We start from the raw sequence: 144,179 nt of genomic DNA on the forward strand, positions 1-144,179 counted from the left end.
CAGCCCAGACGTGATAGCCCCTTGTTTCTTTGCCAATCTGTGCTATTTCTCACACGTCCAATGACATAATGAGAAACTCTGGTCACCTTCAGCAGTGATTTCCAGCACTTCATCTCCTGGCATTTGTTACCTGACTTAGGCATATTCATCTGCCAGATCCCCTGTTTCTCATTCCCTTTTGCACTTTATAACCTGAACTCTAAAGCTATCTTGTAGCTACCAAGAGAGACTGGCTTCTAGGTTAAGATATTTGGGATACACAGTTCTTCAAGCCACCTTCAGGAATCTGTAGAAATATTTAAAGTAGGGTGGACAATTCATGGTCAAAGGTTATGTGATACAAAAAACAGGGACCTATATAGTGATGGCTAACTTTAGATCTAAATCTTTAACATTTTTTCTATTGCTTTAATATTTAAACAACATTCAGTTTTCATATATTAAATGAGCATCTTACTGATGGAAGTGCTACATTATCTCCAAAAACACCAGGTAGTAAGGGGGACTGTAAAGTTTAAAATTAAGTGTATTTTTAAAAATCATTTAAAGGGTTCAAGTCTCTTTTTTTTTTTTTTTTATAATCAATATTGTGACTGGCAACCTATAAAAGCTTAAATTATAAAACTATTAGTGACTCTACTTTTTAAACTGTATGTACTATAAAGCTGTATCTTTGTTACTTACAGATGTTACAAAATTTCCAAGCCAGAAAGTGAAGGGGGGGAAACATAGTCTAAAAGTTTTACAGATTTATTATTCACTAACAAAGGTTCATTTCCCCCACAACCGTTTTTATGTCATAAAAATCTGATTAGATTTATTCTACTCCTCTCTTTTCTGGACAGATGATACAGTGTTCAATCATGCTTTGGAAGACCATTTTCAATGGATAACTGTAGTTCTCTAGATCAGCAAGTCCGACTTGCTTTACTTAGAAACAAAAGCACCAGACTATCTCTAACTTGGCCCTTGTCCTGCAAAAAAAATTTTTGTAGCAAGATTCAGGCAGTCTGTTATGAAAGCAGGACCAGCCCTGAAGCAACCAGCTACATTAACTTCTGGAGCAAGCATGTGCAATGCTCTCATTCCGACTTGAGAAAGAGCCGAACAGTATTAAATTTAAGGAAACTGTAGAAATGACATTTGTTCTGTTAAAAACAAAACAGGGAAAACTTAAACAATCCACAGGTGTGCATTAAACATTTAATAGCAAGCCTTTGCTTATGTATATTAATTTAAAGGTTATCCACAGGGATCTGTGATACATTGGCCCTGCCTTGTTACTATAATTAAATTTATTCAAATATTAATTTAAAATAGGAAAACAAAGAAACTACTCCTTGGGGAACATGTTTATTGTGTTTGAGATGATACACTGGGTGCTCTCTGAGCTACAAAGGGAAAAAGGAAATCCTTTCATTACAAACTGACAAAGGTAAAAGTTAAAACAGTTTTCACAACAGCATGTACCACATATTGGAAATAGATCTGGGTTTAATACAAATGACATAATTCCTAGTAATCTACAGCTACCTTTAATAACTTCATACAGATAATGAATTAGGCTAAAATGCACTATAATATTTGGTTGACTTCAGGAACAGTATCCTTAGTACATCACAAAATACATTTTGATATCCCAAAGAAGCAAGACTTGCAAGTAGGCATTTTAAACATAACTAATCTACAGCTACAAATTTCTACTCTTGATAGCATTTACCTTTTTGGGGGGCAGTATCCCAGTCTTCAAAAGGATAAAAGCAGAGTAGAATCAGTATAACATATACACAGAAGTCCGTATTGTAAAGGCTATAAAGATTTGTTGCACACTGCAAAGTTGCCTTCTGCACCTTCACACTGCACAAGTAGTTTGTCATTTATGTTGCATATCTCTTGGTCCACTGTCTGGCTATCCTGTCATGTTCTGCTCTGTTGGTCAGGTACTGAGTGGCTATGCTTCCAACCAGAGGGTCAGCTGCAAAAGGCAGGAGAAGATGCATTAGATGCCATACCAGAATAAAACCAAACCAAACAAAAACACACACATGATTTAAAACACGGGACCTATTTCAAAATAGTCTTTGTTAGGCCAGAAAATGCTGTGAGGTATAGTAGGGCTCTTATACAAGACTTTCCAAGAGAAAGTACACAAGGCACAATGAACAGAAAAAGAGAAATGGAAAAATCTGTCATGGTCATATGCATATTAACAAATCTTGCACCAGCCAGGTGCCCTGCTTGCACCCCTTTGGAAGGGCCGCTGGGCGCAGGGGATGCTCAGTGAGCGCTGTCTGGCACACCCCTGTCACAGTGCTGGACAAGACTCATGTACATTAGAGTATCAGGACTGTAGGACATACACCGAGGGGATTCAGTCTGCCTCAAGAGTCACCAAACTTTTACATCGTAGCGGCTAATCCATTTCTCCCTGATCATTACCAGTATTTCGTAAATGAACGGTTATCTTATTGCTACTGCTCAGTTCCTGCCCTGACCACCCGCAGGCAACTAGCATTCATTTCCTAACGACACTAGTCACCCAGTTGTTGTGGAAAAACTGCTGCTTCCAGTGGAGTTCCTCCCCTTCCAACAGGAACAAGAAACTCAGAAAAATGGAAAAATCTCTCTGAACACTGTCCCACCCACATCTGCAAGATTAAATGTTTCAATTGCTGCCTTAAGAGAAGGGACTTCCTGCGGCCCCTTCTGATCTGCAGGATTTGTGAGTTTATAACTCAAAAGAACTTTGCTGCTTTCCTAGATTGACTGCTCATTAGCTGGAGCTCCTGCAATACAGACCTTCAATAATATCAGCTTATTTTTTCCACCATATCTTGGGGGAAAAATGGGCTTAATGCTATTTGCTTTCTGTTGTGCCACAGGAGTGAAAAGTGCCATTAACTGGGGGACTGCACCCAAGCAGGCGTGTTTCATACCAAATTTAAAAAAACAGTAACTTTTATTTAATCTGCATAGAATCAAATATACAATTACATTCCATGGCAACTAAGTCACACGACTAACAGTGGATGCTCAGAAAACAATCAGCTCCTTACCTGGGTTGCAGTCTGTCAGAAGAGAACAAATAGACAGCAGAACCTTTGAAATAGTCAAAGCAGGGCTCCAGTTGTCTTTCAGGATATCCAGACAGATGACTCCCTGACTGTTGATGTTGCAGTGATAAATTCTGGTACGGAAAGTAACCTGGAATCACAGCATAAGAGACAGAAAGGTCATTCAGTGTTGCCCAGCAATGCTGCCCCTTGACTCTAAGCAGCAGCAGTGTCTGGGGTGCTCCCGGTTCTGCAGAGCTTCTGTGGAGTCAGCTCCTCTGCTCATTTTCTGAAACACAATTATTTCACAGAAAAGTGTGTATTTACTGTAGCCATGGCTACCTGTAAGAAACCTACCATGGAGATCCTTGGTACACAAACTGCTTTCACAGAGGCCCTATCTGTTACCCACAAAAATTAGGACCTACCTTGTAATGCTATGTGCTATTTAATGAACATATCAAGCATGTCAAGAACGATCTAATGACAAATGTAACTTTACTACCATTTCTGATGGTGAAGAAGTAGACAGAATTTGGCTGCATGTGCAATACTAGTTGATCTCCTCCTTTATTTCGAAATCCTAAATACAGACCGTGAAAATCAATATTTGAAATCAGAGTATTGTATTATTCTTGTTAAAATTAACAATGAAATCTTTGCCTTACCCTTCATTAGGCAGGACATAATATACAGCCAAAACAGTGCTATCACACTAACACCATCCTTGTTTTTAAATTATTTCAGAGTAGTATCAGTAGAGCATGTAAGCATTATTCTGCACAAATAAGAGGTTAGAGACATTTCTAAGTGCTTTAATTATATAAAGACAAGGAGATGAGGAAATTTTTCTTTTTCTTACTGAAGCAGGGGAAAAAATCCAAGATGTTTTCTGAAACTACTGAAAATTCAAAAATGATCACGCTCTAAAAAAATTCTACAAGATTTTCAGGAGGAATTGGTCTAAAACTCTGTAGCACTTCATTTTAACAATCTTAACTCAGAGAGTATTAAATTTTGTGGGTTTCAGAGAAGCGTGAAATACATAGAGTTTATTACACTTTATGCTGTAATCCTTCTGGGAATTGAAAAACGTGTCTGATTTATGGTAACAACATTATAGCCACAAGAGCCGTAAGTTGTAGAAACAGAACGTATCGGTCTTTGCAAATGTCAGCAGCGTCCTTTCTGGTGACTTGGTCAACAGTTGTAATTTGGCATTAAGGGAGGGGAGAAAGGAACAACCTTTAACTTCTTTGATATCGGTTAGAAATTGTAATTTCTTACACGTCCATACTATTTCCAAACAAGGAAATTAAATTTTAGTTTAAGGTTAGTTTCATTTAATAATAAGAACTTCTGCTTACAAATATTATCAAAGAAGGTTGTTTATCTTACCAGTAGTAGACAGATTGACAATTTACAATAACAGAAATCATCACAGTATTACCCAATTTGAAGTCACAATATAATACTCCAGTTGTCTATCTAAATTTACTTTAGCTTTCTGTTATTTTGCTAAAAACCATGTGAAAATAAATAATATAGAATCTGTTTCATAACAGAAAAAGTTTATTATAAATATATTTTAGTAGCTGGAATGAGAAGCATAAGTAGGTCTTGCACTGTCTTCTATTGAAATTAAAAATTCTTGAATCTTAACTATTGATCAGAATTATCATCTCATTTATCACTTGGTAAAGCTTGGAAATCAGTATTTACTGTGGTAATCAGGATATAAATTAGACACAGGATTTTTCTCAAACTGCCAGCCAGAGTTTGGATCTTGTTGTTTTCAAGAGACATAAACAGATCTGATATTCAGAAAGGAATAAGCACTCACTCCTTGCAAGTTACATTTTTCTCACATGTGGAAAAATGACAAACACAATAAAAACCTTACCCTTACCTTTGGTGGCTTGAATGGATAGTCAGATGAAAACGTGATATCCAGGAAAAAAACACCTCCTTCATATACAGAACCTGGAGGTCCAAGTATAGTAGATCTCCATTCGTAAATGTTATCCCCTTTAGGACCAGCACTGTGCAAAAAGAGAGAGAGAGAAAGAGTCAGGTGTTACCTTTGAGAGAGGTGTTTTATGGATTTCCTTCTACATTCATTTTGTTTAACACAAACCACTTGCCTATCTTTAACATCTGCCTAATTTCCGACTGGTTTCAGGGCACTGAGTGTTTTAAACTGGCACGAAAGCTGGGCACTCCGCTCTCCCATTGGAGATACAGCAGTGAAACAGCCTGACAACGAACTGCTGAACTGTCACTGTATGAAACATACCCCCAGATCTGCTTTCCCGAGTATGGGGTTGCTCTGAGCTTCTACATCATGCCCTTCCGATGACATCACAACCATACACAAAAACAGTTGAATATTTCGACTGCATTCATCTTCTCCAGGCATTAGATGAATCATACTGTCATAAAAACCACGACCTACACATATATTGATACATATCCATTGCCACTTGCTTCACAGGGTAAAGCGAAATGTTAGACCTTGGGCAGGAAAACTGGGGATGGAAGACACAGAATCAAGTAACCCGGAACTGAGCTTCTTACAGCACTGTCAATCCAAATAACTGTTTCCTTCAGGATATACTTGTGTTACGCCTCCAGAAAATCACCATTGAGACTACTAGCCAAAATAGTTTATTTTAAGAAGTATGATACTGAATGTATTTCTCACTAGGGGAAGGGGTTATTGCATCATTAATTATTAAAGTAAAGCTTTAAAGAAGGGATAATGAACAAGCATTTTCTTGACCTCTGAGCTATCACAATTAATGCTATTATCAAGCAGTAACCATCTAACCTCCTCACAAAAAAATCAAAGCACCATCTTATTTCTGTAAGCAAGTCTCATGAACCTAACCTTCCACAAAAGGTCCTGAATCTGAGCTGCCGAGATCAAAACCAACTGCTATGGAAAACACCTCCACTGAGCTCACGCAGGTATAGTGGATTCATCACATCAAATCACAGACTCAGAGAATCATTTAGGTTGGAAAAGACCTTTGAGATCATCAAGTCCAATTGATAACCCAGGACTGCCAAGTCCATCACTAAACCATGTCCCCAGGCACCACATCCACACATTTTTTAAAACACCTCCACAGATGGTGACTCTACCACCTCCCTGGGCAGCCTGTTCCAGAGGTTCAACACCCTTTCAGTGAAGAAATTTTCCTAACATCCAACCTAAACCTCCCCTGGCGCAACTTGAGGCCGTTTCCTCTTGTTCTGTCACTTGCTATCTGGGAGGAGAGACCTACCCCACCTGCCTACAGCCTCCTTGCAGGTAGTTGTAGAGAGCAGTAAGATCCCCCTCTGAGCTTTCCCTTTTCTCCAGACTAAACCACTCCAGTTCCCTCAGCTGCTCCTCATAAGACTCGTTCTCTAGACCCTTCACCATTGACATTGCCCTTCTCTGGACACGCTCCAGCACCTCTGCATCCTTCTTGAAGTGAAGGGCCAAAACTGAATACAGTATTCAAGGTGAGACAAGCCAATACTGTGGCACTGTAAAAGATCCTTTCAATTCTCCCCACCTCGGCAGCCTCCCAGGCACCACCTACATCTCGCAGATACATGGGGAAGCGCCCTCATCCTTCTGCCTCTGTGGTCCCTAGGAATAGGCGCTGAGGACTGTCATCATATGTGATTGCACACGAAGCAAGCAACAGGGCATGGCACCATCTGTAGCCTGGGAGTTTGTGGTTTCTGGCATTGCTCGACACTCAGAGGAGCCTCCCTACAAGCCCTCCAAGTGTTAAGGCTCTTCCTATGTCATGTCACCTCATGTCTTTGTCATACATTTGTCCACAGTCTATAACATGGCATGTTGGACATTCATCCTTACCATGCAGCCAAACACGTGGAGACACTCACCACAGAGAAGGAACATGAGCAGTCCGCACTATGCATCTGCAATTCCTACACCAAAAATTCAGCTATTTTTACATTAAGATCATATTTGAGAAACAACCAAAAGCTGATTTTGATTATGAATTCCCTTTCAATTCATTACTTTCCAACATGTTTTTTATCTTGAGGACGTTTCGTGTACCAAATGTTTAAACTGTTGCAGGCCTTTCATTAAACAGGACAAAATAATCATGGATTTTGGCTAACACTGTATTTAATTAAAAACAAGAACATATTTGATGGAGCTGTAGCTATCTTCCTGTTGCCAAAATGAAAGTAGGTAAGAACAGTGTGCTGGTCTCCACAGTACAGCTAGGGAAGAAAACCAAGAAGTGCTGTCAAAATAAAGTTTGGGTCTAAAATCACTGATTTTACCTTTCTCTTTGCAATGCATGCACAAAAGTGGAAGAAAAACAGTGGAAAAATTTCAGGGAAATAAGGGGAAATCCAGAGGCAAGGAGGTCCATTTTCAATGACCTGTTCATACCCTCAGTCACTTGAGAAGATAATTCTATTCATGCTCTCTAAAAAGCAATTAGTGTAAGAACTGAAAATATTGGGGCAATAATGACAATATTTAAAACCCACACAGGCCACTGAAAAGTTTTAATTAATTCTTGACATTCATCAAGCTTACAGCTAATTAGTATTGTGCTTGGAAACCAAATTTCTATGGAGCAATTCCATTTCAGCATTAGATGTCCTAATGACTGTTTTACAGTTTAATGCAGAGGTTAGTGCTCTTGCCTCATGTGTCAGGTACCTTTCTTCCATACACCCCTAACAGCTGGATGCAATTCAATCAGATTAATGAAACAGCTCCATTAAATTAGTGACATATTTCAGACCAATGAATCAGTCACAATTAACCGTGGCACTAGTCCGGTGCCAAACTATCTGGTAATCACTCACCAAGTCAGAGCAAGGGCATCTATCAGCTAGTAGCCAGAAGCTAAGTGCAGTAACTCTATGCCTGTCTGCTATTCTCTTCTATGCTACCACTAGCAATATATAAAAGGACTGGGCTATAATATGAGAAGGGAATTCCTAACCTTGTAAGAGAAAGAAAATGCTGTTTGAACTCCTTCCTACTCCGAGAAAAGATCGCTGCAATGTCAAAAGTAACACAAAGCTGTAATGATAATTACACTCAGATAAAGGAAAAAATTGTTAAATTGAAAAATTTCATTACACCTGATGGAGATCTGTGAAACAGCTGAAGTGGTATCTCACTTCCAGTGGTGTAAAAGATACCCCTGCTTCATTAGCAACATGAAATCCCCCACAATTACTACGTTATTGGTGTGAGGAGACAGGAGATGCGTGAGCAGGTACAAGACACTACACTTGGCTTCTACCACCTGCATATTTCCATTGCGGATCATCCTCAGCCAGCTATACCCCACTTTGGCTTTTGTATACATACCAAGGTAATCCTTTTTGGAAGTAAACAGATCCACACTCTCCAAGGCTTAGCAAAATATACCAGACCTACTCAGGTCAGTCTCGGCCTCTGCAATGATTTCCACAAGGACAGGGCAGTGGGGTCACACCCACTCGGGCAGCTGCAGAGGAGAGCAGAACGTGCAGTCCTGCCTCAGGCAACACTTCAGTTGCGTACCCAGCTGGAAGCGACTGCCCGAGCCCCCCTGGAGTCACTGCAGAGCATCCCTCAGTGCTGCAGAAAGCCCCAAGCAGGGAACTGCCACTCCCTAGTGCAAATCTAACTTCTCTGTTCCTGCAGAGGACAGCAGAAAACCCAGGCTGAAAACTGGGAATAAGGAAGCTTTGCTCTGTCCGCAATGTTCTATTTCACTGATACACCCAGAAGAAATACTCTTCTGCTGTTGGGCACTAAAGAGGCTGGCATGGGAGGTGCTTCTAGGGGCTCTACTAGAACTCTTTATTCCTGTAAGTTCTCCCGCTATTCAAGAGACTCACTTGCTTATTGCAAGCATGGGCTTCAAGCATCTTACCTTAAACCCTGAGAGCTGTGTTGAGTAACAGCCTAGGAATCTTTCTCACGGTCTGCCACACTAGACAGAATACCCCAGGCAGAGTGCTACAATGGGGAATTTCCATGGTCTTCTTCCCTTTCCATTTTGCATCACTGAAAGACCCAGCTCCTTCTGACTTCCTACCATGGAATCCATATGGACACAAAATCCTCCATTATTCTGTCCTTTAAAACACAAAATCTTGATGGAGTAATGGATCTGATGACAACTTCAGTGTTTTAGCCACACAGCATACATGTGCAGTTCATTGCTACCAGCCTGCTGCCCTCCTAAATTAGTTTACAGAACACCACAAATTCAGTAAAGGCACCAACAGTATATTCTCAATAAAAGAACTGCTCGATTATTTTTTTAAAATATGGGCTAAAAAAAAATCTTAGACAAAATAACAAAGCAAATTAATTGAATTGACAAAACATTCTTTGCAAAATTAAGGGGGTTTTACTTCATACATAAAAGCATGATTATTTTTTCTTAATAAATTAGATAAATTGACAGAATAGTTACCTGGCTACATCTGCTTCCTAAGTAAATATTCATTATGCTACTTCACGAAGGGATACACACCTGATCCAGGTAAGTCAAAGGACTTATAACCATGCTCTATCTAAGATAGTCTGCTGAACAGATTTAATTCACAAGTGTGACTTCAGATGGTGAATTTGAGAAGAAACTCTAGAGGCCCATAAGCTCACACCAGGTCCTTTAAACCTAAGTCTGCTAAACCTTGGCTGTCAGGTTTCACAAAGATGAAGAACAACTTTTCCAGCACAGCGATATGAGCATTCACATGGATGTAGCAGCATTCATATCAGCAAGAAGTCTGTTAAGACTCCTGATGCAATGGTTACAGAAATCAGAATTCAGCATTCGTTACAATTCACTAAATAAAAATGCATTAAAGCTGCCCATATAGAACTAGCTGCAGGATGAGAAACTAGGACAAGAAATTTCCAGTCTACATGATGCTAGTAGCATGCTGCCTTCTGCACTTGCTAAATGTGCTTCTGTCAACAGCACTCCTCTGAAACACAGGGCTCTAAATTTGGTGACAGAATGCAACTTCATAGTACTGAGACTGTGATAATTAAGAAAAATGTTGAAGGAAAATGTAATTTAGCTAGATTTGATGTTAACTCTGTGTTATGCTTTGTTATGAGAAACAATTGGGGGCTGTAATAGGGTATAGCTGGGGGCGGGGGGATTTAAAAAAATCTGGTTTTTAGGAAGCTTGTTGACAGTGAAGTTTGTCAGACTCTAAAACAGCCTTATGAGAAATGTCATTGGTGCCATAAACCCAAAGGTAAACATTGGCCTATATCCCAAGATGCCCATCGGGGTGCCTACAGAGCGTGACTTAAGTGGTGGAATATTTTCCTGCATTCTCCTCTCAAGGGCCCCACCCTCAAGGTCTGACACCCAGGCAGGCATCACAAAGGCAGCAGCTAACAAGCCAAATGGGGTACCTGGAGTGAGAGTTAGGTAAGGAATGAGCCCCCTCCCAAATGAGATTCAGGAAAAGTAAAACTCCTAAAGCTCTTCTTCGCAGACTGCTCAACCACCGTAACTCTGTCACAATGGTATAATTACAATACTTTTACAGCAATGTAAGTGAAGACAGTGTTTTATGAGAGGAGCAAGGTATCTTTTTTTATTTTTCTTAATTCAAGTGAAGGTACTAAAGAAAGGAAGAATGAATGCCCTCAAGTATGTTCCACAACCTCATGCTTGAAAAGTCCACTTCACAAAGCTACATAGTGAGTTTTGCAAAAGCCACAACACAGCTTCAGAAACTGAGTTTTACAAATCCTGCTGTAAGGCACTCAGCATGTTACCAGCATGAAAGGCGCTGTTTTGGACAGCAATGTCTCAGCTAAAGCTGTTGGATGATGTTCTAGTTCAGTACCGTGCCACTAGAGGGTAATGGGGCTGTAACAGATCCTACTAGCATATACAAGCCAGGCAAATACAGATCCCATCTGTATTGGGTCTGCCTGCCTCACCATCTAAGCTTCCGAGCTTGATGAACTCCTCTGCAGTGGAAGAAGAAAGCCCCAGCCTCACATAACTCCAGGTTATTGCAGAGGTGGAGATCATATCTACCATATAGCGTACCTAGTGCAGATGCCAATATTCCCAGACAATCCGGGTAGAGAGACCAGTGACCCTCTAAAGCACAAGAAGCATCTAAATACTCCCTAATACCAAGGTACTCCATCTCCCTCTGGTGGCACCTACTTTTCACTGACTGCATGGAGAGCTTGGCTCCTAGCTCAAGCCTCTAAGCTCAGTACTTAAGAAAATATTCCTCACCCTACATGCACTAAGAAAGGGTTGTGTAGCTTTGTATCCACATGCTATCTTGTAGCACACTGGCTTTTTATCTAGCTATAGATACCCACTGCCATGCTGCTCGTAATTAAAAAAAAAAAAATCAAAAACCAAAACACAAAAAAAATCCCACAAGGAACCAAAAGATCTCTGTCTGAGGCAAGCTGTCTCCAAGTTAGTTCAGTATTACTCTGTGAAGCCTGGAGAGAGCCCAAATCACTTATCAGTAGTTGTATTTAATGTTAAACACAGGAATGGAAAGATGCTCAGATTATTTTCCTGCTTTGATATTTTCAACATTTTGAAGCAAATTTATCCATTACCTTTTTTTCTTAATCCTCTTTTCCCTATCATGGAGGTGCTCTTTTATTTTTGGTTACAGAGTACAAGGAAAGGAAATTAGCATTAATTAAAAGACATACGTTTGTGGCTTTCAGCCCTGTGACCTTTAAAAACTGCCAAGCATTGACAGCAGCTTCCATTTTCTTTCAATGCCTCGTTTACATGACTTTCTGCAGTACTCATTCTCAGTGTTGATATTGTCAGCACCAGTGCCCTAAGCACCTCCACTGACAGAATTTGGGTAGTACATCCTCTATACACAGAAAGTGTACTGGTTTCACTAGCAAGAGCCTTAAGTATAGCCCTAATTTTTGTATTACAGCATTTTTCTAGGGTTAGACACGTGTGGGTTTACTACAGCAATATATCAAATCCATATTGAAAATGCTTTTTGATAAGGTACTTAGTATTATTAAGGTTTCCAGGTTATGTGCAATTTCCCACAAAGAAAAGTTTCAGTCTATTGTGTTCTTTATATAGCTAAAACTGTTCTAATTTTACTTGCCACTGAACTATCTGCTATGTCTGTTTGCTGAAAAAGGTTATTTACTGCTTCTAGCAGATCCATAGAGGCTCTGTGTAACTGAGGATACGCAGACTCTAGTGCACTGTACAAACCTTTGCTTCTGTCACTTCCTTAAAGTCTATCATGCCCTTAAGACTGAAATCTAGAAATTACTGCTGAAAAAAAAAAATAAAATAGAGCCTATTTTTAACTCGTGGATCCCCTGCTAATTCAGCTGGTTGTAAAGTAGTGCAGGACTTGTGCCTGAAGCCATGGTTTGATGCAACAGTAAATTCAACCTGAGCGCTCTGCCTACCAGATCAAAAGCAGCGTGGCTACTCAAAGCAAAGTGCTGGTCCAACATAAAGTAACCTGGCCAAACCGTACACATTCTGAAAATGTCAACGGATTAGCTTTGTAACACCAGGATTTATGATTAATCAGGTATCAGTTGCCCTCTTGCAGCCAGCATAAAGGGGACATAAACTTCAGATTGCACGGTCCAGCTTAGAAATATAATCATGTGGCTGTATTTGGCTCATGTCAAATTGTACCATTAGGGGAACCTAACCAAGTGCAGATCTGCTATTAATCACCCTAAAGAGAAAGATGCAATATTACAGTGTTTTAGACAAAACCTCCAGTGCTAAATTTGCTATCGGTAGAAGAATACACACTGTTGTTACTAAAGGAAGCTGAGTAACAAATCATTTGATAATTCCATCAAAGCTGTACTATGTAGATAACCCAAGTAATATATTTCGGGAAGCTGACAGTTTTTCCACTGCCAAAAGCCCCATTAAATTAGTTCATTGCTACAATCACTCAACTTTACTTTCCTCTTTGTATTCCTACTAGTTCCTAGGACCTTTCTTGCTGCTGTTACAAGTCTGCTTAGGTTCTCTCTGTCTTCCAGAACAATCATAGCCAATTATGGAGACAGAATTCCCGTCGTTTTTCTTTTGAAAAATAATTATTCCCAGAATGTAGCTTGCTAAACCACAACAGAAATACTGAATTTAAACCAAGTAACAAAACATATCAGATTGTTTCTTTCTACGCTTTTGACAGAGGAGTTGTAAATATATACTACTCAGGCAATACATAAAATGTTTACCAAACATGAGTTGGTTTTAAAAACGGAGAAATCACAGGACTCACAGGCATGAAGAAAGTTTGTGATGAACATTTCGTCTATTTTTAATATCGAAATCTGCATAGAAGTCCCTGTCACATGCCTATACTACAGAAATTATCCATGCTCCCTATTAAAACACAGAGCAGGACAGTCAGTAAAGGGAAACATTTCTTGCTACATCACCATGTGCTTATAATAACAAAGCCATAATTTACCATGAAATAAAAGACTAGCATCCTGTCATCAGTATTGAAACACTAGTAGTACTAGTGGCAAAATGTGTGCTATTTTCTTAGTGTTGGTATGAAGCTCAATTTGTACTAAGGCCAAATCAATTTGCCACAGAAATCTGTCTACCAGGTATACAGTGCATGTTTTCCTTCCACTCAAAATTACTGATGAACCTGTACTTAGCGAACATGGCAAATTTTGCTTTTCTTCCATGAGAGAGGATCTTTCTCGACTCCCTAACAAAACAAAACTCATTTGGCATACACACATATTTTATTCTTCTGTATGTTATAGCCTCCATACTGATGTCAGCAATCCGTACTGAAAGGATCACACGGTACCTGAGAAATCGCGCCGCCTTAGTTTAAGGCCTACAAAGACACAAAATGGAGGCACTCAAACACAAGATCGTTTGCCTAATGTCATCCAGAAAATGTGTGTGGTGGAGTATGACTGCAATGTAAATCTCTCAAATCCCAGGCCTTACCTTACCTGCTGGGCTGAGATTAAACTATTAGTAGCTCATTCAATAATTCTGTGGCATCCACGTGTTTTAGACATCAGTCCCCTCCATGATCCACTTGCAAAATCTTCACATCAAAAAGCTAAGTGATTCTGAGAAATCCAGTTTAGGACTTCATACCAATATTTTCAATTATACTTTTACATGAACAAAGAAAATTTATTAATTCAAACATCCTCTACGCACACACTTTGGATGAAGGAAGAAAAAACAGTTAAAACAATTAAATTCACTGAAGGATATAAATAATCTAAAAAGACCACTGGCTTTAAAACTGTAGCAGACTTATAAAGATTCATGCCTAGGAACAGTATCTGGGCAATCTTCAACAGACTGAGCATGCAAGTCAACGAGAGTTGTTCAAATGAAATCCCCAGCTATGAATCTACACAAAATACCCAAATATCAGGCAATTTCGATACTGACTGATGTATTAAAAGATCTGCCACTGCTCTGTGGATTACGTTTTGTTTTTTAAGGATTGCATCTTCACCAAAAACTGAAGGGAACTCCACCTACGAACAGTGCTTTTCGGGACAGAAAGCACATTAGGAATTAGACAATCACCACAGTCTGACAATACAAGCCTAAAGGCAGGCTCCGTGATTAAACTTGTGAACGGTATCAATGTAGTGGAAAACCTTCTTTCCAATATCGTAAAAAGAGAAAGTGCAATTTAGTGCATACGATTTATTCAGATACTTCATGAAGGACCAAGAAAGACAGACTTATTGGGAAGCCACCTCCACTGAAACGTGGGTGCATCGAAGATGAACACCCAACACTCCTGGTGCTACCACAATAGAACCTCCTCCTCTGGGATGTTCAGGATTTGGCTTTTCCAGCACTTCACAGCAATATAGCTCCAAGCTGCCTTCCCCACTCTGTGCCTGCCCCACCCCCCCACCCCCCAAATCAGCTTTCAACTTCAGCAACAAAGTTACAGCTTGGCCACCCAGAGATGGAGAAAAGGCAAAACCCTGGGTCAGACAGCCTGCCTCCATTAAACCACATTAGCGCTCTGAGTAAGAAGCACCTACTTAGGTATTTAATGGTCTTCAATGCATGCATATTAGTTTCATACTTTTAGTTGTTTCATACTAACTTCCTGAATGTTGCCCTGCAGCAAGCACTCTTAAGTGTTTTCCCTTAGGTGACATAAGTCAGTTCTTGGATCAGTCTTCCTAACCTTCTAGCATAGGCTTTCTTTCAAACGTAATTCTATTATTACTTTTAAATACTTCCTTGCTCTTGCCTCCATCCATTTGCACATCGAACTGTACAGCCTAAAACCCCAGCAAATACCATGCCACAGCTCCCTGTGTCGGATGCATAACTTGAAGCCAAAAAATTTTGGTGGAAATCTGTAACTAGGGAAAGGCTCTATTTCTCAAAAATAAAATTGACCTTTCCTAGTTCATACGCAAAGACCTTCCCCACCTCCCGCACAATAAGGATGACTTCTCAAGTCTGGCTCCTTTCCAAACATTGTTGGGGTCACTACGTGGCTTTTGTCACTAACTACTTCATCTGAATTCAAAGAAGTTAGCTGTTTTGAAGGGGTGTGAATCTGGTTAGCCAAAACCCAAGAATCCTGTTCAGTGTAATGGTGCATATCCGGAAGGCCTGTCTTTAGTACGATTCCCACACTGGTTAACAAAATTTCCTACACTGAGAACTGATTAAATGAGATTTTCACTTTTTTCACAAGATTCATGGTCTGAAATGATCTTCATAACTCTGGCTATGGGCTTTAAACTCTGCTTAAAGCAAAATGATGACAAGCTTCACATTCAGCTCAGGGGAGGAGTTGTTTTGTTGGCAATTTTTATAAATTTTATGTATTATTTGATACTAGATTTTAAAATTTTGCACTTTTAACAAAATAATTCTGCAAATAAGGTTTTGCCAATCTGAATATATAAAGCAAACCTCCAGGGTATAACACATTCCAGCAGACCTGACTGCAAGGTGACAAGTACTGTCCCACAACGGATTAACCCCAGCAAAACCAGCCCTGTGCCTCCCCTTACTCCTTCCCCTCCCTTGACACCTGCAGTGGTACTTGTGAAATCATATACTGAATTGCTCTGTGGTGCTGAGCAGGTTGAGAAGTAATGAAGGATTGCTGTCAGGCCGCCTGGGCTCCTGGAAGCAGCACCAGGCTGCAACTAGCATGGATGCCAGCATCAGCACAAGAATGGGAGCAGGAAGCTGCAGCAGGGAGTAAGGCAGAAGTTGGGGGCTGCAGCAGCTCAACCTGAATTGGCTTAAAACGTGCTGGAATTATACTCTGCGAGTGCAATTCTGGATGCACAGTGTCCTATTTATCAAAGCAGAGGCTCGGGATCCTCTCTCTGGCTCTTTATGATTCCACTCTAGTACATAAGCTGGAGAGTGACCCAACATTATGAGCAGTAACTGTCCTGTACCGAGCACGAGGCAGACTCGATTCAAGCGCTAAAACATTAGCCCAACAATGTATGTTTCACTAGTTGGATATGAATATTTGGGGAGTTTCAAAACAAAAGTAGTTGAGGATAGGAATCTGTTTTGTATAATGTAGAATTGGAGACAGCTGAAGCAACACTTGGCGCACAGTATATATAAATATAAAAAAACCCTTGTGTATTAAAAGCATTACAAAACTGTGAACACCAGCTTTAGCTCCAAAAGCACAGTAATTCAAAGGAATGGAGAAAGTATCATGCATACAAATACACAGAAATCAATGTCTGATATGAGTTCATTTTGTTCCACAAAAGTGTACTACACTAAAGAAAAATGTGAAAATAATAATCATTCCAAGGGAAAAAAAGTCAATAAACATCTAAGTGAAACAAGTCTCACTCAGTAAAATCTGTTTATTGGCAAGCCAGCTCCAGCCCAACTATTGCTCCCTCTAACAATGTTAATTTAATGAGTAACTCTTCCAAACGAACGTTCTCTGTGGAGACAGCTGTAGCATATGGAGCAGAAGCTGTTTGTGCTGGCCTTGGGAGCAGGGCTTTGTACCCTCCTCTAAGAGAGCTGCCACTGCTCAGGATGAGCTAGGAAATTTATGACCCGCACAGAGTTTTGCTGTAGGGTTTGGACCACTGGTACCAGTGGACTAAGGTATGCTGCAACTTCATTCCACCTTTTTACACATCTGTCTGTTCAGAATTATTATTAAAAAGAAATGTAACTTCCCACACAGCCCAGATTCGAGGCAGCTGTTAGGAAAGCGGCAGTTTACTGCCTGCAGTAGGATACAGCAATGCAGACCTCAGGCAAAGCAAAAGCACGTGGGCAGCACCGACCCCTTCCTGGGTGCCAAATCCTTCTTTCCAGTAGATCAGGTTGCAACACCAGTTGCACTGCGTTCAGGAATTAGATACCGCTACAATACGGACACAGGGTGGCTGTAATCTCCAGAAGAAAAGGCTCAGACTGTGTACGTTTTTTATTTGAGACTATAAGCATGATTTATCAGTGGAAAGAATACACTTAATAACTACCGTTGCAAAATTCATCAGGTTATATACAAATTAGGTATAATCTCTTCCAACATGTCCTAATATTATATATTGATACATAACTCTACTGCCCTCGTATTCTCAGTCAGTTATAATTTAGTGAATGCCATTAAGCACACATTTGCTTACATTTGCAATCTAGAGAAAATAATGTTCTTTCTGATAACTAATCTCAATAAAGCTCTTTCTTTACTGCAAATGCCTCATTTTAAAGTTCAGCACTGCTAGAAAAATTAACTTAAGACAAGCTGCCTGCTTACTGTACTTAACAAGATTCTGAGCTGAAAGGATAAACATAATTACTAGCAGTTAGCCTGCTGGGATTGATTACCTATGTTTCGATGACTAATATTTAGAATAATAATAATAATAATTATTATTATTATTAGTAGTAGTAGTAGTTGTAAATATGCAATTTTTATCTTAACTATTTTTACTGCAGATGTCTAAGACAAGATCAATATCCTGTTTTCAAGACAGAATAATGAACACGATGGGCAATGACATGCTAAAAGTGACTGTATAGGTAAGGGGCAGAATGGGGTACAGAAGCAGTCTCCCAAGTCTCTGACCAGCCAAAGCACCAGGTCTCAGCGATTCCCATTCAGTGCTTGAAGGTTCAGATGCCTGAACCTCAGAAACCACACAAGCACACATTATCCTATAACCAGGGCAAAGATAGATGCTCCCAAGAGACACCTTAGAGCACAAATCCAAATGGAAAGTTTTCTTTCTTGTTTAAATCTTCTTTAATGAAATCTTAAAAATTGTGCTGGAAAGTAACAGTAGCAGCAGTAGTAATAGTAATAACAACAACAATAATGGTAATAATAATGAAAGGCTCAAACCCTGTGGCCTGGCTCTGGGTCCCTTGCACCCGAGCACACCGCCGGGAGAAGGTTACTCAGCAGGTGCCCAGCTCTAACAGCAGTCCCAAGCATCGCCGGCATTTTGGGCCGGGCAGGGGGAGGTAACTTCAGCTGGTCGCACTCCAGCAATTCCCAGCTGTCGCGCAGTCCCCAGGGAGCGCAGCAAGCTGGTGTGGGGTAGACTGGCAGATTGGCTCAGGCACGGAAAGTCATTAACAGTTCTTTGATAACTTGTTCCCCCTCCCCCACTGCACCAAGCAAATGCCAGCAGAGGAGACAACCTTGCAAAGGGAGAGATGCTGGGCGTGGGTTTTTTTGTAGGAGGCAGTTTTCCAAAGGGGCACCCTGAGACTCTCCAGTAGCCTACTGATAATTTATGAGCACAAAGATCTAGCTTTTCAGGGTTACGCTTCGTCTCCCTCCTGCTCCCCCCTCCAGTGCAAGCAGCAGCAGCTTACACAGGGCAGGACTCCATAGGAGCTGGAAGCTAATTGCCAGATGTCTTATAAATCTTTCCAGTCTGTGCAACTTCATCCAGTTTGCAATGCTTAACATCAACTCTTTTGGAACCTTTTCATCCTTATTTTTGTGCAACAAATTTTCAACAAGCCAGGAGTTCTTTGTTCTCTCCTAATAAAACAACCTAAAAAGTTAACAGTTCATCATGAAACTAATGAACTAAATGCACTTTTCTGGACATCTGAGCACAAGTACAGGCATTTCCAGATATATGTGGATTATTAATTCTGGAAGAAGTCCTTTGGGCTGTTTCTTTAAAATAATTCTTGAATTACAAAAATGAATAAAAACAATGGTTGTAAATTATTTATGTGTTTTGCCAAACATATGGCCACTCAAATGCTGTGCTTATTGAGGCCAACTTACATGAAAATCTTAAAGCGGGCTGTAAAGAGAAGTGGACCAAGTCAGACATTAGCTCAGATTAAGCTGTTCTGCCCACAAAATTTTACTCTGAATAACTGCTAGTGGCAATGCAGAGATACCCTGCAGAGCGTTGAGCATTCAAGTCTACAATCTACATGAATGGAAGCGATTTTCAATTGCCTCCTCTTGGGGGATACAGTGAAAAAGATGAAGAGTGAAGAGTTATTCGGTTGAGTATTTCTGCTCCTGCAGTACTGCTGACACAGGAGACTGTCAGTTCTCCCTAACCTATTCCAGTGGGATCCATACCAAGTAACCATATGGATTTAGCATGAAGCAGGAACACAGACCCTCACTCACTTGAATCCTCCAGCTGGCAGAGTTGAGAGGGGTTTGAACAACCACAGAAAGCTGGTAACATCTCTGTAGGAGCCGCTGATGGCAAGGTGAATGCCTGACCATGCTCTGATTGTGCTATGGAAGGAAAGATGACTCTGAACTACCTAGCAAATGTGTCCTATGCCCAGGGCCAAGAAGAATGGATGATATATAACTTTTTACTAGCTGTATAGAGGGAATGTCCTATTGTTTTAAAAGGTTTTAAGAGTTGCTTTCTTTAATCCCCTTTGGCCAAAAGAAACAAGGCAAGAACTTTCACCTTGGGCAAAACAACAAGGCTGCTGGATGACACCTACTCTGGAAAGACTCTGTCATGACAAACTGGAAGCAGTACCATCACTTTTATTTTTTACAAACAACCCACCCCTGTGGATGCTGCAGATTACATGGTGTAAAAATAAACTTTTTTCAGCACTCAGTATTAAATGTATTTAGATGTATGCATTTTGGATAACAAGTCTAAAATACACTGCACTTCTTGGTAATTGAAGATCATCTGATAGAAATAGCATCTTTCCCCCCTTCAAAATACAAACTTAAGTACTTAAAATATTGTTCTCTACAGATTATATGCACAAAAGCATTCAGGAAACATCAAGTTTATACAAACTGCCACTATAGAAGGCACAGCTATGCCCCAAACCAAGTGACATTTAAATCTCAATCTTCATTTGAGCTGCTGTTGCAAGTAAACACTAGTATTTGCTACAAAACTTCTGTTCCTAAAAAGAAAAGCGGCAAACAGAATCAGTGGCTGTGTTCATGTGTGGGCAGCTATGCAGGAAGATTATGGTTACATGAGGCTCACATTTGGCAGGTGCAGAATTACATCATCCCTCCATCACCCGCACAGCCACAGCTCCCAAGCAGCAAAATTAAGTGAAAGTGGACTGGACCCTTCTACCACCTCACATCCCTCATGACTTCAGAAGAAAGGAAGCAAGAGGCCTCATTCATTCAAAAGAATTCAGGACAATGGGGTAGAAGAGTTGCCTCCAGTTACAGAAGTGCAGCTGCAGCACCTGAAAGACAACGCCTGAACTACATGACTGTGATGAACTTGAGGCCCATGTGGGTGTGCCGTACGAGAGCCAAAAGTGTAATGCTAAGGCAGCAGCAGTGGGGTTTTTTTCAATCAGGCTAAAAGCATAAACTGTTTACAATATATTCTAGGAAAGGAAGTACCGCAAAATCTGGTAGCATTCTCCTGCTGAGAGTCAATGCTGAAGTGATGACACCAGTAATTTCTATCCGACTTTTTCCATGTGCTTTTCTTGCATTCAGCGGGAACAGTCACTCTTGCCCACTCTACAGAGCCCATCCTAAGCTTTTGTATATTAAAGATAAAAAAAAGATTTACACTGTTTTTCTCCAGGGCACTTGGCTCCCCATGCTATCCTGAATGCCTTAAACACTTACGAGTACTTCTTTTCTTTAAATGTTAACAAATTTCAGTCATTATTACAGCAATTTTACAAGCCTGGCTTTGTGACAAGATAAATTTCCTAACATGCTCTGAAACAGTCAATCTACAACACTTGCATGCACCTCTCAAACACTTCAGAGCAGGCATCTCCCTTTAAAGATCTGCCCTGGAGAGACCTCCGGCACCCGGCACAACCTCATTAACCACTGATTCATCTGAGCCATGGAAGAAGCAGCAGTCCACCTTTAATACAAGACACTAAACCACTTAAAGGTATAAAGACAGCGATTAGCAATATAAAGTGGAGCATATCACGTAGAGATTTTCTTGACAATGCTTCTTAGCCTTCTTTCCATTTTTAAAGTTTTATATATACTCTGCAGATTGGCATTTCTGTGCTGCTCAGATCAACGAAGTGGCTACGCCGAGCCTTCCTACAAGCAAGAATCACATTAGTCACTTAAACATCAACCACCTACACAATCATAAACTAATCCACTCAGCTCAATTATACTGCAGTCACAAATCCTGACCTGAACTGCAGTCCAATGAGGGGAGAACTCTGTGGAGCACAGAAAAGAGAGAACTTGCCAGACTCTGGGAAGCGGGTGCTATTGGGATACACCTTGGAAACCCAAGAATCCTCCCAGGCAGCAGGTATGGAGCAGAGAGGAGCCATCTCTGAAACACCTGGGCTTTGAAAATCTCTAATGCTCTGAAAGTCAAGCTCCACCATGAATCCATCTAAAAGCCAGGAGGCAATTTTGTTGGCACTCCCAACAAAGTGCAGCCTGACAGACAGGCACAGGCTGCATTTTAGCTTCTGAACAGTCTCTAAGCACAGCCCCAAGCCGTGTATCATGGAGTGAAGGTACAAGGTGAAGTGTGGATAGGGGCTGCATACAAAACAACATGGTACACTCAATATGCCAAGCACAAATAAACCAAACATAGCTGTCTATATGGCATCAGAACGCATCCAACAGAAGAATAAATCCCAACCTGCAAACACTGACTTCCCCCTGCCTTTACTTACTTGTCTGATGAATTTTGACAAGTTAGGTCCACAAAACTAACGTACTACTACTGCAGACTGTACATTTGCAGCCTCCTTATAGTTCAAAATTTCAAGCTCTTCTATATCTTCCCACTCCATCCATAGCCTTCTCAACTTCCCTTTGGAACTGCAAGGAAAATATATGTCTTCCGCTAAAATCTCAGCCAGCAGAGACTGACCAGTTCTCCCAGAATGCGCCTACATTTGCTCTGCCTCCCTCCATCTGGCTAGCTTGAATGCCTCCCATCCAGCTGCAAAGAGATCTTCTCCCTCTTCCGTTAAATATGCCCCTAGTACTCCAAACTATTACTCTTACAGTGAACATGATCTTCATCTTATGAAGACAAAATTCCTTTTCCTTGACAATCTAACAGACTCAAGGAAGAAATATTAATTATAAATCACATAGTTATCTGCTTCATATCTATTGAAAATATTCATCAGACAGGCAGCAATACTTAGGTGTCTCTCACCATTGCTGATTCCAACACAGATTGAATTATTCACCTTGGACTCACTCAAACAGGAGAAGTTTTGTTTATAAAACTTTTCTAAGCATGCCAGAGATAACCATTTAACAACCAGAAACTACTGAAAACCAGAGTATTTTTTTTAGTCAAATAAATTTAATGATCCTCTTTGTGCATGGTAAAATACTTCTTAATTGGTTTAAGGTTTATGCATGTTGCATAATAATACAGAAATAATCTATCATGTTTTTACTATAAACTAAGTCTAAAGAGGACGATACACTACCTCTAGCTGCTTACATGTTTATCTCAAACTACTATATTGACATCTCCTGTAGTTACCTGAAATACTTTGATCTGTTAACAGTGCTTCTATTTCTACTGTCAACATTTATTTATCCTTAAAAATCTTTCTTTTCAATCTAGAAATATTTCAATAATGAAGACTAGACATAGAAAAGGAAAATTATAAAGAAATACTAGAGCAGATTGATTAAATATTCATACACTAGGAAATGCTAAATTTAAACTTATACATGGTGACCTTAATTCTAAACTCACCTACAAGTTCATGAAGTTCCCTTTAACTACTGACTACACACTCTAACTTTTCACAATGTTAAAGACACCACCTTTTAGTAAGACAAATATTTTCTATCTATAATCTATAGTGCAAATTATCTATACTCAGCTTCCTGCCAGTCAAAAATATCTAAATACCAGAGAACATCTACGGCTCTTACACTGAGCCAAGTTCATTACTAACACATCCCCCTGAAACAACTACGAGGAAGACAGTTCCGCTGTTAAAATGAATTACACGTTATATGATTATTAATCTTGAGAGGAAAGAAAAAGTCATGTAGAATACTGTTGAGGTTTTTTTTTCTAGAAAAGACATCAAACTAATACCAGTGTTATATGTATGATGCAAATATAGAAGAAAAAAATATTACAGGATGTATTAAGTGCATATGAAAACGTAGGCCAAAATAGCAACATCAATTTGCGAAACAAACAGTAATTTAAAGGGACTACAAGGACAGGACAATTGTACATGCAATTTTAGAGATACTGCAAGAAGCTGCTTAATATAAAAAAAATGCATATGTATAAACATTCAGATTTGATAATCTTTTACACTTGGCCATTTGTAATGTTATCCAAGCAGCAGCAGCAGCTGCATTCCTTCTGAGCTTAGTGCTCTGAATCTTCATTTTTTGTAAGAAAGCCGAAAAATGGTAAGGCATAAAAACCCCTCTGACTTTTTCACAGTAAAATCTCAGCCAAACACTCTGAGAGTTTGTTTGCTTGCTTGCTTTCAGTCCATTCAGACCATTACATTTTATACAGTTGTCAAGCTGTTTTCCTGCCTTCTCCTTTCTTCAGCTACATGACACTGCTGTTACATTTCTGCAATTTACAGCTAAATCAGAGCTTGAGAGAGCACATGTCAATACTCAAATACCCACAAAAATGACACAGGATTGAGTAATTTATTCTGCAGAACCCCAAGAGTGAAAATTACTTTAATCTGTAAAGAAATAATCTCATTTTCCCTCTATTTCAATAAATAAAACTTTTTTCTTTTGTTCATTTCAATTTGGAAGACCTAAACAACAGAAACATTTGCTTGCTTTGGATTTAGTTTTCTCAAATGCTTTATTTTTACTTTAGCTGAGGACCCAGATTAAAAATATATCTGTATTACTGAAGACCACAAAAAATTATGCCAGCAGCGGCATCCAATCCTATCCTCTCCCTGATGGACAAAGTTCTTAGTCAGCCTCAGGTTGAATGTCCCAGTCTGACAGCATAGAAACACCCACAGAAGACATATTGGCAAAAGTACCCAAAACCCAGTTAAAACCTACAAAACCATTCTCAGGGATTTCTACACAGTTACCAAATCATGACCAAATCCTTAAGAACGATCAGGCTCCAGCAGCAGAAACAAGCAACCAGTAAGAGCAAGAGCAGCAGAAAAACTCCACCAGCACGTGGTGCACATAAATAATATGGATGAAGATTAAAGTTGCTTTCCCCCAAAAACGCCTCAGTGCCACCACGCTGCTCTGCTCTGGGAATGTACACCACACCAGAGGCTGAGGGAGGCACGAGCTGGCCTTGTCTGTGGCGACTCCATGAATGAACCCTGGGAACAAGCCAGCTCCCGTCTGAGTTCAGCATCAATTCATTTCCCCGCCTGGCACATGACAGGCAATGCTAAGGAGAAGTGGAAGCTATCTATAGGGTGGCTATTGATTCAGGCCTCTACCAGCTGGACAGTGACTGGGCTGTGCCCTATGCCGTAACTGGGAGGAGTTTTCAGAGTCAAACACCACCTCCAGACTTCAATGGATCCCACAGTTGTTTTAACAACAAAACCAAAAACCCACAACAACAAACCAGAAAGACCCAACGCTCAAAAACTAAACCCTCAAACTCTATGTGGTTGGTTTTTTTAATCGCACTTTTCTCAGAAACACCAAAAATAATCTCTGCCAAGGTAGGGCGTAATTTGCTTACTTGACGAAGTAAACAAGACTACGTCAGCAGACTCACTGCATCCCAAGGGACTTTCCTCAAATGAAGGTGCTTGCACAGGATTTTTAAGACAGAAAAGTCTGGCTGGAAAGGGGTCAGGACAGTTCCCTCAGCCTGGGGGCCTGCCCACATACGTCCTGCACCAAAAGGATGGACAAGGTGCCCTATACTAAGTCAGTCGCTGGTCTTAGATGGGAATACCTGTGGGAGGAGAGGCTACAGCTATCTGTCCCGGCAGAAGTACTGCACACACAGCAGCACGTGACTCCAAGTCTGAAATTTGACTCCAAGACAACATTCAACTTCTTTTCTGATGCTGGCGCAATGTTAACTTTTGAAACCTAATTATGAACATTGAAATGTCAATAAACTCACTCCACTGTCAAACTGAAACGTGTTATCAGGCAGGGATTTGTTCAGAGCCAGCAGGGATACACCTGGCATGTCCCACTCCTCTGTTGGTTTCAGTAGGGCTGTTCCAGAATGAACACGCGTTCAGAAAAACTGCAATACTCTGGAACAGCTGGATGCAATCTTGGCAATCTTGATTCTTACTTAGGAGAGCAGCGTTCAAAACCACGTCCAAAAATGAACCAAAAGCTGAGTGCTCAGGCCCAGACTCAGAGGGGGAATTCACATGACTGCTGAGGAGCTGTCAGCAGCGGGTCCGTGGGAACTGGTGGAGAGGAGCGGAGGGAAGAGGACCATTTTCCCGGTGGTTAGAGCAAGTCAGACAGTGGCTCAGTTCTATTATCTGGGAAATGTTACAAATGTCAGCAGCAAGTGGTCAGTTAAAAGGAGCCTTAAAATGATAAATGAGCTCAGCGTAATACACTGTATTACCTCTGTTCCTAAAGAGATAGAGTTTATGCTGGCTGGAACAATTTTAGAAACATCCCATGCGGAACGTATTACAGGAGGATGTTCTATTCTCCCCTTTCCTGAAGATTTACCAGAGACCTCAACTAGCTCTCAGGAAACCAGGGACGATCTAGTGGAAGAGCTGGTTTCTCACAACTAGCCACTGCCTTTGTCCATCTGAGGAGCAGGTTTAGCTCTTGAGCTATTAATGGCTTTTAGTTGCAAATCTGGGAAATGTGCAACAGGGTGAGAGGAGGGGAAGGCAATGAAGACCAATGAAGACCCAAAACTCAGAACATTTTTCTATTTAAACGCTTTCTGAATAGATGTTCCCCCAAATTTAATGGAGGAGGTAGAAAAGATTTTGGCAAAGCTATTTTAATCTGTAGCTTTTCACAGAACATAGGTAGGGTATATACTGGTTAGTATATTTAGTCGGTATAGGAAATATTTTGCTGGCATTAGCTAGGCAGCGCATTATTAAAATGGACAAGTGTACTCAATCCCTTTGACCAAATTCTGTTCTCAGCCTCATCTGAGGCTTGACCAATGTCACTGAAGTTAATGGAGTTGCTTTATACCAATACACTATATTATATTCTACACTAAGAAACACCAGTAAGATTTACTTCATCCAAAATTCATAAAAAGACAGCAACTTGTGCTTTTACCTACAACTGTGTAGCAAGAGTATAAAGAATACTTTAAAGTATAGCTAATGAATTAACATTATTAATTAACATTTATCAATTAACAATAATTAACATCAATAATGTCTAGCTAATGAATTAGTATAGCTAATTGAATTAATAAACAGCATAAAATAAGGTAATAAAATTGAAAATGAACCAGACCTCCAGTACTTTAGCTAAAAACTGGTTTATAATTTCTTTGGATTTAATATTTGTTTTACAGAAATAAACATATCTTTTCTGTTATCACAAGCTATAAAGCAGTTCAAGAGCCCTGAAATGATCTTTTCATTAGTTTGAGATGCTTAAGCATCTCAGTACTGAAACGTCCCATATAAGCCTTATGAGACGGGAAGAATATAAATACTGCTCTCCCATTCCCTTAATGAGAACGCCTAGTAAAAATGTAAACTAATTCTCTTGGCTGCCACTATCCTGTCTACTGAATGAAATCTTCCTTTTCACCCTCATATATTTCTATAACTTTAAAGCTACAATATCAGTATGGCTGTTTGAGGTTACTCATCAAATGCCACAAGCTGGCACTAGTTTCTTAACTTCCCTCATTTATTATTATTATTTTTCCTTGTCTGAGACCAGACAGCACCACCTGCCCTGTTAGCAAATCCATCCTCTTCAAGTCAATACTGCAATAGCCACACTGAAGTCCATCCTCCGTCAACAAAGCAATCACAAACCCCTCAGCTTGCAGCATTTCCTTGTTGAAGGTATACTTTACTATATTTGAATTATCTGTTTGATTATAAACATTTATGTGCTTTTAAACTCAAATACATATGAAATATGCTTAAACTGTGCTTTCCTTTCTATCTCTGTAAATGCCTCCTTGTCCTCCTAATTCAAACAAATACAGACGGTGCTTCTCCTGCATTTGTCACTGTTGCTAGCTGGTGGATACTTCCGTCTCCTGTTCTACTTACACAGAGTTCCTTGCTCAGTCCTTTCCCTGCAGCCCCAGGGTCTTTCCAGGGAAGTGAGGTTTTCATTCAGGCAACAGCCTGACTGTCCAGCAGCAAGAGAGTGGAGATTTCAGCTTATTTTCATGCCTGACCTAGAAGCCAGACATGAATGCCAGCAGTAAGTACCTCTGGACAATTCAAAAAAACTATAAAAGAAAAAATAATCCTGAAGCCTCAAGCTAAAAGTTATAAGAGAGATTATAAGGGTTATAAGAGAGATCCCAGAAACCCTGGGATGATGCAGAGAAGCAAGCTGTCTGGAGAATGGGTCAGGGAATGCGTTGAAGCATGGGCTATTCTCCGACGCGGCCAGCAACCACCACTAACCCCAGAGCCGAGCCATGCCGCCCGCACCAGTCTGCTTATATCACTGCCCAGCCAAAAGCAGGATCACAAGACGTGTTTCAAAGCAAAGAGATACCATGGGGGAAGCTGCCAGAAAGAACATCTAGCTGACAAGACTGTTGGAGAGGTGGGCTGCCTTCCACCATATAAAGCTGGAAGCAAAGGCATGCTCATTTAGTCCTGATCAGCCATCAAAAAAGCTGTGAAGCCTACTGCTATACGGGGGTGTTTCTCCAACCTTACTCCTGAAAGCGCACATCTTGCCAGGGACCAAAGAGGGAGAAGGCTGCAAATCTGTATTAGACTGCTGCTCTTGTAGTGTGGTTAGCAATGTGAAAAGAAGCACTTGGGACTCAGCTAGGCCAAGGTACGCCCAGGGGGCACAGCTGGACAAAACTAGTCTTTTAGGTGTGGTTCTCCACACTTGCTGGGTGCCCTCTCTCCTTCTGCCCCAGGTTTGCCATATCACAGCTTTGGAATGGACTGGCAGGCACCCAAACTTGTTCCTGGCTCTCCCAGGTAAACGCTCACTGCCAAGGATATACACTTTCCCTGGAAACAGCAATCCTCCCCCTCCCTGTCTGACATCCAACAGGGTGAGAGAGTGTCTCCGCGGTCAGAGAGCAGGCTTCCAGGCGGAGAAGGTGCTCAGGAGAAGAGCACCCCTGAACATCACGAGAAAGCAGGAACTGAACACCAGCACTCCTTTGTGCATCTGCACAACAGGAATTAGACCACGTAGGAGACAGCAGCCTTCAGCTCATTTGTTTATTACAAGGTACCTAATGCATAATGAGGCAGGGGGCCTTGCCCTTCAAAGTCCCTCTTCTTTCAGCCTATGCTTTAACCTTTTGATAAAAAACAGACAGAAGAAAGGAACCAAGTGTGTTTAGTACATGTAATATAAGCAGGTCTAGTGGCATGCTGATACTTCCCAGTCTCCAAGGAAAGGATAACAGCTGTCTTGCTGCTTCAACCTCCTGCTCCTGAGTCGATTCACGCAATGTCTGAAAAAATAAAGCTATGCCACAGTGCCTCTGAGCTGGGGGACAGGCAGAGGACAGCCTCTCATGCAAGCCTCATTATGCAGCCCTACACACAAAACATCCCACATCAACCACTCTGTCCCCGCACAGATCATGAGTATTTCCTCACAGCAAGCTCCAGTCAAATCTTCTGTTTCTTCTAATGCTTTGTTTTTATGAAAAAAAAAATAAATATCTTGTCCTTTTACTTCAGTATTGGCATTTTCCTGGAGCACTAGAATACAAGGCAAGGGCATAGCTTCTCCTGAGAAACACTCTGCCAAGCCTTCCCTCCCCAGCTTGTTCCTCTTGTCTTCTCCACACAAGTGCAGGACGTGGAGGGGGCCTCTCTCATGGGCACCGGCTGTCTTGGCTTGGTTGTGTTGGTCTCTGGTATATTCATACAGCTCCTCGCAGGATCCAGTGACGTTTCCATACCAAGCAGGCAGCCGTTGAGATAAAGTCAGGCCAGCTGGTCTTCCCCTACAGTATTGATCCCTCTGTGAAGCTCTGCCTTTTGGCAGTCTCTGTGGTGTGTGTTGTCAGGCCTGGCAGCTCACCTGCACTTCTTGCTCCTCACCATCTTCCCAGTGGCACGGGAAGGGGAGCTCACTGCTGCCTCAGCCCCGCTCTGTGTTTCCTAATGCTGGCAGCCACGCACCCCAGTTCACACAGAGAGAGCAGCTCCCAGAGGAGACAGAAAATCTCTGGCAGCAGCCCACTGCCTGCAAGCTTGGTCTATAGTTTTTAAATACACACACGACTCCATGTAAGAGCTGACTGACCCCACAGTGCCCCTCACCAGAGGCCTGCCCGCACAAGGGCTGAGGCCTTTCTGAGCTCCCAGCTTTCAGGAGCTAACATGACTCTCTTCCATGTTCACAGAACAGACCCAACAAATGTCATCCAAGCTATTTTGCTCTGAAACAACAGAAGTGGGATGAAATCACCTGCAATCTCATAAAGGTGTGTTTCAGACCCTGAGGGCAAGCTGAAGGTTTTTTTAATTGTAACTGATTCAAAGCAAACAGAGAAATTCATATGCCTGGCACTGAGGTAAGACATCAGATCTGCTTTAGATGATCTCCTGCAATGCTGACATTACACTGGGCTGCTCAGCTTTGTGCAGAGGAAGACAGCTTCTGCAGTGATGGTAGCCACATGTAACACATCCTCAAAACCTGCTGCTCCTCACAACTGCTAAAAGCTATATTTTCTTCCATTTGGCATATTTTCCCACCCTTCTGGAAACACCATGATTAAACAGTTGGGTTATTTTGGGTTTGTTTCCCCCACCCCCCAAAAAAAGGTTGTGACTTAAACCACAAAGTTTTTTCTTAAAATGACTACTTAATCTCAATTTTAGCAATCACAAGTGCTAGAGGAATAGCGGTGCTCAGCACCCAGGCCAGGCATCTCAGCCACAGACAGGCAGACAGACACACAAAGCACTGGCAGCTGGGCAGCCACCTCCAGACACTGCCCATTCCTGCCTGGTGTCTGGAAAGGGACCAATCTTCTGGGGTGAAGCACCCTAAGGCTCATTTCCCATCATCACGGATATGCAGACATTGCCTATTCAAACAGGAGCTGCCAAGGAAGGGAGTTAACTGAGGAGGATCTGCAGCAGCAGTTGCTAGGGTTTGTAAGCCATCCTTGTCACAGAAGACGACAGATCAGAAAGACACTGTGACCCCAGATCTGACTTTTTATTCCACCACCCACCCAGACTGCAGCCCAAAGCCTTTGCAGGGTACTGCTCCCCTCTATTTGGGTCATTGCCCATTTATGTGCACTGCAAATGAATTCAACAGCTGCAGATCAGGAAGGCTTACACTGGCATTTCTGGCATATGTGCAAAGTGCATCCAGATCATGCTTTCTTCACCATCGTCAAGGACCACAGGAATTGCCTGCATCATGTGGAAATGTATTTAATTAACTTCTCCCAAGGACCAGGATCCTCTGTAAGCGCAACCTCCCTATGTGGGGTAGCAGCCTGAGCTCTATTTCCTAATTATGTCTGACCTGGAGGTCATCAAGGCAAGCCATCCAACCCTTTTTCATTCAGGCAGGAGAACCATTAGCTACAGTGGGTCAACTCTTCAGAGCAAAAACTGTCCTTCCAAACATGTTTGTGTTAAGAACAGCGAAACAGGATCCCCTGGCAAGCATCCCCCCCAAAAAAATCCAAACATGGAGGTATTTGCAGTGTTGAAGAGGCCTGTACAAACAGACAGTACAAAAGAATAAGAGCCATGTTACCTTTCAGCCCTCTTACTTACTGGGTAGTGCTAGGGGTTGCCCACCCTTCTCCCACATGTGAGCCCAGAGACACTCCTGCTCTGAGCATTACACCCTTCAGCACTTACTGATGACAAAAGAAGGTGCAGTTTACACTTACTTTTACAGCTCCATTAAAAGGTGACCTGCAAACAAAAAAAAAATCAAGCACATTTAGTATTATGTGCTGAATGCCCCCAAATAAACAGGATTAGATGAGCATTCAGCCCTCATGTAAAAATTAGGTGAAAAACTTGCACTGAATGTGTACTTTGATTTTAAGCTCATGAAACAAGTCCTTCCTAATAGCAATATAGTGAGCAGTTCTTGACGACTACTGGCTTCATATTTCTGCCCCTCACTGCTTGCAGACAGCATACTGGGATGGAGGTGTGGCAGAAATATTACTCCTTTGAATGGCATATTTCTGAAACTGCCACAAGAAAGCTGGCAAAGGCGAGGGGACAGCAGGCAGGCCCCACTTCTCCCGCTATGTCTCTCCTCACCCTGCTTGGGCACCAAAGGCTATGCTTTCCAAATGCATTGACCTGACATGGGGCTAAGCCCCTTTCAGAGCCACTGGTGGATCAGACATCTTTGAAGACGAGGTTTTGAGATCTGTTTAAAAAATCATCAGTGCATTGCACAACTACAGGTAAAGCTTTCTTCTGAGACACTGAATGCAATAGCTATTTCTGACTCATGATCACCACACTACTTTCCCCTCTTTCCTTCTGCATCTGGCCCCACTTAACCAACTCCCTGCCCTTGGACCCAACTCAGGAAAGTGTTTGTGCAAGTGCTTTAAACCCACCGACTTCAACGGCAGATAAGCATATGCTTCAGTACTTTACTGACTGGGCTGTTTAAAAGAATGCAGACCTCTCCCACCAGTGCTCTTCTGTACCAAATTTTGTACCTTTGTTATCAATTACACTGTGATGAAAAATTAGCCCATAGGTGATTTGATTACTTCATCGTTACTTCCATTCATTCTGACTTCCAAACATACAGACGTGTAAAAGAAGGTTAAGGGTTTTTCTGTCACGGTGTCCTTCTACCGCTTCCCTGGCACAGAAGTGGAGGCTGCTGGTTGTGCTGCGATTCTCAAAGAACCTTGCTCTCTCCCCCGCCCCCCCCTCCCAGTTCTTATTTGTCATTTCTCTAAACTGAGGCTTCACAAAAAAAAATACATTAATCTACAGACATACACTGCAGTGGTGTTCAGAAAGCTGGTCAAAGAAGAGTCTAGCACCTAGTTTCAAATCCCTTAAGTAAACAGTAGTTTTGGTGACCTACTGTCATCAAAATGCATTCCAGTACATGCCTACTGTTTGTTGGTTTCTTTCATTTGGCTTTTTTATTTCTCAATCTTTTGTGAAATCTGATATTACTTTATAGGTGTCCAAGCTCTTAATATAAATAAGCAACGTTATCCTAAAAACTCTACTGTAAAAACTTTAAAAATACTGTTTTGTAAGGACAAGAGTTAGAGCAACCAGAGGTGTACACACTCTACACTTAAATGTAGAATTTTGGGCAAATTGATTGACAGTAACAAGAACCATTATTTGAATTAAGAAACCAAACAAATGAGTTATACCAATTCCTGCCAACAAGAAGTCTTTAGCTTTTAGTAGACCGACAAAAAACATGTGCAATGGGTTAAGAAAGAATTTTAAAATAACTATAATTTTAGGCAGAGAGATCTTTTAATTTAAAAGTGCTGATGAACCAAGAAAATGGAGTAGGTTATGCCAAATTCACACTTATATTTTAGAAGGTGCAGATGATGGAGTTGTACTGAAAGCACTGAACAAAACCTGCTTGGGTTCATCATTTCTCCTTACCATCCTCCCTGAATAAAACCACCTACCTGATTGTCTTTCTCCTTTCAGCTAAATAACTGCTGACATGAAAGGCAGGTTTCCTCTTGCTTTGCCTGGGAAAAAGCATGCCAGAGAACAGGGTGCAGGCACGGTCATGCCCCACGTGCAGGCACAGTGGTGTCATGCCAGTGTTACAGCCAGGAGCATGACTGACCACTAACAAAACAGAGGAAACCAGCCAGAATAAAAATGCATGGTGTCTAAACCACAAAATAAACAAACAGAGTAAAACACCCAAACAACACTTTTGTTGATTTCACTTTGCCTGTAATAACAGTGGACATCATACTTTACAACTATATGCCATCCCAGGAGCTTTCCATAAAGTAATACTGGCATGGCTTTTGGTTGTCCTGTGTCTGATCCAGCATCCTCTGAGCAGCCCTTCCACTAACATTTCAGCATACAATTAAAAGAGGCTAATTGTGTATAGCGAGAACCATGGATGAAACAGCAGTATGGGGTCTGGCTGAGCTTCAGTCCCTCAGCAAGTGACTTCAAGAAGTTTTCAAGCAAGCCAAGGAAGAGAGCGGAACCACAGGAGAAACTACAGCAGATAGCTTGTCTAAGAGCTATATGTGCAGAAATAATACTTAAATGAGATTCCCTCTCTGCAACAATTAGAAGCATGATTCAAAAGGGGCAAAAAAGACATCTATAGTGAAAGATTTAAATATTTTTTAATTAGTCTATCGATTTACATTAATTTCAGCTATTTTCAAACTAACAACTGTTAGACTACTAGGCAACGCCATCTAGTGATGCTAGTTGAAAAAAATCATGTTCCACCCTTTATTAAAAAAGGTTCACTTTGTCAAAATTCTTGTTAGTGGAACTACAGTTTCAAGACGTGCAAAATTTTCAGTACCTATGAGCATTTTCAAACCTATAGCATTAATTTAGCAAAAAGGTCTGAACCATTTTACTTATCCAGAAGTAATTTACAGAACTGACAACACAGAAAGCAAGCCGGGTTAATCACATCAGAATTTAAACATGCACAACGTGTAGTCTTGAAATGGTACAGAGATACAGTGCAAAGCCCAGTAAATTACCTTCCAGGTTTGGGAATGGCTACAGATAGTATTTGTATGATAAAATAATATACCTAATTTTCTGAAGATTTCGTGTGTAAAATACCTGCTTGAAAAATTTTACCTCAGCCTTACAATCTCAAGGGAAAACAAATGCTGTGCAGGCTTAAATTCTCTTCTTTAAGAGGTGGAACCACTCAGTCATCTGCTGGTGATAGCTGCTAGCTGTAATTAGCTTCTGGTGGAAATTGCCAGCAGACACAACCAGAAGTTTAAATCAATTGGCTCTGCTTCCTCCTTACAAGAAAATTGGCGTTTCAGGGCTGCATTCCAGCATGATGGATCTAAGAAACCAAAGCCAATTTGACAAGAAAGGAAAGTGTCCCTTTTCATGGCCTGCTTTAACCCTGAACACGCTGCATGTTCCTGGAAAGGATGTCTCATTCTTTCTTTTTTTTGAATCCCCAAAGAAAGTAACTACAAATATACGACAACTGTTCCACCGAAACAAGCCAGTGTACAGCCCCAATTATTTTCACTTCAGAGCTGTGAAGATGGGAGAGGGAGGGATAAGATGCAAAAAGACAGAAACTGAGAAGAAATGCAGTACACATGAAACAGGACTTGCAAGAGGAAGCAGAGCCCAGTGCCTGGAAAGCCAAGCAAAACCCTCAAGCACCAGTACTGCAGCTGGCTCATGCTCACTCCAAAGGCCACGGGCTCACAGCGGTGCTGCATTATCGCTGCACCATATTGCACCTTTCAATAGTACCACAGCAACAGTGGCATAGGTACCTGCTCTCACCCTGCTCTGCCACGCACCCCGTTTCCCCCCAGTTTTTCTGCTTTTGACCCAATATTTGATTATTTCAATGTTCAGGGCTTCATCAGCCTGCAGCAGCGTACAGGCTGCACACTGGCGACCTGTCCTGATCTTATCCTCCTTCATATAAACTTTGTCAAGCAGATACTGAATGTTCAGTCAGGATGAGTAAGTGGCATCATTGGTTTGCCAGTGCTGGCCTTTGTATAAAGCTTACTGGGATTTAACTTTCTTGTATCTAACTCCCAGGGCTACCTGAAGACCTCAAATTGTAAAGAAACCCTTCACTTCAAGGCCACCATTAATTTGCAATTAACATGTCTAACACATAAACAATTGTTTTCAACGAGATGGTCTCTATAGCTGGGTTTTGTAACTACTCTTCAGAAATACCAACTTAACAAATCACGTAAACATCTATATCAGGGTCTGCCTGAAGTCTCCATGTCAACAGCACACATGCACACCTGCCTTATCAAACTAAGCAGCACCTACTCAGTAAGGACTTCTGTCAAGCTTTTGAAAAGAAATACTTTTGAAGTATTTCTATACTTCAAAATTTGGTCAATGTCGTCTTCAGAGTCACCAGAAAGTAACGTGATTTGAGATCTAGAAGAAATTCAAATACAAAATGTACTAAATACAGCACTTACAAGAAAGCTTAATGGAACAGGGAAGAGTTTAATCAAGCAGAAACTCAAGTATGGCAACGCGGCCTTTTTTGACACAAGATAGACTGGTCACATTGTAAACTACTGGAACTGAGTAGATCCTGCTACAACAAAGTGATGCTAGCAACTATTTTGATGCTTTTCCTGAAAAGACATGCAGTGACAGCACAGCAGAACTGCCACAACCACTCACCCTCCAGCTGCTCCATATATGTGTGACTGTCTCCTAAATATCTTTTAGTACTTCCTTTGTAACCCTACTTAGACAGTTCAGTTTCTGAAAAAGATGTATGGGGGTTATCCTCTAGCAGATTGACCAGAAAAACCACACATGCACACCCTTGAGTATATTACTCAAACATAATACTACACTTTTCAGAAAGCAAGTTTAAGAGCATGCTAAGAATTTTATTTAATTTCAAAAAAAGCCCATTTTAATATCAAACCTCTTCCAGCACACTAGGTGGCTTTAGCTAGACAGGATCTTTTCCCCTCCAATTAAGAAGAAAAAATCCTGTAGATCAAATCCTGCCTACAGGCTATCTTTTTCTTTCCTTTTTTTAAAAGCCAACACTTACTACTTAATTACAAATCTAGTGTTTTCCAGAAAAAATGTGATCTTTCTTAAGCTCTCTTCTGCTCTGCGTTCCTCTGACCTAAAATTGCAAAGCTGTTTCCCAAGACTTTTATCGTGTCTTTCTTGTTAAACAGTTATTAAACAAGCAATAGAACAAATCCTGATTTCTTCTTTAAGCAGTGGAAAAGCAAAGTTTCTGCCAAAAAATCTACATAGCCAAGAATGTTAGCTAACATACATTCAATGCTTTCAACCTTAGTTTGTACCAGATAGGAATCTCACCCAGGAGCTGAAACTGTCTAAGACACGCTCTTCAGAGAAAGTGAGCAAGAGATTAACAGCTGCACAAAGAGAAGCAGGGAAAACTGGATTCCGGTGGAGAGCTTAGGCCTCCAACATCCCGGTTCCACCCTTTGTGGCTCCATCCCCCAGGCCGTGTGGGGCTGTAGGGCACAAATCAGTAGCTCGGCTCTGCCATGACTAACATGAGCCTTAAGTCTTTTCTGAAGGAAAGCAGGCGGCTGCCAAACCAAAGGTGCTGCGTACAGCACCTGTATGACTCTGCCTCTCTATGACAGCATTTTCTCAAAACACAACGTCATCTTCACCCAAAGTATCTGAGCAGAAATATGGCCCATAGGCTTTGCTACTCCCGTTGAGATCTCAGCTGGGTTTCTGTATGCTTGCTCTTCTCTAAAGGGCAGAACAGAGAATATTTGACTTTAAAAATGCCTTGGAAAACTACACATGAAAAATTACATGAAAAGTATACAGCTTTAATTACATCTCTCAAGGGGACAAAACAGCTTTTTTTGCATCCCCATCTTGTCTTTTCTCTGCCCTGGAAATTCATGATATGATCGGAGGTACAAACGTTCGTATTTGTAGGGGAAAAAATGACCTACATTACATCCTCAGCAGATCATGTAAATAACAGGATGTAAAGTCTCACAGAATTAGTTTACATTTGAAACATTTTCAAAATATTGTTTTAGCTGGGTATAATAGACCACCATAAGATGTGACACACAGCAAACACAGGGCTGCAATTAAACAGCTGGCAAACAGCCAGGAAGAGATAAAGGCCCAGGCTGTCACTTGCTAGACAATATATATGGCTATTTTGGCAGCCAAAATCAAATGTGATAATTGAGCCATGACACATTAAAAAGGCACACAATTTCCAAGGAAAGAGTTCCTGAGCACTAAACAGGAAGCATCTATAGTGTGCTTACAGCGAACCAAGATTTAGGAGTAATAATGAGATCAGACTGATTACAATTCAGTGGTGCAAAGCCAACCTTGTTTAATGCACTGCACCACTCTACACAGTTAAATACAACCAGACGTGTGAAGCCCACAAAGGCTGTCAGTATTAGAAACAATGGGAATCTGCAGAGTGTGAGGCACTGTCTGAAATTTTTTCTCTGCGTATTTTTTATATTAATAAGGATTATATACAGTAGCCTTCTTATCTCCACAAATTACAGTCCACTTGATTTGACTTGCAACACCAGGAGAAGCCCCAGCCTATATAATTCAATTTTAAAATAAGAATGTGTAGTAATACATGAAGGGTAAATAACTCTTCAGAATCACACTTTTTCTGTAAAGAAAAATGACAGTTTTAAGACACGAAGAACCACAACACTGACAGCAATAGCTGTTTGGAAGACAAAGTCCAGGAGCTTTTCTAGTGTTTCACTGCATGTTTTATTAAATAACCTAAGGACACAACAAACGAACAAATGTACCAAATGAAGACACGGTTTTAAGTTAACACCCAACAGCTATATAAAGCCTCCCATAAATGCACTCCATCAAATTAACATGCTGACATCAATTGCATTTCCTCCTCAAGTAAAGGCCTTGAAAGCCTATACATTGTCAGCCCTCAGTCCAGTCATTCACTAACCTCCCACAAAGTGTAGGTACTTCATGATCTAAAATTATGCTTATATAAAAGAGAAGCTAAATTTAGGCTCTGTAATAGGAAAAATCCCTATGAAGAGTTTACTTCCTAATCTTATTCTAAACTTAACCATATTAAAGACGTATTCAAATAAAGAAATTGCATGCGTACCTTCCCTAACCAAAAGTTGCAGTGTATCAAGAAGAATCCACTTTTAGGCCCACTAGCACCACTGATACCAAGAAGAGTTACACAACTCTTCATAATGTCAATACCAATGAACCAGAACTGAGTCCAGCAGTATCAGCAAAACTGTTGGAAATTATACCTGCATTGAGCATCAGAGAAAAAGGGGAAAATACATTAAGAATGGGTCCCTTCCATTTAGCCTAATTTCTTATCTCAAATAAAAATACCAAGGTGCTCTAAAACATGCAGATTTCTCCAAAAGAAACTCCTTACCCGCCTCAAACTCAAATGCCCAACACATACTTCATATCTAACAACCAGAGCAAACTGGGCCAAAACAAAGAATCAGCATCAATACTAGACTTAATACTAAAACCAGTACAACTGTAATAATTACATAATCTACTTTTATAAAATTATCTGTAATAGCTGTGATAGTAACTTCATTAAGTGTCAGTAAAGGAAATGAAAAAGCTTAAAAGATGAGGTCAGAACATGCACTTTTGGCTGCTTCCTCAGAAGACGCATCACATTTGTTACTTCTGTCTGAGGAACTCCTGAGGGTAGCTGTTATGCAGCCCCAAAGAGAAAAATGAAATCGTGATATGAATTTTTCTGACCCCCAAATTAAAAGGAGCATAAGGGGGCAATAGCAAGAATAAATTAGTTGATCTTCATCTGAAAATTTTATACTACTGCATGTATAAATGGCATACTGTAGTAGTGAAATATATTAAAAGAAGCATAATCGTCTTTTTTTTTTTTTTGGTCCTCAATACTGCAGGAGACACACAGGCATATTATTCCATAGGCTCTGCCAAGTGATGTTTAGTGGCAGCTGAAACTGGACCAATTCACACTCCTTTCAGAAAAACATTTAAAACCACAAACACATGTTTTCCTGAAAAAGGTGAGAAAGGTATAGTGTGCTTTTTCTGACTCAGGGCCACAAAGCAGAAAGGCAGTAATTAAAAAGGTAGAAACATAAGAGGAATGAAGAGAAGTAAGACCCAGAAAATTATCATAGCTCATACACTTGCCCCTTGCCCCAATATCCTATGAAATCTCAGTAAAAAGAGAATTTTTGCATGGATTTTGTATTCTGGCCTGATTGAACAGCCAGTTATGAAAAGAGCTCTCATGGAATTAGATGTCACCCAAGGAGTAAAATTTCATAGAGATTAAGGGAAAGTATGATGGAAAACTGTTTTAGGACAAGGAACAAACATAAATGAGTAGCTTTGCAGTATGAGAACATTCAAGGACTGTGAGAAAAACTGTGCCACACAGAAAATACTGAATAACACAGATGAGGAGGAATACTACAAGTAGATCGTTTATTTACACCTACCAGGGAATCAGGGAGTGTTTCCTGCTATGACTACGTTAACTCCATTCAACCTTTGGCCACTAGTAATCAGCTGTAATTGCAAAAGAAACTTTGTCTGAAAATACAAGGAATTATAAGTAAAAGTTTTTGATCTTCACCTGAATAGAGTGGTAGCTGTAAAAAGGTTTGTCCCAGTATGATGCAGAGCCCTAATCCTCCCCACCAAGTAGAATAGCCTGGAGTAGATAATCACATTCTCTGCAAAGTAAATCCTCTCTTTATTTATACTCTGGCACAGTTTCCCAATGTTTACATTTATTCAACAAGCCAAAAAATTACTCAGACTTATTTTTTCTTTATATTTCACATTTAGAAGAACAGCAAAGCTCTGAGCACCTGGGCCATAATTAAATCCATAATTCATCCAGCAGCACGAAGACTAATACACAAATAAATTAACTCCACCTGCCAGAAGAATTAATAATACCGGGAACAACTTATTGCAGATACCAAAAATGAGAACAGAAAGGTTTAACAGTAAAGCTTCTGTCTTTCAAACCTCACTTAGGAAGAACTTTTTCCCCAAATTCCTATTCCAGTGGCGATCCAGACTCCAAAACTAAAACTTCAGAGGCCAGAAAAAAATAATTAGAGAAACTACTGACAGACTGAGAGGCACAGTACCCATTAGCACAGCCACAAGCAGATCGTGGCTGCACCATTAGCATGCTGAGCCAACACTCTCCCTCATCAGAAGGAAGAGGTGCCCTTGGCTGGCGCCGAACTGCTGGCTTGGGAGCAGAGCTGGGGAACCCCAGAAACACATTCGCTCCTAACAGAGGCTTCAGCCTCTTGGGACCACAAGCAGCTGGTGCAATTTCAAACAGCATCCAAGATACTGCAGTTCATGCACCCATCCGACCAAGGTGCATTTCTCTGTCCTGTTCTGCACAGAGGTCAGATAAAAGCCAGGGCCTGGCTTGCACCTAGCTTAGAGACTGTACTTATACACTCCAGCAGTGCCAGGATGACTCACGGTGCTTTGCGCTCCGCCAGCTGACTTTGTACCAAACAGAGATGTTGCATATGGAAAGCACAAGCAGTTGCAGCACAGCATCTCACAGACACTTCTCGTCATTAGCAATGAATGCTCGACATCTGCTGCAAAACTAACCAGAACTGACCCCTCCATTCTGCGATCAGCAACACACTTCAGAAAAAGATCAACAGAATTACTTTCAGAAATAACATTCAGTGTACTGCATGGACTGCTCACTACACAATTTAGTATTGCTTTTTTTTTTCCTCCTTCAGGCTTCAAAAGTTGAAGACGCTTCAGAAGTTAACAAACCTGAAATGCTTCTGGGTATAAATAGATTTGGACTAAGACCTGGGGCAATATGGTGTCTTGTAACTACCTGTTCTTCACGTACTTTCAAGCAGCAGAAAAGCAGAGCGATATTTCTATTGGTGCAGCAGTGTTTTTCAAACACCACTCTGAGCTTCCCAAAACTGGCTGCTGTCACATTGGTGGATGTCATCTTGATGGTAAAGCTGCCCAGCCTGGATGGAGGATTTTAGAGGGGAGGTATCCTGCTTATCTCAGGTGTAGCAAGAGGTATGCTCATTGTCACTCCTGTCTCCTTACTCCAATGTTTAAAAACAAAAAGAGAGTGCAAGCACAGCTGAATCTGACAATCCAGATAAGAGGATTTATTTACATTTACTCTTCAAAGGTCAGAATTTTAATACAGGAGTAAAGAAAAATTATGCACACCAAATTTGCATTTGTCAGAAAAAAAAGCAGAGAGTTACCAAAACCTCTTACAGTCCTGCCTGAATGAAAAGTAAGCAGTAGCCATTTATAGCACAAATATCAAGCATGGCCTGCTCCTCAGCTAACAACACAAAGCAGCACACAGGGCAATTCAGAGGTGATGCAAATGGCCTGACTAGCATCCAGCAGGAAGAGGAGTCATATTCACTCACTGAATTGCCAAATCCTGTACTTCAGCAGCCTGCTGAAGGCTCAGGTACCTATTAGAGGGGAACGACCTACTAGCACACAGCCCTACCACCCTGCTAGAACTCAGGCAATTTCAGTCAGCAGTACCATACCAGGGAGCTCAACAATGTGATATGCCCACATCCATGCAAAAAGAAATCTAGAAAGCTGGGTCCCAAGTTCAAAGATTTATTTTTCCAGTGTTACATACACCCTAGGTGTTTGTGAGGACAGATTAATTTTGGCTTATGATTTCTAGGCTTGCAACGCTTTGTCTGCCTCAGACTACAGACTACTACTCCCTGTGCTTAAATGGGATAAGGACCCCAGGAATTTGAAATTTTCTAATAAAATTTCAGTGTAAGAGTTACAATGTCAGCATGTAACTATTTCAGTAGTGACTACCTAACAGAAGCAGTCAGCAAACATGTGTGACCCACTCCACAACCCGCTGCCTAACTCAATCTTTCACACAGTCCAACTTTTTTCATCAAGCGCCAATCTAGATACGAGCATACAGGATACAAAATTAATGTTGTTTCCTGCAAAGCAGCAGGTGCCACCGCGCAGATTTAACAAAAAATTTAAAATTCTGCATCGGCTTCTCCAGCATTTGAGTTAGGCTGGAGCGCAGCGACAGACCTGACCTCAGAGACTGGGACACGGCTGGTGCAGGGCACAGCACCCATGTGCTCCGCAGGGTTTCTCCGCACCTACCACCTGCTTGCACCAAAGCACAGAGCGAGAAAACCTCTGCAACCCAAACAAGAGATAGTTTGTGGCAACTACTAATTCCCCTTAGGAAAGGGATAGAAGAGATAAAAAGAAACTTCAAATAGAATCTGAAAACACCCTATAACTGTATTAACAAGCCAAAGTAATGTGATTTCTCAGTGCCTGAAGGGATAGAAGGCTAAAGGTGCGAAAGGTTAGCTAAAGCAGAAGAAACCTTTTCCATCTCTCCATTCAATAACTGCCTAATGGAAAATGCTTAAACTAGCAACCCTTTTAACTGTTAAAAAAGAAAAACAACCTTCGGGGTTTTCCCCCCCTCAACATTTAAATACCTTTTTAAAGAATCTACTACTGAAAACATCTTTACCTATTTGGTAACTAAAGCTTCAGTGCTATAAACTCATGGTTCCACAGAAAAAGATCAAATCATCTCCCAGGTGCTTCTATACTTTGGCATCAACTTGCAGAACCAGCTCCTCCTTTTCACCTCCATTAAAACACTAGAGAACAATAAGGATCACCATCACACAATGCCAGGCCAAATTAAGTTTATCAGAACTTCAGCAAATAATTGTTTCTAGCTTTATTTAGACTTTGTATGTAAAGCACAGAAAAATCACACAAAAGACAAACAAGTGCAATGCACAGGAAGTAACAATTCCCAGTTCCTTCTGCCCAGATCAGAATTGTCGAAGTCTAACTGAAGGCATATTCTTACAGAGCTTGCTTTCTTTACAGAATGAAAATAAAGTGATAACAAAGCATTTATCTGATTAGTACAGCTCGCATCTCTCTCTATATCCTCCCTCTCTGACCCACCTCCACTAATTTCTAGTAAGGCGCTTGTCATGGTATGGGAACTTTGCCCAGAATGCCCTTTATATCTAGGAGAACCACACAGCACTCAGCCTACAGTAGTTGTTTTAGTATGGACAACTGCTACTGTTAGTTTGCTTTGTAACTGATAAGAAATTATTTTGTTTCTTCTATTCCTAACACAAAAAAACCCAAACAGGCTTAAGGAAAAACAAAGACTTAAAATAATGCTACTCTGTGGTAACACCATGAAAAATAAATAGACAACCAAAACACTTGAAAGAATACTTTCACTGTATTTGTTCTCAGGGAATCTAGAAAGTAATTGATTTCTCCATGTATTGATCTGTGTAAGATTTGGTACTCTATTTTATCAAACCAATCACTGCTCTCTTACTGCTCTGTTTTGGTGATGTCCCTTTTACTATAGCAAATTGTTTCTTCTTTAAAAAAATACGTTATGGTGTGTTTGCTCTGGTATAAGTATACCAGCTGTAATTCTGGCTTCCAGTTAAAAAAAAAAAAAAAAAAAAAAAAAAAAAGAGGTAAACCAAACAAAAAAACAGGTAGCCAGGTTACTACTGCAACTCTTCACACTACCCCAGCAATCCCAGCGCTCTGAAGGAAAAGGAACATGAAGGTAGGCACTACCTGGTGGTATAGAATTTGTATGGGTATCATACAAAATACCTGCTCCAGACAAGCAAACACTTTTGAAGCACAGCCTTATGGCTACAAATAGTTTATCATGTAAAGATCACCCTTTCAGATTTGATTACTGTTTAATTATGCTTGCAGAATTTTAGGTTGTATAGTATTTCCACCTTTTGCATAAGAAGTTTCTTTAATCACTCAGACTATGCTTAATATGCAGTAGGTTGTGCTGTGTAACATAGATCAGTTGAATTTGCTTCCATGGGAGTACAGTGTTTGTTACAGCGTTCATTGCAAGTGATTTTAGTCTCTTAAGACCTCTCTTTGCTTTTGCTTTATAGGCTAGAAATTAAACCAAATCTCTCCCCCCACCCCCCAGATGCTGAAGTCCAAAACAGAACACAAAACTAGGCTTTGGTATAATGGGTTTGGTTCACTGGGCCCTTAAGGTGTCTCTAGAGGGAGGTGTCATTAAATTTGTAATGTCCCATTAAAGCTGTAATGTCCATCTGCAGCTTCTACCATTGATATTAATGAAGTAGATATAGATATGCCCTAGGTATCCATGAACAAGTTAGGATGAGCACCAATGTATGATGATAACACAGAGCTCAATGTCAACTAACCATCCCTGCACCACATCCTCCGGCCTGGCTGAGGTCTCTGATGTTGAGATACCAGGGGGAAGGACAAAAGCGAGTTAAAAGTATGAGCATACTCCAGGCAGTGACTGCACAATAGACAAGTGCTTTGTTTGTTAGAAAAGGTGCCTGTGTGCGGGAGGAATCTGGCTGTCCATTGTCTGCTACAATAGCTGCAGCTTCACAGCAAGAATTGCCATCAGCTGAACATATCTCCTATTGCATAGCTATTAATCTATTGTAATGCTTCCCCGACCCAAACTCACTCTGCTCAACGCATTTAGACTCTGAACGCTTTACTTAAATTGCAAACAAAAATAACTTTCTGCTGCTAACCTTTCCTTACCAAAATGAAAACACCAATGTTTCACTTTGCCATGTGTTTTCCGTTCGTCCCACGGAATCTGACCTGCTGATGCTCTGTAATGATTTAATCTGTCTTCAATATTTCGGTGACTTCCACATCTGGGCTTCAGAATGAAGTGATAACCTAAGTTCAAACCTAAACTGCTTCACTGCAGCTTCAAGTTCAAGAAACTGCCCTGGCATGATGAGAACTCCCAGCTTTCTGCAGCACCTGTACTGTTAACACGCTCACGGGGTGGCTTGCGTGCTGGGCATAGCTACCTTCGCTCAGGCTATGCTAATCAAGCCCCACAAGTCAGGCTGGCTTCACACTGAACGAGTACCTTAATTTGCTTACAGATTTCCAGCCCTGCCACTGAAGCTACAAGACGACTTTCTGGCAAGGGAGGAACCCACCTCAAAGACAATGGTGTTGTGAACCCCTGCAGTTGGCCTTTAGCTTTGCCGTCTGTTCTTTGCCTTCGTTGGCCACCTCCCCAGTGCCTGCACCCTTCTGCATGCCTCAGAGAGGAACTACTGAAGTTTATAGCAGCATTAACTCATCAGCTGGAAACCTGCCAGGCTGCTTATATTTTCACTACAATCTTCTGAGCCCTGACTCCAGAGGGTGCTTAGAGATAGGATCCATGGTCAGAAGCAGCATGCTATACAACTCTTTTCTGATGTGCTTGGACCCATTTGGGGTGTTGCGTACACAGATGCATTAGGGCCTGCGTATCTACTGCAAACTGCCTCTATGAAGCAGGGAAAAATTGTCCCTTGCTTTTGTTTATCTCAGTGTTGCCGGTACTTACACTTATTTTGTAACAAAAGCAGAGCACAGAGCACATGAAGATCTACTGCACAATCAGTGCTATTAGTTTCTCACAAAGGTGATATACGTCTGGAGAATTGATGACATGTGCCTAGCTTATTTCTAGTTAGCAGAAAGTGACAACTTTGTGCAAGGAAGGTAGGATTGGACCTTATATGAAAACAAAGCCAAAAAGTGGGGGTGGGGGTTAATAAGAAAAACCACTAGACATTCGCTTTTTTTAATTGACAACAGGACAAAACCTGTGTGTTTCCAGTGGCTCTTTTAATAATTGCTGTTACTGTTGTTGCTTGAAATCATAGAACCTATGTATTTTCCAGGATGATTACACTACAAGATCCTGATAAAACACAGCTTTTAAATGAGGGGGAAATCACTTCCTGATGAGCTTTAACACTGTCATTTAAATCCGGTATCACATACAGCTTGGTCAAACTGGTCCTCAAGGGGTCACTTAATCCATTTCCTGCTTAAAGATAGAATCAACTGTTATCTAAACTATTCCTGTCAGTCATTTGTCTAAACTTTGTTCTTAAAAACTGATGATGCAAATCCACCACCTCCTTAGCATACTGTCTTTATAGCCAGGTACTCCTCAGGTCTAAATTAGGTCTTCATTATAGTAATTTAAGTTGCTTTCCATAACCACCAGACAGGACTAGCAACAATTGCCTTATTTCCTTTGCAGCAACTTTCTTCTATATCCAGGGATGATTCTTTCCTTCTTTCTTTCTTTCTTTCCTTCCTCTAATCTGTATTCTTTCTAGCTAGCCTGTGTCACTTGCAGTGTTGTGCCTAAAACTGGCTAAGGTAGTCCAGTTGGCCTTCACTAGTGCTGAACTGAATGGGATGACTTTATATACCGCATCTCCAATGCTTTTTTTTTTCTTTCTTTTTTTTAAATGCATCCTCCTGTTGTGACTGTTGTTCTATTTATTTCTCTTGCTGTGGCCCTGTACCATTGATTCCTGGAAAGCACATGATCCTTAGAGCGGTTACACCTTTTCTGAAGAACTGCTCCTCATCCAGTCTGTTTTTCCCCATGGATTTGTGCAGCTGATTATCCCTACTGAAGTGCTGTGCCTTGCAGTTCTCATTATTAAATTACGTGCTATTTTTAAGGTCACTTCCTATATTTGCCCACATCACTTTGCATTCCAGTCCTGTCCTCCAATGTGCCTACAACCCCTTCCTGCCTGCTGTTACCTGCAAATGCAGTACTTATATGCTCTAGTCCAGTATCCACATCAACAATAAAAACATCAATTACTAATGACAGCAGGATGGTCCTCTGCAGACCCTCTCTACAAACTCTTCTAACTGGAAAATGACCCATGGGTAACTACAGGCCACTGTGCTGTTTCATCAAGTCAGTCTCTCCCCTCATTTGTTTCTGAACAGTAGTTTCAACTTTGTCAACCGAATCTGTATCTGAGTTCCTAAAAGATCTGGCCAGTCTGTTTTACAGTAAGTGCTATAAAATTAACAACTGTTTCAGCCACAGTTCTGAACTAGGTAACAGTATAGAACACTTTCTGCACAGGGAAAATTAATCCAAATCAATGCAAGCAGGCTAGGACTCATTTATTACTAGCAGTTACTGGCTCAAAGTAAGGCATCAATTTAAAGTTACAGCATAGTTCCTGGCTAGCTTAATAGTATGCATGCTCCCATCCCTGGTGGCAGCTGGATGTCCTTGCTCCTGTCTCCTTAGCCCTGAATTCAGAAAACATGCTCAAGGTACTTTTCATGATGTCTGTATTATCTGTTCCAAAATGTTCCACATCTATGCAAATCCTAGTTACACCAGCTCCAGGAAATCTCCACACATCAGTTTTATATGAAGCAGTCAACTCATTTTAAATGAAGGGTTTAATGTAGTTTACTTGATTCTCTTATATTTGCACTTTGTTAGTTTGAATTAAAATTAAGTGTCCCAAGTCTGTAAAAGTAAAGATCAAATCAGACTAACTAATACACACAGACAAATCAGTCTGATGAGGAAGCATCCAGTGTGCTAGGACCTTGCCATACAAACTGTTTATCACAAACTAAATATGACAGGATGGCAGTGGTGAGCAATGCACAGTTTAAGTGCAGAAAGAAATACATATATATATATATACATACATGGCATACTTTAATCAGTTTTATCACAGAGCCTGAAGGGCCTTTGTGCAGTTATACAAACGGATATTTCAAAAGCAGATTTGTCCTTAAGTCTAAGGACACATTACTTTGCGGTTTTGACAAATTTCTGCACAACAATGCTTAATGAATTGTTTTAAAAACTGGTCCAGCTTGGGCTCTTCCATTTTTTCCAGCTAAAACTAAGACATAATGAGGGTCTGTTCTCTTATACCAGTAACAGTGAAAAGTGTTTGAACTATTTCTACAACTCTAGGGTAGATGGACAGCCATGAATTTTTTTTTTTTTTTTCATTTGGACTGTAACGCTAATGAAAACTGGTGAAAGATTTAAATGACCTTTTGAATAACACACAGACATTTAAGAGCATATACAACAGCATCATGGACACTGCTTACACAAGTGCCTAATCTGCAAATCTGTAGGTATGACAACTTACTCCTGTGAGTAGATTCATTGATTTGTGTTGCATAACCTTGTCTTAATTATGCCACTGAGATTACTTGCATGAGAAATTCACTGTGTGGGGGCTGGTAAAAAACTTTGGTTTACAGCTTGCAAGAGGTCGATACTAACACAGGGTAAAAAACCCCAAAACTTGAGGCATTTTGAGTCAGTGGATCTGTCATCTAGTCTCAACTGAAAGTAATTTAAGTATTCTCACAATTCAAAACATTCAGGAATTACACAATCTTCCACTGTTGCATTTTTTAAATAAAAGCATGTTAAATAACATTGCACTCTAGCTCTACTTAACACTTAAATGTTTTACTGAAATGCCTTTCTAAATTTGCTTCATCCCTACTCCTTAAGCGGTTCCACTGACTACTGGCAAGTAAGGTAAAAGCGATACATACATAGAGATGGCAGAATCAGGCTGTTACTACAAATGGACAGAAATACAAAATCACCCGACTTCCGATTGCTGTGCTAAATTGTACAACTCCTTCCTACTCTGACCTAGACTATACTCTTCTTGTAAAAAAGAGGGAGAGAAGAAAAAGAATGGAAGAAAACACTTAGCAGAAATAATTCTAGATAAATCAAGGTTATCACTAGATAAACATATCTTTAAATCACTGCGAGCCACTGATTTATGTTCAGTAACTAACAATCAAGAAATTGCTTTTGAAAGAACCACAGGACTGTGTCCAGAGTTGGACAATACCAAAACACAGTATTTCAATATTCACTTGAGAGCTACATCAAACATGTTGTTACAGGAGCTGTGAACCCTTTTCATTGTATTTTTGTAACTGAACTTCTGTATAGGGAAGGAAGCATTAGAAATAATCGTGTGAGTTTGTTCTCAGAACAATTCTGCAAACTTCAGCTTTCTTTTCATTTATTGCACTATCAGAAGATACAGCAATAAGAGGTATAATCCCACTATCAGAAGATACAATATCAATTAGAGTTTGGGTGATGTTTTTTAAATTTTGCTCATTCAGCTTCAGCACAGGCATTTTTGCACATACTCCTAATACACGGTCTCTTACATACCTTAATCAACTTCTCCTTCTATAGGGAACCATTTAGTGTTCACAGTTGGGGTTTTCACTGCATAGGTGAAAAAAAGTAAAACATATCTTTTTTTTCCTCAGTGAGACTCAATATTTAGCAATAGCAAGATGTTTGCCCAATAAGAAATTAACAGAATAAACACATAACTGGGGGACTGCCACTGATCTGAAAAGTCAGCAGCTTGACTGGAAAAAAGAAAAAGTACAGGTGAATACTTAGGCACGCGTTTGTGCTCCTGTATAGGGGCCTAGTATTTGACTGCATTCAGAATATTCCTCCTCCTACTGATTTCAAAAAAGCAACAGAACTAACGCCTGGCTTTGACAAAGGAGAGATGGAAACTTATTACATTTGAGAGACAAAGGAATGGATTGACTTATTCATATCCTGGTGTGTCTGACAAAATGCTTTGTGTGAACAATGCCTACTCTGAAGGGAGGGAGGAAAAATCCAGCAGAGTTCGTTTGAATCACCTATTTAAAACGTTTAAGCAAACTTGGATGTTTTTTTTTTTAATTCTTCCCCCCCCCCCCCCCCCCCCCCCTCCTTCCTGGGGAGCCCTATGGAGTAATCCCGTGAATCTGCTTCACTTACTGACTGGAGTAGTCACCTCCATGGCAGAACTGGAGCAAACCACAGCTGTGCAGTAACATCTTCAACAGGCACAACTGTTTGCAGAGTAAACATTTGCCTATAACCTTACTGTAGTCAGAGTATGTTAACAAAAGGAAGGCTTCTACCAGCTTAGCTGCAGGACCTTGCTCACTAACACAAGGCTGTGTAGCTCAAATCAAGTGCTATCCCTGCACGTGGAAGAGCCTGCACCACCAGCACAATTGTTCATTGCTCCTCATTGTTTCAGACAGCTCAACTGAAAGAGCTTAAATCGCTGGTTTGAAGAATACCTTCACGATATTCCTTTAAATACATAGTGCATTTCTTCCCCACTGATGGGGTAATAACCACAGTGAGACAGTTACAAACATCTGGATTCATGGGTCCATAGCTAAACCAGTAACAGCATTCGTCTGCCAGGGTTTTGCAGGCATTTTTTTTGTGTCAAACTCCAGGCCGTAGGGTTGGGTTGGCAATACTCTGCAGCGCAGAATTAGCCCAAGATGTGGCAGTAATGAAAGGGACAAATGTAGTCCTTAGGAAGCAGAAGAATCCTGTATTAAAACAAAACCCCTACATGTCTTGCTCCCATTGTGCTCAGTACACATACTACACATACTTCGGAGTGTCGTTTTAAAATAAGTAATTATCAACCTACTTGCAAGCCTAGGAGAGGCTGCAAACAGCAAAATCATCAGCTGCTACCTTTTGTAGTATTGCTCAGTAAATCACACTAGTATTTATTAGCATACAAGGCCTGAAAATAAATAGTAATCGAGTTAGTAATCCCTATTAAGAAAAAGCTTTCAACAGACCCTATCAGGTCAGGCACTCACCAGCTAGAGGATGAGACAGAGCAGGGAGCCTTTGGTAAGAATTCCCATTTCTCAGCAGCTACAACTGAGGAAAGCTGTCTCTCTGACCAGTGCGCTAAGGCACGTGTTTTGTCTGGCCTTTATTCCTTTTTTTTTTTTTTTTTTTTTTTTTTACCCACTTGCTTTCAGATGTCTGATCTTTAATCTAACAAACAGAAGAGATTAAAGCCAACTGACAGAACAGACTATAAAATGCTTGAATTCTTCCACTTGCATCGGAAAGATGCACGATCTTACCTCTTTTTAAACAACATGAATGAAGCTCTGAGTGGCTACACTGATTTTGGTGTTTGCTTTCATTTCCTACAAAGTGTATACCAAACTGGATTTGCTGTAAAATGGGTTGTAAACTATAAACGAAGCTGGCATGGGTGTTACTAAATTTATTTAGTACTGGGTTGAACGTCAAAAACTTTCTCATGAACAATGATTACTTTTGGAATGGAAATGAGGAGGAGTGGGGAAAGAAGACTGGGAATACACATTTTTTGCTATTGTGGAGCAGCAGGGCAGCAGGAACAGCTAAAGGAAGCTGCTCTAAATCACAGTTCCCCTGGGAATGGCCTCATTTGTGCCAGCCCTGAAATCCAGGAAGAACAATGAGCATCGGAGCCGGCTGTGCCCTGCTGCACCTGAGCTGCAGCCTCCAAGTTGGGCAGCTCAGAACAGCAGCCTCAGATAAAACCTTAACTACAGAGCAATGACCTCTAGTCTGAAGTTTTATGCCATGAACTGAAAACAGTTATTCCAGATACGTCAAACCTATTTAAGAGCATCAATGTGGCCCAGATTTATCAAGCATTACATGCAAGATCTTTGCTGCATTTTCCTGAGAATGTGTAGCGGTGGGGTTTGGCATCCTTCCATACCTTCAAGTATGTATAAGTGCTTGGCCATGGTTTGAAATTGAGCTGCCTAGGAGCAATAGGGCCAAGACCTTTTTAGCTTTGCTTTATGCTATTAAAAGCACAAAAGAAATTAAATACAGCATACTGCACCAAGTAGCACAGCTTTGAGTTAAGGCAGCAAAAGCAAGAAAAACCAGGATCAGATACCTGTGTCCTCAGTTTACCTATTTGTCCTAGAGCTAGAGTTCATGTTGGACAGTAACTGACTCATTTTCTCCTGTCCAGCAGAAGAGGTGTCAGTTACTGTCCAACATGAGGAGAAAGCAGTACTTAGTTTCCCACCAACACCTTCAGTGGCTTAAGACCAAATCTAATTTTATTGTTTTCGATGTTCTATCTTTCTTAGAAATCACACTGAAATCACAGGAATTTAGATTATTACTGTATGTTAAAGCATAAAGTTATCAACACAAAGATACTAAGTTTTATACTTGGTACGGCACAGTTTGTATTCACTGCCCACAAACATAACGTGATGCATGACAACATGATTTTTCTAACAGTCCATTGTCCAATTAAAGAAATCAATCTCTACTGTTGAGACAAGCAAGCAAAAACCTGCTATTCAGACATTTTTACGGTGCCTGTCATTCAGCTATCCCAGTGCCTAAAATAGAAGTTAATGTTCAGCCCAGGCCTGCTCAGCACACCCAGGAATGGGACTTTCTTGGGGCTCTGGCACTTTTTATAAAACAGATGTTACAGCAATAGATGTGACTGTGGGAAATTTAACTGCTGAGGAAACCTACACTTCTTTTGCATGAGAATCACAGTGCAACCAGTTGATGTCATTTTAAAGTGGTTAAATCAGCCTCAGCTCTCTCTGGTGGAGCAACTCCACATGCAGTTACACTGGCATGTGAGATGTGGCAGCAGCCATCAGTGTCTAACACAATATGGGAGAGTTCAATGTACTCTTCGGTATTAGTACTGTGTCCTCTTAAAGTAACATTTAATGTTTTATATGTGCCATTATGATATTTTAAAAAGTGCTAAAGTTTAATCACTTATGTAACTGAGTAACCAGAAGTACCATCAACCTGCAAGAGCATCAGCTGGCAGCTCTATTCTTGAGAAGCCTGCAACATGTGGACTGCAAATGGTAAGGGTGTGCTCTAGAACTGGAGAAGAAACAACTCTGCGTGAAGAATCTCTTTAGGAGAACTTACAACACAAGTTTTTTTGTTTTTAAAGCACATATGAATATGCCAAGTTATACAGGCTTTTAAATGCTGTGGAGTTCTTTTTTTTACAAATTCTTTCTCTTTTACAAGAAATGTAACAAGTAGCGTTCCGCCGCTTGTTGCATGATGAACAATGAAGAGGTAGGTGTCACATGCCTGCTGTGTCAACCTATTGCTTAATCTGCACGATTAAGCAGATTAAGTGTCACAAACTTCAACTGCTCTGCAGTTAACACACAGCTGCATTTACCTCCTGATACCAGAAAGGCTCCTTCGAACAAGTCAGTTCCAATGTACCGATAATCCTTCAGGCACTGAAACTGTGTTCAAACTGCTCATCATGAAAACCCAGAATTTCTGTTACAGAAGGCAATATCTCTTGTAAATATTTTTCATTTTGCAAAAGGTAAAAATGCATTCATTGTACAGTTGCTACTGAGTAAAAGGGTTAAATTCCTCTTAAAAAAATACTTATAGGAACAGAAGCACTGACTTCCTCACTGGCAAAAAAATAATCTTTCCCCCTATCCTCTGTAGGAGAGAAACTTGAATAATTGTAGACACACTGGGGGGTTTTCATCATTCTCAACAGTATTTCTGGGCATTTGGTAGTACCAGCTCCACTGCAGGACAAACTCTCTGCAATACTTTCACGCCAATATGAGAGGAACATGCTTTCCCAGGGCACTAAGTATCAGAGGTATTGCAGGGTGTGAGGAGGGAAGCTTCTCTCTAAAAGCCAAACTGCAACTTGCTGTACCAGAAACTGCTACAATTTAGCAACTGTAAGACAAAGTGTCACTGTTTACTTCATTTAAATACTTTCTGTCCTACCATGCCCTCTCTGAGGGTCCAAGTATAAAGTGCATAACCAACACAGAAATAAATCCCAGTAATTTATTAGAAGTTTTAAAAACAGTTATTTAAAAACAAACAAGCAAACAAAAAAACAACCAGACCCACCCTCCCACCCCTCCTCCCCAAACCCAATAGACATTTGCTCTCTGGACAGAGCTTGCCTCTCGTGAAGAGGGAGAGCCACTGACCTTGCATGCAAATACATCAGACTACCATAGGCAATCTACAGAACAGTCCTCAGGGTAATAAGACACCTTTACCACAAATTCAGTAAAATACAGCTCTGCTTAGCCCCTGCTCTCATGCACTAGCCAGACAGGAGAAAAACGCACATTTTACTGAATTTGCAAAACCTGCACCAAACCTTTCCAACTATTCAAAAAGCCAAACAATTCCAACATAAAATCAGAAAGCACTTCCAGCATTTTTTTAAACATGTACAAGGCTTGCTGTTACACAAGCTATTAATCTGAAGACACCTTGCAGTAAGAAATCTTGCCGAGATGCATCAAATGAAATCAACATTATTTAAATGTAGCTTCACTGCAAATCTGAACACTGGAGGCTCACAGCTAATGAGAATTTTCAAGCATCTTTTAAACAAACGTAAAACATGCACAAGATTTAAAGAAATTAGCTAGCTATGTTACTATTTAACTTTCCTACAGATCAAGTGCTCCAGTTACTATCACTTTATCTAAGACTAAAACACTCGGTCTTCCAATCTTACAATTTAATTTTCTAAAGCCTAACAGAAGCGTCTCCCAAGTTGGGAACTTCCTTAAAAATATTCTCTATCAAGACACTACAACTGTGACCAACAGACACATAAATTTAAAGGCAGTACTTCAGTGTATCTAACTGTTAAGCAACATACTAAGAAAGCATATAAAAATCACATATGGTTCTTTACCTTTACTTCAGAATGAAGTGATAACTCTATAAACCTAGCACTCAAAAAGCCAGTTCAAACTACATGCAGAGCTTCAGAGTATTCTAAAGTTCATATAATTAATGTTTCACGAAGGCGGTGACCAGCTACAAAAACCAAACTGAATACACTTCACTATGTACATCAATAACTAATGACTACACCTCCAACATGCAGCCAAAATAGCAAACTTCAGTATCAAACGTTCCCTATGCTTGTTCAATCTGCTGTACACAATTTCTGTCTAACAGTCACCGGTCGCAAACTCTAAGTTTCCCATTCCTTAGCCTGAGCACATTAATCTGCTACCACTGTCCACAATTTAAGAAGCCGTTACATACCTGCAGTTAGGAGGAGGATCAAGGGTTATTTCAGCTAGCTCCTTCTGGATTCTGTTGGTGAAATGAGAACAGACACAAAGCATTTGAGATAGTCTATAGAATAAATCAGGGAATTACACTGCCCTCTACCACCATGCAGTTAAATGCAAGATTGGCTTTGCCTTCAGTAATGCTAACATGGCTGCTTCCTCTTTGTTCTCAGAGGCATAACCCAAATCCCACAGCTGAGAAACTTTGCAGCTTTTTTCCTGCTCCACGCTGTATGTAAACAGAGCACTTACAACTGAGTTGGGTAGGAATTTCCCACAAGTATTCAGAAAAGTAACTCTTTTTCACATCCGAGCACTTTTTACCAGAGAGATTTTCTTTTCAAGCTAATATGCAAATGAGGCAAGGGGGGGGGGGGGGGGGCTGCACACGCAGATTTGACAATGACTTTAAACCAGCGCTACAGACCTGTGACCGAGGCTGAAGAAGTGAACCGCGCTGGCAGCAGACACGCTCTTTTCACAATACTTTACCTACTACTTTGCAGTATGTTTAAAAAGTGGATTTGCAGATCTCCCAGGCTGCCTCTGTTACTGGAATAATCTCTCTGGATCAACTTTACTTCCCTCCACACCTTCGGCTGCCTTTCCTCCCCCGACCTTATAGAGCAGCTGAATTTACATGATAAAAAGTGATATAATAACTTGAAATACTCTGTGCTTAGCTTTACTCTATTACAAGCAAGGTGTCAAGGTCCAGAAGAAGAATACCGAAAACTTTTTGTCAATTTAATAGTTTATTCAGGTACATAAGAGGTGTGATTTCAAAAGACACATGGTAAATTCCTCTTAAATACCAAATAAGACTCTTTTCAGAAAAGGACCCATATGAGCAAGACTCTGAATTTCGTGTGAATAGCTAGTGTTAAGATACGAGCTAAGAGGAAACTGCTTGCATGCCCTTACACTTGTACCAATAAATTCAGACTACTGAACTATTTGAGATGTATGAAATTGAACTTGCAACAATTAAGTGCAATAAAGGGAATAAGGGAAAACACAGTTGTGAAAGCCTGCATCTCAGGCTTTTCAAAAAAAGTTAAATAATAACAAATTACAAAGCCTACACAGTAGTTCCAGAACTTTTCTTTCTTTAGCCAGTCCTATTTCAAAGGGTTTCTTTAACAAGCTCAGAAGTCATCAAAGCCATTCAGTCACACTCTGCAGTGATTTTAACACATTTCAAAAAGTATTTGCGGAATTTAAGTCCAATGCAAAATTACTAAAGTGTTCCTAAAAATTAGAACTACACTATTTACACTGAATAAGCAAAACCTGAAGTTACTACGGCTACTCTACAGCTTTTATTGCTACAGGATATTTGTAAATGATTGTAAAGAAAAGGAACTCCAGGGAAAGGACTGCAGCATTATATTTCATCTTTGAAGACCACTGGAATCAAGAGATTTAAAGTTTACTTATTTCATACAGCTGAACTTACAGAAACTTATCAGAGCGCACGTCTTGAGCTGGACTGCCAGTAACCTTACATGCAAATAGAAATGCCACAGGTATAACTCAACAAGGCTTCTGAAGATTTTGATATTTAAAGGTAGAGGCTACCTGTACAACCCCATGGTTTGAATCTGCAGCTCCTAAGGGAGAAAATGCACCTAAGTTTCTTCTGAAAGAACTGCAGAATGAACCCATTACACTTCAAGGCGTTTGAGGCTCTCCCAAGCATTGACATGAAAAACTAGTCAGAAGGCCCACAGAAGCCACTGGGGTTTTGTGACTTCTTTAATTAAAGAACATTGCTGGTCATCAGTCTACAGACCATAATAAAATATACCAGGAGGACTCCACCCTATACCAATCAGGCATGGAAACTCTGGAAAAGATAGCCAAAGCCGACACACTCTCGTGCATTTTTGCAAATACGAAAATGTAGGTGCCCCCTCCCAGCCAGCCTGTAAGTTACTAAGTCCTCAAACAACTCCTCAAAAGACGTATGATGAGACTGTGTAATTATGACCCCAATAAGACTTGGATTAACGAAGATACGGCATGGCAGGCTTCTGTACCGCAAAAGCTGGTACTTCACTCTTTTCCACGTAGCTTTACAAGAAGAAGCCCTCTGTCTTGAAAAGTGCAATGCAAGCACTGTGACTCAAAATACCATGCAAAAATACTACAGAACGTTTTACTGTCCCCTTTACCTTTTTGCACTAGTAGATAGCTTAGCAGTAGTTTTGCTGGATAGTTTGGTGTTCTTCTTCTGCTGAGTGGCAGAGGGTTTTCGTTCTTCTTGCTCTTCTGGTTCAGGTGCAGGTGGATCCCTCTGATCGGCATCTGAACTACCGCTGCTGGTACTTGGACTTTCATCGTCTGACCTCTGCCTATCACTGGACATCGTGGGGAACTTTTTTTGGGGAAGGAGAAGAGAAGAGGCAGAGTTAATACACCAGGCAGGACTCTCTCTTGCCATTCCCTGAGTTCCAGAGAACGCTTGACTTGGTGACAACTCTGTTTCACCGAGGAATTAACCAAAATATACTTCTTTGTCTCGCCCCCAGGGCCGCAGTTTGACAGCTACAAAGCAATATTTACACTTCTGGAAATACAGATATCTCCAATTTTTAAACCCACTCGCATTTTTTTCATACTTTAAACAATATGCCAATTGTCGACTTTGTTCTAAGGCATGAGACAGATTTAGCAGGGTACTTAGGCAATGAACATTAATAACTTATGACACATTGTAAATAACAGACCTCACTGAAAATGTTTTTTAAAAAGTCACTAATACCCTGTAAATATTTACAATGGAGCAGAGCATTTTATTGGGTCCAAACGCCAGACCCCCCCTCTCCCCCTCTCTCTGAGAAAATATATTGCCAATAACACTTGGGTTGATTTCAGATGGAAATGTACACTTGCTCTGTGCATTTAAAGGGTTGGGCTGGGGGGGGGGGACGGGGGACGAGGAGGGGGGTGGGCTATGTTGTTGGTGGTGTTTTGTGTTTTGTTGTTGGTTTTTTTTAAAAAGGGAAAAACCCCAAGATGCATTTGAAGCAACTCGGGCAGCAGCAGCCCCGGTTATTTACATGGCCAGCAGCGAGAACTGCATTTGGCCACCACAGAGCCGCCGCCGGAGGGGGAAGAAGCGTAATTCAAACTGCACCTTCTGCACGGCGCTCCCCGCCGCCGCTCCCCACGCAGCTCCACCAGGCAGACCGACATTTTTCCGCCGACCGGGGCGGGGGGGGAGGGGGCTGCCCCGGCGGCCGGGGGGGGCCGAGGAGGAGCGCGGCGGGGAGCTGCGGCAGGGCTGGAGGCGGCCGCCCGCCCGCCCGGCCGCGCTTTGTGGGGAGAGCCCGGCGCGGCGCGGCTCGGCTGGGCTCGGCGCGGCGGGCGGCGGCGGCTCGCCCGGCCCCGCACCGCACCGTGCGTGTGCACCAAGTGAGGCGTGAACTCGGGCCGGCTCCGCGCCCCCGGCCGCCGCCAGGCAGCGAGCGCCGAAAACAAGAACAAAGCTCCTCTACCAGCCCCCCCGCCTCCTCCCCGCCTCCCCCCACCGCGCTCGCCCAGCCGCCGCGGCAGCCGCCTCGCCCGCCTCTCCCTTACCTTCGCCGGCGTCCTGTCCCGCTGCTGGGTCGGAGAGGCGGGATGGCGGGGGGCCGGGCCGGGCCCGCGGCGCCCGAGGAGGGGACGGAGGCGGCCGGGGGGCTATACGGCGGCGGCGGCGGCTCTGTGGCCGGGCAGTGTGGAACATTGAGAGCCGGAGCAGGGGGGGGACGGGGGGAGGCGCGGTGCGGCCTCGCGGCCGGCGGGTGGCGCTGGCGGGCCCCGCTCTGCGGCGCGGGCTCCCGCGGCGGGCCGGGGGGCCGGGGCGGGGGGCGGCGGGCGCGCGCCGGCGGGGGCGGGGGAGGGGGCGCCGGCCGCTTCGGGCCTCCGGCCCGCCGCCCCCGCCCGCCCCCGCCCGCCGCCGCCGCCGGCGGGGCTCCCGGCGAGCGGGGGGAGGGGAGAGGGGGCGCTCGCTCCCGCCCGGCGCCCGCCGGAGCGCGCCCCCCTCCGGGCCGGGGTGCGCGCAGGCGCTCTCCCGCCGCGGCCGAGGGCGCGCGTGCTCCGGGCCGGGCAAGGACAAAGCGGCGGCGCGCGCGGGGGGGGCCGGCCCTCGACGGCGGTCCGATCCGGCCCGGCCCCGCGCCCTCGCTCCGCCGCCGCCGGCAGAGCCCGGGTCCCGACGGGCTCCCGCCGCCGGCGCCTGAGGGGAGACGGGGGGGAGGCACCGCCGCGGGCTTCGCCCACCGACGGCTGCGCGCCGCTGGCGGCCGTAGGGCCTCCTTCAGCCGCCGCGGCAGCCTCGCACCTCGCGCCTCGCCTCGCGCCCCGCCGCCGTGGCGGGAACGGGACCGCTGGTGGCGCCTCACCGCCGCTGCCGCCCTCGCCAGTTCCCGCGCTGCAGCGCACCCGCGCCTGGCGCAGCGCCTCTGCGGGAGCGCGGGCGGCCGAGCGGCGCGGGCTGGGCCGCGCGGGGCTGAGGCGAGGCGGCGGGCCGCGTCCTACGGTGTCCGCCTTCGGCGGGAGGGCCGCCCCGCGGCCTCGCCACCCCTCACGGCAGGGCTCAGGGCCGAGAGCAGTTAAGCTTAGTATGGCGTGAGCCGCCAGCATGGCCGTTCTGCGTGTGTTGAAGAGGCAGGGGGATCGTCGGTAGCAGTTGCGGTAGGTGTCACAGGAAGATGGACATAGGACGGAGGTTTAGTTTATTTTCAGGCCCCCCATGAATGTGCTGTTCCTGTGTGTACTTCAACAGCTTTTCACGTCATATGCCTGGAGTACACCATGTGGTAAAAGCAATCCGCCAGTTGAAATAATGTAAATATTCCAAAATTAAAGCCTTTTCATACTGTCAATAAAATCCACTTGTAAAAGAAGATTTATTCTGTCAGTGAAAAGTGGATGAGGTCGTGGGTAACTGGCTTCAGCAGAGAAGGAATTCACAATTACAGTAAAGGTTTGTGCATTTTATATGAAATCTCAACCTAACGTAGCTGTCCAGCACAAGGGCTTTCGCCTCGATGGCTTTTACCTCAAGGGCTTTCATCATCAACAGCCTAATGACTTAAAACTACTGTGTTACCTTAGCTTGTGCAGGATCAAGGGGTCAGAGAGTGTACATTGTGCTCTAGAGGGAATAAACAATCGGTTCGACAGGGAATACCCTTCTCTGGGTGACTGAAGTTAGCTCAATTGAAAAGTATGCTGCAGATTTGGCGAGAGAGTTGCATGATGTGATGTGGAAGAATACTGGAGGTTTGTTTGTTGAAGTAGGCTATAGAGAATTCCCAGATCACCACTACAGGCAATTTGCCCCTGAGGTATGCTGTAGAAAATTCCTAGCATAAACAGTATCTGGCATGATGAGCAATCTGGGCATAATTAGTAAAAGGGAAGCATGGCAATATTAAAAATCTCTCAGTCAGCACTGATAGTCGTGTTGCCACCCCACCCCACCACCACCACCCCCCCCATTTTGTTGATAATACTTGAGATGAGGCTTGCTGGAGCTTTGAAAGTCAGGATTGAGTGTTTAAAATTTTATTTTATTTCAGGTGAAAATTAACACAGGCATAAAAAAAAAAAAGTACTAGAAGAGTGTGCACCTATGGAATGAAAGTAAGTAGATTGGTCAAGAGTTGCACACCACAGCAGCTACTACATGTTGTGTGACTTCTGTGGCTTTCAGGATACTAAGTGAAACTAAAGAAAGCCCATTTAACAGTGACTAATTGAAAAAACAGCCTAGATTTTATTTTTTCCCAGCCTTTTGTACCTTATTAAAACAGATTTACTACAGCAATGGGTGCATATAACAGATGTTTATTTGAATGAATATTCATTCATTTGACATCAGGTCTCAAAGGATGACACTTTGTTCTTACGAGTTTGTATTTTCCTTGGGTGTGTTTGTTAATGTTGTCAACCATAGGAAAAGTACTGCACTGAGAGGTATGGCACAGTTTGAAGGAGGGGGGGAAACACCAATTTTAATAGCCATTGCTACAAAGCTACGTATCATGATACCTCTGGCTTTTTGTATCCCTTGTGATTTGACATCAGTGTAATTTTAACTGATGTACACATCATGAATGCTTTTTCTCTGCCAGTTTCTTGGGTACTTGAACTGTGAAAGTGCAGCTGGTGTTGTAAAGTGCAGAATCTTCCTAAGGACCGTTCAGACTTGTCTGAACAATCCTGGGCACTCAGGAGTGGGTGAGGCCTGCATTTTTTTTCCCAGTCAGTTGCCTTTGTTGTTTGTGTTTTGTTTTGGTTTGGTTTTTTTACAAGCCCTGCTCCGAAAGGCAGTTGATATTTCTTAAGAAACCCAAAGTCTTCTTGGGTATGTCTCCATCCCTGTTCTGTCATAGTCAGCACGCGGAGGTTTAACAGCTGCTTTGGGCTGCACAGACATCTGAAAATATTTTTCTAGGTTTAGGAATTCACAGTTCAGTCTCCTCCATCTGACATGAAATTCTGTGATAGCAAACAACTCAATGCCTGGCACCAGCACTAGGGTGAAAGGCATTTTCTGCTTCTCACAGGAAAACTATGAGGGATGGAGAAATCATTGCTTGATCTCTTTGCCCCTACCATTTTAAGGGTGTACAGATGGTAAAATAAGGGCAGCATACATTTTTCATGATTAAGAGCAGCTCAACTGAAAATACTACTTAATGTTTACGGTCATGCACTCCATCATCTTTATCACAAAATCATTGTTTCCTGACAGTAAATATATCTCCACCTAGCAATGCATCTTTCTGCTCTATGTGTGTTCCCATACCAGGCTGTGTGTTAAAGCACCTGTTGGAGCTCTACTACAGCGCCACAGCTAGATGGGCACAAACTACAGAACCAGGAAATGAACAAAGTATATTTTTTAAAAGTAGATGGGGTGAAATTTAGATTGTGTTTTTATCAGTAGTAAATGTCATAGTAGCAACTAATGCTCCTTGTAAGGTAGGTCCTGTACAAATATCCAGTGTGTCTTTTCCCCAGATAATTAGCAATTTTAACAGAGAGAGCTAGGAAAGTAAATTAGGCAAAAACCTTGGGCCAGGAAGTGATGTAGTGACTTACAGAAGCAAGTGCAGGAAGCCTGCTGCAGAGTCAGTAATTGGAGCTCATCCTGTTTTGCCTTAAACTTAAAATCAGTACCATAAATAGGATTATTTTTACATCGTGATGCTATAGGTTCATTTGGGTTTATGAATGAAAAAAATAAGCCCCTGAAGAACAACGTTACTACTGTGTTTCAATTCCTTTGTATCCTCAGGAATTTACAAGAAAAGCATAGGTAATTTTTTTTGTCCTCAGAGAAGTAAAGTAAGCATGGCAGTGGGCAGGAACCAACCTTTAGGAAACCACCTCCCGGTCCCTTTGTCAGCTGGTGTTTAGCCCATCTGTTGGTTTTGTATTGCCACCTTACAAATCCTGGCATGGGGATATGGTGGATGAAGGATGGGGAGGGTGGTGTGGGGGAGAGATGGAGGGAATAGCCAGAACACTGCTGTGCTTCAGTTGTTCTCGTTTGAAGAATGACTTTTTGGAGGCTGTTATAGCACTGCAATAGCTCCGAGGTTGCTCTAATGCAGGCTGTCACGAGACCTGGAACTTGGGATGCTTAGAGGAGTTTTGAATGTATCTTTACCTTCTCTGGATCTTTATGCGCTTGAATAAAATCAGGAGGAGAATTTTACCAACTGTATTTTAACGCAGGGGTTAGCTTGTTAGCCAGGTTTCTTTATAGTATTGAACACTGCTGTATCTAAATCCATAGAAAAATACTTAATTAAAGCACTACAGATGTTAATTAATCTTCACTGTAATCTTATGAAGTAGATGGTAAGTTCTACTGTATGGTGTACATTGTATTTGATAGTTGGTTCTTACACACTAAAATAGTCAGTTGGGTACTAAGTTTTAACGGGCAGATTAGCATTAAGCACTTACAAAACATAACAGGTAAATGCATATTTTTGAATCACAAAGTCATACGGAAATGTTTTTATTTCAATGTTCCCATGGAGTCCTTGTATTCTATTCTTTCCTTGTGTGTGGATTATTGATGCAAGAAAAAAACATTAATGGCCCCTTTGGAGTTCCTGTAGTCGTTCATATGAATCCAGTGTCTGTGCATGTCAAATGAGTATCAGTGCTTTAAAAAAATCCATACTTTTTTGTTGAAAGCAGCTTGTATTAGCCAGCTTTTAACCTCTGTAATTTTCATTTTACTTGGAGAGCTGTAAGAAAAAGTGAGAAAAATTAAGTAGAGAAAATTCAGGTGGGGCTGGTCTGTCTACAATAGGAATTTGTGCATTTGTTAAGAGTATTCCTTTCTATAAATAAGCATTACTTCAGTAAATATTCATCTGCAAGGAATGTCATGAAGAGGATTTTTTTCCTTGAAATTTTATTTGAAAAAATATCCTTGGTGTATATGTATGGGTAGTTTCAGCTTGCTTTAACACAGACTTAATTTTTAGTACCGTGTTGTGAACGTTCGACTAGTACAGTAAAATGCAAGTACTGGCAGACTTGTACCTGTAGCAAAGTATGAGAACAGTAGTCTATAAGCAACTTCATAAACTCCATAAAACCATGTTGTGGTGCATATTCAACAGTGTGTGTAAATGATAAGTTAGGGAGAACACGGCTCTACAGGTACAACCCTGGCACACCAGCATTCTCAGAAAACATTCAGTGTGAGAATCTGCCCCTTTTCTGCATGTGGAGCGTAGTAAAATAATGCTGTCATTCTCAGTGTGTGATATTCTGCTGTGAAAGTAGTAGCTGTTGTGGTGAATAATGTTGAAGGCCTAGAAAACTTCTCATTTCCATGTTACAAATAGAGATATTCCACCTCTAAACCACATCCGATTAAATTATCTGTAACTATATACACAAGCATATATCTTGGTGCCATCTACAGACAGCTTAGATTGGAAACCTTTGGCTCCATAAAACCTTTGGCTCCAAAAGACCAGAGTTTGAGTGAAAGCAGAAAGTTAATAGGTTCATAGTAATAGAGCTAATATCCTCATTCATGCCAGCCAGAAGGCGGCAAGATAATTATAAAGTCAAACTCACTTGACCGAGTTGAGGTCAGAAAGAAACATACGCATGGGGCAGGCATTATTCATAAGCTGACTGATGTTTTAGAAAAAAAAATACTAAAATTTACATGACTAAATTGGCCCATCCTGAGGGTGTGTTATAAAAAAGGGATCCTGGACAGCTCCTCACTGCTTCAGTCCGGCTAACCTATTTCCCTGGTGTCAGGTGGTAAAAGATTTCCTTCATCACCTTTAGGGCTGGTGACAGTTGGCACAAACAGCTTTATCTGGCTTATCAGCAGTTTGACACATTGGCCCCCAACAGGCTCTGCAAATTCTGGTTTCTGACATCCCATGGAAGAGGAAGGAACCGATCAGCATTTGAAGAAAATCTTACAAATCCCTGGGAGCAGTCACACCCTTTAGTGATGAGTCACGGTGCTTTACATTTGCCTGCCTGGAAAGCCTGTGACACTTCTGAATGCACCCTAATTATAGGGTAAGGCCCATACATATTTCCCATTATCATGTCTGCACTGGATAAAAGGGCAGCTTGGCTGATCGCCTGTTCTACAATAAAGAAACAATACCTTTTTTAGCCTATAAAGATCAGGATTACCAAAGGCTCCTGTGGTGTAGCTTTGTGGCATCTTGTTTTTTGACTAGGAGTATTACTGTCTGCATTTATCCACTCCCTTCCTGCTGTAGGAACCCTAACCTCCCACAAAGGGACAGGAAAGGCAAGTCAGGGCCCGATCTTAATAAATCACTGCTGCTAAAAACTGGGCAGGGCTGGGCTGGTCTTCTTCAGCCTGCTCTGCTGAGCGTACTGGGCAGTCTCTGCAATAGGAGGTGTTACATCTCCCAGTGGTCTCCTTTGTGCCCTGGTCGGTGGGAGTTCTTCCCATAGCAGCCGCAGCGGGTGCAAATGAGTGTCAGGAATGGATCTCCACAGTGGTGGTGAGGTCTGAGAGGCGAAGACAGCCCTGGTTGAAGAGTTTGCTCGTATTTGTTCTGTTACCTCCCCTGCTGGAGCAGTACATGCAAGTGGAGAGCCTGGGTGGTGCTGTCTTAAATAATTGTAGCTAAAGCTATGTGAGATGGAGTCAGGCCCTGGAAATACACTGGAAAAACTCAAGGGCAAGAATGGATTGAATCCTGCAGGGTGGGTGGAGGGTTTATGTTTGTCATTGAGTATGTTGAAAGGTTTCTGTGAAGTATTTGAGTGGTGAAATGGTGCAGACTTAGAAATGAGCTGCTTTTAGTGTTATTTTTTATCACCCCCATCTGTGTGATGTGAAGATGTGACTACCTTCAAGTAGCTCTTTTAGTATCACCAGCCAGAAATCTTTGCACAGGAAAGAAGTTATGATTAGCAGGTGTGAGACCAGTCTGATTTTACTCTTGTCCCATGGTTTCAACAATAAACTCTTCTTTCAGCTTTTGTTTCTTTTTATAATGAGCATTTCAATTTCACACTTTTGAGCAACATCCTCCTTCCAAGTGAGAGCTGAACCAGGCTCCCTCTGGCGTCCCTCATTACTGCTAGACTGGCTGGGTAGCAGCTGATGGATGAGTGTCCTTCCTGGCCAGCCACGTGTGCTGTCTCCACTGCACTTCGAGCAGAGAATGAGAGATCAAGGATGTTCTCCATGCCCGTGCAGAGAACAGCTGCACTGCCAAGTGCAGTTATTTCTGAAGTTGCTTTTGTCTTAAATACCCATTGTGTCGTTTCCCTACCTTTATTCACATGTATGTCAACAGACTGACTGTTGTGTGTTTTCCAGTGCAGTAATCCCAGCTGCTACTGGAGCCCTCCTTCACAATGCAATGTGGCACTGCAGTGCGTGCTTCTACTTACAATGTTTAATAAATATGTAAATTAACCTACTCTATCTCTTCAGGTAGGAGGGTTGTATGACTGTACTTGTATATCACTGAATATGCTATTCATGAGGATGGCACAGTGTGGAGGGGCAGTAGCTTGAGGTGGAAGTTTGAAATATAATTAGCACAATGAAAGTGTCAGTTAAACCCTAAGTTTAAAGTGTTTTACTGTTTCCAAATGGAGTTAAGCTGAGATGATGCTCCTGTGTTCTGCGCAGCACTGGTGAGGAAGACCAGGAAATGCAAGCTTAATTCACACCAGCTCTGTTTGGATCTGTCTAACTATAGCATGGCCAATTCATACTTGAATTTCTAACAGTTATCTTTTACTACTGCTTTACTATGTTCTCACTAATATTTAATGTGAATATTAACACACTGTGTTTTTAAGAGAGCTTTTTGGTTAAATAAAAATAGAGGAGACTGTACTATGCTAGAACAAATATGAACATGGTGCTAACTTCAAAACAGCAGAAAAAATATGCCAATGAAGCTGCTTCCACTCATCTAACATCAAAAGATTACTTTACTTTGTACTGTATCCATGATCTTGAAAGCTATGAAAAAATCTCTCAGGGGTATTCTTATTCCTAAGTTACCTTACGTTGTTTTAATTAATTAGCTAAATGGAGATCATCATTCCTGAGGTCTGCTTATTTTTGTCCCTGTTTCAGCTATGTGTGAGAATGAACTTTTGGCCTTTGCTATCAGGCTGATCATGATTTTAAATCGTAATATTCTTGCTAGGAGACTGTATTAATCCTATTAGTGGAAATTTTAAGATAGGGAGCGTCTTGGTCAATGGAATCAGATCAATCTAGTTTAGTGTTGAACTGGGAACAGGTATTTAAAGTTAAGTGTTTAAATGCCAGCACATAAATAGGTGTCCAGATTGTGTAAAAAAAAAAGCTAGTAAGTCCCACCAATATTTTACATAATATCTTCTAATATCCAGTATAGATATCTGACATATTGGTATGGTACTTTCCTGTCTCAGCATCAAACCAAGGATAAAGGAGATGTAGAACCAAAATGGTTCCATTAGTCGGAATTGGTTAAATCATATCCATATAATAATGGACATTTTGCAATGTGGATTTTAGGTCTACAGAGTACATTTTCCCTATTTAATTGCCTTTCTCAAACTTAACTTTGAAATAATATGGTGCTAATATAATTCTGGCTGAAACACTTGTTTGATATCTCCTTCAGTGAAGAAATACAGTGACATTATGATAAATTTTATCAAATTAATAGGTATTAAACTTCAGTGACATGAGTAAGTGACTCAGAATGGGTAAAATCCTGAAGCAAACAAAAATCTCTTTATTAATACACTGGTTTTCATTTGTTTCTTACACCAAAGAAGCAGCAAAGTCAGTCTTTATGTTCCCAAATTATCTTTCACAGAATCCTACCCAGCAATTGCATATATACATGAAAAGAGGTTTAAAGTGCAAATCAACTTCTTTACATTGTGTCTTAGCGGTTAATATGCTACTGATGGGGCCATTCTGAAATATCAAAAAAAGGTTCATGCAAGTAATGCCCAGCAGAATAGAAAGAGCTTTTGTGCTGAGGCTCAGGACCAACAGGTGATAAGCTGTGGTTCTGCTCTAAAAAAAAAAAAAAAGAGAAACAAGTGGGAGAAAGCACTTGTCTACCACTCCACAGTATTCAGATATACAGATCTCTGTTAGCATTGTCCTTTACTACACATTGATGTAAAAAAACCCTACAGAGGTGAATAAATGCACCATTCTCTTTAATAATTATAGGTCAATTGATTATATCTGTTTCTTTTTGTCCTTTATCAACAGAAAACTCATGCTGTTGAGTGTAAGGTCCGGAACTGTTGAATTTCTACCTCAGAGGTGATCTACAACTCCACCCTGACCTTCATTAACAAAACGAGATCCGATGGTGCCAGCTAGCCAAAGTCAGTCCACTGGGCTGATCAGAACAGCAAGGAGAGAAGGTAAGCTATACTATTCAGCCATAAATACTAAAATGGTAGTAGTATCATTTGAATATATCTACCTCCAAGCCAGCTCTCAGATCTGTCATGAAAGGGTTCCCAGGACTGGTGCTTGTAGGTTTTACATGCTGGTGAAGCACATTCCCTAAGGAACTTCGGTATTCCCACAGACTGTACTCAAACAGTCCCAAGTCATCTATTCAGTCAGTCACATGATGATTGTCATTGAGGTAACCACCTTGGCATGTGTTAGTGTCATTGTTTAACCCCAGCTGGCAATGCCCTCCACCCCCAACTCCCGCGGGGTGGGAGGAGAACTAGGAAAAGGTAAAACCAGTGGGTTGAGAGAGAGTTTAATAATTGAAATAAAGTAAAATATAATACTAATAATGATGATGACAGCAATAATTGTAATGAAATTGAAAAAGAGAGAGGAATAAACCCCAAGAAAAACAAGTGTTGTACAATATAGTTCCTCACCATTCAGTGACCAATGCCCAGCCAGTCCCCTAGCAGCAATCAGCACCTCCCAGCCAACTCCCCCAGTATATATATGTATCTACCGAGCCTGATGTTCTGTGTTATGGAATATCCCCCTGGCTAGTTCAGGCCAGCTGCCCTGGCTCTCCTCCCTCCCGGCTTCATGTGTGCCTCCTCATTGACAAAGCGTGGAAACTGAAAAGTCCTTGACTTGGGGTAACCACTACTTAGTAACAACTAAAAACATCAGTGTGTTATCAACATCGTTCTCATACTAAATCCAAAACACAGCACTGTATGAGCTACTAGGAAGAAAATTAACTCTATCCCAGCCAAAACCAGGACAGTTTGTCATGTTACAAACTCAATTACAAAATGAGTATGGCCTGAAAAATAAAGTTGCTCACCTATGCTGGTGTGTCTTCCCTCAAACTGAGTATCTTTCAGCTCAGGTACCTTAAAGCATCCACTAAAGAAAAAAAATCATCCATTTTTGTCTGAGAATGTGGGACCTCCCACAGGTGAACACTGCTTGAAAAAATATTTCACTTTTCTTCTAGTCTTTTCCTCCATTTTCTTAACAGTATTGTCAAATATAACAGGAATAAAACAAATCAGATTTGTGGCATAATTTGCAGGTCATGTAATACTCGCAGACAAACTTGCAGAAAAACTCTGTTACTGAGGTTTCAACAGTCCAGAATTTGGCTCTCTATAGTAATCTTGAGGCTTTGGATTAATTTCTTACACTGGGCTGAACACAGTGAACTGTAGAAAGATGGTAGTGTAAGGAGACGTGGGCATACTTACCAGAACAGGTCAACCTTCTTTGGTGGGCAGTAATCATGCAGCAGGCACAGGACTTAAGATCCTGGAAAGACGTTGGCAGGTTTCTGCAAAAAGGCACTTTCTAGAAATGCACAATGTGCTTACCTGTGATTTTGGGTCATGCCTTTGCACCTGTGCTGCAGGATGCTTCAGTACCTGGCAAAGGAGCTGTAAGATTTTCAAGAGTGTATCTGAAAAAGAAAATTTGTATTTTGTTCAGCACTGTATTCAAGTTAGACCACTTTTCCTGACATTTCCACGTACAACAGAATGTCCAACTAACAAATAAATAGTCTTTTTCCACCAAGGACTAGAAAGGCAAGGTTTCTATTCTATCTTCAGGTGTACCTGTTACTAATAGTTAGCCTGCTGCCTGGAATCTAAGAGGTTTGTTTCCCTCTCTAGGCTGGCCCTCCACAGAACTTGGGCCAGTTTCAGAATATCATTATTAAATTTAAAAGCTTTGTTTTCCAAGTCACTACCTAGAGCAGCTTGTTTTCAGACAATATTCTCTCCTGCCATCTACTTTAGAAACAGCATTTCTCCTAACCTCAAGGGTAAGTCTTATGACAGCAGACAACATAGAAGACTTTTGAACCCCTTGCTGAAACAGATAAGAAGAGTCACAACTTTCACAGCCTTCAGGGTAAAGTATAGCATGTTATTTTAGCCCTGCTGTCCCACCATGTACACAGCTTAAAGCAGCAATGAAGAAAAGAGGAAAGTAGAAAAGGTCAGAATGGAGAGTGAGAAGGGGAAATAAGTTAGATAAACCCTGTCTGGGGAAAGGAAAGAGCAAATTTAGACTTGTGGCCTATTGTAATATTGGTTATTAATTCTTGAGAGGACATCATATACTGTGGGAAAGGGCAGCAGAGATTGACAGATGAGATAGATGGCATTGCTACACTCTGACCCAGCAGTCACAGAACTTGTCTGTGTCTGAGTTTCCTCATTGGTAAAATGAGAATTGTTCTTAATTTCAGGGTCCTTGGAAGCATTAATCAGTGCTTATTGTTAAAGCTTGTTGAGACCACCAGCTGGAAGTGCAGAATAACCTGTAAATCTTGTCTTTTCCCTCTCTATATATTCTAGCCAAATTAAATTTAAAAACAGGTACTGTCAGTTCAGTTTTTCTTGGAAAATAATCAATTTTAAAAATGAGAGGGGAGGGCTGTTGTGAAACACGTCTAATTTTAAAGAAGAGGAGTGCTGCTAATGTGCTCTCCTGTCTGCTGTGGTGCTTGTCACCCCCCTCCCCATTCCTATCAAGAACAGCCAAGCCTCAGAGACTGTTTGGTCCCCTTGTGGGACTGTTCTCTGGAAATAAAATTGACATATTCTTTTTAAAGCAAGAGAGAATTTCTTTACCAGAGCTGAAAATAAGACGCCAACTTTGCCCCTTCCCTCCATACCATATGCTTTTCTTACCACTAAAAAAAGAGGACTGCTTCAACAGCTGCTGTCACAGGGAAGGTGCAATAGAGAAGTGGAGAGGTCTCACCTCTGTAGGGGTAGGTGATGCAAAAAAACCTGTAGCCCTTGTGCTCTTCTTTTGATGTCTGCCTTTCCAGTTATGCAGGATGTGATTTGTGCCAGTGTTGTAGTTCTGAAGAACATGGTGGGCATGGGCAGTTATGGAGGGGATTTCCTTTATGTCATGTTCAGCAGTACCCACTATGGTGCTCAAGTTAGCAAGGAGAGTACCAGAGCTGATGAGATGGTCTGGCCCTCATTAAGCCGATGTCATCAGGGAAGGAGTAAAGTCATCCAGTTGCATTTCTAGGCTTTAAATGAAAATTGAACCCATTTTACTAAGTAAAACCAAAGACCGTTTCATCCTCAGATCAGGTTAATTTTAATCTTTAAAATTATTTCCATTTTTATAAAATTCCCATAACAGTTATAGTGTCAGTGGCTACACGAAGTTGCTCATATTAGTTGCTCATGAGCTGTCACAGAGCTCTGTAACATCTCTCACCATGGCCTCTTTCCCAAGGCAGTCCTGGAGCATGAGCCTCCTTTTACTGAAGTTTATTTTCAAACATCATTCAAATATCTGTGCTGAACAGCTTCTTATTCTTGCAGCTGCAATACGCAATGTTCTTTTTTTTTTTTGCTCCCTGTGATCCATCTTGGAGAGTATCGATGCCATCCAGAGCCTCTGATCACTGACATCTCTTCCATCACCTGAAATATATAGATTTTTTTCCTTTTGCAGGTTCCAGTGCTTTCATCATTCCTCTGTGCTCTCACAGCTGATATTCCTCACAGGATAGTTCTTCAAACTGTTACAGCCCCCAACAAGCTTCCATTGGATCACAAGAGCTGTGAATAATTTTTAGACGCTTGAAGGAGCAATGAACTACTCTGACTTCTTGGCAGTCTACATCTGCACCTGTTACATGAAGCTAGTTTTCACTTCCTTGCCTTGGAAGCACTGAGCAGATGCTGTTTCCTCAGAGAAGTGGAAGGACTGAGTGGATAACATTCCTATGAGATGCCCTTCTCTTTTTCCCTGTGTAATTGCATGAAGATGAGGAATTTGTGCTTGCAAATAATTTGAGACTATGTCCTCCAGAGGGACTAGCTGTTAAGCAGTGTCAATCTTTTCTCCCAACAAGCCAGTTTTTACTCTCCATATTCTCATCCATTCTCCTGTTCTCCATTTATTCCTCCATCTCTTCTCTGATTTTCTCTCTCATCTTTTTCTCTCCTTGTGTTTGTCTGTTTCCATCACCTTAAGTTCTCATTGGCCCACCTCAATGACTCACTTGACCTTGCAGATCAGCTTTTCCCCTTTCAATGCCTGCTTGTCCAGCCTTCTCACCTCTCACCATAATAAAAAAACTGCTCCTTCATCTGATTTTAGGCGTAGTTTCTTGAGGAAACAAAATTTCTGTGATTATACCATATGAATCCATATATTTACCCTTTACTGTGAATAAGGTATTATGCCTTTGGCAAAACTTGGAAGAGGAGTAGAGGGATTTAAAGTGTATTTAAGTTTTCTTGAAGTTGGTCACACAGAAGAAAAGGAGTTTATTTCGCGTTCCTCTGGAAAGAAAGAATGCAGTTTGAGCTCATTCCTACTATACAGTAGAAAATCCACGCAGAGGTCTGTAGGACTCCTTTTGTATTATGTATTATATTATTAGAGAATATATCGTTAGAGCTTCAGTCTAGATTTCTCTCCTCTGTGGAGTCTGAGGATGCAAACTCTGATTTCGGCTTTTCCCACAGTTGCAGCCTTCAAATTATTACTCTCCTGTGTGTATCCTTTGCTGTCCAATAACAACTGAGCTTATGGTATGTTGTTGATATTGATCAGTAACAAAACCAATCAGTCACAATGTACAACTCCAATGGAAAGAAGACCTCATGGATTCTGACATTCACAGAACTACTATTTTTTCACGCTTGTTTCCTTATCTATTGTCTGTGCATTGTTTAGATCATAAATATTTGAGATAGGGATTATCTCTGGGGTTTTGACCAGTATATTATATCAGAATATCAGGCTATGTTTATAGTTAGGAAAGTGGTTCCCATTAGTTTTTAAACATTAAAGAAAGATTAAAGAAAACACATGCTTTCAGTTGCACTGCCTTTTGACAGTAGTAAATTGAAGCTTCCTTAACACATGCTTGGAATATTTCAGTCTTTACTTGGTACTATGGAATTCTTAATACAGGCGTTTCTCAGAAATACAGAACCTACAAGTGTGAAACATGTTGTAAGAAATAATGAGCAAAGATAAGTAAGAGCATCCCAGCTGAAATCACAGCAGAAAATAGCTAAATCATTTGAAAAGAGATGAATTAGAGTAAGGTAGCTGTGCAGTGTGTAATGATGAGGAGTGACTGTGGTCTGCAGTAGAATGGACTCATCTTGCAGGGAGCAAGCCCAGGTCCTACAGAAATGGCAGGGAATCACTCCTGGCCAAAAATATGTAATCAGATAACATCAGAAAACATGTAAAAAAAATCTGTTTTTTGTAAAGATAATTTTATGTAATATTCCTGGAGGAATCTTGAAGCACCTGTGTAACTCACCCTATTTTGTCCTGGATTATATAAGACTAATGAGCCCAGAGAGATATTTTCACACACACATAGACACAAGAAACCAAACCCAAGGATATGAAAAGAATTTTGAAATTGTACTTAGGTGGATTTAGTGACAGTTAAAAATGAATCTGAGTAAAAATGGGAAAATTTTTGCATCCTGTGCAGTCTGGTGTACACTCTGTGTCCTGTGTGTAATTAATCATTTACACCTGTGTGGAATGTCACAATTCTTATGTGGTAGCATTTTGCACTGGGATGAGTAATACAGTAGCTGCAGGGGTTTGGTAAGTAAATGGCTTTCCTTATTTACTTATTATCTTTTCCCTCACCTAGAATATGTTAAACATGCTTCAGACCTGACTTGGTTTCAAGTATGAATAGGTTTTCAACAGCAACATCATGTATCTTACTTGAAGGTGTGAAGAAAAGGAAGAAACAAAAATATTTTAACTCCAGTACACTGTTTCCATGCTTCAGCATACTTATGTTCCCTAGGTGTCATGTAAGTGATAAATGAGCACTTCTGACAGCAAACATACTTCTGTATAACCTTCATAATAAGTGGCTGGTTATCTAATGTAATGGCTAACTATTCTCTGACTTTGCAAAACTTCTTGAACACCATAGAATTTCATGGATGGTTTTGCAGGGGAAGAGTCCTGCTTTGAACCTAAGAAAGGCAAAACACAATATATTCTGATTTAGTGTTAACTAATTAGTTAATATAGAGGTTTACAAATATAACCAGTTTATTTGTACACACCCACTTGTCAGCCCCCATCTTTAGTCAATAGATTGCTTTTCCTTTGAGGCTTCCTTTTCTATGGGAAGAGCTGTGTGAATGTTCAGTGTGGAAAATTAACCCACAGTATACTACTGTTTTATGGAGCTCCTGGTAGACTACAGTGAGAGCTGAATCCCTAGCACTTTTCATTTTAGCCGGGAAACAAAAGTAATGTTGATGCTGTCACCAATTCAGCACCTCCATGAGCAACACAGAATTGTTGAGAATCCCAAAGTGCTGTTACCACCTGTCATCTTTCCATGCTGTTGATAGCACTTAAACCAACTGTTATTGTGGGAGAAAATGAGAAGGCTCATTTGAAACCGGTATAAAACCAAAAGATTCTATTCAGACACAGTTTACACAGTTTAAACGGTTGATTTCCATGGAGTTGCAATTACACTGCAGCAGGTCTGGATCTGGATACAAGTTCCCCGCCAGGAGCTGTTGTACTGCTGAGAGTTCTCTGCAGCAGTGTGTGTCAGCTGTCTCTTCTGCTTTTTCAGCTTTTGGTGTCACAAAATTGCCAAATTGCCTTGATGCAGAAATGTAGCTCTTTTTCTGGATGTTTCAGCTTTTTCTTAACTATATTCACAGTGCTGCATGCTGTTACCATCCCTTTGGACTGCTGAGACAATGAATGAATTTAGACTTTCAATAACAGCAACCTTAATGCCCTTATTAAAAATGAGATGGCGATCACTACTCCCTACATTCGCCCTCCACTGATGTCTTTGATCACACCCTCCCTATCCCAGCCAACCTACGTTACTCTTTGGGGACTGGATGTGCAAATTGGACTCACTGTTTCTGATGTCAAAACTTACTTTAGTCTGAGTCCCCTTCTGTCCCCTAAGTTTGAAATCTTTTCTGATCCACAGCTGAGCAGTACTGGCCTGTATATTCTCTACCTTTCTCATCCATTGTTTGTCATATCAGTATTCAAAGATATAAAATGCAGCAAGTAAGAGAGCTGTGCAAAAAGCATTTTACCAATTAAATGTGGTCATCTCTTTGAAGGAAAAAAAAAAAAAAGTCAGATGTTTGATAAACTGCTCAGCAGGGAACAAACATAATCTTTCAGTTGGTATCTTTTCCATATGTATTTCTTCCCTGATTATGCCAGAAACAGCTGTGTTTAGGAACCTTTAACCTTAGGAAATGTAAAATCTCTAACTTACCTAAAATAGGAAATAATCATTTTCTGTCAACAAATGCTATGAAAGCAGTGTCTTTGCTAGGCGTGTTCTGCAGGAATCAAGGAACTTGTGCCATGTGAATTTTTCAGAGAGACATTTGAAAATATTCCGGTCTTTCATGTCTATTAGTATGTACCTGCTGCTTATAAGGGACTTATTCTGCCAGCTGCCCAGCAAAGTTTTTAAATGCAAGAGTAAAAACTGCTGTAATGTATCCTTCAAGATCTAATCTATATTACATGCAAACACAAAGCATTCAATGAAAAATCCCTTCATGAGATTGTATATTTCGATTGTATTGTATACGATATTATATCCCTGTGTAAAACTGGGGAAAAAATTATTAGTAGAAAATTAGATTTCAGTAGAATTTGGACTTTTTTATTTCCCTCATGTGTCTTTTTGCACTAAATGAACTCTAGTGAAAATATAAACTGCCTGTCCTGTAAGAATAGCGCATTGAGGAGTGATGATGTAGTTTCACAAGTCACCACATCATCATTCACACATCATCTCCTGCTGAACATAGTACTTTATCTTCAAGAGATAAATTCAGCATAATTGCAGGAAGAGAGATTTATGTTAGACGTCAAGAAAAACTTCCTAGCCCTAAGTGTAATACAACAATAGGGCAGGTTGTCTTGTGAGATTGTGGGATCACTGAGGATTTCTGAGAAGGTGCTAGAGGAAAATGTCCATCAGAAATAACTTAATCCTGTTCTGGAGTAGTAAGATTTACTCTTTTGATTCCTGTCATGATTGTCTCAGTGTGACCGGAATAGCATGTTTCAACATTGGCTCAAAAAATGAAAAAAAAATGAAACATTTGGCTTCTGTGAGAAAATTTTATTTTTCTCTTTTAACCAGAAATGAAAACGTCAGCTGTGAGAATGTATGCTTTGTTTCACAAGTCTTCAGGCGACACTTACAGAAAAGAAAAATAGTGGGCTTCCTAGAGCGCTCCACCTTGCCTAGAGGGTCCTTTCATAGTTGGGGGGGCAGAAGAAATCTTGGCACAGGTCTGTCTTCCTCCAAGAGCAGTCTAGGCCTTGAGTGGCAGAGCGCCACAGTAGACCTGCTTCACTTGGTTGCCCAGAAGAGCTGCAGGGCAGATCCAGTGGTCCTGCATATAGATCTGTAGGTGAATAGTGTTGCTAATTTTGAGTGGAAGGAACGTGTTTAAAAAGAAAACCTCCCAATGACAGGCTTAAGGGCTTTCTTCTCGTCTCTGCTGCATTTCTACCAAAAAGTAAATCTGGTCCTATGTTAGCATAAGGTTTTGTACACACAGGTGGAGAAATTGTTTCCCAAAATAACCTTAACTTGTGCTTACATAGTGCTTTGTATTGCTGTGTATGCTGCTTGCTTTAATTGTTTGATGTGCGGACTGCATGGTATGTTCATCTCTCTGCTCAGGGCAGCATTAGAGGTGTTGAGAATATTGTAATTTTTAACTTACTGACTTAGTTTTGTACAAACTTACAGCCTTACTCATCATATCAACATCTTCTACCTTTCATTTCCTTTTAATTGAATACTGTCTCATCTTCTGAACATACCTCTTAATGCAAGAAGTGCAATATTTATACATGCTGATTTGTCAAGCATGACATTTTGCCTCCAAAAAAACTTTTCTAAAGTGTCTGCAATTAAGTTAACAACAGACTTGAAATATTTCAGCTGAACTGGTGAGCATATTAAAGCATTTTCAAAGGCTTTAGAAGTTAGAAGCACCTGGATAGAAAGGCTTAGAAAATGTCTTCTCAACCATAAGTCTAGGGTTGCTATAGCAATGTTACAATAGTACCTAATTAATAGAAAACTGCCTAAATATGCCTTAAAAAATCTGTGCAAATTTGTGCAATAATTTTTTTAATGTCAGTGCTGGTGACAGGCTTAAGAATCTGAAGACAACAGCCCCTTTGTTTTGGGCTGCTTTAAGCCAGGATGGAGCATCTGGCTTTTATCGAACTGTTTTGCTTTATCTAAGCAAAATGGTTATCTAAATTTTGTAGTTCATAGGAAAGCCTGGTTCTATCTTCAGTTCCTATTTACATGCACCAGCTACATGTGCAGTTCTGTACATCCTCTTCTGTGCACAGTATTCCCTAAATAGTTTTGTTGATTTAAATGGTGCCTGTTAGAATGTCAATTGCAAAATGATCTGTTACCTCGATGCTGCGTGCCATTTTTTTGTTCTTCTGACTCTTATCCCTCCCAGTGTGTTAACGGCTATATAAACCCCTGGAATTGAATTGAACCAAACCATCGAACACAACAATATTCCACTAACTTTGGTTGAAGGATCTATTTGGTTTGTTTTGTGTTTTTTTTCCATAGCATTTCCTATTCCTATTACCAAATATAATAATGAATAACAGCAGGTAAGATGTCACACTGCATGAGAAGTTAATACATTTTTCATGCTCTTTACAAAAACCTTTTGAATGTCTACCAGTGCTTTGAGGTCATGTCCTTTAGGAAGGAAAAAGGCCACTGTGACCAGAAAAAACCCAGTTTGTTGTGAGCCCTTAGAAAGAGTTAACTATCATCCACAAGGCTTTTATTCGTAGGAGCTGTTGCAATCTTCATTTTTGCTGTTGTGGACATTAGAATATAACATTTTGTGAGTCAGGCTACTTTTTCAAGGTTTTCATTACTTCCACTGTTTTATACTCAGTGTTTCACCTGTGCAAGAAAGTAAAGCAAATGAGAAAGTAGGAAAGAATGACAAGAGCTGTTGTTGTCATGACTAACTGATTTACCAAAATTCCTAAAGCTCTTCGGTAAAGAGAAATAGTTTTTCTCTCTCTGTACTTAAAACAGGTAGTTGGAATGTAGTGTTGATGATAGGCTTGTTGAGGCTCCATATTACTAAAAAAGTTAACAAGTACTGAATAAGATAAATGTCTTTACTTTTCTCTCACAAGATTTTATGCATTAACCAGAGGTTATTTTAAATGTCTTCTGTAGAATAGGACACCTTTTCAGGAGGGTCCTTCTGGCTGATCAAACTTGTTAAACATTGCCATTCTTTTAATTTTATACTAAAATCACTCCACTACTTTTCTCAGTGTTTTTGTTTAACAATTTGTCATTTAACTTAATTTTTTCCCTTCCAGGCAGAACATTTTCACATGATTGCTGAGGGTGATGATCACACATTACAAAAAGAACAGTGGAGACTAATTGTTTTCATTTTCGTTTGTGTCCCTGCCCATGGCAGGGGTGTTGGAACTAGATGATCTTTAAGGTCCTCTCCAACCCAAACCATTCTATGATTCTATGATTTTCATGGCTTTCAAATTAAAATTCAAAATAATCATCATAGGTTATTAAGGTTGGTTGATGATTAAGATCATTAAAGCAATGTATCTTTGTGACTGAAGACTGATAGGAGGAAGAAAGAAGGATTTCTATCTGGCAAAAACTAAACTTCTTTTATGGTGGTTTTTGACACTTACTCTTTAGATTTGCCTTAATAGCTTTCTCCAAATTAAACATTCACAGGTTATCAGTAGATTCTGGCTCAGATAAAGTTCCATGTGCTCAGAAAATTCTTTTCACGTGGCCTCACATCATTGTTCAATTATTTTTCTGCAACCTTTTTCTCTAATCTCTCTAGTTTCTCTGTAGTAAGCTGCCTTTTTCATAAAAAATGCTGGTTATACCTTCATTTCTATGAAGTATGTCATTTATGCTATGGAGCCTAAATTATTTTAGCTTGCAGTGATATTAATTTTCTCTTGATTTACCTGGTTTTCACAGTGGTATTCTGCTGCCCTGTGTATTTTCATTTTTTCGTGTCTTTTTTATTATGTTGTTTTCTCCATGGAATCAAGTAATACTTCAGTTATTTTTTAACCCAAAGGCCCCTCATTACATTCAATGCTATTTTTTGCTTTGGGGAAATTTTAATACTTCTGCATTATATTTTTCTGTGAAATTCTTAGTGTTAGAGCTAAAAAACAGTCCTTAATTATTGACTTAATCAATGAACACTGTAGTGATTTCACTTTCACTTTTGTGTCCAGTCTTCATATTTGCACAGTTTCTCAATATCTACTAAAATTTCAAAAATTTCAGAAGATACAAGTATTTATCTGGACAACCATATCAAAAGTGTATTTTATATTGTTATTTCATCTCTATTTTATTTGGACATTCTAAGTCACCCTTCAAGAATGGAAATTTTGGCTTGTGAGCTAAATGATCAATTACACGCTATGAATAGTCAATATGAGCGATTCGCAAACAATGCAGAAGATTGTGGCATGCTTACACAGAAGCAATTTGGTGTATGCCTACAAATAAAGAAAATCTGTTCACAAATGATTCATGAACACTAAACGTATAGTAAATCTTATTTGCAACGTGTAATTTGACCTGATATACATGAAATCAAATTTCAGCTGATGTTGCTTAGCCTTTTTGTCAGATTTAACGTTCCAGCTTCCTGTAACAACAGCAAAATGGATTTTATTTTAGAGCTCAGCCTTCATAAACTGTTTCCATTTTAACTGAATGACTGCTCTATCCAGCTGCACTCTACATGTTCATCCCTAACAGTGTATATAATTCCTGTCCTTTAATATAATTAACTCATTCACTATTATTTCAGAATCCTCTGCATTTTCATTTCTAGTCATCACACAACTATGTCCTCCAGCTGATTATATGCAAGGACCTAATGCAGCCAAAACTGTGTGCTTGGACTGTGCCAAGGACAGTGGAATAGTGTAAAGTCTGTGTAGGAGGTCTCTGTATCTGTTTGCTGTTTGTGTGGCAACTGTAGTTGCTCTCCACTGCAGCACAAGAGTGTTCTGATGGCACACGACCACCTGGACCCGTATAGATCTCTCTCAAGGGACAGTTATGTTCTCCATCTGCTTTTCCTTCCCTATTAAAAGCTGGTTAGGTGGACAGCCTGGGACAAGTTGTGGAACTTAGATTTGTGATTGCGATTCCAGGCCAGATTTGCTAAGGAAAACTGAATCAGGTAGCTGGCCACTTCCAAAAGTCAGTTTTCAGCTGGTCTGCAGCTGTCTTTTTATGTAGTTTGGCCTGTGACTTTCTAAAAATGCATTCAAGGGTATTTCTACAATTGGAAGACAAAACTGCAGGGAGCTATCTGGAAGGAAATGGAATTTTGTAATGGCCAATAAAACACTCTTATATGCTGTAAAATGACTGAATTTATTATGCCAAAATTAATAAGAAATGATATATTTATTAGAGTTACTGTACTAATATGAGTATTTCTTTTTAGGTATCATGGAAGCTATTATCTGTCCTAGTAATTCTTTTGCATTAAAGAAAACCTACTGTCAATAGCAGTTTTGCATTAGATAAAATTCTTTTGAAACCAAAACTACTTGGTACCTAGAAAATTGCTGATTAGAACAATACGTCTTTATGTAGGATAATGTTACTACCATGACCTGTATGCTGATAGTAGCGTTTTCAGGACTTCTTTGCAATCGTGCTTTACAAAGTGTTGGCAATGGCATTTCTAACTTCCAATCTTTAAATATTGACAAACACAGTCATTGCAATTGTTTTGTGGTGCCTGTATAGAGCATACCTAGGCGTGCTCTCTTTAATGTATATGTTGATCGAACACTATGTTTATTGTATGTGGGTGATTTTTTTTTTTTAATGAAACAGGCAAACCTAGAAACTATATACCCTCTGAAGCAAGTGCTTCTCACGTAAGGGAAATAAGATACTTGCTGCCTCTTAACACTCACTTGTTATGTGGGTGTCATAAGGCAAAGAGAAGGGAAGACAAGATGAAAAATAGTCCTTTTTTAAAATTTTAATTTAAGCATTAGTTGTCTTCAGAAATTTAAAAGAGTTCTCTGGCAATAGCTGCCTAGGGTCTGGTGCTCAAAAGGGACATGGTGCAGCAATGAGACTTGAAAAGCTGTGAGTTTGTACTCCTCCTCCTCCTCTGTACCTCCCACTGGGCATCCTTAACAGAGGAACAAAAACATTTCACTTAGCAGTCTTTCTGCATCTGAAGGGAACTTACTGTTATGTACATATGCATACATATATACCTAAAAAGAATAGCCATAGCGCATCGTTACCTAGCAATAAAGCATAAAGAAAAATGCAACCTTGATACACAATAAATATGCAAGTGTAGGTGTGGTGCTTAGGGATATGGTTTAGTGGTGAACTTGGTAGTCCTGGGTTAATGATTGGACTTGATCTTAAAAGTCTTTTCCAGCCTAAACAATTTTATGATTCTATGTTAGGTATTTGTTTGAAACCACTGCCTGTGTTCACCATATGTCAGTATCAGTTGGCAATATCCATACCAAAATCTAGAGGATGATAACAAGTTTGAAATAATCAATAGTCATTTATTACTACTTTCTCAATTTCTAGAAGAGTGCTTGATATAATCAGCTGAAGATATATCAGGATAATTTAATACATTAATAGTTAGAGGCTCCAATTGAAGCTGCAATTTCTTTCTAGGCTTGATTATAGATCTGTAAAATATTTATTTCCATCTACATTACGTGGTAATTTGGCAGAAAAAAATTACAGCAAATTAACCTCTAATAATAATCTTTTACTAAATGTGCTTGTATCTCCTGATTTGAGTATAGAAAGATTATTTAAGTGCATTAACCCTACTCCACAAAGGGTACTACTGAGACTATGCCATTGGGACCACTGCCTGGACCCCAGCCTTTGGACCAAATGCTGTGTCCTGTGGTGCTAGTTCAGTTTAGGTGGCTTCTAAACTTCATCTAACTAGTTTGTCCCTGCATATAGCCTTACACTTAGTTGTTTGGCTTCTTCTGGTTCATCCCTACCCAGGGAAAAAATTTCTGGTGAGTGAAATGATGAGGCCACAGAATGAAACCCAGCTTTAGGAGTCAGGCACTCGCTACAAGCATCTTTTGGTCAGTAGATGGAGTTTGATAGGTCTGAGTTTGAGACTAGGTCTGTGGATCCGAGCATTGGATAAAGTTCTGCTGGGTACTTACATAGGAACACAGCTCTGACTGACTAACCTGAAGGAAGTGGTTAGCAATTAAAAAGTTAATTACTATTATCCTTGTCTGGTAGGTGACCAGAGCAACACTTAATTCACTATGAGATTTGAATAGACTTTCAAATAGAAGTTTAGGACTATAGTTTTCCATTTAAGATGTGACAAACAAATACTATTTCTTCCTTCCTCTCCTTCCATCTTTTAACACACATATAAAAAACAAAGATCCCTAAAATTTTCTGGCAAGAGGTGAAGGAAAACCTGCAGGCTAGAGTCCCTCTAATAGTTGGAAGTGAGTAAGGAAGAAAAGACATCTTTCACCATTCCATATCTGCCAGATCGTTACTGGGTAAGTTAAAGTAGCAAAGCTCCAGCTTAATAGGTCATATTCTTGTTATTTTCATGTGTTTACATGTCTGGGGCAATGCAGCAGGTGACAATCCAGAAAAACAGCGTGAGAACTAAATCACAGCTACACACCAAATATTAGGCAATGCTATTCTTGGCCTGTTTTAAAAAAATAATAACTAATTTCTAACTAACATACAAAACCATTAATAAGCCTATAGCTATATATGAATGAGATATTTACACAGCACTGGAATATTACTAAGTATCAAAAGTCTGAGGTAAGAACCCATTTATTTTTATCTTGTCAGTTTATTACATTTTAATTTTCCTACTCCCTGTGTAATCTAAGTTAATTCAATGTGCAACACATAATTTGTGTTTTTAGCTTTAACAGCTTTAAAGTATTTGTATCTTTTCGTAATTGAATGTGGACTTTTTCATCTGCCGCAAATTCACAGGTTTCAATTATGGATTCTTACGGTATCACATAGCATATTATTTCCTAGATTTGATGGTATTTACACTGGAGTTTGGAGTACCCAAAGTAACTTTAACATTTAGAGTAAACATGAATAGTTATGTAATGATGTGCAAACCCAAGAATAACAGGGAAGTACACTTCACAGCACACTTCTTATACAGCACACAACATATAACTATGCAACAAGCACTGGACTGACAAACCCAGATCTCTAGGCTGACCTTCTCAGGGGTGTCATACTGAATTTGAGTGTACAATTTTATTGGATGAAAACATTTGCTAGGTCTTTTGTTAATTATGTCAGCTTTTGTTAATTATCTTTATTATGTTCATCATTGGCAGTATATTTTTCACTGAATTCTGCAAATGGTGCAGCCAACTGACCTGTGATTGCCAGTGCTTGATATGAACTTTTGGTTAGTTTTGGTGAGGCTCAAACTTCCTTGCACAATCACTTTCCTTGACTGACCAAGGATACTTCACAGAACAAACATTCTAGTGTAGATGGTATAACCCCCAAAAGTTAAAAAAAGGTAAAAAAAATTCTGATATTTAAATTTAATATTTTTAGATTAAAAAACCCCAATAACTTGCTACCAGTATTTGGCAATATTCTCTGCCTTCTGAAATAGCATGCTAATACTGCTGGTAAGGCCATCCATCAGGCCCACAAACAGAACTAGTAAACATTAAAAATGTGAATGACTATTCCTGGAAAAATGTTTGCACTATTTATATTAGCTCTCATAATGAAAACTTACGGCAGCAAAAACATTACAATTCATACTGAAGTGATTCACACTGAAGAAATATTTCTGTGGAAAAGATGAACGGAATAGCCCGAAAGAAATTTCTAACAGCTAAAAAGACTGTAACAAAAGCAGACAAACAAATTGCCAGCTATTGTAAATCCTATTATTTTCTCAATGTGCCTAAATAGCATACTACCAGGACTCCCACTGGCATTACTAGCGTGGAAATAGGATGCTATTGTGAATGCATTTTCAAAATATTGTAGAAGCCAATAGGGTCCACATAACAGTCTATAGAATATGGAATATAAACTATCAAGCTCTCCCTCTCCTTTGGTGTCAAAAAAACATGTTTCGTACACAGAGTGAGTCTGATTTTTGGTTAGGCCACTGTTTTACCACAATAAATATAAGTATATGTGACTAGTGCATTTGCAGGTTTAGAAGACATTTTTACCACCTGATTTGCACTTGACTTATGCAGTCTGCTACAGTTTTGACATTTCAATTTTGTCACAAGACCTGTCCCTACATGAGGCATGTTGTGAGGAAATGCAACGTGTCATGGCTGAATATCCATCATATCCATCTCTTCATTCTCACTCACTAACTGTTAGAGATGATTCCAGGTCAGTTGTCTTGGATACAAAACAGGTGACACTGAGTGCTGCACTGATGCTGAGCAAAGTTTTTTCCAAAAGATCTGTAAAAAAAAGTGTTTTGCCCAAATCTGTCCTATGTATCAAAGTTTTTTCCTCCCTCCATGCTAAATTATTGGTTTATCTGTAGCTCTCAAAAGAAGTGAGAGGGTTTTTTAAAATCCCATTTCTCTTTTCTACCCTATAGTTACATTGGAAAAAGCTCAGTCATCCTTCATAAAACAAACAGTTCATTTTATTGGTGACCCATTGAGGAAGATATGTTCACACACATGCATGTGTGCATGCACACACGCATTCTACACATCTATGCTCTAGAAAACTGAGCTTGCATCATAATTTTTTTAAAAGTTCCTAAGTGATTTACAAGCTTTAATGATGAAAACAGTTTGAAGATGTTGATTCTAAAGCAATCAGGAAAATGATGATTTTTGCAGTAAAAACTGAAGACTAAAAATACTGGCAAGTGCACAGGAAGACATGGCTTCACCAGTACAATTGTAAATTCAGTTCGTTCAGCTCAATTGTTTTCAGTGTTACATGATACTGGTTTAGATGTTATTGTTCCCTGTGGGAGTTTCACAGTGTATGAACAGATATGAGTAAAAAATAGTTTGCTTTGGATATGTAACTTTTAAACCAACAAATTACTAAAGGTAAAATGTGCATTATTTTTAATTCTTTTTTACGTGATCCTAGAAGTTTAGATTTTCCAGCTTTTTAATTTTACTTATCCTATAAATTCAATGGGAAAAGCATCCTCTTCAAGTTATCATTCTGAATAGCTGCATAACTTGCTTGAGATATAGGACTTCTAACCCAATGGCTTTACTATTTCAGATTTCTCCATTATTTCCAGTGTAGAAGGTTTACTGTCGTTGTCAAGGGAGTTAAAGAAATAAGTTTTCTGTAGTGGTGGCTGATTTTTATTTGGTCCATGTGCAAAAGCTTTGCATTTTCAATTTTTCCTTTTTAATTTTAACATGAGTAATTTGTTTAAAATAAAGTTTTCCATTTTCCGTTAGTGTTTGCTGTAGGGAGCTGGGGCTATATGAAAATGCCATGTCTATTAATAATTGTGAATATTGGGGACTGGCAGCACTGGGTTTGAGATTATAATTTTTAGCATGCATGCACATAGTACGAATTTGTAGAATAAGCTCAATTTATAAATCTTTCATTATGATTGTCAAGCCCATTAAAAGTTTCCCAGAGAAATCCTTCATGTGGAACAACATTTCCATATGGAATTTCATGCAGAATTATATAATGATTTGAGGAAAAATCTTGTTACTGTTGTAGGTAGCTTTGGTAAAAGTCTGTGATACCTTCAGGATCTTATTGTCTGCGTGTGCATCTGCATCTGTGTGTTTGTGCACTGAGCATATGATTTTGCTACAGTGCTATCTTCCTTTGGTAAAATCTGATCTGTGTATAATGAAAACTTCATAGAATACATGTTGTGTATATCTTGTGATATACAAGAATATCTTGTGGGAAAGATAAGTGGCTGTCTTGGTAAACTCAGTGCAAATTTCTCATTGTATAGCTCAGATTTCCTGGCATGCATGTGTAATTTGGAATATTTAATACAGTGCCTACAGCTCACCTGAGGGAAGTGCAAATCTTCACATGAATAGCAGTACCAACTTCACAATAGACAGAGAACAGATTCTCAATACGCAACGTGTAATAGATTTTAACTTGTCTGATAAAAAATTCTCAGTCCATTCAAGAAAGAACCCAAATTTAGTAGCATAAGTTTCATGTTGCATGCAAAATTAATTACAAACCACACATGATTAAACTTTTACATCAGATCTCTCACTTCTTTATGTTGCTGGAACAATATGAGCCAGGTTATGTACATTCTGCATCACATTACATGCGTTCACAACATACACGTTATACTGCATTTTAAAAGCTTTATGCAGAAGGACTCTTAGATCTTCTAATACAAACTTCAGGAGATCAGTATGAATTTCACTGAGCAAGACAAGCTGCATGTTGTAATATAGATTTGGACAATCTACAGATGAGTGAAAGCTTGAATGTATGGATGGATTCAAAATAAATTGCATTGGAATGTGTCATAATAATATTTCTAAGAAAATTAGATAAGTATCAGCAATTTTTTTATATACCAGCTGCAAAAGTTAATAAATTTTATATTCTTGCAGATCCCATACCTGCACGTGCACACATCTGCCCACCTGCAATGTTTTTATTAAAAAAAAAAAATAATCCCCCAAATACAAAGTCATTATTAGAAATGTAAACAGTTCAAATGATTCAATTTGAATTGAAAAAAGAAATGTAAACAGTTCAAATTCACAAGTAGTGTTTGGATTAGGAAGTGAAAAGCCACAACAGTACACTTAAATACAGTGGTTAGACAGCTAATGTATCAAGCAAATTCTAGCAGCTTGGAAACGCTGGTAAAAAAACAATGCAAATTCAACAACTGTGATGAATAATTCAAAGCATACCCTCAGTGCAAGCTTTCCCACACAATTTTCCAGCTTGACACAAATTCTGATTTTATAGTGTTTGCACAACACAAGTTTCACAGCACAGAAAACTCATATTCAATAAATGAAAATTATCTCTCATGGAGAATTTCTGTGCACTGTGGGTGAATGTGCAAACTGTGTTTTGCAGGGCTTGCATGTGTAATAACCCCAGCAGCAGGCTTTAAACTTTGACTTTAGTTCTCTATTGATATAGTCTAGTAAATAGCATTGAGAAGTACCTGCTGGAGATGGATGTCACCTGTTCACTTCCAGTTGTTTCACATGCATGCTGTGAACCTGTCTGCTCCTCCTGCCTCTTCTACAGTCTTGGTAGAAGACAGATTTTGAAGAGGACATCGTGAAACATGTGTTGTACATCATATTTGCAATTTATGTTGCACAAATTTCTTCATGATTTGATGCCAATTTGCCATCAACACAGACACACCAACTAAAAAAAAACAGAAAAAAAAAATTACATGTATTTATTACTAGTATCTACTTTAACTTTGGAGGTACAAAGATGTCTTATCAGTATATAATCTTGCTGCCTGACTTGCTAGCTGATGGTTCTCTCTGAATCCTAATAATTCTGAGGGAGCAACAAGACATACTGGAGTGCATTTCCTCCTGTCAGGCAGCCAAAGGATTAGAGCTGGAGCTGCTATTCACTACCCAACCTTAGCATCAAACCAAGTTTGTTTCTTTTTTTTTTTAACTACAGTTTGGATTTGCTAATGACAAAGGGAACTCCCAGTGGGTGTGACAATCATGAGATAATCAGCTTTAGAGGATTAGAGGACCCCAGGGGTGTGATTAGCTCAGGTTGGCCAAGCCCTCTGTCATGAATTAATTCAGAAATGAATATTTGCATTCCAACACTGCATCTTAGTGAAACCAATTTCCAGCCTAAAAAACAGGTGTGGTTTTTTTTCTTTTTTTTTTCTTTTTTTTTTAATGAAAAGCAATTCACATTGCACAAGACAATTGGCAGCTGTGGCTAATGAAATGTGAGATGATTAAGCAATAAAGATCTGAATTTTGTGCAGTTTACTTCTGCCAATGATCTTTCAATGCAAAGAACATGTTCATTGTTATTTTTAGTCACTCTTTTTCCTACACTTTTGTTAAATGCTTGATGGAATATTTTCAATTCATTTGATTCCATGGTTGACAATCAGATAACTTTTCCTTCCATAATTAGCAATTATCAACTGTACAAAAATACTGAATGCTCTTGGGTTTGCATAATAAAGAAAAAGCAGAAGTGATGGTAGCAAGTTTGCTAACTGAAAATGTATCTTTTGTGCACTTGACAGTTACTTGGGAATTTGAAATGGTGTTACATACTTGTGAATGCACTGGTGAAATGGCCTATGTGTCTGACAGTTGCATTAAATCCAAGCAGGCAAAATTGTTGCCTGACAGAAATTTAGCCAGTGCATTTGATAAAATAGGCCAGAGAAACATAATCTGACAAAGCAGCGGTAATTTAAATCTGCTTTATCAAAGAAAGGAAAATAATTACATGCAATAAAAGAAACAGATACAGATTTATATGGCTAACATTTTGTTCTAAGAGTGTTTATTACATGTACGAAGGATAATAGATGAATAGCAACCCCATGGGCTGCTTAGTACAGCTTACATGTGCACTCTCTCTATATATCCATTTGCCTGCTGGTTCCACAATCTGTTCTTCAGTGTTGTCAATTTCTTGGATACATTTTTTTGTAATTTAGTTGTTCTGATCTTGTATCTCAATTTCCATGTCTATAAAATGACAATGATAGTGATGAACTCTTTAAACCGTAGTTTGAAATTTAGTTGCAAGAAACATTAAATACCATCAGTAAAGACAATTAATTTTGCTGTTTCCTTGCCTGAACTTACTTTTGTTTAAGATGCTTATTCTTCTCTTTGGGGAAAATTAAGAATAATTCCATTCCAGTACTGCCTGTGTTCCTATCTGAAATTGTTTTTTAACTGAACAAAAATATCTTCTAGTTCTTCACTTCTGACTTCCTGCTTTATCAGTCCATTCTTCTGTCATATCCACCAAATCTGATTTAATCTGTTTATAAAACGTTGGCTTTTGCTGAATTTTGTTAGATTTTTCTATTACATTCCCGGGGAGAAACTGATGATTATTTTTTGGTTTAATTGTCCGCATTGTCTGCCTAAGTACTTCAAAGCACTCAGCAAAATCTGAACTTGTATTTCTTCACCAGTAGTAGCAATAGTCATAGCTGTAGCCCTGACGACAGAAAAGCAGTAAGATTGTGTAAAAGCCAATACTTAAGCCTCTTAGCCTGAGTATTAAATTGTCCTATCCTATGTGGACCTGGAGAAAGGAAAGGAATAGAGATTGGAGTTGATGGGCTTTCATCGGCTTTGTTGAATTGTAACACGTGTTAATCCAAACCCTGAAGTTAGCTGCTCCTTTGTTCTTAATATTTGCATCTGCCTTGTTTCCTTAGAGCACTTCTGTACTTAATATCCTTTATTAACATCTTAAAATGAAATTTTAAAGGATCGTCTATGGTTCTGTATCCCTGTTGAGATTCTCTTCTCGTAAATCCCTTTGCAACCTGTTTTTCTGTCTTCCCCTGTTAATCCCTCCTTGAGTACACTCCCAGCCACTGAAAAATTTATCTATAGGTTGTCCGTTTTGAGGACTGTACCTTAAAAACTGAAAGTCTAAGTGGAGTGGTAAAAATCTTATTGTTACACACTGCCATAAAGCACTAAATATAAAATGAAGTAGACATCTTGTGAGCACTGGAGTCATTAATAGCCTGACTGTGAAGAAATTTTAGATGTAATTCCCATTTGATTTTAGTGGGTGCGTAAGTGCCTCCATAATTCTGGCCCCCAAAGACAGCCTAAGAAACAGCTTTTAACGGCGAATGGTCTTATTTTATGCAATGGAAAGCAGTCGGTAGTGAAGGCAACTTCATTGATAACATTGCAGTTCATCCATATTCAATATAGCGCACTGCCAACAAAACTGTATTCTGTATTCTGCCTAATAAATACTAATAAGCCCGCATCCATTGCATAGGGACAGTACTTTTCTAAGGTGCACGTTACCAGCCTCAGTGAGGGAAAAATGGGCTTCTTCCAGTATGACTGAAGCTAAAACAGTCACTTGTTCCGGGTGATTTTTCCCCTGTAGCCACAGTCAACAAAACCTGCAGAGTTGCTGGCTGTCAGAGGAGAAGTTGCTGCTGTACACAACAGAGCAAATAATGCTGCCAAACTGGGAGTGCTTTGCACAGCTGGCCCTCTGCTCCTTCAGAGCAGCCTGTGGCTGAGCCTGCTCACATCCAGGCAGATCACAGACTTCATGAAGAAAGTCTGCAGAAACTGCAGAGTTAGAGGGTGTAAGAATTTGCCTTGTTTTCTATATTGGCTATTTCTAGGCAGATACATCATGTCAGAAACAAAGGAATAGGGGGACCAAAACTTAAAGATGCAGACAAATACAACCAGCACAAGATTCATACTGATAGAAATGTGCGTTGAATGCATGCATGAGGACTTTTGAAATTCTGCAGGGTCCCTTTCTGTATCTTCAGGTGCTGCAGTGTCTCAAAACTGCGGCCCTTAATGTTTCCATTTCAGGTGTTAAAGGACTTTGCAAGTTCTGTTATTTCACAATACTAAGTACTGATTCCCTTCATGTATAGTGAACAGATTTTTTTTTTCTGCAATTCAGCTTGAATGATTCATACCCATTTTAAGGTGATAAACAACTGTGGTACAAGATACCTTTCATGTTTTCCTTAAAAGGGTAAAGAAATCTTAAAAATGTTTTAAGCTGAGTTTGATCCAAATAAAAAAGCGTTGGCTGCATATAATCAAATAGTGTGGATAACAGGTCGCTGAACTAAATAGATTCTTCTCAGGCCCCTAATGCTATGATGAGCATGAATGTGAAATTTCTGCTGCACATCATACAGATAATGGATTTTCAGCAGTCACTCAGAGAAATATCCTTTCAGATGCTGTACAATAACAAATAAGTTTTAATCTTTTATTACAATATAACTTTGGCATTTTTTTTTTTTTTTTAGGTTTTATTAGGTTTATTCTGTAAATGACTTCCTAAGCCTAACTGGAAGGGTAGGTGGGTGGTAGTGATGCCACAAATAGGATGGGAATGGATAACTGGGTTTTGTAATAGTGCTTTAACCATACTGCTGTTTGACAGCAAGGACCATAGAAAGGGTCATATTTAGCACTCACTAAAAATACAAGGAATCTGGCTAAGTTAGGTTCTTAAAATATCTATTCTAGAATTCGTATATGGTGCTCTAAGTTTCTGTTGTTGAGCAGTCACAGCCAGAGGTGTCTGCACCAGCTAGTTGCTTCAAGGTATTGGGGTGTTGTAGTAATGGTAGGGACCAGCAGCTAAAAGGCTGTGAGTCCTTAAAACCCTCAGCCTGTGTTCACTCCATGAGTGTGGTCAGCATGTAGTTACTGCACTGCTTCTGTGTCCACCCTGATCCACATACTGGAAAAATTTGACTGTTAGGGTTTCACAGAGGAAAGGAGTACAGAGAAGGATTGAAAAAATAGGTACCCTGACCAATATTATAAAATATGAATTAAAGCTTCTGGTCCCCTGTAGCATGATCCAAGGTGCACAGCATGCACCCAGAGTATATGAATTTATGTGTCAGATTTGTAACACTGCTGTTCCCACAACACAGTCCTCTAGAGAAAAATGCATACTAGTTTTCACTCCTGTAAAATTTGAGCATATCCAAACTAATGTTTAGCATGGAAACAACTCTGCAGTGTGCAGTGCTGCTGCGTAATTATGAAGCATTTTAGAAAGCAGTTGCAATAGCTGTTTACCAGATATAAGTATACAGTACCTTTCACAGCAGCAAAAGTAATTATTCTACTTTTATGTAATAAGTTCTTGCTAACTAATATCCCCACCCCCCACAACACCCCTCAAAACCCAGAAGTTTTGGTTTAAGAACACAAAAATATTAACTTTGCTTGGTATTCATTAAATAATCTGTTCTAGAAAAAGTTTTACAGAAGTTTTTTATATTTCTGAAAAGGACATTCAAATGTTTGCATCAGTGATGAATCAAAACAGCTTTCATGAGAGGCATATTGCTGGACACACACATTTTGCAAACTCTTACAAATAAATATATGCAATGTACAGTAATTTCAAAAGACCTCCTGTCCTTCCTGTTGTAAGCCTTCTTTTAAAAAACAGAAGTCTTTGGAGATGTATGATCTAAAATAAGATACTGCTATCGGCCAACACCCGCTTCAGAAAAACAGGCAGACTCAGCACCTGACAGCAAGCTTAAAAATGAGATTTGATCAAAAATTTTCCGCAGAATTAATTAACTGAAGTGTAGAAGATTATTTTTCAAGGCTAGACTTTCTCAGATTGTTCTACATTTATTTTCTGTGTTTTGATTCCATGATGACAGCTCTATGTCTCTCTGCTAGCAATGTCCAAATCCCTTTTGATTGTTTTTAGAAGGGGTAAGGTTGCTGCTTAGCTGCAGGGAAGGAGCAGAGGCACAGAACTTTCAGCTCTCTGCTTTGCCTTGTTTGGATGGGGAGACAGCTATGGATCTCCTAGCTGCATTTTGGATCTTCCAGAGTAGAAACTTTCAGGAAATCTCTTCCCAGAAGAATAAAATGTGATTTCAATTGTCTCCTTACTGGGCATTAATTTTTCTCAAAAATCACAGATTATTGATTATTTTCCCAATATCTATAAAGAGAATGAAGGTATAGATGCAAACTTTGCAGCCTAGGCCTGTCTGTAATGTGTGTCAATTGAAGGAAGAACCATTTGGAAATGCATTGAATACTTAGGATTAATGGTTTAAAAGTAAAACACAAAAGATGTATGTAATTCATAGAAATATTTCTGAGAGGGAAGAAGAGGGGGATTTCTTGATAGAGAGCAAAAGGTGAGGTGAAATAAATGATGCAAAGAATCGGCATTATAATTAAAAATCCTAATTACCATGTCTATATCCAAAACCATACTTTTAAGCAAAAGTATTATTTGAAGACAGATGGTCGTCTGGTTAGGGCTTAAAATAGAAACTCTGGTGAGTTTCTGATTTTGAACTATGTCTCTACTAGTACTGGTGATGTTAGAAATTAACACACTAGCATCACAACTTAATGATTATTCTCTTACAGATTTATACTGTTTCCTTGAAAATGACCAGTGCTCTAAATTCTCTGAATGAAATTCAAATCTATTAGTATTAGTGAATTACATAAAAGATAGTTTTATATCTTGCCGTTAGTCATAAGTAAAAGTATGAAGTAAAAGTGTATCTTCGGAACAAAATCTTTTTCACTCTAGATCAGCAAACAAAATCCAGGGAGCTGAATTGAATATCTGCCTTCCTACTGAGGGAGTCTGGGCACAACTTTGTGCTTATCAGCCTTATTTTGCATCAATTTATTGATCTTCTTCTTAGTGACAATCTTACTATTGGAATGAGGCCTGACTTTAAATGGCTAAAGTTCATACTGGCCTTTATCTCACCAATTAAAAGGAGCAACAATGGAAAATACTCTGCTTAAAACAAAGAAACCAGCCCTCTTAACAAATACACAGAAAAAAAGTATGAATGTGAATGTCACTGAGTGATTTTGGATAACTGCCATCTGAAGGTAACTACCGGTTTTTTAAGTTTATTGCATGTACAGCTTTGATTTTAAATGGTAAACAGCACTTGCTTTTCTTTTCCTCTTTGTTCTTAAAAAAATGGGACTTAAAGCTGCTACATCTAAAGGAAATGTGGACTCTGCTATTACAAAAGTCTGGCAACAGACCATGGGTAACGTTGTGCCTGGTGTGGTGTAATCAGAAGTTAGCTGCCAGGGCTAGCTATCAGTCTTCTAGTAAACTGGACCAAGTGGAGCCCATAACATGCCCACCACTATTACATTGGCATCTGTGTTTGCTGGAGAGAGGGAAGCTAAAGTATGACATTGATTTCTGACTGCTGAGATGGTGGGACAGGATCTTCTTGGGAAAGACTAAATATGACACTAATCTTGTAAGTCTGGAGCGCTTTACTGTTGTCATTGCCAGAGAAAGGCTGTAATGTCCAGTACCATACCACCATCTAGACATCTTCACCAGCTATTTATTTTGTCTGTTGTTAGTATTTGCTCTGAAATATGAGATCACCATGGAAACTACTTAGTATGTATAGTATAGAGGTAACATGCGGGTATTACAGCTTTCTGGTCCATGCTGGTATGTGTGAGCAGGTTTCTGGATCTGCAGAATACTCTAGTTTCTCTCATTTCGTACAGTTATGTTTGATCAAGCAGAGGATGTTAGTTATTGGGGTAACATTTCATGTGATACAGTGGTGTTTAGTCAAATGTGAGATGTGTTACATCAGATCTCAGATAAGAAAGTGAGGTATTAATCAAACTTGGAGCAACTTCAGGTTGGGTCCTGATCCTAACATTCTGAAGCAGGACAAAATGATGCAAACATGAATGAATGTAGAACAGAAATTATGCAGAAATGTTCCTAACTCTCATAGTAGTGAGATTCTGGAAGAGCTTTCCACTAACACTCCACTAACACGAAAGGACAATTTTGAATACGGAACTCCGTATCTGTAGGACATTTATTTACAGTAGTGTTTCAGTGCTGGAAGACTGACTTTGATTAAGAGTTTCCTTCCTGTGTTTGTAAGGCTGCTAACACGCAGGTGTACATGAAATTTCACTCAGCTGAACTACAGCAATAAATCAGTAGGAATGTTCACAGTATCATTGTTAATGTGCTTAAAGGGTGGGAGGATCAAGGCTTTGACTTCCCATAATTTAGCAAAAGGATCTTATTTATGAGCCTGAACTGGTAAGTCTTAGAAAAAATACAGTTTGAGAAGTCTGCTGTGGTACATGCAGAGAAGGCTGTGGCCCCACAACACAAATCAGAAATCTTGAGGAATGTCCTTAGAGTGTTTTGGACTTCTCTTATCTGCTTCATCTCCCAACAGCATGAGTGGACTTGTGATCTACAAAGTTAGGCAACCTTTGTTTTTTCTTGAATCCTGCATTTCATTCACACACTTTCCATGTGCCTACTCATATCCAGGAGCGGAGTGCATACTCAGTGTCTTCAGTCAAACTCAGTTTTGAGTGATTTTAATCACAAATATGATTTAAAAGTACATCTCCAGCTATGACTGGGCATTACTTCATATTAATACAGGTTTTAAGTCTGAGTAGACTTTATAGTATAAAAAAGCACCTTCTTTATATGAGTCAAGTGACTAATTCTCCATGAATAATTTATAAGATGAATTGAGGTTCCTCTTTCATGTGCCACCTACGTGAAATAATTTCATTTATTTTACTTTTTTCTTTTTCTTTTTTTTTTTTTAAATTATGAGGTAATATGCACATCTGAAAGCTGAGCTTCCTTTCCTATTTGTGCCTGGTCAAGTAAGATCCATGGTTCTGTATCCTGAATGGATGAGCAGAATATAAATATGTTATGGAAGCAAATCTTTTAATTACAGATTTTAAATCTGCTTTTGACAAACACTGCTTAATATGAAACATGCTCTCAGAAGTTATTACCAGGAGTAATGTGAATAGGATAAGATGATTACATAAATCAAATAAAACAGAATAATCAGAATCATCTCTCAATTCATGTACAGGTATTTTCATGGTGAATCCTCTTTTGGAATAGATATGCAGGAGGTACGTTCCCTATTTTAAAGGACCTAAAGTACCCCTGAAAAATGGAGCACTAAGCACAAGCAGAGAGCATGCTTTCTGGCTCTGTGGGGCCTTTTAGGAAGGTCTCCAGAGGGAGCAGCATTATACAACAGAGAAAGCGTGGCTGAGGCAATCACACTATTCCCTTGTTACATCAAAGACTGTCTCTGGTGTACAGGTTAGTTTCAGTCCCTTTTTAATACATGCCAACAGCTAGACCAATTTCAAGCTGCCCAGAAAAAAGGAAGTAGAAGCTGCCTCCATCCTGTTTCTGTGCTAAGCTCTTCACCATCTCAGAATGAGTCAGGCCTATGATACCTACTTTACAGAGAGTTTCAGACTCTTAATCCTATTTAAATTTTAATGTGAAGGCTTGTTATAGTTTCTATAATTTGAGGCATTAAAAGCAGATGAAGCATCTTTAATCATAAAAGCTTCAATGCTCTAATTTATGACACCTGCATTTTAAGCCCTAACATAGAGTGGATTGTGTTTGGGGGATGATGGTTCACAGTAAGGAAATGTGATCCATCAGGAAACCTGTTTACATTAAAACATTTTGACAGCGGCAGTAATTAAAGCTGTTTCCCAGGTGCACAGCAATATTTTAAATGCCCCTCTGGCTACAATGCCATTCAGGTTTGTCTGTCTTTCTGCCTTATCGTCTCTTACAAAAACAAGATAATGAGAAGAGGGCAAAATAAGGAGGGCTGGACTAGCAATTAATAATCTAAGTATATAATCAGAATGTTAAGATCTCATTTTAACTGATTTGTGTATTAGTTTGTATGACACTGAAAAATTCTTCTGCGTATTTCTATGTGCCTGAGAAACAGTAAATTGGAAATCATGGCACAAATGCTCACTGCTGTAAGTTACAGACCTCTCCTATGAAGATAGGCTGGGAGAGTTGGGGTTGTTCAGTCTGGAGAAGGCTCCAGGGAGACCTCACAGCAGCCTTCCAGTACCTCAAGGGGGGCTGCAAGAAAGCTGTGACTTTTACAAGGGCATGGGGTGATAGGACAAGGGGTAATGGCTTTAAACTGAAAGAGGGTACATTTATATTAGATATTAGGAATAAATTCTTCCCTAAAAGGGTGGTGAGACACCAGAACAGGCTGCCCAGAGAAGCTGTTGATGCCCCATCCCTGGAAGTGTTCAAGGCCAGACTGGACTGGGCTTTGAGCAACCTGGTCTAGTGGAAGATGTCCCTGCCCATGGCAGCAGGGTTGGAACTAGATCATCTTTTAAGGTCCCTTCCAACTCAAACCATTCTATGATTCTAACACGATCATTTATGACTTGGAAACGTGAGTTGGCTCTAAAGCACAGCTATGTAAACCTTTTTATGCAGACAGCATGTGATTTTTTCTATGAACCTTGCTGTGAATAACAGTGCATGAGGACTGGCAAATCCTAAAAACCTGATGAACTCATGAAAGCATAATTTCCTAGAATGAAAACAATAATTTGGACATGTGCATCCTTGTGCCATGAAGCCAAGGGTAAGATCTCTTTGATTTACACACAGCATAGATCAAATGCTGCTCCCTGTCAGACTGCTAAAATTCTTTTAACACCCCATGCCCAGGCTAACTTGCTTCATTTCAGTCTCCTCCTTGTAAGTCCCAAACTGACAGGTGGATGGGTATTTAACCATACACTTATTGTCATCTTTTTGGAGTAACCAGTCAGTCCTGCTGTCCTCATCAGCTGGAACAGCTAGTCACAGTGCTGTGTTTCTGAACCACGCATCTGAAATCTTTGGAGATTATCTTGGAAAGCAGGGTCCCAGACATGGGTCTGGTCTTGGCACTATGGCCAACATATACTTTTCATATTCTGAACACTTGGCCTGGCACACCTAGCTGTTTAATTCTTTGCTGGTTTTCACATTGTCAGAGTCACTATACCAAAAGTGGACAGCTCAGCCTGGGAAATTTGATTACATTGGAGGGATGTGGTGACTTCTGGCAGTGGGCTGAAGGCAGGAATAGCAATCCACCTGTGGGAAGTTTTGAGAGGGAGCAGGACAGTCACAGGAGGTCTGAAAAGGAAAGGTTTTAATACTACCATATGTCACAGCCAAGTGTGCCTGCTCTTTCCAATGCAACGTTTTCTCCAGCAGACGAATGGAGAATTATCACCAATTGTAAATGCCTGACAGCATATATATCATACGCGTAACTCAAGTATTTGTCATTTAAGAACACCTTTAAAAATATCAGAAAGCCATAATTATTGAAATACTAAATGTCATCATTGCTGTTCCTATACAGCTTACATGCAAATACATGCCTCTCCCCAGAGCGTGAATTCACAGGAAATGAAACGGAACAGCTTTTTTCCTCTTTTACGTATTTTTTTTCCATATTGTGAAATAAGGCTCTGCACAAACTGGCATGTCACTTGTACAATCTATAGTCAATACAATAAAATCTTCATCGCTGAATCAGAAACTCTAGGAGCACCTTCATATTCAGTGCTAATTCAAATAATTTCTATGGCGGCTCACCAGCTCTGCACTGTGGTGAGGAAGCTATGTGGAAACATTAGTAGCATGGGTTGATGCCTGGTGTAAATGAGACCCATTTCAGAATAAATGGTATTTTTGAGTGTTTATTACTTTCCGTAAATATACAAATATATACAAGCATTTGTTAGGAGCAAAAGCCACTGTTCACCATCCATTTTATTGATAATGAAAGTGATCTGATTTAGCACAGCTGTAACAATCATGTTTTTATACACATGGTCCAGAAGCTATTTGTTTACAAACTGCAACAAAGCAGATCATCTGAGACATTGCTCATAAAAGAAAAAATATTATCATTATTTTTATAGTTATTGTCAGAGGGCATAAGTGAGCATAGCGAGTAAACTGTTAATACTCTATGTGTCCTGATGCCTCTACATGCTGCTCAGCTGAAACATAGCACACTCATTTCTATCTGGGTTTCTAGGGTAAGAGGCTGCCTGGATCACCAGAGGAATGGCAAGGACTGTCTCCTAAGCAGCATAAGAAATATCTGTTAGGAGTTGTTGTAGAAACCTGTACTACAGGAGAGATCATAGTTTGCAACAATAACTTGCGTTAGTGTTAGGGTTTAACCCCAGCTGGCACTGGGTTTAAGTACCACACAGCCACTTGCTCCCTTCTCCCCCTGCCCACAGTGGGATGGGGAGGAGAATCATGAAAAAACTAAAACTCATGGGTTGAGGTAAGAACAATTTAATAACTGAAATAAAATAATAACAACAAAAATAATTGTAATGAGAAGGAGAGAGAGTGAGAGAAGAGTAAAATCAAAAAGGAGAAAAACAAGTGATGCACGATACAGTTGTTCATCACGCGCTGACTGATGCCTAGCAAGTCCCTGAGCAATGATCGGTTGGCCCTGGCCAACCCCCCCTCCCTCAGCTTATATACTCAGCATGACATCTCATGGTATGGAATATCCCTTTGGTGTCCCCTCCCAATTTCTTGTGCCCCTCCAGCCTTCTTCCTAGCAGGGCCTGAGAAACTGAAAAGTCCTTGACTTTGTGTGCAGCAACAACTAAATCCATCAGTGTGTTACCAACATTATTCTCATACTAAACCCAAATCACAGCACCATACCAACTACTGAGAAGAAAATTAACTCTATCCCAGCCAAACCCAGGACAGTTAGTTTACAAAACCACAGCTCTGTGCCATAATGTGTGCTGGTGCTGTATCTGTTTAGTGTTTATATACCAACAGCCAAAGTACTTCTGTAACCACAGGACTGGGTGATAGCCTGTCTTGTTCATTGGGGAATTAATTGTGCTTGTTTTAGAGTTAGCTGCTAAGGAGATTAGGAAGGTGAAGCATAGCAGGGTAGCTGTGGTTGCATGGCAACTGGAAAGAACAGTAACATCTGGTATTCTTAATTTTTTTAGAACGTATAGAACTTTGTGCCATCATATAAGTATTATTATTTCCACCACTGTACCTCATTTTTCCTAGTTGTTATCCAATAGGTAATATCTTTGATGTTACCAGTTAACCCAAGGGCAAAATTAGATATAACATTGGATGCTGTGATGTTAAAGTCAGCTTCCTAATTTCCAGGCATGGCTAGCCGTAGAGGATATTGTTAAGAGGCAGCATAGAGGAAAAGGTCTATCCTTGTATGAGACCAGCTTTGAAGTTAGTCAGCCAGTGCTGCTAGCTACTTGAGTGTGTGGTGTCTCTGCTGTCTGCTGAAAAAATAGATCTATTTGAAATTTTGTTTACCTTCCTCCCACAGGGCTATTTCTTTCCTGTTAGGAGGGCAGGAAGACCAGGCCATCTGTCACAAGAACAGCATGTATAAGAAAAAGTGCATTAACTGCACTTTAACTCATCTTCCTTGATAATTTCCCCACTTGTGGCTCCAAAAGCTTCATGTTTTATTTCTGACAAACAAAAGAGCCTTATTAAAGCAGTGGTTTGCTTCATTCATTCTTGAAATAAAAGCTCAGTTAGTGATGGGGTGTCAAGTTTAGACCAGACTGGTTTTGTTCAGCTGCCTTTAAGCATTTGGCGTCCCTCATCCACCCCATGGTTTTCTTCGGTGGTTACTTTAAAATAAAAGGAACAACAGCCTCAAGTTGCACCAGGGGAGGTTTAGATTGGATATTAGGAAAAAATTCTTATCTGAAAGGGTGGTCAAGCATTGGAACAGGCTGCCCAGGGAGATGGTGGAATCACCATCCCTGTAAGTGTTCAAAAAACACATAGATGTGGTGCTTAGGGACACAGTTTAGTGATGGACTTGGCAGTCATGAGTTAACGGTTGGATCTGATGATCTCGAGGGTCTTTTCCAACCTAAACGATTCTATGATTCCATAACAGAGGGGTTTCCACAGAGCTTCCCACCGGGGAGCAGCAGATGTTGGGTGGACTCAGCAATCACTACAGCACTCGGCTGGTACGGGGCCTTGGAAAGCCTCCCCGGCCTTGCTGCCCCAGAGACAAGCTCTATTTAAGCTGTCCTTGCCTCTGTGTAAGCACCTGAACCAGCCCACTTCTATGGCAGAGCTGCTGATCGTGTCAGGCCTGAATGGCAGCGGGGCTTTGGAGAGCAGGAGCTGGGAGGGAGGGTGGTTGTGCTCCCCACACTGCTCAGCACACCTCTTCTCCAGACCTGCTGATCTGGGCAATGCTGGACAGAAAATAAATATAAAGGAATCCCCTATGCCAAAGCCTCTTTTTCAGTCTGAATGCTTTGCTGGGAAGATCAAGCAGGGACCTGTCGTTTATGAACATCAATGAGGATCTGTTTTCCTCAGTGAGTGAACTTCAGTGAACCCTGTGCGTGCATTTGCTTGGCTGGTACAATTCTCGTTTTCTCCCAAGAAGCTGATGGGAGCATTCTGAAATAACTAACAATTGTATAAACATGGAAAAATAATTTATTATATTTTAAAATATTGACTAGACCAGCAGATTGTACAACTGCTGCATAAAAATCTTCTTTTGCATGTTCTGCCTTTAAGACTTCATTTCATAAAACCACCTTTATAAATCCTGTTTTGCCATTCCTATTCATCCTTTTGTTCTGATCTTTTCGAGAGTTAGCCCGGATTAGAATTCATCATATCTAAAAAAAATGAGATGCTAAAGGTATTCTTTCTTCAGTGTGCATCTCCAGCCTTTCTTGACAGGCTGTCAAGAAATATGTCTCTAAAAGCCAGGTTAGACCCTCAGAGACAACCAGTGATGCAGTTCTTACTAATGTGCTAAAACCCAGTCAGAGTGCACCTTATTGTTGCTGTGTGCAGTGATGTGACATCTGAGTTATTTGTTTGCTCTGCCATAAGATAGCATTAGTGGATATAATGTGAACAGATCACTCATTTGTGGAAATATTTATGGTGCTGCTTTTGAGGTATCATTCAATTCAAAAGCAGATGGCAAAGCATGGATATTCATGGACTACTTTAAAAGCTATCTTAGGTAAAATGTTTTCATACAGAGCAGCTAAAGCATGTAACAATCTGATATTTTACAACACTTATTACTTAATGTTTACATGTATTTACAATAAATCTTCATAAATGCTACTCAAGCAAGAATTTGCTAGTTCCAGTTTTTATTATAGCATGTCCCATGAGTTCTTTATTACTCAGGCCCCTGACCCTAAAAACACCTACGCATGCGTTAAACAACACTCAGCTGAGGGGACCTACTGCGTTCAGCAAGACTGAGTGTTTGCAGCACAGCAAACTCCAGGAACACATGGTGTGTGTCAAGATTTTCAATTGTTCAGGGATTTGGGACCTCCAGCTCATGACAGCTAAAAGAAGTCTAGCTTTAGAAGTGATGAGCTTGTCTGCTCAGAACTGCAGGATTCTTCTAAAGCATTACACTGGGCATCCAGAAAACAAGTATTTTCTAAAGATGATGTCCAAAGGCTTTGACATTCTGTAAATATGAATTCAGCTAAATGTGAGCTAGCTGTTTAGATCATTTCATGTCCTTCTTTCCTGATTGCCTGAAGCCCAGCTTTCCACAGTTCAGTGTTTAGAAAAGGTGGTGAGCAAAATTCTGTTAATAGTGTTGAGTTGGAAGACTGGCCTATTTCATGGAATAGGCAATTTAACATGTATTCAGATGCCACAAACTTTTCAGCTTCCTGACTGCACTTGTATCTCTCACCCAGCACTCCCTAGGCTGCCTCTTACCCACTGCCTTCCATTCCTCAGGGAACATCTACACATCCTTTTCACACAGTGGCTTTAAGAACCTGTGTACATTCCAGCAGCAATACCCCATATGCCATGTTATCCAAACCCACACACTTAAGATTGATACCAAAGGAAAAAAAAAAAAATCAGATTGGGTTTTAAGCTATTCACTTAGTAAAACTTACAACACAGAGTTTTGATCTGGCTAGTTTAGCTGGTGTTCATTTATAGTTCTCTTATACTCAGTTGTCCAATATTGAAGATAGTTCCCATTATATTGATGTACTTCAGGTGTGGGCTGTGTGTCTGCCTTTGGAGGGCTTGGCCCTCCATTCACAGCTGGAGCTCTTTGGGTTGTTCCTGCCTCTCGGCTGTTTGCAATGAGTGCTGTGCTGGAGGCTGCTTGATTTGGGAGGGGGCTGGCCTAGGTAAGGCTTTTCCTTTGTACCTGGGGCTGTGGGCTTGGCTGTGGCACAGGTGATAGGAGCATGTGAGCTGTTGTCAGTTTGGTAGAGGTCCATTTCCACAGGACCTGGAGACGAGTTGTTGAGGTTTTATGTTGCTGAGGCTGCCAGGTTCTGCATGATGAGGAGCTTCAAGAGAGAAGGTAGTGCATTAAGATACTACAACTGTGTCCTAAGTAAATATCTTAAGGTGCTTGGTTTTAGATTTGTTGGCTTGGTTTCTTATAGCTGTATGAGTATGGAAGCATTGAGCTGAGCGTGGATCAACCTTTCTGGTTGTGGTCTGCCCTGCCTGGTACTGGGGATTAACTAATTTGAATTTTGCTGAGTTGAATGCACTGGTCCCTGAACTACCAGCATATCTTTAGATGTCAAGGCAGGATTTTATCGTTTCTACTGTTTGTGTGGGGTCTAGTCTTGTTACTAATTTTTGTAGTAATAAAAATTATTATTAGTTATCCTGCTGCTTCTCTCTACCTTACCCATCCCGTTCTGAGTGTAGCTATTTCATGTGTAAAATTGAAATAAGTCCTCTGACTGAATGTTACCTCTGCACCCACTGTGGGCTGTGCTCGTTCTCTGGCAGTACCATTGTGAAAGGGCCATCCTGCAGACCTCCATCTAGCTCACGGTTTTATTTTCCAACTCAATTTCCATACAACTTCATAATGCTTTTTTATTTACTCTTTCTAGTCCTGCAAATCAAACTGTCTCTCAGCTAACAGTAAATGCACTTGGTGGCATAGCAGGAACAGTAAATGTTCTGGGAAACCTCTTACCACGAGCAGTTCAAAGGCCGATGTGAAAGCATGTACTTATATGCATATGTATGCAGTGTTTATTAAAATGTACTTGAATAAGTATTAATAATGGATACAGTGCTAATGTTTGCAATGGGTTTTTAAGCCACTGGGGAAAGTGTAGTATAAACTGCAACTTGAAATAGTTCCCTGTTAAGAAATAGCTAGCTTACAAGTACTGCAGTGTGCTCGCTTTCCAGGAAAGCAATTTGTTAAATCTGATTAATGATATAAACTGTCTGAAGGAGATAATGCACATCTGAAAAATGCTTTTTAGTAGGTAAACAATTGCGTTCAACTGTATTAACGGTATAGCAAGGGCTGAAGCTGTTCTTTCTGACTCAAATACAACGGATTTGTGATCTTGCTTGTGGAGAAAGATCTGCATGGAACAGACCTGGGATTTTCTGTCTTTATTCGCTTTGAATCGGATTTTTGTAGAAATCAAGTTGGAAACTTAGATTCAGATTTCTTTAGTTGAAGCCTGGTGCCAGTGGTTAAGGTGGTGTGCAGAGTTTGTGTGTGGTGTTCGGGTTAAATTACTTAAGCCTGGTTTTCACCACATTAGTGTCATTCATGCTTTGTGGTGTTTCATGCTATGAAAGTCTGTGAAGTATTGCAGCAGGATTCTTTCAAATTCCTCATTTTGCCTGGCAAAAGGAATAATAAGGGGTAAAAAGAAAACAAACAAATGAGACTCAGCAAAACTTACTGACTCTGCACAATGTTCAGGCATGCAGTCTGTGGCTGGCTTTAAATGAAACAAGAACACAGGGGACTATATTTAATTTAAACACCACTCATCCTAAAATAACTTAACCTGCAGAATGATTGCTGTGCAAACACTAATAATACAGCAGAGCTGTCACTTCAGTCAGTATTTAATAGTCTCTGGCCGATTTCATTATTAACACTTCAAGCACTTCATGAAAAGTGATGAAAATACAGATGCGTAACCCTTACTGAACTCTCTGAGGTCCCACAGATGTTTGTAGCTACTGCCTGCCACTTCTCGAGGGGGGAAAGCAAATGGCTGTGAACTGAGCTGTTAGTAGTGGATTCCTAAACTCCTCCTTTTTCAAGATGTTGTGCTTTAACCTCAGCTGGCAACTAAATCCCACGCAGCCACTCCCTCACTCCCTGTGCCCAGAAGGATGGGGCGGAGAATCAGGAAAAAAAGTGAAATTTAATGGCTGAAATAAAATAAAACCAATGATAATAATAATTGTAATGATAAGGAGGGAGAAGGGGAGAGGAAAAAGATCCAGATGGAAGGGGAAAAAAAATACCCAAGTGCTACACAATACGGTTGCTTACTACCTGCTGACTGATGCCCAGCCAGTCCCTGAGCAGTGATCGGCCAGCCCTGGCCAACCCCTGCTCCCTCAGCTTATATACTGAGCATGACATCCCATGGTATGGGATATCCCTTTGGCTAGTTCTGGCCAGCTGTCCTGGCTGTGTCCCCTCCCAATTTCTTGTGCCCCTCCAGCCTTCTTGCTGGCAGGGCCTGAGAAACTGAAAAGTCCTTGACTTGGCACAAACATCACTTAGCAACAACATCAGTGTGTTATCAACATAATTCTCATACTAAACCCAAATCACAGCACTGTACCAACTACTGAGAAGAAAATTAACTCTATCCCAGCCAAACCCAGGATGCAAGATTACCAAAGTAGATGAAATGGGCTCCACACAGCTTTTCCTTCCATGTGATCTGTGTGGAAGGCTGGTAAGTGAGGTATAACATCCCCCTCTTCTATCCCAAATGGCAGGGAATTATTTTTTTGCTTTTTTTCTGTGCTTAAATTTATATGGTGACCAGGCTGGTGTATTGCACTCGTTGGAACATGTATTACTGGAACAGCCAGGAGCGAGTACTAAAAAGACTGTAGGCGCAAAAACCCCTATCTGTAGTCACACTGTTAAACTTCTGGGTTTGTTACACTGTTTTCTGAAAGTTCCTTACCATAACACAGGCCCTGATGATTGTGGAAAGAAGCAGACTAGCCAAAATTTTTCTATTTATTTATATTTGTGTGTGTATAGACACTACAATTATGTGCACATATGAGAGGGTATCACTAAATTCAGCTGAGTTCTCTAGCCTTTTTTAAGGGTTTACAAATCCAGTTGCCTAATACAGGGAGAGTGTGCTTGGGCTGCTGCTTGTGTCACCATTGGGCTTTTGTTGCGATGGTTTGTGTGGCTGTGGCTGGGTTAGTGGTTATAGCTGGTAACAGGTGGCATGGGGCTTGATCACTTGTCTGAAGGAGCTGAAAAGAGCTCTAAAGAGCCTGGATAGTTCTTTGGTTCCTGACATAAGCTTAAGCAGCAAGTCTTGAGCTATCCATGTTGATTTACAGCAGGTGGGAGGTCTGTATGCCTGTTGTGTGTTTTCATTGGTGACAGATCAAGTAGCCTTAATTTGAACTTGGAGGTCTATCTTTAGGTGCGTGTGTGGTGGCACCTGGCCTGGAACAAGCATGAGCATGGAGCTTCTGGCCTTCAGGCAAGGGCAGTAGGTGGGAGAGCTGAGGCCAATGATATGGGGTCTCCATGGTGAACCATGCAGAAAACCCCTTGGGAAAAGAATTCCTTTCTCTGCCTCCTTCAACTTCTGTAAGTATCTGGAAATGCCCTAAGGCATTTGACTGGCATTTAGTGGTCACTTGCGTTGCTTTGCTCTGGTCCAAAGCTTATGTCTTGAAACAGAAAACCTTGATTAAAAGGACAGGGAATTACTCATGGCTGAGTTTTAATTCTGAATTTCCAGCTGAGTATTTCCACTGGATGCATTGGTTGTTTCTTCTGGACAAGCATGTTTCAGATCACAGAAAAGCTAACAAGGGTGGTTAGATTCTTTTTTTCCTTAAAAATCAAATTTATAACATGTCCCCACTGTGCTCCTTTTTAATGTTGTTTGTATGTGACACCAACTGTGGAATTTATGGAGTGCTGAATCTGTATAATGCATTGCTGATGAATTTCTGTGGTCTAGAGGTTGGCTTGGTGGGGCTTTCAGTTGATGCTCTGGGAGCACTTCAGTATAAGTTGTACTTGATTTAAAGAAAAATTAATGCTTAGAACTTTTTCAGGCTTCATGTGACATTTATGGATGTAAAAAAAAAAATCCAAACAAACCCACAGTTTAGATTAAAATGGATAATATTTCCTAAAGTTGCCAGTACCTCCAGAATGTGGAGTGGCAGACATAAAATCAGAGAATGGTTTGGGTTGGAAGGGACCTTTAAAGGTCATCTACTCCCCTGCAGTGAACATGGACATCTTCAACTAGATCAGGTTGCTCAGAGCCCCGTCCAACCTGACCTTGAATGTTTCCAGGAGTGGGGCATCTGCTGTCTGCCTGGGTAACCTGTTCCAGTGATTCACCACCCTCCTGAGGTTCAACAAGGACAAGTGAAAGGTGCTGCATCTGGGTCATGGCAACTCCTGGTTATCAATACAGTCTGGGGGGGTGAAGGGATTGAGAGCAGCCCTGCAGATGAAGACTCAGGGCTACTGGTGGATGAAAAGCTGGACATGAACCAGCAACATGTGCTAACAGCCCAGAAGGCCAACCAAATCCAGGGTTGCAACAAAAGAATTGTGGCCAGGAGGTCGAGGGAGATGATTCTGGCTGATTCCTTTGCTGAGTGTGAGGCTGACAGTGGGGGAGAGGGCAACGGAAGGCCACTACTTAATCTCATGTGGCTCTTAGGGATGCATCAACTAAACTGGGCTTGTTCATTTAGTAAACTATTAAAGAAGTTGTCTCCAGGGTATTTATTTCAGGCAGTTCTAGTGAAGTAATCCCTTAATTCCTCGGAGTAAATGCTGATGAGGATTTACTGCAGGCTAGGTGGTGTGGAGGTCACTGTGTGAGTGTTTACAGAGTGTATTTGGAAGCAGTGCGGCTGCTGTCACCTGGGGCTGGGGGTGGGAGCTGCAGGGTGTCCCCCCAGTTGACCTACAGCAGGGCTGTCCTCCATGTGGGTGTTGGTGACTGCAGGTGTGTGCCATGCTTGGATGCTTATGTTTCAGAGTCCAGAGGAACGGGCTGATTCTGCTTCAACTTTGGCTGAATCAATTCTGCTTTCAAATGTTCTGCTGCTTTGTCCTCTTGTGCATGCTTGTCTACCTTTCCTCCTTTTCCTTGAATCTTCCTTTTTCTGGGTCCTCCCCAAAAATGGGAGACACCTCAGCCCCAGTTGAAGCCGTGCCATGTTCCATATACTTAGAATTCAGTGCTGTCTCCTCTGTATTCATAATCTTGCCCACAAAAACATAATGATTTTTCACTGCTTAAACCCAAATGATTTCTAAACTACGTGCAAAGAATTCTGCTTCTTTGGATGCCAGGGGACAGCTTGTGCTCTTCTGCTTATTCAAGATGGATGTACAGGGCTTCAAGGAGCTAGGTTTCCAAGTTAGGAATTATTTATGCTCGTTTTGGTATGGTGGGAGCAAATCAGAAGAAACCCAAGAGGAGTTGCAGCCCATGGTGGGCAAAGGAAGTAGAACTTCAGTATTCTGTCAGACTCCCCTTCCCAAGAGAGCTGGCTTCCTGGGAATACCAGGGCAGGCTGCATGACAGTGAAACTCTGTGAGTAAATCTTATGCCAATATCTCAGATGGTAAGATGAATGTTTACAGAATGGCATATGGTATTGAGAATGATGAGCTGCGTTATGAAAACGAAATGGTAGCCTGCAGTGGTAGAAAATGTACATTGAGTAAGCAGCTTATTTGCTCCCTCTGTGTTCAGGGAAAATTTCTTAGTGGCCAGAATGTGGCTGTAGTCTGAGCAGGTACTCCTGCTCTCTGCCTGGCACCGTGCTATTCTCTGATTCTCTTCTGCAAGCTGTCCCTGCTAATGGTTGCAGCAGCATTATGCAAAAATCTGATATTATAAGTTTGTTTTTTGGTAATAAATCAAAACCTGAAAGTGTTGGAAGAGCTGTTGTCACATAGAAACCCCAGACTTGTAGGAACTTTGCTGCTACAGAGAGAAAAATTAACTACTGTGACCAATTCCAGGCTACTAAATAAATATTTAAGCTACCGCTTTCTAAAGAACTGGGTCCTTTCAGCTTTTTTCACTTCTCAGTATCTCAGCTCAGACATGGAGCTGGTTAACATGGGTAACTTGTTATATTAGAAGCTCCAACATCTTGTATGTTTTCTTTCCATATTCAAACAATTATATTGGAATGTTTCCTGAGATTAAGTATTTTAGAAGGCATTTGAAACTTCAAATTGACTAAAGGAACACTGTAATTTTAAAATGTATTGTGCTTTATGTATGGCTGTTATATATAGTTTTTGCATTATTTCTGGTTAGGTACTGAGTAATTGTAGTCCCTGACAGGCCCCATAGTCAAAAGGGGCTGTTTTAATTTAATACTAGAAGCTCAAAGATATTGAAAGCAGCTGCTCTTCTGTTTAGAAATAGTTTAATACTTTGATCTGGAAAATAATGATGTGTCTCATTACAAGGAAAAAAGGAAACATTTTTATCTAGAAAATAAGGTAAGAAGTTTCAAGGAGTACTAAGTAGCAGCAGCCACCCTTAAAGCTTTTTAAAAATAGAATATTTCATGTGTGCCTTAGTCTGACATGTCATTATAACTACAAAGCTTGTGACATGGCTTGGTATGATATGTTCTATTAAATGCTATCACTGACCTATGTCATGAAATAACATATGAATAATAAATGTAAAATCAGTTTTTATTTTAAAGTATTTTTCAACATGAAATAGAACCTAAAAATACCATCCTGCTTCTGGAAATTGTTCTGAAAGAACAGTGCAAATTCATGCAGTTTAACACAGGACACTGAATATGTGCATGTTCCTGCAGCCTGCAAATACCAACGTGTTGCTGGAAATAAGTCAAGGCTCTTTACACTTCGTAGCCTCAGCAAAGGGTGAAAGGTGGCCTCATGGGGGTATATGGCACATCTCCCATTCACTCCACTGAGGCCAGGATTTTGGCTGTAGCTCTAAGAGCAGCTTTGTGTGAGCAGCCTCTGTTGCCCTTGTGGACTTGGGAGTCCCTGTTCTTGCAGGGACTGTGGGTTGTGCTGTGGGCTGTTACAGGCAGAGCTGGAACACGCTGCAGAGTGAGCAAACCCTGGTGTGACTTCCCTCTCTTGCGGTGGCTCTTGTGTTAAACCATCTTTGTATGTAACGTTCATAGGCATGGGAACTTCAACTCAGTCTATCTAAAATTGCAATAACTGATTATACTTGATAAATGTCATCTGAGTATTTAGGGTCTAAATTCAGACCTTTGAAAGGGAGAACAAGTTAATGTCAAGGCCAGCATGTAGCAGCCTCGTTTCCTATTAACCCTATTCAGATCAAAACACTGGGTTACTAGACTCTCTCCAAGGCTTGATTATTGTGGAGTCATTATTTGAGCACTTTCAAGGTACTAAACTACAGCCTGTTAAATTGATTTTCCTTTTCCTTGTGGTAAAAAGGTAGCGGATTATCTTTGTATCTTGGGGTGGAAGAAGGGAAAACACCAAGGACAGTGAAATTACAACTTGAATTTAGAATCATAAATAGTCTGGTTGGGAAGGGACCTTTAAAAGTCATCTAGTCCACACACATGCACACACACCCTGCAATGAACAGGGACATCTTCAACTAGATCAGGTTGCTCAGAGCCCCATCCAACCTGACCTTGAACGTTTCCAGGGCTGGGGCACCTACTACATACCGTGGGCAACCTCTTCCAGTGATTCACTACCCTCATTGTAAAAAAATTTCTTTCTTCTATCTAGTCTAATTCTACCTTCTTTTAGTTTAAAACCATTACCTCTTGTCCTATTGCAACAGGCCCTGCTATATGTATGTTAGCATGACAGCTGCCAGTCTGAGTACGTGTTGCTGGTTTCGTTTGGTAATTGACAGTACAGAGAGAGCTAGTGGATTCTACAGTGCTTCTGTGTGGTTCTCCAATTCTGCAGAGAACTGAGCGTTAGACAAATTAAGCGTTGTGTCCAAGGTCACACAGAAAAAAAAATAATTGGGGAAGCAAGCATACTTGTGTCCTCTGGTGCCAGTGCCTATTGTGCACTCTGACTTATTTTAGGAAAAAACACAGCTCATCTTTTCTTGTATCTATTGCTGGGAGACATGTTTTTCAACAAATCTCATAGGAGTAAACTAGGGATGGGGAACTAGAGAGCGTCACTACAAGTAGAGTTGTTTTGCTGATGGTCTTAACTGGTGCCATTTATCACAAGGCCTTTTGGGTTTATCATGATTTTTCCTCCACCACTGCTAGTTGTTTGTCTAACAAGCAGGAAGAAATGAACACAATTATCACTGTTAAGTAGAGAAACACTGCTTCAGGCTAGAAGTTATGATAGTAGCCGACTTTATAACCCTTAGGATATTTATTGTTCAAGATGGATAATATTATTTAATGTTAGTAACTGGTGCTACAGCTGCTACTTGTGGCCACTACTTCTGCATGATGTACACATCTCTGCTTTGGTCTGTGTTTTCCTTGCTGATCTCTGCATGGTGCTCATACCCAAATCAGTCCTGCTGAGAAACCAAAACAACTGTAGTGCTAATATTGGTTATTCAGGGCCTCTATTTCCCTCTGGATTAAGTATTTGCAGGGCTAGTGGCTCTTACAAATACAATTCTGGGGGGAGATGCTTGCCTATGGCTACAGCTGCTCCTCCAGAGCCTTTTCAGACCTTGCCCCGCTCTGCAGGTCTACATTTTTATTCAGGACAGGATGAAGGTCAAGTATAATAAGTGATTTTAGTGAACAAGTACTTCATGCTTTCACTGTCATCTGAGTGTCCAGCAGCCTTGACTTGTTGCATCTCCTGTACTTACGTGTTTACTAATTTCCATTATATATGTTGTTCTATATAGCCAAGTAAGATTTTTATGATAAAAAAGATTATTTTTCTGCTGATTTGTTTATCCACGCTCTATACTATGAGTTTCTAGTGTACTTCTAAAATGCCATAGCTGGACCTTTTTATATTTTCCTCTAAAAAATGCTACAGGTGTCCTGAATACCTTTATTAGCCATTTAATAGACTACAGGCATTTTTCTCATTAGTGTATTATCTGGCTGCTTATCAACCTTGCTCTCAAGTTCTGAACATGTTGTCCTGTTATAGTAATTGGGCTTCATTCTTATCAGGTTTGTGTAACGTTGTGATTAGAGCAGTTATTCTTCTGAGTATAAATAACAGGAGCATGAATAGCATTTTCTCATGTTACAGAGGAGTTGAGGATTACTGTGCATAAAATACATTTTTACTTTTAACTGACAAAGCTATAGCAGTACACCACATTGAGAAACTTGATGGATCAGACCTGCTAAAATAGTAGGGGAAAAACACAGACCCTCTGCAGAGATAAAAGAAGCTTAAAATGGGAAGGTGTTCAGTGTGGATACTCCTGTCTTTATGTCAAACTATAGAATTTCCTGCCTCACTGAGGAGATGTGTGGACAATCTGCTACTGTCTAACAGAAAAAAAAAAAAAAGAAAATTGTAGATCAATTTGTGAGCCTGCAGTGAAGAGTGACACAGTCAAGTGCAAGGTAAAAGTAACTATTGAAATAGGTCACTGCCGTCAGAATTTGTCTGAGGACTAGGGGTGGAAAAGTCAGACCAAATAAAAAGCGAAAGCTCTGTACTGGTTCTTCCATATCTTGAATGCGTTTGTCTGAATTGGATTTTCAGTTTCAGTCCCCACAGCGGTTCCTGGTGCCATGTGGCAGAATGACAGATCTGTAGCCTGGCTGCCTGGTACATTGTATCGCAGAAAGGTCAGTGCAGAGGGAAGGAGGAGGGATAGTTGAGCATCTGTCTTTTTTTACAAGGTTGCCTACTGGTGGAAGCAGGGAAAAGCCTTGGAAACAAAGTGGGATGTGGAAAGAGAAGCTGAGAAAGGAAAGTGACAGAAAGGCTGTTTCTTGTTTCTCTTTAGAAATATTATTACTAGTGTTTAACTGCATGCAACTGTGAGTAGGATATCACATTGAAGAAGCAGGGTAAATTTACTACAGGTATTTTTGCTACCCAAATATGAGACTAAAATCAATTAAAAAAACCTGGTCTTAGCTCAAGTTTGCATGCAAGGTCCCAGGCATCTTGTTTGTCTTGCTGGATGTTCTGCTTTTGGGGAGAAAAACTGAAAAAGTGGTCATGGGGAGCTGCTATCTTAAAATCTGATACACCAGGAAATTGCCTACATTGTTCTTTAAAAATGCAGTCAAAAGCAATTACATGTGACAATACAAATACTCCAAAGCATTTGTGTAGCTGTAATGGTTTCAGTAATTAGTCCATATTCATTTAGACACATGAGAGATGGTAAATCCAAAATAAATGCCCAATCAACTGTATTGAAGATCTCACTTACTATAGCTGTGGCTGAATAAACCGAATGGTGCTAACAGAGACAATCTGACAAATAACTGTGCTAAACTTTGGCTGTCACATGGGTTTAGACATAGTGACCCTCCATACTGATGCTTATGGGTGCAGCAATGAAAGCATTAATGTACATCTGTAGTCTGGCTGAGAGTGAGAATTAATCTGTGCAGAGACCTTCACATCCTCTGCGTGTGCATGAAAATGTGTGCGCTCTGACTTCAGGCTGTGTCCTTTCCGTGGCTTGCCATTTGTACCCTTTTTTCCTTTTGGGGGGAAAAAATATACCGATCAGTGTTGCTCTGAGACTAACAGTGTTTTATGAGACTAACAGTGCATGACACTTGATGTGCAGAAAGGAATGTAGTGGAGTCCTATGTTCCATTTAGATGGAATAAATGCAATTTAGCTCTCAGCTGACGGAAATACAGTTGACAACAAATCTGATTCAGCATTATCTGAAGCAAAAATTAGCCATATGTATTTAAAGAGGTTTATCTCGTTTAGGGAGAAGGCTTCCTAAGTCAAAACCGGCACTTTCCCCCCATTTAAATACTTGTTTTGATTCAGTTGTTACAGGATTTAATATTTTTCTTTAATTTTTAGTTTTGAAAGATTAATCAGTTGCAAAACTGCAATCCTCCATTGAAAGTTTTGTCTTATTGCTCTGTATGACTGTTTCTCTTTTACTATAGCAGACTTATTTGCTGCTGAATGTAATAGTTCTGTCTATATAGTAGAATTTGATCCCTTCTGGCAGAAGAATTTACTTGCAAAAATTTTGAAATAAGACCTTACAAACACTACTTAATGCAAAACTTTGAAATGGATGTACTAATTGCATTTAATATTTGCAAGATATATTGACTGTCAAGTTAAAATATTCAGGAAAAACTAAAACGACAGGAAATCTAATGTTACCTTATGCTGAAGCTGGGTGTTTTGCAAAGTTGCTAGATGAAACAATTAGCTGCAGGAACAGAAAATAAAGGCGCTCTTTGTTTACTTACAGTTGGGAGGGCTTGCTTTATATAAAATTAAACTGCAAATCTTCACAAAACTTCTTAAGAAAATGCTTCAAGAAATATTCAGAAGCAATGCAAATAATTTCTCCTTTCTACATGCTTTGTAAAGATATCGCTACCACCTTTAGAATCACAATGGAAAACATTCTTGTTCGGTCTCTGCATCTTTGAGTGGAGATGTATTAAAGCTCTTGCTCTGAGGCAGGCACCACAGGTCCTCAGTCTGGCTTTATGTTGGATCCCTGTAGCAGCTGGCAGGAGGCTTTCAGTGCATCCTGTAACATACGTGAACTGAATTGTACATAATTCATAGAGTGCATTATTTTCCACCTATTTTATATAAAATGGAAGTACTCTTCAGTGTGGTTTGAATTCAGTTCCCCAATACATTATTTGTAGGTTTTACAGATGAGACTCCAGTTTCTGGTAACTGGTGTCCTATCGTGGACCTTAAAAGCCTTTTCAGCTCCTATAATTATGTATTTACCGAATGAGGTAGAAAGTCAGAGCTCTCCTTTGGAAAGATAGTACAATATCACTTTCAGTCCTGCAGTACATAGGTGTTGTTTCTGCCCTACTCAATTTAGAAATTTAGAAATGTGGAATTTTTTGAGACCAAAGGATTGGGAGTTGTTAAGCAGCTCTGGGAACAAAAAGGAAAGCATGAGATGGACCTCTTCAGCACAAAGCCACAAAGCTCAATCTGAACTTACTTGAAAATAAGAAAGCTGTACCATCTACTGCTAATCTGCTGGGGTTATGTCTCATTGGCTGTGTGTGCAAAACTTGATGGCTTTATTTCCCTCTTGCCTTCACCCTGTTTAAAGCAATACTGTGATATTGTGTGTTTGCACAATATACTTAGCAAAACTGTCATAATGCTAATAGGTTTCAAATTGTGCTCCTTCGCTATAGTGTACATTATTGCTGTTAAATTGTTCTCTGAGGCTGTGTTCATCTCTGTGCAAGCTTCACCAAGTAGCTGTTTTATGGCTTCCGATTACATGACTATGAGATCAACTCTGTCTCTTAGGCTGCTTTACACCTTTTTGCTAAATGTTACAGGTTACTTGGATCTCCCAGGCAAAGAAAACCCTTTGCATGGACAAGAGGGCTGTTAGAAGTAGCAGAGCATGTAAAGTTAGTTATTAAATATACACTCTTGACAACTTGGCTACTGTTTTGTATTAACTTTCGTTGTAATCTGCAAAGTTCCTTGGAGAAGCATTTGGCTGTGTTAAATTGTTACTAAATGGAGGTTAAAAGTGTGAAGTAGAAATGGGGCACAGTATTTATGCTTTGCTTTTGAAGCATGTATTTCCACAGCTGGCTTTCACGACTCCAGATTGAGGGGGTTTAATTATAGTTTAAAAGCATCTCTTTACTAAAAAACACTAAAGCTGATGCTGAAGAGGTTCTTGGAAATCCTGTCAAGACTGAAGAACTGAGGTCTGAATGGAGAAGAACATAGGTTAAACCCAGTATGCGCTAAGTCTCCTTAGCTGGCATCATGGCAGCTATTCTCTGGCCAAAGTGGGTCTGCCCAGTACGTCTTGGGAACAAAAAAAAATTCTCTCAACATCAGCAAAAATTATCAAATGACACTTGTCTTAAAACTGTAATAGGTTATTTGTACAACCTATATCCACTTTCACTGGAAATGGGATATTGCTGTTTCTGTGAGAACTCATGTAGGGCGCAGTTCATGTCATACATGCTGGCTTTGTGTTTGACAGGTACAGACCATTCTGTACATAACTACTCATCCTATAGAGCCTCTCTAATGCCCTGATGAGATCATGTCTTTCTCATTCAGGAAATACAGGAGTAGAGCCGGTTCTGACCTGGGCTATACCCCCACCTGAAACCAATGGGACAGTTTGCTTTTTAAATAAGGACAGAATTTGGCCTGAATTCTGTGTGCTTTGGAGCAGAGGAAACCAAGAAGTGATCTCATCAGATAGATAACCTGTAAAATATACTCACAGAGTTCATGAATGCTACCTTTGAAAAAAAATGCTTAACTTGATCTTAGGACATCGGGACTTTATAGGCAGGGTCTGAGTAAATTAACAGGCCTTTGGTACGGACCGTTGCTTAGTATTTATTTTCAGGTGCACCTTGAAAGAGCTTGTGTACACTGAGGGCTGTTTTATGATTGATTAGTAGATTGACCCAAAAAACACTGCAAGAGTGCAGATCAGAAATAATTTTGTTGGCCTCTTCCTGGAGAGAGACCTGGCCCTGTGCAGAAACGTGGAATGTCTAGTCTTTGCTGCCACCTCTTTCTTGAATACCATAAATCATTACTTTCTCTACTACTGCATAATCCCAGGATATTGTGTCACTCAACACTATTTCTTTAGAGGGACCTTTTACCTTGAGCAAGCTAGGAGTCATCTGCCCTTATCCCCCTACCCAAACAGAATTTTTCCCCACAAAATCCCCTATTTTTTTTACAGAAAGTTTTCCATTGGGGAAAGCATAAAAAATTTTAGTGCACTTTTTATTTAAAAAAAAAAATAAAATCACTTTCTATACCTCATACATGAAGATTGGTGTAGTCTGTAGCTCAGGTTAGGAAAAGCATCACAAACAATAGCTGTCCTGTGTAAAGAAATTATTAGGTTTGATTACTTCCACTGTGGCTTTCTTCCAACATCTGGAAGCTGCCACCACACCCAAAACTGCAGGAGCAAACTGGAGAAACCTAAGCATCTTCCTGAGATCCCATGACTCTCTTTTTCCAGCTTGTTCCTTGACTGATGGGCAGCACAAGAAAAGGAAAAGAATCCCTAATGGGATCCCTTTTGCCCTGGAGAAGCTAAGTATGAGGTAAGCACCCTGAGCACTCTCCTGGCTGTTCCAAGTTTGATATTTCTCCATCAGAAAGCATTGTCTCTTCCATTATTAAGTAATTCAGTCCAGCATGCTAATCCTGACTTCAATGATAAGTGGTGTAGCTTGCCTAGAACACTTGAATTCTGAAGTTGCCAATGTATTTCTCATGCTGCAGGCTGCCTTTGAGACCTTGAGGTACACAATAGTTTTATCATTGACTTGTAGAGGAATGGGAGTTTTCCCTTTCTTGATACCTGTGTTGCTGTCTTTAAAACAAATCTGTGACTGTAAAGTGAAGATAAGGTGTGACTTCTGTGGCATGGCTTTTTATGACCTCAGTGGTACCAAGAAATACTTGCTGATATAATAATAATGGCAATGTGATTTAAAGCATCATAAAGGTATAAAAGATGCAGCACCTGGCAAGACCTGCCTAGCTCTAACATGTCCAGGATGTGAAGATGCAGAGCCATTATTTCTGTGAAGGTAGAGTATTCCTGGGAATCGCAGTCATCTCTAGGTATAAAAGGCTGCTTTCTATCACTAGAAATCTTTTTTTATTTTTTTCTGCAAGGCTGGCATTAACTGTTTCCTTGAGTGCACTATGCCTCAGCCTCTGTTTGTCTGTGCTCAGTGTGAATGCTCATTTGAGTGATGCGTTGCACATACCCACTTTGGAGAATATTGTTGCTCATTATTACAGTAGAGTTCCTTTCCACAGTTTTGTAAGTGTGCTTCAGTAATTGCTGCTTCGTACCTTGGGTCAGAGTGTTCTCCTAGTCAAAGGAACAGGTATTAAATTACATTCCCTGTTTAGCTTTCCAAGGTTTCTGCTTCTGGCAAGCAGCTGGTCTACACAGCCACTCTGGAGTTGCAGCCTTCAGCCTCCCAGAAAACAGCACCAAGCATAATCTCAACATGAATCTGCACGAGGCACAGCAATCCAAGTACCAAACAGTATTGGTGCGATTATCAAAAAGAACAAGGAAACATGCCCAGCAGCAAAGCAACCTAGCTTAAAGACAGACAGTGAGTGGTTTCTCAAAAGTTCCCCAGAAGTTCTCTGAGTGAATAGAGTTTCAAAATACGGTAGCAGTGGAAGTTCACTGCCTTTTTTTTTTCCCAATATATAAGCAAGCAAGGCACCAATACTGTTGCAGTCATCCTGTGTTAGGCCTGGGTCCTCAGGCCTGCCAGCAGCCTGCTGAGAGGGCAGTTCTGCATGCTGGCCCAGGGCAGTTTGCATTCCAGGCACTGTTTAATGTTCTGATATGGAAATATATCCAGTAAGAAGTGGAGCAGGACAGCTGGCCCACTGGCTGCAGAAGGCCAGGGAGGATCCCTGCTGATGGGACAGGAGTTAGCTGGCAGCCTGCCGATGAAGAGCTGCTTTCATTGCCAATCTGTATTTCATTACCAATCCTCTGTATAGTCCAGTCCCTGAGAGGGAAACTAATGCTTGAGCAATAAAATAAAGGGAAAAAATCTCATTTTATATGATGCATTATAGATCTTATGGCATAATAATTCATGATAGACATTTTTCTTATGATTATTATTTTTACATAGATTATAATCTGATTGTTACCAATTTAACAATCTTGGTGGCTGAAGCTGCAAGAGGAAATAAACCTGCCTATAAAACAGCGGATTAGTCTTTTTGATGCATACATCCCAGCTCTGCATAGAAAGGCAATAAGCCTAGATATCAGTAAATCTGTTTTAACATAAATTGTTTGCTAATATGGGTTTAGATTTCTAGAAGCAGGAATTATTTCCAGTAGTATTGTCCTTGATTTGAGCACTTAAGTTAGGGCCCTTATTTTTCCTCTTTTTCCCAATTTTAGATCAGATGTTTCAGCTTTCTTTATAAGCAAGAGGTCTACATCGTGCAAAAATCTACTTGCCTGATAGTGCTTTCTATCTTGAGCTCTCTTTAAGCTACGCAATTGGAGAGTGATGCCACTAAGCTTATTTATAGCTTGCTCAAAAGAACAAAGTATGCTTACTCTGTTCTGAAAACCCTCTTAAGATTTCGGCTCTTCATACTTCTGGCTCTTTTTGCATATTCCTTCACCCATGTCTTTTCTACGTATTAATTGATGTGCCATTGAAAATGATACTGTGTTGGTTTTTTTCCTGAGTTCACTGTCAAGACAAGGTGTTTTGTGTTGTGGTTTTTTTTTTCCCTTCCAAGAAAGAGAAAGGCCATATTGTACATGATGCCAAGAATATACTTTCTACATGTTACTTGACTAGTGAAATCCATACAATGAAAACCACTTAAGGTCAACTTTTTATTGGTTAGCTTTGTTTCACATGCTTGTTCTGGCTCACTAAATATGAGGGCTCATATGGGGTCAAATTAATTGTATGGCTAACTTGCTGTTAATCCTTTGGGGTTTTTTTTTGTTTGGTTGTTTTTTTTTTTCCCCAGAAGGCTTCTAAATCCTGCAACTGAGCAGCAGTGTAATTGATATGCATGTGAATAGTTAACTTACTGCAGAATCCCCTCTTCCTAGTGGTGCAGCTATAGCAGGTCCACTCCTGCCTTGTGGAAGACTTAAATGTCTATCCCCTTACTGCCCTCCTAGCGTTTTTATAGACTCTTGAGTACACTGTAGTAGTAGTTTAGTGCCTTTGCAGAGAGGATATTAATTTGGTTTGGAGTAGGTAGCTCTGACCCATCAGTTGTTGCCTGGCACTGATCTTTCAGTCTTGGTCAGATGGCATCTACTGAATCCTACGACTGCTTCCACTTCAGCTACTGGTGCAGCTCCTATATTAGCTATGCAAAGGCTGTACTTTGAAAGAGAATGTTACATGATTCAACTTACCAGTGGGCAAAAGAAACCTATTTAGAGAGAAGTAGGCAATAAAGAGAAATGCTGATTTTTCAGTGGGTTTTTTAGTTTTGTTTCAGAACCCTTTGGACTTTATGGCATTTTGTTCTAGAAGTGATCATTAAACTTAGCAGCTCACTGAAACCTCATTTTCTTTTATTCAGACAAAGTAGTTTCTCCTCAGGTTTTCAACACTGAGGCATATATGTGTAATTTTCAGCCTTTACTGTACTTGCCTTGGTATCAGGCCTATCAAAGGAGTCCTTTTGTGTTAATTTCTATGGCTTTCTGCCCTGGGACTGTATTAATTTTACCCTGATTACTGGAGCAAGATTTCTGGGATAAACTCTCCATGCTGCTGTAACTCATCTTTTCACATGGTGAATTGTCATGCAGCCTTGATTAAATATAACTGATCTCATGCTTAACTCTGAATGCATATGGGAGGAAAGTTTTGCTCAGATACTTAGCAGAGAAAAACACTAGCCTAGTTAAAGTGATGAAGTTTTTCAGTAAGGTACTCAAATGTACTGTGTTACCATCTAGTCTCAAAATTTTTTCTTCCCATGATTTGTGTGACACTGATACTTATATCTATGTATAACTTTTTTATGGGATTTATAGCAAAAAATGCATCTATGAATGGGCAACATAACCCATATACAGAACTTAAGTCTTCAAAATGATCAAAACTTTACTTTAGGCATCTCCTTCGTGTTCTCAGCAGGTTAAACATAAATATGTGTAAAGGAACTATATATTGTTCTCGCTACATTATCATTTTTAGCTACATAAGCACAGATGCCTTTTGGTATGCTAAAAAAGTTAGTTGTGTCTAAGATGATTAAAGAGATTACTATTGCTTCTTTGTCCTATCTTAATTTTCCACCTAAGCATCTGGCAGGGGTGTTCTTAGCTAAAGCTTGCTTTTCTCTTCAGAGTAATGAAAAGCACTTTTTGCCCTTTGAGCCAAGAGCTTCTTTCTTAGTCTATTTTCTTGTACAAATATTGCTTCCCTTGGAGGCCCTCAGCAGTCACTCAGCCTCAGTTACAATTCTTTCTGCAATGTAAAGCGAGGATAATAGCATCACTAATCGCACCTTCACAGCAGTGTGCTAAGAATTAGCTAGTTACAGCTTGTGAGCTGCTGTTATGATAACGTGTGACTGGTTCTAGCCTTACTCTCATTGAAGCCAATGGCCAAAATTATGCAAATAGTCTAGTATTCCTCAGCACACACACGCACCACCCCCCAACGAAGAAACAAAATCTGTGAAGGCATAAAACTATCAAGGAAATAGAAGGCAAAGGTGAAAAGAAAAACAGGAAAACTCCCTAAACTGTCCTTAGGAATGTATGAATTCTTGCCAATACCACGTTGCATCTATAAAATTTGCTACTCTATTTCTATTAAAATTTAATAAAAAGGTGGTTTGCTTGTCTTCTGAGCTACATAATCGTACTGGGCAATCTAAGACTCTAGAAAGCAAGGAAGAATGTGAATTTAAGTGAAATAAACCATACCGACCTCTTTCATGCAGCTTTCTATAATTATAAAATTATTTGAAATATTTCCTCTGGCAAATGGAGGATACTAAGAATTAGCCTCATGGCAAACTTAACAGGCATTGTATATATTCAGGTGATTTCTTGGCAATAACTGATCCATAATCCTTAAGCAGTAGCCTTTATATCATCTGCAGATAATTGAGCTAGACTGTTGCTCACAAAGCTGAAGGAAGTGAAAAAAGGAAAGACTATCTTTTTGTCTTGAATCACATTTCAGTTGTCTACAAAAAATTTCCTGTGGTCTTGTGTTGGGGCTTCGTATACATTGCTTTGCAAAGATAAGGATAGGTGGTTGTTGTTGTTACATCTGAGCTAAAAGCAACTGAGTTTTTGTTGAAGCTGCAGTTATGACTGATGGGAGTGGCAGCAGGAGTGCTGCTGGCCACAGTGCGACACCTCGCCTCCATCCTGAATCGGAGAGAGTAATTTGCACACAATCTCGTGCATGAACTGACAGTGTGAGCTAAGCTTAGCTTACCGCTGTCAGTTCATGCGTGAGACTGCATGCACAGACTGCCTGTGACAGTCTTTTTATGGGAAGGATACATGCCTTTTAATTTGATCTGTTTTTTCTTATAAGATGGCTGGAACACAGCTGGGAAAATACTCTGTAATGTGCCTTTTCCCATCAGCACAGAAAATGCATGTTCTTAGCCATTATTTTCTGTGCAATTAAATTTTATCCTAACCTCTGAGGAAGGACAGTATTGAAGGGCTCTGCAATGCCAAAGAGTGTTTCCCACACAGCCTAAAATAAAAATCAAGCGTGTTAGTTACAGAAAGAGGTACAAAATCATTAATGGAAGGAAGTACCTTAACCTGTTATGTGATCCAGCACATGTGTAAGATCATCTGGAATACTTGCAGCAGTTTTATCTGCCAAGATCGTGTCTTGTGGTATAACAAAACCTTCAGTCGGTTTTCAGGAATATTTCAATTTATGAACGGATGCCATAGGATTATGATGTTTAGTTTGACAGGTTCTTCCTATTTTTCTTAAATAAAATGACTGCTTAGAGCTGTGTTCACATTGCATCAAGTATCCTGTATGCTTCAGAGTGAGAACATATAATTACTGATCCTTGATACCTTTGCAAAACAGAACTGCACCCATTGGACTGCTCCATGTGCAATTTTTTCGAGCAAGTTAAGTACTTACTATGCTTGAAAAAAGAAAGCCCTTTAAAGTATGGTGGGTGGTTTCAGCCTGAATTTAACTTTAGGGAAACATAAGCAGTCAGTCTTTGAAATCTCTTTGGTACTGGCTCATGCTTCTGAGTTCAGCCCTACTGTTACCTACTTTAGCAACAATCCATTTGGGATTGGATCCTGGTTGTTGTTAACTAATGAAGCTTTATCAAAGGAAGTATGCTGATTTACACTCACAGGAGCAGTAACCCTCAGTATTTTTAAGTGTTAAGAAGCCTCTTTGCAGAGGTCTTAATGCATTGATCCTGAAAAGAAATACTGTTAATAAAAAAAAATAAACAGGAACATTAACATCTTGGACGTACCAGATGATGGTTTAAGTCCTTCAAATATTTACATGTGCAAATGTGGTGTATTTAGACAGTGAAACAAAGGGTAACCATATATATAGGCCCGGGGTGGGGTGGGAAGGGAAGGTGTCATCTTAGAAGTTGGTATATTTCCCTGGCTGGTAGGGGAAGAAGGGAAGTATCATTGACATGTTAGTAAACTGAATACTATTAGGGGTACAAAACCTCATGCAGAGCTGAGATAAGAAAAAATTGATTAGAATATTATTGCAGGGCAAACTGAACTGTTGTGAAGCATTCAACCTTTCTAATGCTGTAAGAACAGATTAATTTTCTCAATTAAAATGCCTCACCAGAGTTTTATATGTTCTAAAATATACTGGGAGTATAGGTCAAAAATAGGGAATATGACAGCTGAACTGCTTCATTAGAGCTGACCTGTTGAAACCTTCACAATCAGTCTAGTCTCATCCAGTGTTTTCTCACTATGAATATATTCAGTGTGCATTACTGCTTCAAGTTAATTCTGACTACATTTCAGTCAATGTGCTGAATAATATTACCTGATTGATGTTGGATATAATGTAAGAAGAAGCTCAAAGTTGCAGCTGTTCTGATTTCTGGTACACACCAAACCATTTTTACTTAGTCCATCAATTTCAGTAGCCAAACTTTCTAAACTTTGTTTGGGCACAGAAAGAAAGAAAAGGCACCAAGCTAATTCATGTTAATAATATGACAGAAAACACTAACTCCAACACTTTTCCAACACAGATAATGTAATCCTGTGAATTGGTGGAATTTTCTGAGGGATCAACCTGAGGCATAGTGACCATCTCCCTTTCTCCAGACAGTGAAGTGCACTGGGACTGATTAGTAGTATGTTGATTTGGGATATGAAAGTGGATGATCTTGTGCTGTTGTAAGTGGAAGACAGACTTTATTGTGAGCAGCCCTCTTCAGTAGGAAGAGCTTGATGTTTCTTCCTGGAGATGTGCTCTAATGATGCTTTCAACACCTTGCAGGGATGAGATGATTTCAGCTTGGGTCATAACTTGCAGAAGACAGGTCTTTTTGCATTTTTTGAAGTGTATTTTTGGAATGGATCAGGTGAAATAATAGGTGAAGCAGCTAGCTAATGCTGGGTGAAGAAAGACTAAGGTGATTTTGATGCAGTGAATAAAAGCTTTGGAGGTCTATAGTTGCTAACATACTACCAGTGTTGGTCTGCTTGGTCTACATACTCAGAATGTTCCCTTGATCCCTGGTTCATAGCCTTCCAAAAAACAAGCATTTTCTTTTTTGTGACTTGGCTAGAACAATTATAATAGTCTCTGTTTTACACCAATATAGCTGGACAGGCAAATGATAGGATTGTTTAATAAGAATTTGCTGGTAAGCAAAAACTGTTGCCATATTTTATAGAAGCAAAAGTTTGCTTCTGGTGAAGGTTGGAGAAAATCCAGGTGTGCTCTGGTGGCCTGGCTTCTTGCCTTCAAGAGTTTCCGAAGTCGCTTGGTGGCCATTTCAGGCTTGGGAGCTCCAAAACTCTTCTGATGAAAAGCCCAAGTCCCATCATCAGAAAAAGGCTCACTCTTCACAGATATGGTCCTTGACTTTTATATGTATATATATGTTCTTTTTTTAATCTGAGGCATGCACTTCTGTAGAGTGCTCTGTATTCAAATATACTTGACTTGTGCTTAGGCTGGAGCTGGCAACAGAAAATAGTAGTTTTTAATGCCTCCTGAGCAAGCACGCTGATACCTACAATCCCCAGGCTGCATTGGTAGCTTAGTGGCTACAAGATTAATACTTACTGTGTTACTTCTGCCTTCTGCAAGCCCTAAATGACCTCTCTGATATACACTGTGTGTTTTATTGTTTTGTTCTGCTGTGTCTGTTCCCTAGAAAGAAGCTCATGAGATGCGTGAGAGCTAGTGAGCACCAGTGTTACTGTCCTGGGCTTCTCTTCTGTAGCCCTTCCATCCATCTTGGTGGTAGGCTAGCAAATGGGAAGGGTCAGATCTAGTTGTGTGGATTATGCCTTTATGGAGTTCTAATAGGATTTCTTATAGCTGAGACATGATAGTGAAAACCTCCTCTTCTGAAAAGAATGTGTTGCTGATTTTGTTTATGGTACTGTACGTAAAGCTTAAGAAGGACAGTCTTTTCATTTTGAAAATCTTGTGTTAGCACATTGCCCTCTGTATTAATCATGTTATGAGGGTGGGAAGGGAAGGTCCTGATGTAACTTTACAAGTCTGGAGGCTGGAAAAACTATACCTCAGTCACTTGTTAATTTTTTTTCCTAAATTGAGAAAAAGATGGAGATACAATAAACAATTAACTCAATACACCATTTCTCCGGGGCTGCTTTTCCAAGCAGAACTACATGTTACGGTTTTATGTATGAGGCTATAAAGGCCTAGTAAACACTTTTGCTAATTTTGACGTACAGTAAATAAGGTTGTGTGCTTCGCAGGCCAGAAATGATATATTATGCTCCTTGATCACTGTTTTTCTTTCTAGAGAGTAATGTTATTTAAATAAGTAGCACTTGAAAGCTGTATATGAGACAGTTTGTGGCCCATGAGGCAATTTCTGTATCACTAACAAATATAGGTCTTCTAACTTAATATACACCCTGTATTCACGGAAGCAATGCAATGAGAAAAGGCCTTTTGATTTTTCTGACATGCAGAGCAAATCTCTTGTGGGGGGAAAAAATCCCCAGCTCAAAGTAGTGCTGTTTTGGTAGCAGCATATTGTTTGCTGATGCTTTTTGCTTTGGACCTGGTGTTACATCAGTAGGTTTAATAGAGCCCTCCTGCTGTTTTTATAATGCTTATTGCAAGTAATGTTGCATTCTGTTTGTTTCGTAAAGTTGATACACAACAGCGTATGTGAGTGTGGCTCAGTAGGGGAAGGCCGGCACCTGCAGATGGGCAGGACATGATAAAACAGTGAGAGGCAGGGGGAGGAAGGGGCCCTGAGGCAGGGCCCCTTGCTCCTGAGCCTGCCTCTGCACCCCTAACCTCAGTGGTGTCTTGGATACCCACCAGCATGGTAAGGCGGTTCCTGCTGGTGCCTGTGCTTTCTGAGCTAGGACTGAGGTGAAAAGTAAAACAGGAGTGGATACCAAGCCAAAAGAGTAGGTATGCTGTGCATGTGACAGTCTTTAGCTCTTTGGTGTTGCTCTGGGACGTGTGACTGTTGGTATAAATTAAATTAACAGTCAAAACTTTTTTTTTCTCACTGAAACTGCTTATTTTTTCTCATCCTTTCAGCATCATTGTTACTGAAATAGCTTTGTATAGGATATTCTTGCCTCTGTCCCAAGGAAATACTGGCAGATTCTTCTAATCTAAAAATGTGAGCTATGCTGAAGGAAAAATTATACATCTCAAATACCAGTGCTGCTGTGAGCTCATGGTTTCCAGACCTCCATTGCTGGAGATGCAGGGGAAAAAAACAGATGAACCAGTTTAATGTCACTGGTTTTCAACACCTGGAGATTTGCTAGGCAGGTTGTTCTTTCCATCAAGTTCCGTGCCCGTGTTTTGTTCTTAACTCCTAGCATGTCTTTCCCAAGAAAGAGAAGCTCATTTCTAGCTTTCTATGCTCCTCTCTGGAACCCACCTCTTATCCTGGCACTGCAAAAATGCTGCACTATGCCTTATTTCAGAGCTCGATTAGGCTTACACTCAGTAGGAGCTCATTAGTTAAGGGCTGGCGAATTGGCTGTGGGGAGAGGGACCTCAGCTAAATTCCACATTTCAAACCAAGAGAAAATTAGCCCATGTTCAGCTGTAACTAGTGTGTGTATGCATATATAAAAATAAAAAAGGTAAAGTGTGATTATTCCCTTGCTGTAAGTGCATAAGTATTCTAGATGCAGCTTGTCCTTGAAATTGTCTCTGTGGGTGTAGTTTTGACAGTTTATTTCCATTTGATCACTTTTTTGTCGTTTGGGGAAAAAAACCAATGTTGTTTGTATCTGTAGATATGAACAATTTATCATTTTCTGTTGGCATTAAATTTTCACTGATAGCACAATATGAATTTGGAAACTGTTCCCTCAGTCTTTGGTTTTCCTACCATAACTACTATCTACTGAAGCTACTCTATGCTGAAGGGCCTTGCACCTGGGTTTCCATGTGCCCTTGCTTCCAGTAAGTCACACACCCCAACCACTTCACTATGAGAAGGCACCGTGTGTCTTACTCTAAGTCTCATCTGCAGACCTTAATATTACTCATGTTCTAGGAATCTCTTTTTTTTATCTTGCTGTGGTGTACTTGGAGCCTCTTTTGCTTTCCAGAATGGTGGCTGCTCTTTCCAGTTGTTCTTCTGCTGGCTAGTTCCAGCGATGTGGACAGAAACAAAACAATTTTCTCACTTTAATAGTATGTCATTTGTGAGACCTTGCATGAATCCCCCAAACAGAGAAAACCTGCTTCCCTTAGGTCATCCTGCCTGGTGTATTTTGACTATATCACGAAGTGATAAATACAAATAATTGTTGAAGCCCTATTCAGTGATAGTAGACAGATTTTTTTTTTTTTAATCTGCTACCCAGTGGATTCTGCAAACAGAAGCTCTTCCTTCTTATGTTATTAGGGTCCCTAAGCACCCTCCATCTCTATTTGGTCACATAGTTAAGAGGTGAAAACTAGAAGATTTGTAAGTCTGACTTTCCTGCTTTTTGATAAGACGTGCACAATCAAATTGCAGGTGCATAGATATGAAAAGGAGGAACAAACAAATTAAAGTACAAGCCCACAGAGTCTTAACTCTGGTTCCTGGCACTAGCCCAGTATGCCTGCAATATGAAATTTCTCTCTTGATTAACTCTACTGCACAGACCTTACCTTCCCTCTCATCAAATGTTTTATCCTATCACAAGAAGGCACACAATATCTACTTAATTCTCCAGTTACTGTTGTTCTTGGCATCTCCATCCTTCCCACATTCCCTGCCACAAAATGTGATTCTTTGCTACCTGTCATTAATCCTAGACATCATGTCAATGTGCCACCTGAGTGCTGACGGTCCCTCTGGCAAAAACCTTCCTCAGTTGTGACAGATGTAGTCTATGTAACAGAGTACTGAAATAAGCCGTTTCTTTTTCTCTGAAAATACTTCAAAATTTTTTTGCTTTTAATCATATATAGAGGGTCTCTCTTTCCCCTTCTCCACCCCATGAGATCACTGCTCCTCTGATGTTTCTTTATAGCACTGAGAAGCTTCTTCATGTAATCTCCCTGCTGCTCCACACCTACATCCCTCCCAATGAATGTGGCCAGCCTGTTTGCAGATAATTACTTTTGGCTATTACCAGCTTCAGGGTTGGCTGTGAGGGCTGCGCTGGGCTGCTGTATGTATCTTTGCCCTGTGTTTTCATGTGTTTGGTCTGAGTTCCTCTGCATGTGTCTGTCCTGCAAGGCAGAAGGTATGGTTTGCTAATGGTCATTGTTTTTCTCCCTCTCTGAAGCAACAATATTGAGTTGTTGTAAGCAGCAAGAAAACTTGACTAAGTACAGACCAGCTTTATACAGTTTGGCAAGTTGTTCCTAACCCATTGCCTTATTAGCCGAATTTATGGGATAGCAGGCAAAAATAACACTTTCAAGCCATCAGAGAGGAAGATTTCATGAATGAGACTTACAAAAGCTAGTCTTGCTCAATGTGATTAGTGAGGGAGTAATTTCTCACCTACAAGAGATGTAAAAATCTCCTGGTTTGGCTCTATATGCTTGAGAAATTAGCCTAAGCTGGAATTCTGCAATGATGGTAAGATGCAAAGTCAAGCTGGCAGCTATGCATAGCAGCTTCTGGAATACAGCTGATGGGCTGCAATAATAAAATATAGTATTGCAGATATAATGCAGCCATAGCAATCTCAGTAACCTGTGCCTTTGGAAAGTCTTTCCAAAGGGGAGTGAGAGGGGCAAGAATCCTACTGAAAGAATTTAAGGAAAAGAACCTGGCCTGACTGCAAGAAATCTTCCATTACTGTCCATTTACCCATTAATATATTTTTCAATAAATAATTGTGCACTATAAATAAAAAAAATAAATAAAAATCAGTCTTCCACAGTGTTCCTAATAGAAATAGATGCTGTGTAAAATACTTTAAAATGGGAGAATAACATTTATTGCCCTTTTGGAGAAAGTTATTGTAAACATTCAGTCATAAAAAAGTGTAAATAGTAGATTCCTCTATTCCTGCATTCTCCTTGAGCTGTCTGGTTGTATCTTTTAAAAAAAGTTACGCAATTATTTTTGAGTATTCTGCTCCTTCGTACATCTTAGTTATGCTTCCTGGGGCAAACAAAAAAACCCAACTGTTTTCTCTGACTTGTTACTTTATAATATTTGATATGATATTGTTTGCTTTGTTTATCAGAATACAAGTTTGATAGCATGTGCTCAATAGTAAGAATCATCAGCTAGGGACATCTGAGTAAACAGAATTAGAGAAGGCTTTTTAGTGCATGAGTCACAGAGTCAAATTTTCAGACTTTGTTTCTTTGAATACCAGGAGTTGGCAGTGGAAGAGAGCCAAGAGACACCTGAAGTGCTGTTGCTGGTTCTTATTTTTGCTTCTGTTTTCCGACAGCTAGTATTTCTTAATTCCCTAAACTAGTGCTTTTCTCACCTTGGACTGAATCCAAGGTGCCACCACTATTCTTTGATTTATTTTTTTTTTTTTGTTATTGCATAGGTTTAGCATTGTAACACCACTTACAATAAAACATTCAAACCCCTCAAATTTATAACAAGTTTATCAAAAGTTAGATCATGAATAATAGAAGTCCTAGAACCAGAAAGAGAATGGTGTAGATTCTATGTCACATGAAGCAAAACCCCCAGAGTAAATTGGGCATCCAAACTGGCATAAGAACAGTAACTAATTCATCTTCGTGGACCTGAAATAAAATTGTTCAGTGCAGGAGTGTTGCTGTGCTGTGGAAGTATATGCACATGAGTTAAGATGATGCCTGTCCAAAAACGTGTCACTCTGATGAACTCACAACTGTTCAGAATGATGGATTGGATTAAAACATGTAAAGTAATGTTACATGAAGCACCAGCGCCCCTGAAACAGTAGAACAGAGAAAAAACTTTTCAGCTTTTCTGGGTAGCTTTAATTCCCTGTAGGAAAGAAGCATATAGCACTCCGAAGCAAACCTCCCCAGGTGTCCCTCTTATGATTTGCTGTAGGTGACAGGATCCCACAGGACACTGTTGTAACTTGCTGGGCACTGCTGTCATCTGCAGGCAGTGCTGGCTCAGCCTGTGAGGAAGCATGCAGCTTGTCCAACTTGTGACAGGCTGTTTTAGCCCTGACAACGAGCTAGAGCTGGATGGTGTAAAAAGTTTTGCGCGCTCTTTCTCAGAAACTGAAGGTTTCCTTTTGCAGTTAGTGTAAGGCAAGTGAGTAGATAAAAGCATGCAAAGGAGGACTTTATGAGCCCTCATGCAATTGGACAGGGAGACTGAAATACCCTTAAAATCCCAGAACATGATGGCATAATGGTTAATATTTCAGAAATTTATGTCTTATTAGTTCATATAAACTCAGACACTGTGTAATCATCCTATGTGATAGAGAAAGCTGGGGCTTTCATCTGGATTTATTAACATGAACTACTTATGAAAGAGTTCAAAAATCTGTCTCAATGTTTAAATAGTTGAGAATCTAACTAAGGATAGACACCTAACAATTCATAGCCTACTATAATCAGCCTTGCACATCATAAAACATAAAACAGAATCTTTCTTTTAAAGTGGTTGTTAAGTCTAGATCAAAGGTAGAGGATTATGCAGTATGCCCAGTTTAAGAAAGTGCTATTCAAGAGGTTAACATAAAACTGCAAACACTAACACTTTATACTCAGTCTTATCTACTATCTTTCTATTATGTGGAAACATTAGTGAGTGTTTACAGCCAGCCATGCCAAACTTCATTGAGCTTAGATGAAGAAAGAATAAAGGAACCCTTAAACTGTGGGGTTTTGTGTTTTAAAGTGACTGCCTAGAAGTGGCATCACGTTACTCAGTGTTTCTGATCACTGGATGTTTGCAGGCTTGCAGTCTCTTACATAATTTTAAACAGCAAGGTGTTACATACACCTGTCAGCCCTGTGAATTTCACCCAAGTATGAAAAATTATGTACTGGGTCTTGTGTCTTAGGTGTCAATGGTGACAGTGGTGATTTGGTTTGAAGGCTGGTTGCTCTGTATCCTCTTCAAATCCTCGTGAGTTCCATGCTCTGTGTGGGCTCCAAGATCGCAGGATTAAAAGGTGCATAAATGTATCATGTGCTTTTTATTCATGCTTATTTTTGCAAGTCAGAGCTAACCAGCTTGAATTTCAAGTTTCTTGGGGAGTTTGAAAGAGCAGTAAATAGAACTGCTTTTCTGCTCCTGGAGCAATTTTGACTCTGCTGTTGAGATTTGGAGCTGATGGAATGTGGCTTTGCCCTTTAAACAAAGTCACTCTTCAGAATATACAAGTACATTAGCAGGAATTCCTCCTCTTCATTCCTTTTATTCTCTGTAGTTATCTGTACTTCTTCAAGATTTATAGTGTCTTCTGTAATGAGAGCAATCTTATATAATAGATGCAGCCTTTGTACTTTCTAGACTAGAGCCTAATCCAGCTTTTAGTCCTTTGAAAAATGCCTTTGTGTCTGCTTGGCTCTCTCAGATCTTGGGCTTTCAAAACATAAAGACCTATATTTTTTAATAGTCTTTGGCTGTATTCCTTCCTGATGAAGATCTGGTAAGTTAAAAAACCAAAAGTTAAATGTGAACCAGATCCAGTCAGAAGACCTGGTGGGCTGAGTGCATAAATATATATAATTACACACACACTTTTTTAATGATGGTATGGAAACTATGTAGGCAATCTATCGATACAGTAATAAGTGTAAGGACTGCATGAGTAATAGCTTTTGAGGTTGGTATTGTGGCTGATCAGTGCTATCCTTGGTGATGATTTGTTGTTATAAAGCCTAATTGTCACAAGCTACTTGTGTCTCAGGCAACTTGGCATAATTACTCCGTTTTTTTTGGGAAAACATAAGGCCTGCCTTTGTCTGGCAATCACTGAGTAATTGCTGAAGAGTTACATGTTTATATGATATGAAATAGAAATGATACCGTAATATTTTCTCTTTCCTTCTGCCTGACTGCCCTCCCCAGTGATGAGGGTTTTTTTGGGGGGCTTTTTTCTGGTTCTTATATAAAAGAAATCTCCTCTTACTGGTGTTTCATTTGTACGCTACGTTGTGCTAATACTGTTGAGTTTGCTGCCCTGCATGGTTTAGCAATTAAGACCTAGACTTGACAGATTAAGTATTCTCCCCTGGGATTTGGTGACTACCAGTTAGCATTGTGTTGGATTCAGATGTAATTGCAACTTGTGCCGTGAAATGTATGCTCTTCTTTTTGTGCTTTGCTCACAGTAATTGAAACTTCCACTGCTTACAAAAGAAGTCTTTGTGGCTGTATTTGGTATTTCAGTGGCTCTCCTCGCTCAGTGTCTGATGCAGTCATTGGTTGCGTATGTGTTTTCGGTTGGTTTCTTTTTTGTGGGGAAGGGGAAGGGAGAGGGTTGTTCTGGCACTGAGTGGGCATAGAGAGAGACTAATCCCATATTTGTAGGAAGTTTGGAAGTAGGTGAAGCTTCCCAGGTCTCAGTATCTTCTCAAATACCGTTTTTGTTGTTCTTCAATCTCTGGAACATTTTCCTTTGCAGAATAGAGTTTTCTCACAGAATAGAGTCCTATTCTGTTTTGCATAACTCTGGTTATAAATCTACATGGGAATAAAATGTTGTAACAGAGTAGCAAAGCTTCTTCTGTCATACAGCTTTTAAATAGACCCCTAATTTCTCACCTAGGTAATGTACTACATAAAATATGAGTATTTCTTCATTGGGTAGAACAATAACAAAAAAGACAAGATAAGCAGTTAGTGTATAAGTGTTTGTCTGTGGGGTGCCGTGCAGCCCAGCATGTGTGTCCTGAGGGTTGATTATGAGAGTGGATGGAGCATGGAAAGGCCTGCACAGGAGTTTGTTGGAACCACAGTGCCTGGTCAGACACATACCCCTGAAAATATGACTGGAAGCGTCTTCTGTCCCTGAGAGAGGTTATCCCGTAGGCTCTACAGCAGTTTGCTCCAGTTAACCTCTAATTTGGGAATGCCATATGGCATGCTGCCTTAAAAGCTGATGATTCCTGCTACATGCAGCAGATCTTGGAAAATTATTTTCAGTAAGTGAGCAAGAGATGGAACACTTCATATTCCTGATACATCCAGCACTTTTAATGAAATATGTTGCTTCAGACAATTAACACTGCTCAAACACTTAGTGCTTTTTGGTAGTACCTTAATACCACCATCTGGTGAACTGAAACCATGTTACAGTTTATGTGTACATTCTTTTATATAACTTAATGTGCTTGTCTGACAAGGTGCCATGTTTTGACCAGGAGCTGAACTCCTAAAATAGGATTGTGGTGTAATTGCTGAAGTGCTGAGCACTTACCTGCTTTGTTTCCTGATCCTAGGTGGGTACAATACAAGGGCAACAGGAATGCTTTTCTCATAGGTAGGATTTTTGTGCCCTGTTCAGTCCAATTCATGCTGCTGAGCCACTGGAAGAAAAAATTACAGCTCCAGTTGTGTTCTAAAAAACCCCAGTTGCTGGATGGCTTGTAACAGGTTTGACTCGTGCAGGTTTTTTTGGGTCTGGCTGATTACTCTTAAGCAGTCAGTGTCAGCATGCTTGTCTACCCTGAACCTCCAACCCTTCTGAAATTTACCTTACTAATCTGTGCTTTTCCTCTTAAGCCTTATTTCTTTAAGGGCATGCTAGATACCCCACGTTGATTAAATGTAGCCATAATGTAAACTTATGCAATGAATGTTCGTTATGCTCCATTTTAATAATTTCATGCAGTGCCAAAAATCCCCTTTTTAAGTGTTTCTTCATCAGTTATTGATGAATAGGGTTCTGAAACTGTGAAATAGCTCTCCCAGACTGTCCTTCTGGTTCAGTTCCAGCTTAAACAAATTTTTTTTATTTGGAATAAAATATGATTATCCAACATATTTAAAAAGAAATTGGACCTGACCTGAGCCTGGCATTAGTTGCTGTTGCTCCTGTCTCTTTGAATTGCATCCAATTCAGAACCAAACAACTACAGAGGACAATTGGCAAGTGCAGAAAAACGCATCCAAACAATTAAACGTTATGCTAATTTTTTTAATTATGATATTTCAAAATCCCATAGTATAAGCTCTCCGACTAATGATTAATTGTTAATAATTAGTAAATAGCCCAGTGGAAGAAGAGGGTTTCTTTTGTGCTAACAGAATAAAGAGAAGGAAGCCAACCATCTTGATTCTTATCCTGTAGTGAAGATTGTCATTATTATGAATCAATTTAGATAATTTATTTTACTATTAACAAAGACAAGCTTAAGAGCAAGGACAAATTATGATAGCCCCAGCCTGCATGTTCACGCTTTATAATCATTACATGTTATTCCTTTGATGATAATTTCTCCTATGAACAGTAGTGATGATGTCCTTGTAGCAAGAAATCCTTTGCAGCTAAAAGAAAAAGGCAGTGGATCCTTGTGTGCGGTGACCAGAGGTAAAAGATAAGATCAGTCTTAAAAATCTGCTCTATTTATTCTCTCATCTACCATGGGAGAACAGAAACAAGTAGAATAGAGAGGAAAGGAAGATTACTTTTCTACTGTTGATTGAATCATCTCTTTTCAGTGCTTATAAATATCTTGTTTATACATTTTTTCATGTTTTAGTAATTTCTAAATTATCTATACGTTTCCAAGTATATGTTGTCTAATTGCTTCAATAAATTATAATGCATAATGCCTAGACCAGTTATCTACCTTGGTTTTCATCATTCTTTTCTGTCTCACTCTTTGCAAGTGGGAATTGCTCAACTGTCTGTTTTGCCCCAGTAGTGCTTTTAGTGCTTTACTAAAAGATGGATATGACTGCCCTCAGCCTAGGGATGACATATTCTTTTCAGGGATATTGAGCTGCACTTGTAGGTTAAATGTAGGCTGAAATGAAATTACATGACCATAGAGAAATACTTTACACTGTCCTATAACATAGTTTCCCCATCCCCAGCCAATACGTTCAAGTGAGTGTCACTGTTGCAGTAGGAAGCAGGATCCCACCATGCTGGAGAATATGGAGAAGTTGCTCTTGTTTGCTCAGTATTGACTGAACGTTCAGAGGGACTTCATGTGGCTATAATGTCCTGAGGAAGGATCTGAGATGTAAAATCACAGATGTGGTTACTAGAGGAAAAGGGAGCAAGCGCATGTGGCTGAATATAGCTTAGTGACAAGTGTCAAAGATTCAGTGTTCACTTCATCTTTTTTGCTATGCTGAAGTGAAAGCCAGAAGGGGTGGAGGTGATTTCTGTGGCATGTGGTACTTTCCCATGACAGATATAAATGTTTTTGTGGAAATAAGAGAGTCATCTGAGACCTTGGTGACACCAACGTGAGCCGTAGCATCCTTGCTCAAATACTGTAGTGTGGAACTTGGCAAAGAAACACTGTATGTCTGTTACTTAAGCAGCAAGCATCACAAATCTAACCCCCCCTTTTTCTTGTACTTTAACCATAGAGATAAGTATACTCAAGGCAGCGTGTCTTAGTAGGTTAGAAGGGGTCTGTATGTCATATGGTAATGGCTGATACATGAGCTGGTGTTTCATGTGTTCTTTACATCAAGATCTAAATAAGCTAAGGGCATCTAAATATGGTGTAATATGCCCTCTGCTAAGTAATTTCCACCCAGATATCAGAGACAGAAACCTGAAGGAGAAGCTTTGCTTGGGAGTATGCATGCAAGGCTGGCTAACCTCTAGAAGAGGGCCAGCCTTTTTTTTTTTTCTATCCACTGCCCAGCAGAGTGGGCAGTGAGGAGCTGCACTTGGCATCTGCTCCCAGGGTGTGGGAAGGATGCTGGCAGCTCCTCAGCAAGGCTGGTCCGCTAAATGTGGGTGTGCTAGCTACTATCTGTGACTGCACAGGAGAAAGAGGGAGCTTTGTCTGATGGATGGCTAATTAACTGCCCCAGATAAGCACTTCCTATGGTTTGGTAGACAGATAGTATGGTAAGCAGTGTAGCTTGCTCTGTACTTTTGCAATTTTTCCTCCCTCACAAGATAAACCACGTACTGCCTTTTTCCTCCCCTTGCAGAGACCTTCTGCTGATTGTTGAACAAATGCTTCTTCTCCAGATGTTTTCCCTTTCTTTGTTTACATTTATTTGAGGCAGGTGTTCACTGTCATTCTGCTTATGTCCCTGAATCATCCAAACCTGTTATTGACATTTGCTCTTGTATAGTGGGAACAAGGATAATGGGGTAAGAACCTGACCTTGCAGTAACTGAAAGCCTTACTCCTGCCTCCAGTAGGACCAAGGTTTAAACAAAGATATTTTTTTTCACTTCCCCAATGTGTTTTATATAGCATGGTCATTAAAATAGACACCCATGTTTTCCTTCCCTGTATAACAGTAATAAATGGGTAAAGGCAGCTGAAAACATAAAAGTAGTAAGGTCCCTGTAAGAGCTGGCATGTTTAGTGATGTTATCCGTGGTTTGCTACTACAGCCAATGACAGTGGCATAAGAAAAATTTGACAGAAGTGCATAAGGGAGTTCAGGCTGCTATCAGTCCTCCAGTATTTATCAAGTTTGATCAAGTAATTAAGCAGTGACAGTGGGATTTATTTAGTGAATGGTTTTTTTGTTGAGTTGATACCCTTAGGTTTAAACCATAGTTTTGCGAACAGTTATGCAACTAAGAAAACAAATATACAGAAAATAAGGATTATTTTCTGTATAATAAAACAAGGATTCCCTTCTCCTTTTTAAGTAAAAATAGGTTAATTGGCACTTACAAGCACTGAACATACAGACAAGTGTGGAAAATATCTACTAGTATAATACAGGGATTATAAAATATTATTTTTAAGACACTTTATGTATTAGAGTGAATATATCTAACTGATATTGCTACATATAATTCTTTCAGATTTGAACACCTGTTTTCAACCTTTACAGGTTTTATGTGTTGAATTTATGGGATACTGGAGGCATGTGTAGGCTCACTTTGCACAGTAAAAATATAAGCCTTTAACATCCTCAGTGGTTTAAATTTTTTAATAATAAGAGATGAGAAGCATATTACAGGATTAATTCATATGCTGCATTTACCTTTTTAATGGAAGCTAAAGAAAAGCATTGCAGAAGAACTGCACATCTTACAGTTTTAGTCTACTTGTGGAACCCTTGTGAGGACTGATGGTATTTGTTCTTCTCAGAACTATGTAGTTACTGGTAAATGTAATGAGCAGTATTCTTCCAGCTTTTGAGTATTCAAACATAAACACGAAGTTGTGCATTCAGTCTATTTGACTGTTACATTTTTATAGTGTTAATGACAAATTTCAAGTTTCTTCTATGTAATTAAATAATTAAATACCCTGGTTTTAAAAAGCAGAACACTATAAACAGCAGTTATACAGTTATTTTTTAAAACTCTTGAGAAAGCTTGCTTGAAAACAAGTCAATAGAACAATCGTGCATTTAATTGATAATCTATTTCATGTATTATTAAATGCTTAGTGTTGTTTTTCTAATTCACTTACATGGTAATGGGTAATCAAGTAATGATCAGTGGCTTATAATTTAAAAGTAGCTTCATTGTGTAGTACCTTGGAAGCCAAACAGGACTTCTCATCTGGATGGACAGAATGTGAGCATACATAATCTTTTTTTCCAAACCCAGAAATTGTGTCGGTAGCTGGTGCTTGACTGATCATTATACCAGATGATTTCTTTCCAATCTGCTGTTCTTCACTTCTGAAAACTGACTTTTCAACTGAAAACTCCTGGGCTTGAAGTCTGCTTTAAAGATTTATTTTTTTTTTTGCTTTCCTTGTAGTACTTCTATGGGCATAAAATTTAAAATACTGGATTCTAGCCCATTTTACTCCTGTGATGGTGTGCGGGAAAGACACACGTGCAGATTCCCACATTTTAGAAAACTAAATGGATATTGGAGCATGGAACTCAGGCATGGCCAAGCTAGAGACATTGCTCACAACAGGGCATGAAATAACATCTAGTAAAGGTCTGAGGGATCATCTCAAAACACGTTGAGGGGAGGGGGAAGATGAGAAGCCAGTAGTGAATAGCAGGATGTGTGGTCAAGAAAGCAACAGGAGTGAAAGACAGGTGTTACATCTGTGCTAAAGTCTTAAGGAGTAATTAAGTCTTCCAAGCATTGGAAAACATAGAGTTGCAGTGTTTTTACTGAGTAGGTGAATCACCTATATGTTGCCAATTACAGGTTAGGTCAACCATACGCGTGTGCCTGTGGCAACTTGAGGGTATGCCTTGTGTATGCTTGCTTGCCTGTACTTGGGTGGTCATGCTGGTGTAACTGCATGTCTAGCAACAAAGAGAACAGTGTGCTCTGAAATAGACCAGACAACTATTTAGCTTGCAAAGGCACTTGAGAGGAAAAGCAAGTTCTGAGTTCAAAAATTTCCATACGGACAGATTTCCTCCCAAACTCATAACAATGAGGCTTTAAATCAGGAGCCTACAATTTATTTACTCAGAAAGGCAGATTGGGAGTCTACTTCAGAAAACTGATAAAGTCAACTGAGTGTTATTTTACAGTTTACAAATTCCTCCGGTAGCTATTTACATGAACCAGTAAAGGAGATAATGCACTGCGTTTAAGTCAAAGCACATATTTCACCCTGGTCAGTCTAGTAGTTTTGTTTTCCCCAAGGTTAGAGCTCATTTACTTAGCCTGAAGCACTTGCATCCAAGGCTTTACCATACATACCAAAATTTTATCATGTTTTGAGGAAAAGGACATTATTTAACAGCAGCATTAAAATACTTCACCACACACAAAGCCATCAGGGACAGCTAAACACGTTAGAGGTGTGGACTGACAATCTGCAGAAACTTCCAAATGCATGTGATGAAAAGCTAGCCACTGGATTGTTGAATATGGAGGTGAGTTAGTCATCACCATATTTAAACATGGCAAAGGAAGAAAATATATGTGACAAAATTCTGGTATCCTTCCAGCTGTGTAGCATAGCTGGGGCACAATGGCCAGAAGCTCAAGGAAAGTGATGGCTGCAGGCTGCTGGTAGGTGTGTTTCTGTACGGGTGGTGCTTGTAGAAGTGACCCAATACATCTTAGGGTGTCTCTGTCTTTTCAGAGCGACAAATTTCATGTTTCAAGGAGGCTTTAAAAAGCAATACTTCTCTTAAGTTAGCCTACAGCACCAGGTGTTGTGTGGCCAATGAAAGGTCTGTGGAAATGAAAGAGGGTTGTATAGATGAAGCCCTTGGCTTCAACTGTGAAACCCATTGAAGGTGGCTCACAGTCCTTTGACTAGCATCACCTGACTGATTGTAAGTTATTTTGAAACCCCTTTCAATCCTCAATGAGGGGCTTTCAAATAATAGTTGAGGAGCATGGATTTGTAAGTGGGATGGCAATAGGTGCTTCTAGAGGTTATATTAATTTTGAAACTATTAGCTTAAATGGTCAGATGCTACTGCTTTCATCTCTCTTCAGTGGGAGGAAACAAAGTTGTTTAATTTTATTTAAAGTTCATCCTCTAGCCAAAAACAGTCTTCTCATTCAGAAGAAGGCAGAAAGTCACTGATTATGACAGGAATGAGCTGGAGATGTTCCCCGTTTCATTAAGTATTTGCATCTATCTACATCCTTTAAATATGAGGATTGTAACACTGAGGCATTAAAATGCATTTCAGAAAAAAACAAAACAACAAAGAAACCCAAAGCAAATTACTGCAGTGTAAAAGATGAAAATCTTAAGCAGGCTACTGAAGGGGGCAAGGGGAGAATCAAAGTATCCTAGTGGCATTAACAAATTCTTAGAGTAATCTACCTTCCTTCTGGGGTTCAGGACCTTACTACAGAAGATGACAAAACATGTTTAACATGGATTGAATTTCAAACTATAAAAGTCAGGGTACTTATTAATCTGTGACCAAGTAACCCTGTTCCTCCTAGCTATAATACTAAATAATCATCTTCACAATTAAGTAATTACTCTTCAGAAGTGGCAGGTGCAATGGAATATAGAAAAATGCAAAAGAGGGATATACAAGTCAACAGCAGTAGATTTAGGTCTGCAATATCTAGAAACAAATATAACAGATTAGGTAGCTATGAACGTTAATCAGTTTTGACATTTAATTTGGGAAATACCAAGAATATAGCTTTGATATAAATGTGTGTGTTTAAGACATACTGAAAATTAGGAAGATGTACTCTAAAATTTTGAAATGAGCCACATTTTTCTAGGTCAGATATTAGCAAAGGGTTTGGACAGTATACTTGTTTTAAAAAACAATAGGAACAATCTATTGGCACAGACAGGATTGCCCTTCTGTCAGTGCTGGGCCCAAATGCATTCTTCACAAATATGCACTTGCTTTGAGCAGCAAGCAAAGCTGACCTTCCTTCTCAGAAGACTACCCTGCTGATGAACCTCTGATCCAGTAACAATGTGGTGGCCTTCTGGCTTATCTTTAATTTAAGTCTTGTGACTTCAAATGGTCACAGGTAGATAGCATGCTTGTGTCTTACAGAACGAGGCAGAAGGCTTGGGTGAACCTGCAAAGCATTTATTCAAGGAGTAAGTCTTAAACTTCCTTGTTATGTGTGTCTCTTACTTGATTTAGCTATGGTTGACACCCCAGGTGCAGGAGCATCACAAGAGCGTAAGGTAGATGGTGGAGTATTTGCAGTTTTATGTGGTGCTGAAGCAAGTTGCCTTGGCATTGGTGGCAGCTTAGGCACGAGAAGGAGAGCAAATAGTTTGGAATGTAAGGAGCTGGGTTACGAATAGTGTTTTTACAGAACAGTTTCTGGTACACTGTCACTGAACTTGGAGCATGATTTATGCTGGAATTTTGGTTTTGCCTGGAAGCTTGGCTAAAACTAGAGCAAGTGTTTTATTAGTGCTGTAACAATGGACCATGAGCCCTGAAAAACTGGAGATTATTCCACAATCAAGTTATTGAGGGGGGTGGGGTGATGGAAATTGTTTGAAAACCATCATGTCCTACTGCTTGTATGCACTCATTCTTCTAAAGATTCACTTCCCTACTGTCCTCTTATAACTAAAATACAAAAGACTGATATTGTTATATTGTAATGCAAGTATACAACGCTGTTTAGACTTGAATGAATAGCAGAGAAATTCTACTATTGCTTGCACTGCGGCTGGACGTTAGTGAAGATTAAGGATTCTGTGTAGCAAAGGAAGATTGCTGTTAATAAAATACCATGGAAGGCTTGAGTTTATTTGTGGCACCTGCAAACTGGCCTGCCTGTCTCTTGCTTTTAAAGATTTGAACTGTTTATTTTAATGGTGTTGACTGTGCTTCTTTCAGTCTTGCAGACAATGTGAGCTAAGGGAAAGTAAATGAAAAGTTCTTTATTTGAACTGTAATTATTGTGGCTTAGGTTTTTGTTTTGTTTTAACCTACACCTTCAAAGGAAGGAAATACCAGAAGCCTTGCAATACAATATGCATAGCTGACCTTTTGAGTTCCGGATTGCATCAGGAAGGAGGAGAATACTTCAAGGTAGAAAAGCGGAAGGTTAGAACAAGGTTTAGTAATTCCAGCACTTTGAGTCACTGTAAATAATAAATACTGCAGAGATAATTGTGCAGTGCTGTGAGCAGAGATGGAAGAAAAGTGAAAATATATCCTGAACCACTAAAATGTTAGACCAAATGTTTGCAGCTTCACTGTAATTTTTTCATTTGTATTGAACTGTAAAGATAAGTACTAAAGAAGTAAATGCAAGCTGTGACAAAATACATAAAACTACAAGAGAAGGAAATTAATACCAAAAGGTACCATCCAAAGGTATTAAAAAGGTGTCAAACACAGCTACAGCATTCACTGCATCTAATTCACTCACATGTACTAATTATGATAACAGTTTAGCAGCATCTCCTCTATCCTGGGTAGGAGAAAGGGTAATAAATAGTTTCCCTCTGTGTTTGGAAGTTGTATGTGAAAAGTAGGAATTGTTGACTATTTTTTTTTTGAATGGTAGGAATAAAATCTGGGGGTTTTTTATTATTTTTAACTGAGGTTTGTGGCAAAACTACTGATGTTAGTTTCATTACTATGTTAAAATAGTAATGCCTCATGATCCAGCAAGTGTGAGGCCTGTTGTGCTGCCAGTACAGAAATGTGGAATAAGAGAGTTGCTGGCCCCAGAGAACTTGCCATCTAAACAGAGTATGACATAGATGGTAAAGAGAATTCGTATCAATGGTATTTCTATAGTGAGAAATTGTGGGGGTTCAGAATCCTAGAAGGCAGAGAAGGGATAGCAAGAGATTCTAAACCTTCACTGCAAAACTTTGAAGTAAAGGCATCAGCAGTGGGTTTGGGGTTAACATCATCTGGTTGGGTCAGTTCTGAGAGGTGGCTCATCCCTGCCTCACAAAGCCACATGGCAAGCCACATGGAGGTGGTGGTGGTGGGGGTCCAGAGGCTTGTTTGGCCAGGCACCAAGTTTCAGGGGCACATTCAGTGAATCAGTCATAAATTTTCATTTTAATTGTGTGTACCGCTTGCTGAGACAGGTGTGGAAGCTGTTTCTCTCAGAGAAGGCTCACCATGCTGCCGCGTCGTGTCACGGGAACCTGATGAAAGTGATGTGGGGTGAAAGGGGAGCGCTCTGCTCCCAGCAGCAGGGCTGTGGAGGAGCATTACTGGAGTTGCTTGTTACCATGGCCTTTGGTCTCTTAGCTGAAGGAAGACTGTCTTTCATGCCCCAGTTTTCCCTGGCTCTTCCTTTTGAGTTGTTCCTTCCCTTTCATAGATGTTGACAGCCAGAAGCATACCTGCAGTGTCTTGGAGCGCTGTGTACTGTGTTGAAGGATTAGAAAAGACCTTTCATTGTTGGATGGGATTGAATGGGGTTCTGCGGGTTTTCTGCCTGCCTTGCATCTGGGGCACAGAGACTCAGATGCTTCCTCAGAGTATAATAAAACAATACTTCTTGTGACTTGCCATTGCTAAGCAGAGAGAAGTGATAAACATGCTCCCCATTGTAAATGAGATTGGAGACTTTCTCTAATCTTTTGCCAGAAGGGGACAGATGCCAATCTAACAGAAGCAGGCAAACTGAGGTGTTTTGTTCCATTTGGTTTCTTCCCACTTTTGCAGGCTATGCTGGAGAGCAGGCTGCAAGGCCACTCAACAGGAGCTTTGCACCCTGTACCTGAACCAGGGTTAGATGCCTGACCACTAAAATTGCAAAAAGGTACATACTTTAATCCAACAGTCTTTTTAAAAATAAGGTTCAGGCATGCTGCTTTAATACCTCTTCCAGCATCTGTTTTCCATTCATTTATGTGCTCTAAGCAAGTGCTTTATTTCAAAATTATGTTTGCTGGTTTGTGTTGTTTAATGCAACAAGTTAGATATTTGTTTTAGGCAGAAAGTGTTTCTAATTTTTCCTATGATTTTTATAGCTTTAAATTCTAGTAGCCTGTTGTACCCAAAGCACGGTCACTTTGTGAAACAGGAAACATTGCTCATTATGCAGAAGGGAGAAACCGTTCTCTCTCAGTAAGTCTTTTTCTCCTTGTGCTGTGTAGTTTCACTTGTATCTAAAAGCAGATTTGCTGAAGTTGAAAATAGTTACTAGTTACAAAAAGCTGTTATACGATTTTAAGATGTCAGTCACTACTAAGCT

At 40.2% G+C, this 144,179-nt stretch overlaps 1 protein-coding gene across 1 annotated transcript; it reads right to left on the reverse strand.

Annotated features, from left to right (window-relative positions):
• Positions 1–401: 401 nt before the first annotated feature.
• Positions 402–59,116, reverse strand: UBE2E3 (ubiquitin conjugating enzyme E2 E3). The gene is made up of 6 exons (XM_055718983.1): positions 58,895–59,116; positions 57,487–57,689; positions 55,281–55,331; positions 4,963–5,095; positions 3,057–3,204; positions 402–1,975 (listed from the first exon to the last, which is right to left on the reverse strand). Exons 2-6 carry the CDS (start codon positions 57,678–57,680, stop codon positions 1,878–1,880), a joined length of 624 nt encoding a protein of 207 aa, XP_055574958.1. The 5' UTR covers positions 57,681–57,689; positions 58,895–59,116; the 3' UTR covers positions 402–1,877.
• Between the last annotated feature and the right edge of the window lie 85,063 nt (positions 59,117–144,179).

Source organism: Falco cherrug, chromosome 8 (genome assembly GCF_023634085.1).
Source record: "Falco cherrug isolate bFalChe1 chromosome 8, bFalChe1.pri, whole genome shotgun sequence".
NCBI classification, from domain to species: Eukaryota; Metazoa; Chordata; class Aves; order Falconiformes; family Falconidae; genus Falco; species Falco cherrug.

Coding starts and splice junctions, on each gene's coding strand:
- UBE2E3 (XM_055718983.1), bottom strand. CDS start 57,680: ATGTCCAGTGATAGGCAGAGGTCAGACGATGAAAGTCCAAGTACCAGC. Junction 5,096..55,280: donor GATCCTCCTCCTAACTGCAG/GTATGTAACGGC, acceptor CTTTTTGCACAG/TGCTGGTCCTAAAGGGGATA. Junction 1,976..3,056: donor TCTGACAGACTGCAACCCAG/GTAAGGAGCTGA, acceptor TGCCTTTTGCAG/CTGACCCTCTGGTTGGAAGC.